General features: G+C 32.2%; 2 protein-coding genes across 16 annotated transcripts; both read left to right on the forward strand.

Annotated features, from left to right (window-relative positions):
• The first annotated feature begins 368 nt into the window (after positions 1-368).
• LOC105232101 (insulin-like growth factor 2 mRNA-binding protein 1) lies at positions 369-84,668 on the forward strand. 13 transcript variants are annotated; one of them, XM_049454434.1, is made up of 8 exons: positions 369-486; positions 5,464-5,782; positions 41,076-41,498; positions 80,633-80,806; positions 82,069-82,443; positions 82,623-83,331; positions 83,407-83,562; positions 83,660-84,668. In XM_049454434.1, exons 3-8 carry the CDS (start codon positions 41,386-41,388, stop codon positions 83,930-83,932), a joined length of 1,800 nt encoding a protein of 599 aa, XP_049310391.1. In that variant the 5' UTR covers positions 369-486; positions 5,464-5,782; positions 41,076-41,385; the 3' UTR covers positions 83,933-84,668. The 13 variants fall into 13 exon arrangements, with proteins under 13 accessions (XP_049310391.1, XP_049310397.1, XP_049310390.1 ...); XM_049454433.1 differs by lacking the exons at positions 369-486; positions 5,464-5,782 and adding exons at positions 32,564-32,650; positions 35,292-35,971; XM_049454432.1 differs by lacking the exons at positions 369-486; positions 5,464-5,782 and adding exons at positions 32,564-32,650; positions 35,292-35,755.
• A 17,790-nt stretch (positions 84,669-102,458) lies between these two features.
• LOC105232103 (1-acyl-sn-glycerol-3-phosphate acyltransferase alpha) lies at positions 102,459-110,960 on the forward strand. Of its 3 annotated transcripts, none has more exons than XM_029552785.2 (4): positions 102,459-102,831; positions 104,410-105,377; positions 109,183-109,316; positions 109,378-110,960. In XM_029552785.2, the coding sequence occupies exons 2-4, from the start codon at positions 105,190-105,192 to the stop codon at positions 110,136-110,138; spliced, it is 1,083 nt and encodes a 360-aa protein (XP_029408645.2). In that variant the 5' UTR covers positions 102,459-102,831; positions 104,410-105,189; the 3' UTR covers positions 110,139-110,960. The 3 variants fall into 3 exon arrangements, with proteins under 3 accessions (XP_029408645.2, XP_049312260.1, XP_049312261.1); XM_049456303.1 differs by having other exon boundaries at positions 102,469-102,595; XM_049456304.1 differs by having other exon boundaries at positions 102,500-102,535.
• Positions 110,961-112,373: the final 1,413 nt, after the last annotated feature.

The following is a 112,373-nucleotide window of genomic DNA, read 5'->3' on the forward strand; positions in this document are numbered from 1 at the left end:
AAGGCGAATGCTAAGTCAAATGCTAAGCGAACGTCAACGTCGCTAATGCGCTGCTACGCCATATGGCTATACGCTCGAACACATACGAAAGCATGCGCACACATACAATACGCACACATGTCCGCTATATTAATGGCGAGCAAGCGTACGACCATACGACTGGCAGCGGCCATTTTGATTTTCGTTTTTCCGGCATGCAACCGAAACAAAGGTAAAGCGACTAGCAGCAAGCAACGTACAGCCAGTAACAGTGACGCCGACTGCGCTGCCGCTGTAAAATATTTTGCGTTTGCTATACGCTTTTCCAGGCCTGTTAGCGCGTTGGCAGCAGCGCAGCGTAACAGCTAAGCGACATTGTAGCGTCGAAACGGCAGCAACTGCGGCACAGAGGCAGGCAGAAACTCAGTTTTACGGCGTTTTTCACGGCGGTGTTTGAGCGATTCATTTTCCTGGCGAGAAAAATTCTCAAAATTTATTGAAAACAAGGTGAAAATTTAAATAAAAAATATAAATTTTCAGAAATTTTATAAAATAAAGCAAAGTGAATATTTTGTTAGCAAAAATAAGCTTCTCAAAGTGGCATTTAATTGCTGAAAAATACAAATACAATATTTTTTCGTGTGAAAATTTCAAGCGTACAGTGCGTGGTTTAAGCGTTGTGCTCCGATCGAGCTGAGAAAATTTGAGAAAAAATTGTATTGAGCGCGGCGGTGTATACTACATACTGGATAACTGGATACATAACCTCAATGTGTGAAGCGGTGTGAAAGAGAAATGAGCAAATGCAATAAATCGTACGAAATATGAAAATTATTTAAGAAAAAATTTTAGTAATTTTTTTAAATTTTGAAATATTTTCTACAAATTGTGCTGAAGCCTACGCAGTCAGCAGAGAGTCGTGTGTAAACGCTAATATGAAAGAAAATATTGACGAAATAAATTATAAAAGCATTTTTGCATGTAAATACAATGAGAGTGCCACACAATGCTCGTGTTAAGCTTTAAACAGAGTAAAGAAACGGCTAACAACATTTTAAACCCCGAATTTAATAAAATAAAATAGCGTGTGATAAGGAAAATCAAAATTCAAAACATCTTCTATAGAAATTTTTCGCACTAAAGAGACGCATAAACCTTTTCCTAGAGATAAAGAATTAATCGAAATTTTCAACTAAAAATTTTTGAATATTTTCTTAATACAATAAACACACACAAAAACGCAACACACCAATGTCTGAACCTTTGCTAAATATTTTTTAAACCGATTCTCAACAGCTATGCCATTTTTTGATAACAACTAACCAAAAAGCTCGGACTAGCCGCCGCCAAACGATAGCCGCATTTTCGAACAAAACCTTTTTTATGCCAGAAATATATGCCAAGGTAGATTACTGATTGAAGAGCAGTAAAATTTTGCGGTATTCGAACCACTCAATACCAAATTCTAAAAAGCAATTCGCTCATGACGCAGTTTGGATGGCTTTTTTTCACAAATACCTAATCTTCAAAGGGTTAGAAAGGACTCAAGCAGTTCTAATACATGCCTTGAGAGATGTTTAAGTACTATTTATGGCTTTTAAAGGCTTTTAACAGCAAGAAATAGACTATGCTGTGATCTAATAGTATCTATAAATCCACTAAATGGCTACAAATCACACCATGTTTACCGTTCCAATTGGATTTTGAAGTAAAGACTATCCAATTCGAAATGTTTATAATCTTGAAATAAGACTGCAACAAATTTTCTGCCGACTAGAGTGAATTTTTACAGTCCGTTACATTCTAATTTTCAATCACAAGGAAATTTGGGATCTGCTTTATGTAGAAAGGGTCTCAAGTTGAGGCTACTTTCTACAAATATAAAATAAATTTCTACAGAGGTATTGTTGGTTTTTGGAGGACCTACATATGTTGTAAACTCGGCTCCAAACGCGTAAGCGGAGTCTATGCCAATAAAAAAAAAGAATGCCTTCCGCAGACCTTCAGTTAGGCAATCCTAAGAGCATGACCCAGTTTTAGACCCCAGAAGGTCCATGCGTCACATCTGTGCTTACTCTACTTATACTCATTTCTGCTCTCCAAAATCGTATAAAGGACAATGTACGCTGGTACCACATAAGTTGCAGGCCCTATAACTGAGCCTAAATACCTCTATATAGCTTATTTTATCGACAGTGAGATCGAACTTACTCGCGGGGCCTCGTATTTATATTTAGAAAAACATCTTCCGGTTATCTAACTGTTAAATTCATAGCCAATGGGTGTATACAACGTCTAATGCCCTTCGATGTTTCGAAAAACGGAGTCTGAAAGCCTAATTCTTCATACCACAATCTTATAATTTTTTTTTTTTATAAAAAGTATACTTTTAATTTAGTTGTTTTTGTTTAATATATTTTTATTTTTTTTATAAAAAAAATTATATCTTAAATTTTTTGTAAAAAAATAAAAATTTTAATTTTTTTCTAAAAATAAAATGATGTGCAATTTTTTTTAAAGAAAAATATAATTTTAATTTAAATATATTTTTTTAATAAAAAAAATATTTTCTATATATATGTATATATTTATATTTTTATATATTTTTTTAATAAAAAAAATATTTTTTAACTTTTATGACAAAAAAATTATGTACATATTTTTTATTAAGTTATATACAAGTATATTTTTAACTTTCATTGATTTTTTCACAGTAAAAAGTATGTTTTTAATTTTTAAAATTTTATAACTAAAAAAATATTTCAAATTTTTATAATTTTTTTTTAATCAAAAATGCTTATTAATGCCCATTTTTTAATATTCAGAATTTTTTTATGAAAACAATTATATCTTTAATTTTTTTTAAACTTTCTTGATTCTAAACAAAATATATTTTACAATTTTGTTAAAGAAAATTAATGTATTATATGTATGTAAATACTCTTTATAAAGAAAAATATATTTTTAAAATTTTATGAAAAAAATAAATTATGCAGATTCTTTTAATAAAGAAATATGTCTATTTTTCATTTTCATACATTTTTTCATTATAAAAATTATATTTTTTATTTTTATATTTTTTTTATCAAAAATACGCATTAATGTCCATTCTATAGTATTCGGCACTCGTTTTTACGAGAAAAAATTCCCTTCTTAATCAATGTAAAAAAAAAAAAATAAAAAATAATATTATTTTCCATATATGCAAAAATTATGTTAAAAAATAAAGCCAAAAATACCAATAAAAAACAGAAAAAATTTACAACCAAATTTACTACTACTCGCACATTTGTGCCATCCCAAGCACATAAAGAAATATTTCACTATCGACAACAGCCCTTAAACAACCCGAAACTATGCGGAAAATAAGAAAAAAAAAATACACACTCCTTACTACTACACTTTTACTACTAGTTTTACTACGCTACGCCGAATTTCCACTCGCTTTTCTTTATAGTAAATTTTTTGCGAATCTCTTCTTCGCTTACTACTTGCTTGCGTTTGCTGCCTCTGCCACACTTTTTCTGCCATTTCGCTTTAGAAAAAAATACTTAAAAATGCCAACAATTAGCTGGCAGCAAAAATTTTCAACAAAAAAACGAAAGAAAATGCACGAAAAAAGAACGAAAGCACGAATGTGTGTATGTTAGCGGCGCAGCGCAGCGTGAATCCCTACAAGAGCATTTTCATCACCAACATCCATCAAAAATGCCAAACATTTATTCATCGTTTTTTCTGCACTTTTCCACATTTTCTTTTTTCCCATTTCGTTTTTCACAGTTTTCCGCTGCTTAATTGCTTCCTTTTACTTTCTTTCGTTCGCCTACAAGTTTTTCACTGCCACCCCCTTGGTTTGTATATACCGTGTATATACGCGTACTTGTGTGTGCTTTGGCTTTTCTTCGCTCTCGCTGGAGTTTTCATCACCCTGCTCATGCTCTAACGCACATTGTATACGTTTGCATTTCCATTACCGCTATTCGCTTTACACGTTCATTCGTTTTGTTTCTATTTTTGTTGTCGGCGCTTTCCAGTCGGTATACAGCGTTGGCAGCCATTGAGCCGCGCTAACCCCACAAGCGGTGGGTTTGTTTTCAGAAAAGCCCACAGTGGCCCCTTTCTTATTGGAAATTCTTTGAAATGTGTTCCATATTGCAAAAAGAGGAAGCACATACATACATAGTAGAATTCGAGTAATGGCAAATATGTATGTATATAAAGTTAGGAATAAATTATAGAGTAGATATAGGGAAGAACCAAGTATCTAAATAAAACCGGCATGCTTTGATAACATGCTCTCAGTTGGATCGTTTTAAACACAATAAATTAAAATCTAAAAAATATCGCAATTCTTTGAGAATCTATATGCAGATCGATCATTTTAAACACTATAAATCATGTTATGAGACGGTAGGGTATTCCTAGCACCTTCTTATTTCAAATCAGAAAGGACCTTGCCCGATTACTGAAGTATTTCTACCATAATCCAGACCTAAGGAAATCGCTCTAAGCTCTCCTTTTTTGCTTTTAGTGATAATTCCGGATTTCTTTACTATACGGTAATCCGATGCTTTATGTTATGATCCTGCCGAAGAGAACTATGGTTTCATACTTTACTTCTTTTTAATTTTGTTCATAGAGTCATAGATCGATAGACGATCTCGAGCGCTCCCATTGATTAATTTCAGAAACTTGAAATAGATATGAATTTGAGGATCTAGACCTAAGACATATTATGTATGTCCGTAGGCGGAAATGGTTCATAGGGAATGGAGTTATAAAAGTTTATGAAAGCTTATCAAACCTTATGTGCATAAATTTTTGGTGAAAAATTTTAGGTTTTGGACTGCTTTTGCAATTTTGAAATCCGCAAGTTTGTTAAAAATTATTTAACAAGTTTAATCTGCAGATTCTTAATGAAGTTCTTCTCTGCTGTAATTTTGTCAGAGAATAGTAAAGTTTTACTCTTACTCTCCCTGAAATCACAATATGATCACCATTGTCAGTTCGGTATGCAGCTGATACTTTAATAATAAGTTTCATCGCTGATTCAAGAATTCGATAACTTTTTATAAACCGCCGTAATCGTAATGGCAACTTTATTATTTCGAAAATATATAATTAGAGTAAACCTTACCGACAGTTTTCTATAAGGTAAAAATCCTTTTTTAATAACTACTAACAAAAAATTAAGAAAACTCCTCGCTGGGTTCAGGCAGCACCTACGCAACCTGTGAGCAAAGTTCAGCTGACGTCCTTTCTCCGCCTTTCACATACACTCACAAACACACACCCGCAAATAAATGACATACACATACTTAAGCACGCGTAATTTTCAATATTTTCTCTGCTTTCGCCAGCAAACAGCTGGAAGACGCGTAAAAAAGGACACACGAATTAATAAAATATGTAAATACAATGCCTTATGGCGGCTGAGCGCTAAAAAGTAGGCAAAAAATCAATAAAAATTACGTTTCTTTGCAGGCATTTAATAAAGAGTCAGTGAACAATTGAGCAAATAAACGAAAAAATTCTAGTTCAGTAAAATTTTTGCAAAACGTACTTTGCAAAAAAATTTTTTTGGAAACGGCAAAATTTTCGAAATCAAAAATATTAAAAAAAAACGGTGTAAAAAACAGCGTTAAAAATTTTTCATATAAAAAATTTTATAAAATTTTCATAAAAATCTCTGGCATATGCAAAGTATGCCAACCACTTGCAACAGCAATCAACAGCAGTTAAAGCAACAACAGCAACAGGCGCACTTACGTACGGCCAACGCCAGCAATTTGCATTATAACACGTAAGTGTAGCGAAAAATTATTTTTATAAGGAAAATTTATTAAAAATACAATAAAAGTTATGAAAAATTGTTTATGAAATAGTTTTTAAAAATAAAAAAAATCAAAAATATGAAAATTTAATTAAATTAACGGTAGAATCATAAAAATTCGAAAAACGTCAAAAATGCTTTTGAACAAATTTATTTATAAAAATTTAATTATAGTTTTTATTTACCACAATTTTTTTTCAATAATTTTTTTTAGTTAAGTTAAGTTGTTGTAAATAAAAATTATAATTCAATTTTTATAAATAAATTTGTTCAATAGTACCGATAATTTAATTAAATTTCCATATTTTTTATTTTATTTTTAAAAAATTTTGGTAAAAAAAGTTATTTTTATAAAGAAAATTTAATATTTTTTCTATAAAATACAATAAAAGTTTTAAAAATTGTTTATAAATTTTTTTTTCTAAAATTGAAATTACATTAAAAGCATGGAAATTTAGTTAGCTTATCGATACAATCCAAAAAAATCGGAAAACATAAAAAATGATATTAAAAAAAATATTAATAAAAATTTTTAACAAAAAATTAACTATAACTTTTATTTACATATTTTTTATATTTTTTTTTAGTTACTCTGTTTTGGATAAAATTGTTATATTTAATAAAAATCTTCAAAATTAAAAAAAAAAATTAATTATAATTTTTATTTACATATTTTTTTGTTTTTTTAAGTAATTCTTTTAAATATTATATTTGATAAAAAATATTTGAAATTTAAAAAAAAAAATTATAATTTTACTTAAATTAATTATAATTTTTATTTACATATTTTTTTTAAGTAATTCTTTTTTTTAAATAAAAATATTATATTTGATGAAAAAAAATTTGAAATTTAAAAAAAATTAATTATAATTTTTATTTACATATTTTTTTTTTTTAATAACTCTGTTTTTAAGTAAAAATATTATATTTGATAAAAAAAATTTTGAAATAAATTTAATTAAATTATCGATATATCATTATCATCATTATTACAATCATAAAAAATTTATTTGGAGAAAAATTAACTTAAAGAAATTATCTGAAAAAAAAAAATATTTTTATTTGTAATTTTTACTTAGATATTTTTTTATTTTTTCAATAATTTTTTATTCATTTTAAATTTTTTAATTATTGCTTATTATTTTATAAATAACTATAAAATATGTTAGATTCATGGTATAAATATAAATAGGTGCTAATCATTTTGCAACAAAAGGTTATGCCTACGCAACGCTGCTAAAAATAGCGCCGTGCTTGATACAAACCCACAAGCCACATAACAACCCACGCGCCCAGTTTGACGCCTGCAATGGCTGCATTAGCAAAGTTTTTATCGTTAATTACATACAAATGTCACCTATTTTTAGGCGTACAACAGCTGTGGCGCTGAGATGGGATCCTAACGATTATTGAGATTGAGCTTTGACACATAAACATTTCAATATTAATAAGGAAGGATAAATCTCAGTATACAATCGCACTAGGCACCAGCAGCGCTTATTTTGTGAAAAAATCTAGAATTTAACAAAGATTTTGAGGGCAAAGGAATGTGAGAGGCTTTTTTCTCTGTATAACTTTTTTAGAACTTCTTAAATACTTTCGATTGTCTTTGATTTGTATACTCCGAATAACATGGAAAAAGTTACTTCCGAGAAAAATTTCTTAAGAGCTTTTGTGAAACTTTCATTTACAATTAATTTTGTTGTCAGAAGTGCGTGGGAAGCTTTGTTTCCGGAAAAGCTACCTCAGAACTTCTAAAATACTTTCGGTTACCTTTATTTGGATATCGGATATGCAAGAAAAACATTTTTCGAGATATACTTGCACGCTGCAAAAGGTTCAAAGCCTTTCAGTTACCCATTCTGCGCTGAATCGAAAATGCAATCACAATCTCCCAGAGCTATAATTTTTACTAAAGTTTCTAGTGTTACAGACGACGAGGGTTTGACATAAGATCATTCTAGATCGTTTTCAGAATGACTATATTAGTCTTGGACCTCGTTATTGCTGCGATCTCGATACTTTCATATATTTCTTTTTCTCCGAGGTATTTCTCTTTTTTTTAATTTAAACTATTAATTTCCGTGCTATTTTTGGAACAGCTAACATTTTGACGCATAAATCAAAGAGCATATCTATGCTAGCGTTGAGCTATAAGCCAAGGAATAGAATTATTTTTCGCTTTGGCTTAGTTCTCACGTTATCGAGCCAAAATTCCTTATACCTTGTTGTACAAACTCTAAAATACGCACTTTCTTTGTGCCAAAAATATACCAACGCCAGACGCTTCCGCATTCATTTCCGACTTACAACACGGAAAAAAGATCAATGCATTACTCGAAAAGCGCCATGCATTAGAACGATTCTTGTTTAGCAATTTGTATGCGAGCTCTTACATACTCACGTACGACACGCGTTCTTGGAAAACCGAAATATCCCAGCCAACTAAATACATAAATATAAAAATAAACAGACGTGGAAAAAAACACGCTATTGCATCACAGACAGACAAGAATTTTTCCACTTCCGTGTCTGACTAGTAGACGTTGCAGCTTCCCCGACAGCGCACATCCCACCAGAGTCAATGCTAAGTTTCCCGCAAACAGTTTTTCATCTCAGCAACGCGTTGTTTTGTCTGTCTGTCTGCACCGCACAACGGCTGTTGAACTTTAGAATTCTACATATAAAAACAACAACAACATAAACATCATGAAAATAGTCAGCAAACGCGCGTATGACTCTGCGTCGTATACATATACTCTGACTACGGATGCTGTGACGCTAAATTTAGCACGATCACACACTTTTCGTTTCTTCCGTTTCGTGCGGCCTCGTGCACCACAATCTGACGGAATGTTGTGACAAATGCATAAAAATACTAGACAGCGTTGACTGACTGCAGCGCTGATCAACGGTTAGGCGTTCATTGAAATATTTTGGTCTATGTCACTCTTCGTACCCGATCGTTGCTGTGGTTGTTTTGTGAATGGCAACACATACTGCTCCTCAAAACTAAAAGAACTTTTCTTATAGAAATTTTTGTGGAGTTTGGAGTAGCAAGCATTGATGGATGTCAAAAAACCTACCCACTTCCACATCCTTCTCGAATTAGTAGCTATATCTGCAGAGTCAGTTAGGCAAATAAAAGACTAAACGAGTAATCTAGGCTCTACAATGAGCATTCCCTTTTTAAGTGATCTTCATCGAAAAATTTCAAAATTTTTCTTAGACGACAACATCTATAAGGACCTGTCTAATAATTTTTCTCTTTCTAATGATCTTCATCGATTAATGTTGAAATCTTTCCTGGGCAACAATATCTACAAGATATAATGATCTCATATTTATGTGACATATTTATGAGACGTGCAATGCATAACCAATTTGTCTATGATCTGAGGGCCTGAATGCCATGTAATGCTTAGAAAAGCAGATCAGTAAACTTCAAGGTCATGTCATTAATGCAGAGAGGTGGGTGTAGAAGTAAAATATACACCGATTGGGCAGAAACATTCCAAATAGAAATACGCTTACAGTTGACTTTAAAAGAAAAGTCAAGAGGTCGATCTAACTTTAAGGCCTTCTAAAACCCTATAGCTTTTAGTAACTCAACTTCGCTCAGAATACAATGAATCAAGTTTAAAACCCTTTGGTGTCCTTAATATTACACTTCTTTCTCCAAATACTGGGGAAAACCCGTATACCTTACTCTTAATCGGAGATCCCAGCTGAAAGGTTAAAGAATCTGCAAAATTTGCAGCGTCCATGAAGATAGCTGTATGGAAAATCTACAAATTAGCGAGCTGTTCTGAAATCCTACTCTGGAAAAAGCCAGTATTTCTTACTTGTATATCAGAGGTTTCAGCTGAAAAGCTACAAACAATTCTGCGATTTTTAAGGTGACCATAATGCCTAGTGGAATGATCTGTTTAATGGCAAGTTCTGGAAATTAATATATGAGATATACTAAATTCATTAATAACCCAGCTTAGAAGTTATAAGATCTTGAAAATCTTTAGCGAATATTCTATCTACATCGGATCAACAGCTTAGTTCTGGAACTGCATGTACTGAAATAACTCTGTATTCCATGCTCATATAATATGTATTAAAGATTCTTACAGCGACCATACTATCTAGAAGTACGATCTATAGTTTAGTGACCAGTTCCGAAATTCTAAATACTGAAAAGCTGTGTTCCTTATTCGTATATGGGAGATTCCAGCTTAGAGGCTATAGATTCTATGGATATTCTACATACAAGTAGGATCTATATTATAGCGTCCTGTTCAAGTATATTTAAGGATTTAAAGTAGTAATTTCAGCATATTTAATCAGTATTGTGTTTCTCAAGCTTTTTAATTATGATTTTCGCTTGATAGGCTCGCCATCCACATAAGCGGTAACCACCAATCTCCTCCTTGCATAACACTAATCTATAGAAAATTCGGATAAGATAACGGTTACTCTTATCCAGATGACCTAAACGGGCAGACGCTTTACTGAAGGCGAACACATATCAGCTCACGCTTCACTGAAATGCTGCTCTCGGTACAATTTAGAGACAGTGGTTGCTTAGGCGAGTTTATTTAATATCTAAAAAATGGCTGACGTTACTGCTTATTAAAAATTAATTAAAATTTTACGACTTAACCAAAGAGTATATAAACTGGCTATCAGTTTTTGCTACTTCCTAATAAAAAACAAAAGAAAATGTTTCTCAAAAGCTTTAGAATGAAGTGCGAACAATGCAATAATCTAAATATATAGAAAAGTGGTAAACTATAAATGAAACAAACGTGGGTATACTCGTAGAGCAGCTCGGCACTAAATTCGCACAAACTGCACACAACTCATAGTCTAAATGCAAGCAATAAGATAACAGCACAAAAAAAGAAGAAATAACAAACCAGCGCGTATCATTGCAGCAGCCAACGAAACTTGAAGTTTATGAAAAAAAACAAAGAAGGAAAAAAGAAAACGAGTATCCTTTTGAACTTGTAGTGGCCGTATGATCCCAAAAGCATACGCAGGATATGCCGATACGGCCTATTGTGTTCAAGTGACATAAGCGAGCGTTTTATGTGTAACAGGACTAAACGCGTTGGGGTTGCATGACAGTGGAGAGGACAATAGAGGTAGACGCAGGAACCAGCCAAACTGCCAACTAACGAACTAACTAACGCCAAAACTTGTTCAACGATACGCACAGGAGCCGCACACGAACAGACTTACGTAGAAACTTTGCGTAGTTATTACGGCGGCGCCCAAAAGGTAACGTGCCAAACAATTGAATTTGAATTAAAATAGAAAAAGAAAAGAATTTCAAATGGAAAACATACGCAAATGGATGATTCAAACAGCTGGAAACTGGAATGGCAAAGTTGTTGAAAGCTTTCAATGGGAACTGCTGCAACTGGATATTTGAAAGTTGGCTTGCCGTTTGTTCTTATTTCAATTGTTTCGTGTCGTAAATGGTTGTGTTCTTTTCACGGTATGTGCAGCTAGTTGGATGGTCGATAGGTATAAACGAGAGCAGAGCGATGAGTACGTGAATTTATCAAAATTCACTCATAGAAACGGATATATTAGTCTACTGAAATTGAGTTTTCTCAAGAATCTTAACTTTCCCATAAAAATATGTCGGACACTTCTAATTGGATAAAATGCTCTTATAAAAAAAACTAGATTTGAGTATATTTTTGGACATTTAAATGAGTAGAGTCTCTAACGAAGTATGAGTTTTCTCAAGAACCATTGCGGTCTAAGGAAATCTGTGAAACAATTCCATCTTTTCTACTTTCATAGAAACGGATACTGAGAACGGATACTGTCAACTGAGAAAGATTTTTCTCCAGAATCTTAACTTTCCCAGAAAACATCACGGACAATTCTAATTGAAAAAAAAATCTCTTTAAAAACCATATTTGGGTCTATTGTTGGATTTTTAAATGACTTGAGTCTCTAACGAAGAATCGAGTTTTTTCAAGAACCTTTACAGTTTAATAAAATCTGCCGAACAATTCTTTTTTTTTTTTTCATTTCGGATAAAATTCTCTCATAGTAATGGATATTTTAATCTTTTGAGAATAAGTTTTCTCAGGAACCTTTACAGTCTAATAAAATCTGTCGAACAATGCTATTTTTTCCTCATTTCGAATAAAATTCTCTCATAGAAACGGAAGCCGTTTTCAGCTTTCATTTATTCTCTCATAAGTTACAGCAAATGCGTAACCAAGCTCATCACGATGCCCTTAAGATACCACACTGGTTATCTGTAAGCTTTAAGCTCATTATTTCCTGCGGATTGTCTAACCAACTTGGTTCCTGTGTATTTTCAGTAAAAGAAAAACATTCACTGACTTGTCAAACGGCGCTCGTATAACCCCCTTTACAGAGTTGAACTGAAAGAAATTGTACTATAGAGTGCCATAACGCGTGTCTTATGTATATTGCGTATGTGTTTTGGGGCATAGCAACAGGCTGAGTCCACTTCTATGCAGACAAACTTCAAGAATGGCACAGTAAAAATAAAACTATTGTCATTGTATTGAGTGTTAGGTAAGCGTTTACATGCAAAAGCTCAAGAGTTGGCAATAAGTGTACAGTTGGCAATTAAAAGTTTTAACTGAATAAAATTTTGCCAGTGGAAAGGAGTTCGCACTACTTTAATTGATAAACTATGGCGTAATGTATGGCTTGACAACTGTTTCGTTTGCTGCTGAAATTTATAAGAAACCACTTCCTTGTATCTGTATCTGTTTATTCAATGGAGTAACAGATGTATTTTTTGGTATAAGCATTAGCCCAAAGAGAGAAGCCTTCTTATGCTGGAGTTTTCTTCTTCCGCTTTTTCCTGTCCTCTGAGAGATACATTTATTAACAAACGACTTAACTCTGCTTAGCATAAGCATTAGGAATAAAACCAGTTCAGTGTGAGGTGCCTTAGGGAAAACCATTGCTTGGTGGAGCTTTTCTAGTGGATGCGTTACCAGTTCAAGTGGGATCTCTATGTTGGTTTGAAACTTTGATAAACACAAGTCCCACAAAGCTTTAACCACTTAACTACTGCACTATATGTATACTTTATCAAATATTCGTTATTTGTACTAAGATCTTTTAACTCGGATTAAATTCGAAGATATGATAAAGATTTTCGAACTTCCTGGTGACTTTATACCGCGTATATCGGCCAATATGTGAGTTATCTCTATGAAATGAGAGAGCGTGGTTTACTGATAATAGTATATTTCGTGCCTAAAATGGATAAAGTTGAGACAAAACTTGACCCAGCCCCCTTATAACAAACACATAACATCCGGGTAACATTACTCCATAATCTCTGATTGGTGATTATGCTATATGTGGGGTGCCTTAATGAAACCCAGCGAACATTTTTTTGTATGTGGCATATTAATAGAAGATAGTATTGACAGAAATACATAAAATTGGGTTGATACTACCATCAAGGTCGCCATATATTTTCGCTCATCTAACAAATCTTTTGTCGAATATGTCGGTCAGTCGAAATTTTGAAATTTCTAGAACGAAAGCGAGCTATACGAACTGATACAGCATCGTCTCCGTAAGCTTGACAAATTTCATTGGTGGCTTGCGTGGCATATTTCCTTTTTCTATACAAAAATTTCAATATATAGCAATTTTCTTCATTATTTTCACTCATTTTTGAACAGCTGTACCCTTTTTTTCAACTTGACCGAATTTAATTTGGTTAAATGAAGCTTAAAAGCTCATCTTTCCAACACTATATGGTATAACACAATGGTTGGAAGCACTGAAGATAAACGATTGCAATGACAATTATTGACAAAATACTAAAATACGAAAAGACTTTTTCGACAACCCAATATATAACTGGTTGGATTCCAAAACAGAGGATTTGACGATTTTAACCTTAAGTTATTTCTCTGACTTTGATTCTTGCAAACTGCAAAAGTATAAAATGTTCGATTGGACCCGAATTTAACCAATCCTTACTTGTTTCTTATAGTTTTAGACTTTAAATTATTCGAATTTGATCTTAATTCAACAAGTGAAGAAAGAGTATTCAATTTGTTGAAATTTAGTTAACTCTTTATGTACTCGTATATATTTCTAATACATATGTATATACGTATGTATATATACACGTAGCCAAATGATGTCAACAAAACAATGGCACTAAATAGTTGCTCTTTAAGTTACCTTGGCAAATACATATGTATATACTCCAGTATATAAAGATAAGATTTAAAATATGTATGCAAACATATGAAAGAAAGCTTTTAGCTATTATATATACATACATATGTATATGTATATTGTCATACGCATATGTTTCCGCATATATCGGTTATGAATTGGTGAATTACTATCAACTTGTTTATAAAATACTGATGAATAAGCGCATTTATGTACATATGTATTTGCTATAACCATATGTGATAGTATATGCATTTTAGAAGTGCAAACATATAGCACACTTACATATACATATATACATACATAAGTATGTATGAACCAAAGAACTGCACTCAATCAACCAACCAAAAGGCCTAGCGAGTATATAAAAGCCATTCGAATGCATTAGAGTATGAAAACACAGAAAGGGGCAAAATGCTAGCATATTGTATATATGTATATGTGTACATACATATCTACACATGTAGCAATATGCAAATCTATTAAAGCGCATATGTACATATACATATAACACGGGAGTATGTGTGCTTGCGTGCAACACTTGCATTGGCTGCAATGGTTGGACAACAAAAAGCACGAAAACAACAACAACAGTAATAACAAAAGTGAATTGCCTACAAATATCATATATACATGCGTACATACATATGTATATATTTACAAACTTGCCCATATGCATATGCAAAACGTATAAAATGACGTGCGACGCAATCAAGTTGCAAGTGTGTATATGTGTGAGTGTGAGTTTGCAAATGAAAGGCACAATACAGCAGGCTGAAAGCCAAAAAGCAATTAAAAAGAACTGCATTAGAAAAGCAACAACAAATTGCCACAATAAAAACAACAACAACAGCTGCAAGCCGGCATAGTAGGCGTGCACCCTTGCGATATGCAACAACTTGGTAGACTCCTGCTTGCACTTTCTCACATTCGCAGCAACGCATGCAAGTGGTGGCTATTTTTAGACATGCTGTGTGCCTATTGTTGTTGCTGCACTTGTGCGCTGGCCCACGCCAATCATGCCGCATGCCCAGCTTAACCCCACACTCACATGCAGTGCCGGCGAATGCGAAAAAAGGTGCAAACAGTCAAGCGCGCCGCTTCTATGGCAAATTGTCGGCGTTGGCAGTGAGCCATCAAACTCAAGTTTTCTGCTTTTGTTTTTGTTTTTGCCGCTATACTTTGCTTTTGCACACTTATTGCACTTCTTGTTGCATTGTCGCATACACACACACACACGCGCGCATAGACAAACGTACAATTGCATGCATGCGCGTAAGCTCGCGCTCTCTTGCTCACTCGCGCTCTGACGCTCAGCAACACGTCGTTTATATTCGCACACACTTAGCCGCTCCCATTGCAGCATTGCAATATTGCACCGGCCCGTAGGCGCAGTCAACCACTCGTCGTGGTTTGTGCGAAGACAACAAAAGCAAAAGCAAAAATAAGAACAACAAAAGCAGTATATACTGCGTTGACATGCAATCGAAAGGGTTGCATCAAGTGGCCACTTTGCTCTTGCAATGTGCGCAGCACCGCACACACACACAGTCATTGCACCCCAGTGTCCTTCTTCGCGTTGCATGCAATCTTCCTTTTTGCTTTGTTATTCGCATATTCGCTTGTCATTCACTTGAATACGTCGTCGGCTTCACCCAACTCTCGTTGCATTAACTCGGGCGTTCAAGTCAAAATTCTGCGATTGTGATTGTGGCGCGCGCGCATTGCTTGACTGCAGATTGCGGCCTGCCATCCAGCGCGTTTTTGTCGTTTTTTTTTTATATTCTTCTTATTTTTTTAAGCTTATGTTTTGCTGTCTTCATACGACCTCCCAGCTGCCCTAGGTGCCACGTACTATCCTTGCCGTCGCTGGTTGATGCTTGTTGTTGCTGTTGCGCCTTTATGTGTTGCTAGCGTTGATTTGTGCAATTTGTGGCTCTTTTTGCACAAATTTTTAGCAGTCATTTATTTTTGCTTTTCTTAGCTGCTGCCACTCATCCCCTTGCCCGGCTTTTATTGCTTTCAACGTGACAGATGCTGTTGCTTTGCAATCACTTTTGCTACTGTTGTTGTTGTTGCAAACGCAATGCACAGCACTATTGCGGACATTTATTGCTGCTTTTGACTTATGATTGACGTGTTTTCGCGAGCGTATAGCTGTCATCATAGCTGTTTGTGTGGGAATTTTTATTGCATTGGCGTCTATGTAGAGAATTTCACGCTTCACCGACAGCGCAGGAAGAGAGAAACGCAGAATTTGTGTTGGAATTAATTAATTTAATTAATTTTTTTTATATATAAAATACCATTTAAACGCAAACTGTTAGAAAATCAATCAAATTACAAATAAAGAAATAAAAATAAAATAATTAAAAGAATTAGTAAAATTAAATTAAATTTTAATGAAAAAGAAATTTAAAAAAATTAATCTCAAATTAAAAAAAAATATTAAATATTAAAAAATTCAAATTTAGAAAAATTTATTAAAATTAATAAATAACTTAACGTTAAAAATAATTTATTGAAATTAAAAGTCACTTAATTAAAAAATAAATTAAAATTAACAAAAATAAAATATCAACTTTAAAAAATAAATAAAATGAATTTTTACATAAAGCAAATTAATGTTTGATTAGCAAAAAATTATAATTCTTAAAGTAAAGTAACAAAAAAAAAATAACTAACAATAAAATAAATATAAATAAATAAATTAAAAATATTTTAAAATTAAATAATGATAAATTAAATGAAATAACACTATTAATGGAATAATTTAAAATTAGAAAAATTAATTAAAATTAAAAAATAACTAAGTTTAAGAAAAAATTATGAAATTAAATACTTAACTGAATTGAAAAAAATATAATAATTTTAATTACAAAAATTAACAAAATTAAAAAATTAATTTTGAAAAATTTTAAAAATTGATTATATGAATATTTAGATAAAGCAAATAAATAAAGTTATTATAGATAGATAGCAAATCATAAAAACTTAATTTCAAATTAAAAACAATATTTTATAATTAATTTAAACGAAATAAAAATTAAATTTGTTAATTAAAATTAAATTAAAATGAGAAAAATTAATAAAAATTAAAAATAATTTATTAAAAAAAATTACAATTAATATTTACCAAATTAAAAAAATAGATTAAAAATTAACAAAATTAAAAAAAAAATTATGTTAATAAAGAGCAAGAAATAAACTATAAAAAAACTACGTTCAAGTTAAAAAAAAAAAATAATTTTAAATTATATTTTAATTAAATTAAATAAAAATTAAAAAATAAATTAAAATTAGAAAAATTAATTAAAATTAAAAAATAATATGAATTTGATATTGAAAAAAAAAATTTAAATTAATATTTAACTAACTTAAACAAAATAGATTAAATATATAAAAATTAACAAGGTTTAAAAAATTGATTAATTGAAATTTTTAATAAGATAAATTAATGTAGTTATTATAGAGCAAGAAATAATAAAAAAATTAAATATTAACAAAGTTAAAAAATAAATTTAAAAATTACATTTAAATTAAAAAAAATTAATGTTAGCAAAATGAAAAAAAAAATTATTAATATAAAAAAATTATTTAAAATTAAAAAATAAATTAATATAAGAAAAAAATATTCAATAAAAAGTCAATATTTAACTATATTAAAAAATATATTGAAATTAAAAAAAATAAAAAATAAATTTAAAAAATAATTAAATGAAAATTTAAATATAGTAAATTAATGAAGTTATTAGTTATTATAGAGAAATAAATAAATTGAAAAAATGCATATCATATTACAAAAAAAAATAATTTTTAATTAAAACAAATAAAAATTAACAGAATTAAAAAATATATTAAAACTAGAAGGATTATTTAAAATTATACAAATTATTAATATTAGAAAAAATAATTAAAATTAATAATTAACCAAATTTAAATTTTAAAAATTAATAAAATAAAAAGTAAAAATATTAATTAAATTAAATTTGAAATTTAAATTGCTTTATCGACAAACATATCAGCAAAATTTGGAAAAAAATAGTGTTAGTTATTAATAAATTTCAAAATTTGAGCTTTCAAGCTATGGCTATGATAAATACTAACAAAATTACTGAATTTTAAATAAAATTATTTGAAGCATATTATATTAAATTAAGTCTTAAAAATTACTTACTAAATAAAAATATACAAAGCTTAATATTTTAAAAAATAAATTATAACATATTTATAAATTTATTAAAATAATGATAAAAAATTATAAAAATTAACAAAATTACATTAGTTAAAAAAAAATTAAAAAATTAATCAATTAATTAAATTATAAATTAAATAATAAGAAAAATTAAATTAATGTTTAAATAAAGTAAATTAAACTAAAAACTAGTAAGAAAATTTTTAAAACAAATGAACAAAATTAATGAATTTTAAATAAAATTAATAAAAAAGAAAGTAGAATGCGAAAACATCCAATTGCGAACTGGACAGCCAACGAACTCGTTGCATGCCACCCACTCCGCATAACGGGAGTTACTGGTGCTTTTCATGCTCTCTCCTGGTGAGGCACTTGCTTTTATGTCTCTATTATATATGTACTGCTTTGCCAGTGCATTTAGGCGTGCGTGTGCGAGTGTGTTTAGTGCAAGTGGCACGTGTGTGGTTTGCTAAATCCACCATAAGCATATGCAACCCTGTTGGTACTGCGCATGCATGCTATCGTTGTTATTATTGTTTTCTTTTTTTTTGTTTTCGCAATGCAGTTATTATTGCTGTTGTTGTTTTATTTTGCAAAAGTTTCATACGCAACTATTTGTTCGCATTGCGTACGTCCGTCTATGGTGGATGCATGCACAAAAAGCAGAGACACGGCGCCGCGTTGTTGCACCTTTTGTGTTGGCATTTTCCCCTTTTTCCATATTTTGATTTGCTAACTTTTATTGCTGCAATGCGTGTGTGTGCGCTGGTGTGTTTTTTGCCGACGCAGCTCTGATTATATTGCACTCGTGTTGTTGGACAATCTGTTGCAACACGATAAAAAAGTGCATTTATTTCCTGTTGTTGTTGTATACATATGCATATCCAATTAACTGTGCAACTTTGTGCACTTGCGATTTTTATTCTTGCTGTTGCACATTCAATGCACATGTGCGTATGCACTCACAATGAAAATAACCTTCTTTTAAGGGAGCAAAGTGCAACGCTGTTGCATGGCTGCTAACTTATGTAGGTCAGAATACGGAATTAATACAAACCAGAATTTTTTTTTTGAGCTTTGAAGCTTTTAGAAAATATAGTATACTTCATAGCAACCATTCCTTTTAAGCAAAATCAGGTTTTTAATGAAAGCTCTGCTTGTTTTTTCATAAAAGCGCATTTGGGTGGTATTTTTTTTTAATAGTAGAACACAGTAGGTGTTTCCTGAAAGCTCGGCTATCATTTTTCAAACGTTTTTTGAGCTTTTAAACTTTTTACAAAGCTTTGTGAAAAATTCGTACAATAAACATGTTGAGAGCTTACACAAAGTTAAAAAAATTAACAGCCTTTTTTACGATCACCTTAGAAAAAGAATACTATCACCTTAAAAAAGAATATAAATCTAGTGTAAGTAGTTAAAAAAAGTCCAAACATTGTACTTTGGTGCTTGCGATGAAAAGCTTTTTGAAATTTGAAAAGCTTTATGGCTTAACATATTAGTACGAAAAAAATAATGTTAGTCTAGTATCAATAGTTAAAAATTTCTAAAATTGAGCTTTGGAGCTTTCGATGAAAAGCTTTTTGGAATTTCAAAATTTGAAATTTAAATTACTTTATCGACCAACACATCAGCAAAATTTGGAAAAAAAATAGTGTTAGTTAATAAATTTCAAAATTTGAACTTTCAAGCTTGCTAAGAAAGTATTTTATGAAATTTTTATTTAGTTTATTCTAGTGTTAGCATTTCAAAAAGTTCCAACATAGAGCTTTCAAGCTTACGAAGAAAACTTTTTAACAATTTAAAAGCTTTAACGGTTATATTAAACATTTTGTGAAATTAAAAGCTTTGTACATTGTAATATCAGAAAAGACGTGCCAAGTCTAGTTTTAGTAGTTTAAAACATTTCCAAATATAGCTTTGGAGCTTGCCATGACAATTTTTCTTAAGAAATTTGATGATTTCCATAAATCGGCACTTACAACGAAAGATTAATCAAGCAGAGCATTCCAAAATATCTTCATAAAATAGGAGATGTAAAAAAGTTGCCCAACCTGCTTTGGGTTATTTTTTATATTGCTTATAAAACAAAATAAAAAGCTTATAAAAGCTTGTATGGCATTTTTGCAGTATTATTGCTGAATTTTATTTAAAGCGTAAGCTCACAATAAGCGAAAGCTCACCAAAAGCTTTTTTATACTGAAAAGAAATCGAATTTTTGAGCTTTCGACAGCTTTTAACATTTTTTTTTGAAAGTTCTGTGGAGGAGAATTTACGTTGAAAACTCTTTGAAGCAAATATTTCATAATAAAGCTTTTCAATCGACTTGAATAACAGTTAACATAAATTTTGAGCACTTCGTTTGGTCCACGAGAGTCAGATCCAAGTCTCCGAAATGTAACCAGATGTTTATCCGGCCAAGGACTGTCAATGGTGTCCTCGAAATTACTTCAGGAATGTTTTCTACCGCTACTACAACAACGCTTGAGGAGCACTCTAGCTATCATATATCGTCACCTGAAATGCAAAATAACGTATCATCAAAAAATTTGAAATTGAGTGTCTTATTGATTACGCTTCACTACTTCAAATTACATACATAATATTACATATGTTCAACATTTTCTGGTTCTGCGGTCATATTTAAACCAGTTTTAACCAATATTAATATTTTGTTTCATTCATGTTCCATTTTATTTCGTGTTTCATTCATGCCACTGTAAATTTCCGAAAATGTTGTTACGTTATTTTGCATTTCAGGTGACGATATGTATTTGTACTTGACTTTATAATCTTCAGAAGCCACCTCTTTATTTACTTTTCTTTGTTCTTGTTAACATTCACCATTGCGGTTTCTGTTATGTATTTCGTTAGCAATTCAAAGAGGCGCTTAATGTGCCGCAACAAGTGCTAAAACTTGTACTTTCTGTCTATAAAACACACATGTATGCTTGTATATACATATGTACATATGTAGCGCAGCCAACCAATTCATAGCAATTTATTCACGGTTTACTTCCACAGTCGTCTAGAGCCCTGACCCTACCTTTTCCTTTGACTGTTATCTTTTGCGGCTTTTTGCTGCACGCACTCGCCAACTGGGTGTGGCTAATTATGTTGCAATTGTTGCACTTGCAATTCGCTTTTCGTTTTGTAATTGGCCCTTTGCGCCAATTAAAGTGCACTCGGACGCCTACTTCGACACCTTTTGTGCATAAATTTTTTAATTTTTGTTTGCAATTCTTTTTAATTGACTTTAGTAAGGGTATAAGTGGAGAAATGTTTGGCGGTGGTTTGAATTGGTAAGATAATTACAAAAAAAAAAATAATAATAAATATAAAAACTCTTATATTAAGAATAAGTGTAAAAATTGATACAAAAAATACTTAAAAAAATTAAAAAAGTAAAATTTACAAAAAAAAACATAAAGTATAAATAAATTGAAAATTAAGACAGAAATTACGCCAAAAATTTTATTTATTAAATTAAAATTAATTATAAATTTAATTATTAAAATTATTTAATTAATTATTTAAATAATTAATAATTAAATTAATTAAATAATTTTAATAAAGAATTATATTTAATTCTTTAATTAATCTATTATTGCATGAATTAATTAATTAAAGAATTAATTAGTTTTAATTAAATTAATTAGTTAATTTTATTAAAGAAGAAAATTTAATTGAAATTAAAATTAATTATTTTATTTATATTTTTTAATTTTTTAAAATTATTTTTAATTAATTAATTAACTTTTAATAGACAGAAAGTAAATTTTTTTTAAATATTTAATTAAATTTTTTTTGAAATAACTTAAAAAATTAAAAAATAAAAATTAAAGATTTTAATTTTAATTAAATTTTTTTCTTTAACACAATTAATTAAATTTAATTAACAATTAATTTTAATTTCAATTAATTAATTAAAAATGATTTAAAAAAACTAAAAAATATAAATTAAAGAAGAAAATATAAATTAATTTTAGTTAATCAATAATTAATTTTTTTACGTAATAAATTTATTAATTTTCAATTTATTTGTTTTTTTTTTATGGTATCTTTTTTCACAGTTTTTAAATTAAATAAATTAATTAAATAATTTAATTTTAATTAATTAAAAATAATTAAAAAATATAAATTAATGAAAAAATTAAAAAAAAAATTCACAAAAAAAAAGTTGAAATGTATAAAATTTGACCATAAATAAAATATAAATAAATAAATATATATGTATGTATATCCTCCGACATTCTAACGTTAAATTCTTATAAGAGATGCCTTTCCACTCATTTATAAAAATTCAGCTCCAGGAGAACTGGTTTTAACTAACTTTATCTCTTCGATAACTCATTGCTTTTATTATATAAACTATTTATCGAGACCTTCCTAATTTTTAGTTCAATTCTCATCATTTGGGATCTATGAAACTATTAAATATAAGTGGAAATTTGATTAAAATGGAAAAAGTGGCTTCGAAATTAGTGAGACTCCTCCTACTCTCATATCTATATATTTGTGTATTGAAAATTGCTGGAGCTATTGCCAGTAATCGGTATAAAGTGATAAAACTCATTGTTGCAAGCTGATCGAAAGGCCTCGTGGTGACCCAGCCGACTACGAACGCTACCTTATGTAAGAAGCACAGGCACAGGGCCCGGGGTATCATCATCAACCATGAATATGATGTTATCCATTCATGGTGTAGGTATGAGCTGGCAGTTTGGTCTGTATAAGCTTCAGGAACTGTGGCCTATCAATGGGATGTGATCATGTCAGATACGAGATTTGATGATGTAAATGGCTATAGGTGAAACAGACGACAGATAGTTCTATATACATAAGTATGGGAGCTGTACTCGAACAGCGTTGAGCAATATGGGATACCATTATGATGTGATATAAACGGTTGATTATGAAGTGATCTAGTCCGCAACTTGGTCTATATAAGAAAAATAAGCTTGAGCATCTTGTGGATCCATAATTGAGTGCAACTCTAAGGATCGGCATTCTTTGCTAACTAAAGGGTATTTTTCATGGCTCCTATCGCATGAATTGGCCACATTAACTAACCTAACCGACAACATCTTTGGATATTACTCTCAGTACGGTTAAGCCCATAGAAGAAGAGCGGGTAGCATAGTAGCTCGATTACCATCCATGATGATCTAATTTTCTTGAAGCGGACTGACTTTATATAAAGAGGAGTAGTGTAAAGAGTTTCTTGATAATTAAATGGATGATGGGGGGTCCTTTTAAACAAATATTGAAAATATTGAAAATTTGCAATTAAATTTCGAAAGTTAAAAATATATATTTGAGGTTATGTTCTACTTAAATCAATGTTGATCTGATTGTCTTGAAGTGAATAGGCTCTACATAAGGAAATCACGTTCTTTACTTGTATAGTACCCTTATGATCAGGGATTTATATGAATTTTAAAAGTTTGCAAATATTTTGGTTTCCATTACGACTGATGATTTTAAGGTTATATTTTTTATTTTGGTTTCCATTTCGACTGATGATTTTGAGGTTATATTTTTCATCCCGTAAATATTCTGTATTATATAAAGATTTCAGCTTCCCTGCTTGTATATTACCCAGATATTCAGTAATAAATATCTACTAGTACTGGAAATTTGCGATTATTTTTTTCTGTTTCGAAATTAAAAAAAAAAAATTGAGGTTATATTTCCACAACAAAAAAACCATTACGAATAACCTCAAATATGTACTCATTAAAAAGAATTAGGAAGATACAAATGCAAAGAAATTGGTAAAAATGCCTCAAACGAAACTGAAGCGACGAAGTGCCGAGCGACAGGAAGCAACACAATACCAAAGCAAAAACAACAAAAGCAAACATTCTCATGCACATGAGCACGTACATACAGTACAAATGTGCATTTGTATATGTGTGTGTGTGCGTGCTGGCGCACGAAAACATTCCAAGAAGGAAACAAAATCGATGTGCCGAAAAAGTGTTGGTTGCGCTGACGAGCTGGTGGTGGTGGTGGCAAGCAAGCAAGCAGCGACAAACAATGCTAAGCAAATTCAAATTCAAGTCCAAGGCGAAGGCGAAGCCGAAGACACACAAACCTACCAACTAATAGCGCGCATTGTAGCCGAAGTCGAACACATGCGCAGGCGAAGGCCAAGGGTTTGTAAAATTTTCGGCAATGCTGGTGTGGCCCCTAGTGCGCTTAAATACTACACGTACGTTTCTGTGTGCCGTGCTGCTGCTCTGCGCTGCTTACAACGCACACATATGCGAATACACTTCCTTTATATTTACACGCTGTGTTGTTGTTTTTGTTGTATTTCTTAGCTCCTTTGTTTCGTTTCCTCTCAGCGCACGCTGACGACAGCATTTTTGGCAACGCCGGCGTCGTCGTCACATAAACACACACATTCGTATAGAGTGAAAACAGTTTTGTTGGGTATGTATGTGTGCGCAGGATAAGCTTTACGCGCGCTCTCACTCATACACACATATGCGCGATTGTGAAAACTCACTCAAAAAAGCGGAGCACACACTCAAGACGCGCAAAAAAGCACTCAAAAATGTCTTAAAGCAATTTATCGCCTCCTTGAAACCCGTTTAACTTCCACGACACACAAAGCCTACATAGTTTTGTGTGCTTACTAGCCTGCTCTATGCATTCCTAGATTTTTTAGATTCATAGATATTGTCACAATATATTTATGCAAATTTTCTATTCACTAAATTTTCGATTTTATCGCTAGTTGTGCGTATATTTGGGCGATTAATTTCCAGATCGGCAAGTAAGTTGGCTTCGAAAGCCTTAAGGGTTGCGCTGAAAGGATCAGCACTTGAGTTTGAGCGCTTAAAAGCTTATTAACAGACAATTGAATGATTTCGTCAAAAAGATAAACTAAGAAAATGGTGTTTGCTCTACGAAATTTGGCGAACGTGTTGATCGTTGATTGATCGTCACATCTGCTTTTGAATTGAGCTACGCAACTTAAGTTTGGAGGTTCGTAATTGGCTACTTGGTGATCAAAAATATGTACATACATTGTATGTATAATTAGCAAAATTATTTACTTTTTATATAAATTTTTACTGTTCATGCTGGCAGTCAAGATCTTTTATAAAGTGATCGCTTATTGAACGTTAAAATTTCCAGGCGTTGCTCTTTAAATAAAGTTCTTTGACTCAAAATCTGCTTAGAAAATGATCTTCGGATGTCACCGCGTATGTAGCTAACGTCTCGAGTACCAACAATTCTATGATCGTTTTGCATAATGCATGGATCATTTGAATTTTGAAGCAATACTCCTTAAACATCCTTTGACGATTCAAAATTAACCTAGAGAATGATCTTCGGATGTCACCGTGAATATAGCTAGCGCCTTTACTGTCAACAACTGTATGATCGTTTTTCCTTAAGTATGGATTGTTCGAATTTTTATTTGAATATCTTGAAAAAAGGTTTATTTACTGAAAATCCTCTTAGAAAATGGTCTACAGATGTCGCCATGAGTATAGCTGACATCTCTAGAGCCAGCTATGGCACATTTATTTTTCCTGAATCACATGCATTCTATCAAAGATCGCTGGTATTCGAAAATTTCTAACAGTTCCGTTGCTCTTAGAGACAGTTTATCTATATACAATAGTTTCTTCAGGATTGTATTGGTAGAGAAAAGGACTAAGCGGCCTCTAACACTAAATCCCACAATATCAAAAGCACATTAATTTAAAGAACTAAATTTTTTTTTAATTTATCCAGAAACCAATCTATCAAAATAATTGAATTAAATCGCTTGAAATTTAAATTTCGAGAGAGAAAAATCTGTCAGTTTTCCAACTTTTTGTACGAAATAAGTCAAATCTAAGCTTAACAAGCATTAGCATTTGGCTGCTCAATCTAGGTTCTGAAACAAGATAATTCTGCTGTGAAGCCCTGACAAGACGGGACCGCCATAGCTCTCAGAAGCATGTACAATCTACACTCTTCGGCAGACACATACACTTCATTCTTAATCATGGAATGTTGGATGAATAAAAAGTATGGAACCAACTATATCTAGGCTTGAAGCAGCGAAGCATCCAATTTCAAGCTTTCCGAGTGCTGACAGTTGTGTGGCAGTGCTATAAAACCCCTCAGCTTTCTTTGAGACCGTTCAGCGATGAGGGTTGTTAGAAGGAATTGACTCATTTATAGTCAAACTCAAACGTTTTTACGAAGAAAAGATGATCTGTACAACATTGTCCCAACGAAAAGCTTAAAAAGTTGTTGGGCTGTCATTAGAATCGCACTCAGTAAGCTTGGAATGAAGTTTTTCATCAGGATTTTCCTAACGCTTCAAATTATTCCATGATCCGAGGAAAAGAAGTGCAAACGATCACATAAAAAAGGATAGAAGCAAAGACCAAGAACGAAACTTCAAGAAATTGTATCGACTGTTGTGCAAAGTTCATTGAAGACGAGACTTGTATCTCAGTTTTTTTTTATTTTTAGGAATGTTAATTCCAGCACAGAAAAGCCCTCTTTGCAATCTCATAGAGTCATTCAGTTTTCTTTTCAACCGTCTAGTAATGAAGGGCGGTAGAAGGAGTTGACTTATTTATTATCGGATTACGAAGTTTTTGTGACAAAAAGTTGGTTTTTGACGATTATGTGCCACTGAAAAGCACATACAAATACGTTTGGGATGAACGGGAGCCGTTTTGGAGCTTCCATGTCGGATCGTTCACCAATGGAGGTTGATGGAAGGAATTGCCTCAAGATATGATCTTGACGACCTTGTGACAACGAAAAATTTATAAAAAGATGTTGGGATGTCATTGGAATGGCTCTCTGTAAGTTTGGAATGAAGTTTTTCAGAGAAATTTCTTAACGCTTCAAGTTATTCCATGATCCGAGGCGGAGAAGCACTAACGATCATCTAAGGGAGAATAGAGGCAAAGACCACGAGTGAAACTTCAAAATGTTGAATCAACTATTGTAGAACTGTTTAGAATACTAAAAAGTTTCTTGAAGACGACACATCTAACTTGGTTTTTTTTATGAATTGTTGCCTTACTGTTGCTCATTGGAAAGAATAGAGGCAAAGATCATGTACGAATCTTAATTATATTGAATAAAGAGCTGCAGAATTGCTACGAACTGTGCGAAATTTCTTGAAAAGGTGACTTTAAAGCATTGCTGTAACCCGACGAGTGAACTCTCTACGCATAGAAGTTTTCAGTCATTTAGAGGCTGCTTCAAATTTTAAGATCTTAAGCGCAATTGTACAATATTAGAGCCCAGAAAAATGCCATCGAATGGTGAGGAAATATTAATGATTATTTCTTATCTTCATAGAAGAGCTCACACCTTTAGAAAGGTCTGTCGGGAGAAAAAGATAAATAATGTCAAGAAATATTAATGATTTTTTACCGAACTTCGTAGAAGCGCTGATATCTTTGGTAAGGTCATTTGTAAAAAAATAAATAGTGTTCCCTTCAGAATTTTCGAGGTATATATTTTTTAAACTAAATTTTAACATTTAAGTTGTTTCTATAGCTTAGCAATTATAAAAACTGCAGAAGTTGAAGAAATTGCGCATCAAAATTTCAAGGACGCTTGCAAAAATTTCTGTGAAATGAGATCATCAAGTGTGATCATAAGCGTCTGCTGCACAAAAAAATCAAATAAATTTTTTTTCAATTTTTTTTTCAAAGTTCGCAAACTAAAACAATAGCAAAAACAAAACTTTGCAAATAATCTTTGCAAAAATCATACCCAATAAGGCTATGCAAACTTATCGATAATTAGATGAGTCAATGCCAAAAGGCAAATGGCTGGCAAATTGCCGCGCCACAAGGGACACGCACACATACATAGTACATACACGTATGTGTATAACTGTATATATACAGTTAGGCGCAATAAATAACAATTGTAGGTGACATGAAGAGCGCCACTACACACGCAAGCGGCATAAGCGCTGAGTTAGTGCAAAGACGACGGCGCTAAAATTGCAAAAGCAATAAACAATAAAAAATAATGGTAAATAACAAACAAATAAACAAAACTAAAACAACAATTCAATTATCAAATAGCGTAGCGCGGAGAGCGAGTGTGAGCGCGTGCACGCGTAGTGTTGTTAGGCGGCTATGAGCGGCGCGCAACGCTAATCATATTGCGGGCGTGCAAACCGAAAAAATTGTTTTGCACAAAAACAACAAGAAGAAAATGAAAACTAATAACGCGCTGAGCGGTGCACAACCGCAAACAAATGAGTGGCTAACATTTTAGTATAAACTTAAAAGCGCGCGTGTGTGTGTGTGCGCGCATACACAGAGCTTTGAGTCAAATGAGAGCGTACATACATAAGTGTTTGTGGAGCGCTTGGCGTTCGCACGGTAGTAAATGAGTGAGAGCGGCTAAAAAGCCGAAATAAAATAGTAAAAAATTGCAAATAGACAATAGACAAAGCAGAAGATGCGGTTGGAGCGCATAAAACGGAAACGGATGTGAAGCCACGGAAAAACGCGATTTTTTGCGAATTGTGTAGCGCCAACGCCGAAGGTGAAAGTAAAATTTGTATTGTTTTCTGCAATGCTTGTTTGGCGGAATGCGCTAACGGCAAGCGAGGTGAAGCACCGCTATGCGATGTGCAGGCATACATATAAACGCATACATACAACTGGCATGAAATACGCTCTACTCACGTGTTTAAATGAATTTATGCAACTACATACATATATGTTGTATGTGTACACACGTAACTGTATATGCATATACATATAAGTGTATATGTATGTATGTATATTTACATGCATGTATGTGTGGCATTGCGCTTGTCTGCATCTAAACAAAAATTAGCCGCAATTTTCTCAATTTTTTTCCGGCGTCTCCCTACAGCAACTTTTCGCTGAGCGATTTTTTTGTTCGATATCGCGGTTTGTGTGTGTGTTTGTGCAAGCTCAATGTACGCATATGTGTGTATTGAAGCGTTAAAGCATTTTCTTAAGCATTTTGTATTTATATGCTGTGTATATATGAGCAAAAAAGCCGGTTATATATGCAAAGTAAGCAAAACATACATACATACATCTTTATATATTTACATAGATATGAAATAATTTTGATCGACTTTTCAAAATAATACTCATATAAGATTTAATTCCAGCGCATTTGAAAATTTTTAAGTTATTATATTAAAAAAAAATTTCTCCGCCTCTGTTGAGCTCTAAAACAGCTAGTAGAAAAATAGAAAAAAAATACCAAAAAATATCCAAAAATACCAAAAAAGTACCCAAAAATATCCCCAAAAAAATTCCAAAAAAAAAATATCCAAAAAAATACCAAAAAAAGTACCCAAAAATATCCCCAAAAAAATTCCAAAAAAAAAATATCCAAAAAAATACCAAAAAAAGTACCCAAAAATTTATCCAAAAATACCAAAAAAAAAATACCCAAAACCGAAAAGTATGCCAAAACATATCAGCCATTAACCCTGAAGCAAGTGCCATTTCTCAAACCCTTGTAATTTTGTATTCATTTAAAATGAAAAAATTTCCTCGCACAGCTTAGTGCTTTAAAACTGTTTCTTTTGAACTTACAAAAAAAAATCAAAAAAAAAAATATTTCCCACAACTTCAATGTACGCCATGTAGAGATCAGCCGTTACCCCTCAATCCAATCCAGTGCTACTTCTTATATCCCTTGTAACACAGAACTAAAATAAAGAACTTTTCTCTCCTCGATTTGAAGCTCTAGAACTACTTCTAGGGAACTTAAACAGCAAATTTCTTTAAAAACTTGAAACAAAATAAATTTAAATATCAAAAAACCACGCAAGAACTCAACAGCTATTAGCTCTGTAGCTGACATTCATACTTGTAAACTTCTCAAATCCTTTATAGCATACAGGTCGCTCTATAAGATATTCCTAACAAATAATGAGAACAGCTGTACATATAAATTTATGTATATCTCTCCCAGAAGTTACTTCAAGCTGTGCAACGCCTTTGTGATGATAAGTCTTAAATCAAAGAATATGAATATCAGAACCGCCTTGAAAGGAGCTGCGCAACTTAAGTCTGACCTTGCCTACAAAATCAAGACAACTTCAAAACTCTTCAGCGACTTGAACACCTGAAACACCGATTGTTCGGTATTCCATGACATAACTTGAACTGAATACCAAAGGATGAGCTCATAATCTCAAGTCCAATATGACAACTATATAACAACTGCGATCAAAAAAGACTTACAACCAACTGAGTTACGTGGCTTGGAGAAGTTTTCTTAATGAACCTCTGCATAAGAAAAGGCCACATTTTCCTAGCGCTCTTTCATTTCACTACGCCATTTTCTTCTAAAAACAAGAATCGCATCTCAGACCCACATTGTCATTTGTCATTATTCTAATTCTACGAACAATCTTATTACAGACGGTCAAAACAAAACTTCGAATTTGTTTAGTGAACAATAGTTCGACTACTATGATAATGTACCACTTCCGTAAACTGCTTCGGATGGTGGCGAAATTGGTAGGTGAAGCTAAGTACTTATGGGGGATACCTTCGCATGCCTCTTTGCTTTGATCAATTCAAGAAACCTACTTATGTAGTATGAATGCACGCTTGCTCTCGTTTTCTGTGTTAGAAGTTGTGATCCAAAGTAGGGGAAAACCTCTTTAAAAAATGAAGTCGAGCAGAGGCTTCTGTTCGAAGGAGTTTTCCGCAGTTTAACACCGTGGGAAAAGGGTGATTGACCAGGTATAAAACAACAGAAATGTAAAACTAAAGCATAACATAAGCTTCAATACTCAATAAAGGATCTGTCTTTGAGGCCTCAAAACCCACAACCCCCGGTAACACTACAGAATATCGAGTTGATTCCAACTTGTCAAAATTTTGTTGAGCTTCAGCATTTTTTGGGAAGATAATATGGGTATCGCTATGAAAAACTTTAGTTCTGTCAGTCAAAAGACTGGAATAACAATTCGCTTAACAAGACTAAAAAGTACTAGCGTTTCATTAGTCAAAGAAACTTTCAACACCATAATCGCAGGATCTTGCCTAAGGCAGATCAGCTGTTTTAAGCCACAAAGCTGCCTTAGTCAGATAAGCTTTCAACACCATAATCACAAAATCTTGCCTAAAGCAGATAAGCTCTAACGAACCATAAAACTCTGACTTGGTTTGTAATGGAACTTCTCGCTAAGAAAGTTGGGGTAATTAATATTCTCAGAAGCCGCCACTGACTATAAAATATTATGGTTCGTTAGACCCAAAAGCTTTCACAATCAACTCTATTTTTCCAGTCTCGTTTGCGGAACTTCTTCTGATCAAAAAATGATTTTAAGAGACAATCGATAATTTATGGATTCTTATACAAGAAGAACAAGCTTTGGGGTTATCGAAAGTGAGTCCCATAGACAACCGCTATTTTTGAATTAAAAAAAAAAAGCAAGTTTTGAGGTTATGAAAAGTGAACGCCATGAAGAACTGTTATTTGTGATTACTTTAAAGAAAGAATGTGAGGTTGGGTGATGTTAGGTGCAACCATATTTGACAGCGATTTTTATGGTCTTTCTGTATTGTTTTTAAACTGCGCTGAAGAAAAAGAGAAGAACTCGAAATGCGATTGGTGGAAAATGATATTTTAAAAGCGGAGAGATCGAAGAATTATTGTTTCATATCCACACGATTGTCGCAAAGCATCCTACGCTTCCGCACGCAACGCGACACGTGGACAACTAATTAAAAAAATTGAAAAATTAATGTAACTAGCCTGCTACAACAAAAAAAGCATAAAAATATCCTTACAACAACAACAAAAACGGTGACAAAAACCAATTACGCCGCCTGCGTGAACGACATAAGTTGACACATGCGACAATATTTTAGGCGTACGGCCTAATATGGCATATACACATGTAAGCTCACACTTGGCTCCAAGACGCGAAACGGTTTTTTGAGTGCAATAAACGCCGAAATAAACCAAACTCACGAGCAGCAGCAATTACGCTCAAACTTTTTTGGCAATATGCATGTGTGTCTGTGTATGTGTGCATATTTTGTTTGGTTGCTTTGCTTTTGGCGATTTTTTTTTTGCCTTTTACAAGCAGCTGCTCAGCGCGCTCAACAATGTGGTACGGCGGTATGCGCTTGTGTGTGTGTGCTGTATTTGTTGTATTTGTTTTGATGCGCCTATACAAAACTTTGCTAGCTAAACAAAGTGAACATGAAATGTATGCGACACCAATACACACGCTTGTAACAGTTGGTTTGAGTGCTTACGCATACCACTTCAAAGGCATACTTGAGCTTTGGGCTGCTTGTTGTTGCTGCTGTTGTTGGCATATTTTCGGCAATCGCCTGGCCAAGTGACAGCCAAGCGCCGACCGTCCAGTCAGTGTCTGAAAACGTTCCTAACCGTAAGCAACGGAGAAGACGACGAGCCGGAGTGCGCAAGTCAGTACAAATACAAGACATAAAGACCGAAAAAGCAAAGTCAAAACCGCAATCAAGACCAAGATCACGACGTAGACGAAGAGCAAATTAGACCGACCAACCGACCGACCGACTAACTGACTGACTGCCTCTAAGACGAACAGCCTGTCAAATGACCGCTAAAGACACCGCTGGCAGCTCATCTAGCCGAGACGAGCAAAAAAGTTTTTGTGCTTTTTTTGTTGCTATTTTTACTTTAGTTACTTAAATATACTAAACACACTTTCCAACGCCGACACGATTGTGTGCTTTTTTAACGAACTCCAACGACATGAACGAAGACTGTGTGCCGCGCGTTTCGCTATTTTTAATTCGTTTGTTGTTAACAAAAAATACACACGCACATATGTGCATATAAAATATAAAAAATTAAAACAAAAATTACAAAAAAAAAACAACAAATGACTGAAAAAATTGTTTGAAAATAAATAAATAATTTAGCAAAAAATGCAAATAAATAAATGAATTGCTGAAAGGCGCCAAACCATTGGCAGAAAGACAAGTGCAAAGTGTTTGGAAAAAGTGTTCAATTTTTTGTTGTCAATTTTAAGCACATTTTCACGCAACTAAGACACTGTAAACTATACGTATTGAGAAAAATAAACAATTTCAAACAGCAAAACGTGCAAATTAACAGTTGGTGTACTATGAGTTTTTAATGCAATGCCATTTAAAAAAAAATATTAAAAAAATAAAAAAAATTAAAATAAAAAATAATAAAATAATACACAAAAAATTTATAAAAATAAAAAAAGGTTGTTAATTACGCTTAATATGGCGTTTGAAAAATATAAATTATGCGAAAGAAAAAATTAATATATAAAAATATTTAAAAAAAATTAATACAAATAATAAAAAAAATAAAAAAATTAAATTTAAAATTTTGAGAGCGACTAAAAAAATTTAATAATATTCTTTAAAGTATTATTTATTTATGAGAGAAAATAAAACAAATATACAAAAATATTTATAATAGAAATATTAAAAAAAATTAATAAATTAAACAATTGGAAAATAAAAAAAAATAAATTATTATTATTTACGTTATGAGAGAGAATAATAATACCATATTTATAATTTATACAAATATTTATAAAAAAGATTTAAATAAATATTTAATATAAATAAAAAAGAAAAAGAAAAACAAATATAAAATAAATTTATAAATTATGAGAGAATAAGTAAATTGAATAATATTGTTTAATATATTAGTTATAAGAGAGAGAAAAAAAATATTAAAAGAATTTAAAACGAAAGTAAAAATAAAAAATTAATTAAAATTATTTTTAAAAAATTAAACAAAATAAATAAAAAATTAATTAAAATTATTAAAAAAAAAATTAAACAAAAAATAATAAATAAAAAAAAATAATTTATAAAACAGTATTAATAAATTAATAAAAATATTTTTAATCAAAGTTGAAAATTTAAATAGAAAAACTAGAAAAATCTAATCGTAAATTTTGCTCACTTAAAAAATTATTAAGTTTTATAGTTTAAATAATGCTCCTTTCAATGTTTTGTTGATATACAAAAAATAAAATAAACAACAAAAAATAATTTAAAAAAATATTAATAATTTTTTGTTTTATAATTCAAATTAAAACTTCATCATAAATATAGAATTAAAAATTTTAAAACAAAAAATAGTATTAAAAAAATATTAATATTTCAAAAAGTATAATAATTTAGCTGGATTACTAAACTTCACAAAAATTGTGTCTACTATGTTGAGTTGAGGCATAACTATATTATAAAAAAATATTTAATAAAAAATAAAATAAAAAATAAAATATATTATTTAATAAAATAAATAAAATCTTATATTTTTGAAATTGTTAAAAAATGTTAATATATTTAAAACTTGTTTATTCAGATGCATAAGCTATTATAAAAATATTGAAGTAATTTAGCTTACTTTAAATTGTTAAAATAAAATTAAAATATTTTAGTTTAATAAAGTCGATCTGGCAGCACTAAATGAGATCTAAATCATTAATTTTTTTTTATTTTAGTAAAAATTATAACAAAACTAACGAAATCAAAAGTAATTAATTACATAATCATAAATAATTAATAAAAAAAAACAATCTGGCAACGCCAAAGTGTTGAAAGCGTTATAAAATAATTTTATTATTTTTGTTTTGATAAAAAAATCAATAAAAGTATAAACATTTGAAATAATATTATTAAATTTAATCTGGCAACACTAAAATTGATACTGATAAACTGTTATAAATAAAAAATTAAAATAACAAAAAAAAATTATTAAATATATAATTAATAATAATAAAATAAATAAATAAATAAAATTCAAACAAAACACCGTTATCGTAACAACCTAAAAAAAAAACTTGTACGCACTCAAGCAATTCCCTTCATTTTATCAAGCAAAAGACACGTATAAATATACATGAAAAAAATTGACGGGTCTTTTCGGTCGGCTGACATCATTTGAAAAAATTAGCAACGTAACAAGTTGAACCAAAAACGCAAAAACAAAAGCAATAAAAATCAAAAAACACAAAATATAAAAAAAATAAACGTTTCTTGTTCAAGCATTTTTTCTTATACATATTTACTTTGTTTTGTCTTTACACAGCCGCATTTTTTATCATCATTTTTCCCTTGAAATTTTTTTTTTGGTCTTTGGACAAAGTCAAATTCAAGTCAACGTAAATGTCAAATGTTCCATAACGACGCAAAAATTCCAATAAAAAAATTTTCATAATTTTTCAATTTCGCTAAAATTCGAAACAAACAAAAAATAAAAATTTACAACAAAAAAAATTGCTGTGACATTTTTTGTGCGCAAAAATTATAATAAATCGTAGCAAGAAATTTGTACAAATTTTTCGGACCACTTTCATGCTCCAAACAAATATTGTGTGAGAAAATACAAACATAGAAACGCAACAAAAAAAAAAATTGTTTTACAAAAGTACAAAAAGTGTCAAGTAAAAAAGTTTGAAATTTTTTTCGGAATCGACGGAAAGTTCCCAACTGCAGTGCAAAACAACGACAAGCAGCAGCAGCAGCAGCAACAACTGCCACGCATAGCTAAAGGTAAATGCAAAGCTAAAACAGTAACAGCAACAACAACAACAACTGCGCGCGATTGTCGAGCAGCAGAAGCGAACGACAAACGCCCGAGATCTGAGCGCAATCAAAAGCAGTAGTTGACGCCGCGGCAACAATAGCAATAACAACAAGCAGCAGCAGCAGCAGCAAACCTGTGCGTGTGTGTCTACAACTGCCGAAAATTTGTTTGGCATTAATGTGGTGCGTGTATGCATTTAAATTTGTTTGTATGTGTGTTTAGCAGCGACATTTTGCTGCACCGCACCGCACCGCGCCAATACTTCACTTTTATACAATTTTTTTGCACTAATTTTCGCTACCCTCCAAGCGCTTGACATTCGCTGCTTTGCTTAGCGCCCTCCTAATCCACTCTCCGCCCCAGCCATGGCACTTCCGCAGCACACAGCCGCCACAGCCTGCTGGTTGGCATTAGTTCATCAGCCTGTCTGTCCGCCCAACCGCTCCTTCGGCCAGCCATTAATTTGTTAAATTGCGACACTCTAACAACTCTCCAGCTCTCCAGAGCTCTCAGGCGCGCTCACTAGTGCTCTCGCTTGCCATTTTTTATTAATTTTTTACTTTTGCTTTGCGCTTTCCTGCGCTTTTATGAATGTAGAGGTGCACTTTTTTGGCAATGTACCCCATGCCTTTGCCCCTGTGATATCGTGGCGTTGCACATGTGCCTGTATGTGTGTTATATTAGATATTTTGTTGTTGTGTGTATGTGTAGTGCTTTAGCGTTTCCCATGCTCATTACTTAGACCCTCCCAAACATCTGTTTAACTCGGCGATCTTGCCGTTATCAGTTCCACTGCATATCTTCATACGCTTTGGCATTCGCCTGAGCTTATACGTATATGTGTGTATGTATGTATGTATTTGAAACTAGGAGCTGTTGTAATGGTACAGAAACGTTTACTAAAGCTTTAGCGATCTCATCCTTCTTAGGACTTAAAAGTTCACACTGAAGAAGAGTCCGCTCGCTGAGAGCCAAGAAACCCCGAAACCCAAAATCGTATAGTTTAGAGAGTAACTAACGTGTCTAGCGCCCATTGGCAAAGATGATTAGCATTCTTACATGTTGGAAATACGTTCCCAGATTGAGCAGCTTCCTTAAATACCGGGCCAAGTATCACAAAAATGCAAGTTCATGGAGCTTAAAGCTCTCTACAAGCACTAAGGGCTGAACACTAGCTGGCTACCATCGTTTGGTTGCGCAATCTGGAAAGATACCATTCTAGTAGGTAGAAAACACTATAACATTTGGTGCATCAGAAGCAGAATACCTTTATGATCTCAAATGTATTATTAAATACTAGTCGATTAATTGATCTTAAAGCCAAAAGAGACCGCAACTCTTTCAGTGAGATTGATATCCGTGGATTTCAAATAACATCCTGTAATGCCAGCTAATGGTTGAAAATCTGCTTTTCTGAGTTGAAACTCATTGTATTTTAACCATCTTTCCAAGATGGTTGCGGACAGTATTCGACTAGCCATTGAGTTTTTAACGTCTTTCCGTTCTTTAATCTCTCATCTTAAGCCCGGAAGATGTCAACCCGGAATTTTGAACTGCATATATCGTCTGGAGCTGACTAAGATGATACAGTTCTTTAATTTTCTCATCTTAAGCCCGGAAGATGTCAACCCGGAATTATGAATTACAGATAGAGCTTTCATCCACATCTGAAGCTGATAAGTATCATACAGATCTTTGATACCTTAGTACCTTGTACCTCATATTCATTATTGAAGATTTACCTTAAATCTGGCGTGGGTTTATGAGCATATTAGTTTATTTCCAAATTTTGAATCTCAAGCTCAATTAAGATCACTGGAGCGCCATCGGAATTTGGTTCAGTTTATTGGCTGTCTGTTGCTTATTCCTACTCTTCATTTCCCGAACTCATTAGGTAAAAAAAGTTCAAGGTTTTAGCAACAGTTATCATAAAGAGATTCCTTGAGTGCGAGCGTTTTCCTTTACTACTTTGGGGAATACGTCAAGCTCTCTCACAAACATATCACTTTATCAACCTCAACCGATATTTCAATAGTGTTGGGGTTTACTGTGGAAATTATTAGTTATACTTGATTAATCGTCTGTATAAATATACAGATGGTTCTTTATAACATTAACATACAGAGCTGCCTTCTATACACACTGTTGAGTTTTATATAAAAATATTAGAGTTTAAATATATTGAAAATCGTACAAAGAGTCGATAATCAATTGTATTGACGAATAGAGTGTTGAAGATAAAATACTTTACTTGGACATTATGTTTGGTATTCTTTTTTCTGATCTGTTTGTCAGAGGTAACTCGAAAATCGTATCTTTTAATTGTGTGTAAATCAGCGCTCATGCCTCGAAAATTTGTTCTTTCTTCAGAACAATCCATTAAACAACTAATTTCCTTGAAGATTCCTCAATGCTATTTCATTAACATTTTTTTATGTTTCTATAATTAAAAGAGTAGGGTTGCTACCATTCTATTTATAAATCAAAAAGTCAGTAAAAAGACTAGAAAATAGAAGTTCTTAGCTTCCGCAGCATTTATTCATACTAGAAGTGGATTGGACTGGTTTTTATCACTTCATCAGTCACAACTTCATAGTTTTATAAACTACGAGCGTCACATAAAAACCAATTCATAATAATAATAAAAAAAAAAACTTTTGGAAATGCTCATCGATTATGCTAATGACCTCATAAAATACGCACACATTCTAACCTCAATCAATTGATTAGTGAATAATTTGATGTACGTATGTAGTCAAAGCAAATTATCGATTGTTTATGTTTATGGCGCATGCGAGTGATTTGTTGTCGAATGCAGGTCCTGTGATGGGCATAACGTTGGATTACACTAAGAAAATATTTACATACATACATATTTACAAATATATGTACATATGTATGTACATACTAAGTATATTGATATGATGTCATTTGCGCTAGGAAAAGCGCGCTGCTCTACACTTGAAGAGAAAGTTATCTTATGCATGAAGAAAAAAAAAACCAGAAACAACAAAAACCATTCCTACAACCTGTATGTCGTTCGCAGCGTGTACGTGTTTCATTCGCTATGCAATTTAACTTTTTGAATACTAATATCTTGTCATATATTTGTTTTGTTATTTTTGCTGAATTCTTTTTCGCTCTTAATTTGCATTTTTCTATTGCATTAATTCATTCATTTTTAAATTCCAATCGTTCGCTTTGATCTTTACGCCTGTCGTTAAGTAACCGTTAGGTTAACTGATATACAATATAAAGTATTTTTTTTTGTGTTTTTCTGCGGCGTGCGTAGCCGCCAAAGACGTTTAACAAAATTCTTGTAGGGAAAAGAAAAATTCTTAAAGAATATATGCAAAGTACCGAAATCTTTCATAGAAAATCACTCAAACTCACTAAAAGTGAGAATAAACTGATTTAGAAATAATAATAGCCACAAACGGATAACGTTTCTGAAGGTTTAGGCTAACTTAGCTATAAATTAAAGTTATCCGAGGAAATGTGAAACGGATAAGCAGTGTAAATTGTTTTAACAACGGTATGTGTTGCAAAATTTGCACTATCTAAGCAATTTTCAATATTTATATGCACACATAGCAAACGGTTAACACTTTTTCAAGTACAAAAATGAAAATTATATACAAATAAAGCATCAAATGTAAGCGAATTACTTTACGTCAACTCCGGATAACGTTTTTAATACATGGAATCATGCCGACAAGCCATTTAAAGGCAATAAAATAACAAAAAAATCTTTATGAAGCTGCGGATAAAATTTTACATAAGCGGATAAAAGTTTTTGTGTGCATAATGTTTTGAAAGCATGATAACTATTAAAAGTATACAGGCATGTAGCGAAATTTGCGCTGAGTTGGTTACTTAACTAAAAATAAGCATCGCAAAATAATTAAATTGGAATGATGTGCATTACAAAACTTCGGATAATGCAATTAAAAAAAGAAGCAAGACCGGCATAATTAAATTTAACAGAAGTTAGTTGCATTTTGAAACTTCGGATAACGCGCTTATGGCTTTAAAATGTATTAAAAAGCAATACTGATAAAGTTGTCATGTTCACAACTACTTGAAAGTATAAGTATGACGTTATCCGAGAGTGGTTAAAGCCGAAATTTTGGTGAAAATGCGAAAATTGTTTTTATATTTACATATATATTGAAATTTCGAGTACTTAAAAAATCAAAAAAAAACTTTGATAATATATTTTTATTTACAACTGAGTAAGCCGGATAAATTTCTAATGAACAAGTAATTTCTAATAAACAAGTAACCGTCTGCAATTCTCCTTTATGAAGATTTATGCGCTATTTTGTTGCGTTATACAATATTATAACTTAAATCAACATCTATAAAGCTTTAAACAACTTGTCACAGTGCTTGGATAACGCGTATAAGTTTTATAACCGTAGGCAAGCTTTCGGATAAGTCTTATAAGAGACTTTTGATATTAATTTTTGTTTTGAAACAAGTTGTTAACAGATTTGAAAATAGTGTTTGTCGTCGGATAATATTTTATAGCTTGATACTTATATAACACGGATAAGGCTTATAACCGTATAGCAAGCTTTCGGAGAAGTTTTAAAAGACTTTTGATATTAATTTTTATTTTGAAAAAAGTTGTCAACAAATTTGGGTAGACTTTTTGTTGTCGGATAAAACTTTATAGTTTGATCTCTCATTCCTATTAAGTTTTCATTTGTTTCAGTGTGCGGATATTATGTTATAATGCATCGGATAAACTTGCCTTAAAAGCATATTTTCCCATATGTATTTTCTTAACACACATACTCTTATACATACACACACATACTCCGTTGATAATTAGGATGAGCGAATTCCGAAGATTTTACAAATTTAATTATTATCTTTGTTTAGCTGTCAACCTGTTTTGATCGATAATTAATTAGCGCGACAAAGCAAGAAAATAAAAAGAAACACACACAACAAACGTGATTTAGCAAACTGCCATTGTCAACGCGCCGTATGAACGAACGCTGCCAGACTTCATGGCTATCAACGTATGAGCACCAGCACACCGTTAACCCCGCCACAACCAGCCACATATGCTTGTCTCTCGTTTCTGACGCGCTTCTTCGCAAATTTGCCCTACACGCTTTTGTGGCTTTAGTAAAAAATACTAAACAAAAATATTTAAAACAAATTTATATTTGAAATTTTTTTAACTATGTATGTATGTAGCTGACTACAAGCTTTTTATAACTTTTTATTAAATATTTGTGTTAATTTTTTTCTTTTCTTTTTTCGTTGTAGGTTTTTGGCAAATTATTGACATTTAACATTGAATTTGAACAAAACAATTGGATACAAAAAAATTACAAAAACAAAATTTAAAAGCAAGCAGTTCAAAATTATAACAAAAACGAAAATATTTTAAAATTTTATATTTTGCATTTAAATACTAAAACTGAGTTTGGTATTTGTTTTTTGTTTTCGCAAAGAAAAGCCAAAAAGTCTACAAGCAAACATTCCAAAAATTTACGCTAACACACAAAAAAATTACAGTTTTTAAATTTTATAAATTCAAAAGTAAATAAGCAACGCAAAAAAAAAAATAAACAAAATGGCTTCTGAATTGGACCAGTTCGCTGACTTGGAATTGTCAAAGGAAGATCGCGAACAGATTTTTGATCCGCCTTTGGATCGACAACCGTTGGAAGGTGCTGGCACCTCAAGGTATTTAAAACACTTGCAAAAAACATAAAATATAAACAAATTTCATACATTTTACTAACAACTGAAACAAAAAAAATGAAAAGTAGTTGCCACTAACCGAAACTAGTTTTCTGCCAATTATTTTAATTATTTTTATTTTTTACGAAAATGCTAATTAACTTACAAACGCTTGTAGAATTCTGCTTTATATTACGCAAGAACTGCTTATTTGAATATTGCGGATAATAACTGCCACTATTGGAGATCACAATATGACCTCAAGGAAAAAATTATTTGAAACTGAATTTTTTGGAAAAAAAATCCGAAAAAAATCTAAAAATTAAAAAGTAAAAAAAAAATTAAAAAAAAAAATAAATAAAAATTTGCATACAAGTGTTTGCAAACTTACAAAAAAAAATTTTAATTCAATATTTTCTTTTCAAAATGCAACACTGCGTGTGCGCTACACGCTCAAACCCTTTCTAACGCATTTAGTCGGCGGAAACGGATGTGCATAACAAAGCAAACATTTTTTACATTTTTTCTATCAGTTAAAAATCATAATTGTCGTAGCATATAATGGGAATGTAGCCTCAAAATTGCAAATCCAAAAACAAAACCAATTGAAAAAACTGCTGTTTGGCAGCAAATGAAAGGCAGGCCAAGGTCTATTAAATACCGGCTAATTTTTGCCACAAATAAATTAGGCATATCAAAATACGCAACGACATGCCCACACATGCATTCCCTACATGCGCATATAACGCACGATCCTTTCGTGTGGGGAGAAAAACAGATGGGGGGAAAACTAATAAAAAATTCACCCCTCTTCGTCAAAAATCAGCATAGACACAGATGTACAATGCATAATACATCGAATATTCGTAAAGTACAGTTGCAATGCTTAAAAAAAAAATATTTTTTTCCCATTTATTGAAAAGAAAATAATGCGTTTGAAAGGTTTGGATAAGTTGTGTGGCTTGAAAACTGACGTAACACCATTAAATAATATGTAAAAAGTGCTCAAATGTACGCGCTGCAATTCGATATGTGAGCGGATAATGTATTTTTAATCATCCTCGGGCACAACTTTTAGAATTTTAAGTAAATTTTGATAAACGCATAGAGATTTATAACAATGGATAAGATATTGTGAACGGATACCGCAGTTTAGACATTTTCGCAAACATCTACTGCTATTCAAAGCAAATTTTGGAAATTTAATAAATATTTATCACAACGGATAAGACGCTCTTCAGTGAAATTGCTTACAATCCAGCTCAGGAAAAGAAATAACCTATTTTAATGCTTATCCGTAGGCATTTAATGAAATTTGTGAATGAATGGTGCGTTTCAGGCTTTTTCACATACAGCTACTGCTATTGTAAGCAAATGTTTTGGCAATTTAATATAGTTTTAAGGGTAAGGATAAGTTTACTTTCCAATAAAGTTACTTACAATACTATTGTAAACAAATTTTAAAAATTAAAATTTCATCACAACGGATAAGCTTCTCTTCACTAAAATTTCTCACATTGCAGCTCAGGAGAATAAATTACATATTTTAATGCTTATCCGCAAACATTCGAAGTGACATGTGAACAGACAATACATTTTGTGCTTCCTCAGATGCATTTATTATTATTTTAAGTAAATTTTGATAGTCGAATATAGTCAAAGTCACAACGGATATAATACTTCAGTGAAATTGCTGACAAGGCAGCTCAGGCGGAAAATTTACTAATTTTAATATTTATCCGCATGTGTCCGTGATCGGATAATGAATTTTGTGGCTCTTCACATATATTTCCTGCTATTCTAAGCAAATTTTTGGTAATTTAATAAAGTTTTATCATAAAGGATAAGACATTTTTCAATGAAATTGCTTATAATCCAACTCCAAAGACAAAATTACTTATTTTAATGCTTATCCGCATGCATGCAATGTAATATCTGAACGGATAATGCATTTTATGCTTCCTCAGACGCATTTATAGTAAATTTTGATGGTCGAATATAGTCAAAGTCACAACGGATAAGCCACTTTTCAGTGCAGTTATACAGAGCGTGGCTTGCAAACAAAAGTGATTTAATTTATTGCATATCCACATGCTTGGATAACGTTTAAGCTACTTTTATATGCATACAATAGAGCTTTTTGAACATAAATTCAAAAATTTTCAGAGTCGGATAATAGATCTTGAAACTTTCAATTCTCTTATCGTTTTAGGAGAACATTTGTGCATATAACAAGAAATAATGTAAAGAAATTTTTAATAATAAATGTTTCATATTCACATTGCGTTAAATTTCTTTTATATGTAGTCTCGCGATATAATGTACTTTCACGCGGATAAAAAGTTTTGAACGATAAAATGTATTTGCGCGGTTCAGTGTAGTCTAACTCAGTAGGTTAATTTTCTAAATAACATGAATTTTTTAATGAGTTTTATATTTAGGTGTCAATTATCAATATACAAGTAAAATAGAGCGAATTCCTTACTTTATCGACGTTTTCGACTGGTCGGATAATGATTTTCTCAGTCAGTTAATGTTTCTTCAGTTTTCTTAAAATATGGAAAACTAAAACAAGTTATCCGTAATACGCGGATAACAGTTTAACTACAAAAATAAAATTTAGCGCAATTTTTGTAAATTTTTTTCATTCCACTAATGATCATTTAGGTTTCTTAGTATAAAGAAAGCTGTATCAAGTTAACCCGCATACACGGATAACAGATTAACAACAGGGATAACATAATTTTTTATCCAAACACACATTTGTGTATTGCTGTGAAATTTTACGGCATTTCTTGTTAATTTTTTTCAGTTTTCAACTACCTTTTTCATTTAAATTCAAGTGCTAAAGGAGAAAAAAAAAACGAAATAAAAAACAACAAATAGAAATTTTAAATTGATTTTTTTTTTGCAGAAAAGTATACAATTACACTTCATATGCGCACATGTCCTTTCTGCCCACAGGCGAGGCAAAAATGTGCACAAAGGCCATGTTAGCAAATGTTTGCTGCTTAGCAAATCACTCAATTGGGGTTGGGGCAGCGCATTGTAATTGTGTTGGCATTTCATCAAATGGAAAACTGAAAATATTTCAAACCTTTTTTTCTTCCAACACAACCACAAATGCGCGTATAATACGCCAAGGAATGATAGGGAGCGGCGTCAAAAAATGATGCGAAAAATGTGACTCGAAAAAAAGTTAAGAAAAATAAACTGCGTACCTTGCTTGATTAGAAAACAGAACTGCGCGCGTATATGCAGTTGTGTGTATATTTTTTATGATTTTTTTAATTGTTTAATTTTCTGTATGAGTTTGAATTTTGCATGCCGAAAATTTTGACAGCGCTTTAGGGGGAAGCGCGCACTGCCTTGTGTATTTCTAAGACGCTGCAGCACTCTTTTGCAGATCTATAGCGATGTGTGTGCGCCTGCGAACTAGTTTCCCATGTTATCCCTTTTGGTGTTTCGTGTTGTTGCTGCAAAGCGCACATTTTTTTGCTAAAAATATATATGTGTTTTTATAAAGCCACCTTTTGAATGTGGTGATAGCGTGTTGTTGCTATCTTTTTCACTTGGCGCGCCAAACAAATGAGCGCGCACACAAGTATCTAAGCTGACTTGCATACACACACATTAAACTGTCATTCCGCGCACCTTCCCTACAGCGCGCACAACGTATTCCCCTTAAAGACACACATACAGCAACATCAGCTCACACTTTAACAATCGCCAGCATGATCTGCATAACCGAAATTCTCAAAACCTTCTTCCTGTGGCGCTTCCTGTCATCCCACCGCACGCCTCTTCTAACCGAACGCCTCTGCTTGCAGCACTTCAAAGCAGTTCACAAAGCTTATCTCTTTGCTGCTTGCGTTTTTTGCAAGCACAGCAGCAGTGTTGTTTATGCTGCCACCGCCGCCGCCGCGCCACACTCCTGCCGCTCATAACGCTGCAGGCGCAGCGCTTCCTTTCACATAACTTGTTAAGGTATGCGCGCGCTTATGTCGCTTTACCGGCAATTTGTCTCTCATAGTTTGGCCAACATTAGCCATGCCGGTGGTTGTCTTACATACATACATACATACATGCTTGCGCGCCGATGTACATCCTTTATGCCTGCGCGTCACACACAACGCTGCTCTAAGCACAACACGCTTCTAAGCTCACTTAGCACTGCCGCTAGGTAACTTGCTCGCCGGCATTCTTTGCTTTCTACTTCGCCTTTTTTGCACGTGCGCGCCTTTGCTGTTGCGTAACCAGCTCTTCAACTGCCGCCTGGCAGCTTCAAGCATAGCGGCATGTCAAGCCAGCAAATAGACTGGTTGACGGTGTTTCCCTCAAATAGTTGTATATCTGTGCGTTTATCTTTTTCCCCGATTTCCTTTTTTCTCGATTTTTTTTTTGCTGCGTGTTTGTTGTTGTAGCGCTTATTTGCTCCTTTGACACCAGCCATGTTGTGCGTTTATTTTGTGCAAATGAGTTACAGTTGCGCTTCACATGTCACATGCTATGAATATGTGCGTGCGCAAGCGAAAAAATTTCGGCACACTGTTACTTTGTAGCCTTTGCTTTTGTGCCAAAAAGCAACAAAAGCAACAATAAACACAAAACATAACCAAAAAAAAAATTGGTTCGCATCCTTCACTTGCCTTGTTAGCAAGGGTTATTATGCTTGCAAACTTTTCTTCTAAAACATTTTTTTCTTGTTATTTCTTTTATCTGCACAATTTTTCCCCTGCGCCTTGCGTGCGCCCCTCCACGGCAGCGCATCATTTGATTCCCATCGATTATGTAATGTTAAAAAATTAGCTGTATGCATTGCACTTTTGATTGACAGTCAAATTAGTTGAGCGCAAAGCAAAAAAAAAGGCAAAAAACAAAAAAAAAGTACAAAAAAAAAATACAAAAAAAATACAAAAAAAATATAAAAAAAATACAAAAAAAAAACAAAAACACTTCCTAAACAACGTTCCGCCTATCGGTGCACTTTTTTAGTTTTGCTTGGATTTTTCATGATTTTTTTTAATTCTTTTTCCAATCTGCCACTTTTTTCCTTGCAATCCATTTAGTATGCGCCTGCTGATGAGGTGCTAATAGCATTTCACATGCCGCCAAACAACAGTTATCAACCGGTGCCAGTTGTTTTTGTCACCTTTTTGTGCACTACGCTCCTGGCGCCTGCTGCATAATTCATCATTCTCAACGCGCACTTATCATTTGCACTTCAGCATTCTTCACTTCATTCTAAAGTCAGCGTTCGAAGTTTGCACGGTTGCATTGCCACTTAATTGACTGTTTGGCAGACATAATCAAATAGAAATATTTCATAAAATTAGCCCCAACGCCGGCTTAACTAATTTGTCTCACGCTTGTCTAAACTGTCTCGGCCGCTCTCTTACGGTCTCTCTCGTTTTTATTTCGCTTGTCTAAAATTTATTTACCGTTCTCTTTCAGTCTCTCAGGACCGCTCATAAAGCTCATTTGCACTTCCAATGCTGTTCCACAACGAGTTATCTCAAGATCTTTAGGTAATCTGCTAGATTTTGTGGTCTTATAAGATCCGTTCTTCCAAGTCGCCGCACTAAAACTTCTTTTTGGCTCTCTAACAGAGTCAAATACATATTAACTTTATGAGTTAATTTTCTTAGAAGCCGCTGCCTCGCTTTGCGCACTTTGAAGTCAGCCATAAGTTTAGAACCCTAGTGTTAGTACGAACAGCGAGGAATCCCCAGTAATTAAACATCACATTTTTAGGTATTTAGGTATTTAGGACTCCTCTGAAAGAAAACGTTCCTCCGCCCATCATAGCTCTATTAGATATTGAGCGAGTACTAGCAAACAAATCTCACATTTGTTAAGTCTGGTATAGGTGCCAGGCCATAGCGGAATCTCAGGAAAAAAGCAAATCTGATGGCCTAACTCTAGAACCATTTCTCGGTAGAATGGGAACGGGTCGATGTTCACGTATCCTCTTCTACTGTACTACTATACTCGTAAAGATGGCTGGGCTTCCCGGAAGGAGTTATAGAGATCTCTTTGTCCTAATCCTTTAAGACTTCTCTGAAAGGCAGTGTTCTTATATTTTTCTTCGCTCTATTGAATATTAAGCGAACCGCAGCAATAAAAGCTTCACTATAAGTTATATTTCTAGAGGCAGAGTTTCCAATTTTCTGTTATGAAATCAGTTGTAAGTCAGAGGTCACTATTCTGAAACATGATTTCAGGTCACAGTGCCTGAATATATCCACCCTCCCTTTATACAACTCTGAAAACTAGCGACCGAAAAGAGAATAGATCATAAGAACTTGACAATTAGACAAAACGCTTTGAGGTTAACACAAATTTGTTGGGGCAGCTAAAGTCAGTTTCGACTGTCTTTGGTTCGTCACAGGTGAGACTGCCGAGATGTTTTATATGTAAGAACCCCTACGATTGCGGCAAGCTGAACTTTACTAAGAGTAATTAGTTCAGTAGCTGTCCTGCGTTCACTCTAAGTCATCGTAGAGCGCCTGCTAAACGCGCGGAAGCTCCATTTGTCGCGTGTTTGAACGGAAGACGGCAATGGAGATCCAACTCTCGGTCCCATTCCGATTAGAGTGCGAGTCTTCCTCATGATTTTGACAACTCTTAGCAGTGTTTCTCCAGCGCCGTACTCAGGGTCTGCACCAAATACATCATAAAACAGTAATTTTAATTTTTCGTTTCTTTATTCTCTTCTTTTCTGAATAAAATTAAAAACGCGCAATAAGCAAGTCGCCAGGCTGAAAACAAAAAAACGCACCGCATTGAGCTTGTTTCGCCACAGCTGTTCGCCAAATTGACGCTAAAACTAATACCTAGTACTAATGCTATTAATTCGTGCAATTTGGCAATCGGCTGCGCAGCGCGATGGCAATAAACGATGCAGCACACAATTAGCAACGTTATTAATAATAAAATACGAGATTAGCTGAATTCTGTAGAATTTTGAGAAACTCGGCGCGCATACCGAGCATTGTTGCGGTCAAAACCAGCAGCAACGTGAACGCGCAAAGTGGCTTAAAGAAGCCGCAAACGCGCATAAAATATGCGTAAACGTCAGTCGCATTGTTTTTGCTTTTGTTTTTAATTTTTTGTGGCAGAAAATCGATTTATTTTTGGCCAAGTTTGGTATGCAAACGCTTTGGCGGCAATGCAAACACGCAAAAGACGTCAGCAGTAGCCGCAGGAAAGACGCTTAGAGCGCTAGCGCTTAGCGTTTGGCTGAAACGGGTTTTCCAACAATGTGTCCAATGCTAACAAAGTGCGCAATAATTGAAGCAGCTTGCTGCTAGCGGCCAAAATAAGCACAATACGGTTTTTCCTATAGACTGTATACACATATGTAGTTCTGTTGGCGCCGTTAGAATTCCAGTCGGTCAGCGCAGTACTCTGCAGGCACGGTTACAGGATGCAATATGTTTTTGGCGGGCACTGCTGTTTTCAATCAGCAGGTAGCTGTTACTGCCGCTGCGCCGTGTGCAAATCTCCGCAGGAAGCGCGCGCGTAAACACCCACTCAGCGAGACAAAGCAATTTCCGTTTCGCAAATCACTGCTTTTGTGGACTGTGTATTTCACTTAGAAAAGTGCTTAGAAATGATTTATTGTGTACGGTGTTTTTGCTTTTGCTGATTTTTGTTACTGCTGGACACGAACACGTTATGAATTTGTATGCGCATACGTACTGTACGTGACCTTTCCCAGCTATTGGCAGCAATAACATGGCAAAAATTCATGCTGCTTGCGTTTTTGTTGTTGCTGTTGTCGCTGACTGGTTGTGGCGCTCTTTCGCGCATGCGCACACACAGCTACGCTGCGGCATAGCATTCAGCGCGGCTTCTTTGCCTTTGCTTTGACGTTTTCATTCATTTATTGCGCTTGATCTTGTCTGTGCTGCGCCGTAAGCGTCCTGTACACGCCACAAAACTAATAAAACTTTGCCGTTCAGTAGTTTTTGCTTGCATATTTGTTATTTTTGTAATGTTTTTTTTTTCGGTTTTGCGGGTTTTCGCTTCGTCAACTTAAGAATTCGCATTTCATTCGGCGCTCTGGTTGCTCGCACTTAGCGTCCAATTCACGGATTTGCAATGTGCTTACAGCGCCTGCCTTTTGACTATAAACGCTACATCTGCTACCTTCACTTAGCAACACCAAGTTCGTACCACTTTAGACAACACTACCTTGTGCGCAGTGGCGGCGCATTCAGAGGGGCTACACTACACAAGTGTAGTGGAACTACTTGAATCGGTGAAGTTGCAGTAAAATCCGAATTAAAAGGATTTCGTATTCGTAACTTCGGCAGCTGCGCAAATAGTGTGTGATTTCTTCCTTTCCGGGTTTGCTGGTATGAAGATTTGTCTTGATTTTCATTAGCACCAACTTTCAGCAGTAGTTTTTGATCTAGCAAGATACTTTACCGGCATAGAAACTGAGCTTTTGCGCAAACATTTTCAGTTCACGCCATATATGTATACTCGTATAAGGTCCAGTAAAAATAAATAATGAAACGCTTATCCCTATTAGCAACAAAAACTGTCACGGTCAATTCTCACAAGCTTCTCTTGAGACGATTTTTTCAACAGCCGAATCATTCATTATAGTCAGAAACAGGTATTAATCACTTGATGTCAGGTTCGGGCTAAAAGCTGGTTTGGACTACAAGATGGATTCATGAGTACCTCTCAACCAAGCTTCCAAAAGTTCTAGCTAGTCAATATCGATGTGTGTGGCCTGACGTTCTCCTCAGGTTCGGGCTAAAAGCTAGTTCGAACTACAAGATGGACTTATAAGGACGACTGGCGAGTCAATATCGACTCTCTTATTGCCCAAAGCTGACCACTTTTAAGCGACAGCTTCCTCCAGCCAGTCAAAATGTTGACAGTAGAGGTCCGAATTAAGAGTTTGTGGGTAGGGAAGCGGCTTATAGTAGATTTTAACTTGTCAATCTCAGCAAACACATGATAAAACCATCCTGACCGTCAATGCGGAATAGTAAGGAACAGGCAGTAATCACATTGCGGCAGTTTCGCACTACAAGTTGGATTCATATTCACAAACAAACTTCCAAAACTTCTGTTGAATCAATATCGATGTGTGTGGGCTGACTTTCTTCTTATGGCACACAATTCCTCTCCTATAACCCAAAGACGGTCCAAATGCTGACAGTGTAGTTCCAAGTTAATGGTTTCATCGTGGAGGAGAAGTGATAGCAGTTGGATCCTCTGGCAATCCCAGCAAACATATAGAAAACCCTTTCTGATCGTCAATTCTGTCTTAGCCACGGTTTGTGTCAGCTCAACGCGATTCGAGCAGGACCTTTTTTTGTGGTATGATGAGCTTCTTTTTGCTATTCAGCCTATTTAAATGGTTCCAATCGAAAGAACTCGCAGTCGGACTCTTTGATTTTCACTATTTCAACGATATTTTCGATCTTCTTCTTCTTCTATACGTGGTGCATCTTTGACAGTATAACTACCGGAACGAAATCCACAAGATCGGAAAAAATTTACTCTTACAATATCAGGTTCATAAACACTATTTTTTTTAATCGAAAATCATCGAAATCTATTGTGAGTTTACAAGCGGTTCAGACTACTGCATATATTGCTTGCTGTAATTATTGCACTAAAGTAGCGTGTTTAATTTTGCATGACCCCTCTACGAAGCAAGCACGACAGCGACACTGTGCTGCAATTTGGTATATCCTCGCTACCTGAACAACAAAATTCGGCAGCATACGCTAACACGCCTTCATTATACTCAAAATATGCATACATATTGACATGTATGTATGTAGAGATAAAAACATTTGTATGTGGTACGCGTGTGTTATTCCCGCATAAGCAACGCTGCTTTCAATATACATACATATATATATATATACATGTGCATATACAAACTATATACATATATATAGAAATATGTATATGTATGTACGCATTCACATGGTCTTTTGTTTCTACAAGCATAGCTTCTATTGCCGAAATATTATTAAGACCAAGAAAAGCGAAAATAAAAGCATTAAAAATATATGCACACATGCATAGACGTGTTATAGGCAGCAACACAAAGCGAAAGGTATAAAAATTTAACCTTGAATTACGGCTGCTGCACACACACCGACCGGCTACCAGCAGCATCCAGCCATCCCAAATACGAATGTGCTGGCAGCGCTGTACATACATATGTATGTATATGTGTATGTTTTGTTGTTATTGTTTTTGTAAGCAATGTGATCCTTTGCCGCCGCGCATACCTTACGCTATTTTAGGTTTAGGAATTTGAGCGCCGCCACCGTCATCGCGTATTTGACTGCTGTTTGGACACCTTTGCTGCTATGTGCGTTTAGTGTTGTTGTTATTAATGTAGTTTGGCGAGTTTGGTTTTTCGGCCAGGCATACATACATACATACCATACATACATACATACATACACATATTTATACATTTCTCGTTATGCATTTTTGGCTGTAAACGCATGCGTACACATGTATGTAAGTGTGTATGTGTCGATGTGTATTTTTTTCCACTCACATACGTCGTATAGTCGCATTAGTCCATTTTTACGGCGCTTGGTATGCACTGATTGCTGTCACACCGTACCCTTACCTTTGTCGCTGCGCTTTGCTTGCCTTTATAGGTTATGTTATTTGTTAGTTCATTAGAAATTTCCGAGAATTCGGCATGTCCTAAACACATACACAAACGCACACACACACAGGCACCGGCCGAACAAACGACCTAAATACACAGCGCATAGGTAAGCAAGCGCTTATTCCTCTGGCTATGTTTGTATGTGTGTGTGTGTGTAAATTGGTCATGCGCATTATCCCATCCAGCTGCTTATTTGTTGTACGCGCTCCAAACGGGACTTGATTGCACCAAGTTACTGTACTGAGCTCGACACAACGCCGCATTCAGCTCTAACGTGCATACTTATGTATGTTTGTACGCTTGCGCGGTACAGACCTTGAACAGGATTTGTGCGCAAAGACGTGGGTTCGCATATTTGAAGGTTACGTTTTATAGCTGCGCCGGCAAATAGGATGGAAATGCGTTGGCGCTGCATAGAGAGCTCTTTCCAATAACTATACATGTCGCGCGTTACACCCACGAGTAGATAGTACTTCAAAGAATTTCTCAAGAGACGACAGTTTTCTTAGCGAGTGCGCTGCGATTAGCGGCACACTTAAACTGTGGCGACTTATGGTAATTTATACCAGGCACCAAAGACACAAGCAAAACCTATTCAGCCTAGGTATAGTCCCTCCTTCTGCGACATGGAATCGGCCTTAGATTAATATATTCAAGTAAGTAGCACATTGTCTCCAACCCGCCTAGAAAAATCGCGAAATTTATCAGTAGGTTCAGTCGGAAACTCCAGAGCTCCTGCTTTAAATTTGCGTAGCGGACGCAAGAAAAAAGATCTTAGATCCATATATCCGAGTAAGTAGCTCATTGTATACAACTCGCCAAGCAAGATCGCGAAATTTATCAGAAGATTCAGTCGGAAACTCCAGAGCTCCTGCTTTTAATTTGCGTAGCGGACGCAAGAAAAAAGATCTTAGATCCATATATCCGAGTAGAGAACACTTTCACCCCAATGGCGCCTAGCAAAAGCCCGGAATTTATTTGGGAGCTGGACCCGTTTTGATGACACTTAATCTCGCAGCATTAGCCGCTACAAATGAACCAGACTTAATCCAGCACAGATGCATGTGTACATATGTAGACGAATGTTTGTGCAGCTGGCGGCTTATAACAGCAACCTCATGTGCGCCAACAGCCGGCTTTGGCTAACCAACGCAGCTCACTAATGGAGCCAGAGCCGCACAATACGCATTACGGTTTAAGCTACTTACATACATAAACCCAAATGTATGTACGGCGGGGGCTGTGAACGCAGATGCCGGTAGTAGTAAAACGGTAACAGACAAGTTACAAAAATGTTCAAGAAAATATTGTGCAAACTCGTTAACCAAAATGAAAAGGGAATGCGAATGCGAAAGCATATAAATATACATACATATATACATAGAGACGCATATATGTACATGTTGGACTGGCTGGCCGGCCGGCTGCCTGACATGCCAAGAAAAAAGTAGTAACCCGAAAACCGAAAACGCAACTGTCATGGCCAAACGGCAATAGCAACAGTGGCTGACGGAATCGAGTACGCGGCCGAGTTTGCGTTCGAGTTCGAGTCCGAGCACTGTGAGCCCAGCCACAATATTTTGTACTGCTTTCGTCGTACATACGTACATTGATATGTATGCTTTCTTCACTTTTTCCACCTTGTTTTTACGCGGCGCGGTTCATTGGCCTCGATTAAGTGGCGATTTGGCTGTTTTGATAGCGTTCGCAGCGTCATCAGCTTCAGCGCGTCGTCACTGTTGGTAGTCGGCTGTCGGCTCGACACACTGTACACGCATAAATAGCAATATTTAGACAATTTCGTAAATTTCGGCCAACTGCGTGCGCCAACCAGCTAACGTAAGCGCTTACGTTGTTTACACCGCGTCGGCACTTGAGCGTAACAGCCGCTTGCAGCGAGCGCTAATGTTTTTTGTCGAAATGGCATGCATATCGGTTTTGTACATGCAATAGACATTTCTAACCATCAGGTAACAACAACAAATGCAACAAATTGCAATATAGCTTAATCGGCCGATCGACCGATCGGTCTGGCAAACTGCACACTCGTATGCCGCCAACCAGCGCATTGCCCGCTACGTTTCGTTTGCGCTTAATCCACACATTCGGCGCGGTTTGCTCCTGCTGTTGCAAATTGCAATTTTATCAGCGAAATGCTTTCTCTCCCTTTTCCTGCGTGCCGGCGCGCACGGCTTTTGTGGCGGTCTACTTTCTTTGCAGCGCGCGCAGCCCTTTCCTGCTTTCTTTAACGCCGCATTTTGGGGTTGTTGCCAAATTGCCAAATGCAATCAGTCGGCGTATGCAGTACGCTGCGTCAGACGGTCATCAGCTCATTTATGTGTTCCCATTTCTGGCTTTCCGCGCATCTGTCGCTCTTGCATTACTTTCCCATTTATTTGTTTATTTATTGTATTGTTTCCAATTTTTTTTTTTGCCTACGTATGTAACTTTCTTTCCGTTGCCAGCACAGGAGATGCAAGTGCTGATGTATCCTTGCAGCTGACTGTACTTTTCGTTGGCCGCGCGTAACAAAATTCAATTTTTAACAACTTGCATGCTTTTCCAAATAAGCCGCGTACTTTGAGAGCTGCTATGTTCGGGGTACAAAGGTGCTTAAGTTTAAAAAAACCGATTTGAAGATCAAAATTAGCGGGCGTTCAGTAAGAAACTTCGAAATTCAAGTAACGAGTAGAGTCCTTAAGCTCAAAAGACCAAAAGTAAGAAACCTGCTTTGAAGAGCTTCAAGCTCCAAGATACCAAAGGGGCTTTAAGCACAAAAGGTCGACTTGAAGACCAAAATTAAGAAACGTGCTTTGAAGATCTTCAACTTCTGAGATTCCAAAAGGGATCTTAAGCTCAAAAGGTCGACTCGAAAACCAGTTTTAAGAAACGTGCTTTGAAAATATTCAACTTCCGAGATTCCAAAAGGGATCTTAAGCTCAAAAGTTCGGCTTGAAGACCAAAATCAAAGTCCCGTACTTTGGGAGCTTCAAAATTCGTCATACAAAAGATCCTTAAACTCAAAAAGCGGACTTGAAGATCAAAAGGTGGGGAAGTTCCATCAAGTGCTTTTAAATAGAGAAAGAGATCTTTATACTCCGAAAGCGAACTAAAAGACTAAAAGTAGGGAACGTGCTTTGAAACAGGATCTAAATCATAGACGTCAATCCCTTTGAGCTTAATAGCGGACTCGTGACAAGTTGTTAATTTCGATATTGTTTTGAAGATCAAGAAAGACTTATTATTATAAGAATGGCTGCATTCTATCCTTACATTGTGGTTGAAAGCCTACAAAGTAGATGAAGGCTCACTTCACAATATTACTGGCAGATCAAAAAGTAGTGAACAGAAGATATTAGAAGTAAAATTGAGAAATTTAAACCCAAAATCCAAAGCCAAAATTGAAGAAAAGTGGCAAAGCTTAACTACAACAAAAAGTGACAAAAGTGTAACCACAACAAAAAAACTATATTCAGCAAATCTGCAACACAACAATTGTCGCAATTGTCAATAAAAATTATGAAATACAACTAACAAGGCAGCAAATAGATCAGATAATCTGATAATTAAGCGTCTATTTGGCAGCGCTGACAACTGCTTATCTACCCCCAAACACACGTAAGGCTATTGAGCCGATAAGTGCGTGACTGCGGCTGACTGACAAAACATACAAAAATGTATATATGTATATGTACATATGTATGTTTATAAATATATATGTAGATATGTCTGTATAAAAAAAATGTTTGCCATGCTAAAAGCTCTTAGCAGCAGCTTTTTGTCCACTGCTGCCGCCATATTGACACAGTGGGTGGGCGGGTTAAACTTCAAATGTTGCTGATAAAAAAAAACTGCAACAAAACAGCTGACGTAACGTAGGCGTCTGAAGCATAAGGTACACGTCATAAACGGCGAGCAGACAAAACTTTGAACTTTGAAGGATAAAATTATAAATAAATTAATATCAGATGAAAATGGGGGGTGCTTGGCTATGTGGAGACATATGTACATATGTATGTACGTATAGAAAGTCTATAAATGTGATTAAATCAGCATTAAATGGTTTCTAAATTTAAACGCCTACCAAAAAAGCAGCTGCGGAAGTGCTTTGTCTATATATATATATGTATGTATGTACATATGTATGTATGCATGTACATTATAATATCCGAACTTTTATCACTTAACACTTAAAAGCTATTACAACATATTTACATATGTACATATATAGTTGTATTAGATATGTATGTATGTCTATATTTCTGGATTGCTACATACATAAGCACTTAGCCAGCAACAACAAGCATTCGCTATACAGCGCATTATAGACGAAAAAATTTAAGCTTCAGCGAAATTTGTCATAGAACCTAAAAAAAGCCGACATTTATTTGAGCAAAAAAGTCGAAAAAAATAAATAAGGCACAAACAACAAAAAATGCCGAATAAAATCAAAAGCTCCACTGTGTGCTACTCTTTTAGCTAATCTACAGCTTGACAGGCGCTCACATGCAATCCAAAATACCGGCCGGCAGCCAGCCAGCTGTGCGAGCGCACTTTTGCAAACACAAACAAAGAAAACAACAACAAAATGACGGTAACAACAAAAACTTAAGAAAACAGCAATGCAAGCTATAAGCAAAGAGCGCAAGAGATACGCGCAGCGCACACAAAACAGGGGAAATAGCGCTAGCGATCAGTTCGCTGAATAGCTGTACAAAGAGCTGACAATACCCCTGAACGTATAAGAGTTTGTAAGCGCGCGCTGACAATATGCGCGAGTGTTAAAACAAGTCGCTGAATAAAGAGCCGACGCTCTTTATCACAAACAAGCGTATAAAAAAAGCAGTAACAAAGTGCAGCAAATGATATGCCGCCAGTGACAAGAGTAAAAATCACTTAAGCACTTATAATGGCGCTCCAGTAGGCGCGAGCGTTAGCGCATTAGCTAGAGCGCATGGTATGGTGCAGCAGAGCGCCTGCATGCGCGCCTACCGCTGGTATTGGTGAGCAAGTGCAGCGAACGTTAGCGGCGTACGCCAGCTAAAACAACAATATGCCGCCAGAGCGTTGGCGACACCGTACGCCGACAGCGCATTGGCCGATTTGCGAATTTTTATCAACGCAGTCGCGTTGGCTTCGACGGATTGGTTGTTGTGGGTTGGGGAGGAGAACGCACAGTGGTGCGTTATGCATAGGCGTTGGATAAGAAAATTTAATTATGCATAAGAAAAATGCCAATATTAACACATTAAATGCCTTAAAAATTTTTCCAAGTAATGAAATTGACAATTTTGCTTTATTAATTTAAAAAAAATTGCGATTTTATAATGGATGAGTATCCAAAACAAAGCTATAAAATGCTTTCGTCCAAAAACCTCACGTTTTACGCCAAGTATTTTATTAAAGCGTGGAATTTTTTGTGAAATCCCATTTTCTTTTTAAATTAGGAGCTTTCGAAAATGTTATAAAAATCCGTAAAAATTATAAAATTCCTTAAAAGTTATAAAAATCCTATAAAAAATGGTGTTTCCGTCTTTCCTGTTTAATGCACGGAACAGCACAGACCTTAAAAAATACCGTTACTAGTACCAAAATTTTTTAAAAATACATATTTACAACATATGTATATTGTAATATTTTTCGCAAACTTTTTTTTTTTTAAATAACTATTTTAAGAAATGATAATTTATATTATTGGTAATCAGTTAACAATATTTTAGAATTTATAAATTCAAATATGGACAGAATGTATGACTTTTGTTTAAATTTTCTATACTCAGTGAACATTAATATTCTATAATATTGATATATATGAAATTTGAAATTTTTAATTAATTTAAATGCTAAGAAAAAATACTTTTTATTGAATGAACTTTCATAGCTTTGAAAATCAAATATTTCAAAGGCTTTTATATACTTATATTGAGTGCATAATGTTTTTGCAAGTGAAAATATAGGGCACAATAGACCTTAGGTCGCGGTGCAATCCTCATTTATTTCTAATCTAAGTGAAAATATGTTGTTATTGATGTAATTTTGTTTATCATTTGAAATGTTACATTTCAAACCTTGTTTTCTTCACAAATTCTACAATTATCGAAAAAACCGGGACCCATTGCTTCCTTAAGTGAAGTTCCCGACCAAAACTCTGCATTTCAAAAACTGTTTGCTTCATAAATTCTAAATTTATCCAAAAAAAACCGGGACCCATAGCTACCTTAAGTGAAGTTACAGAAGAAAAATGTTTTGTAGTAATATTAAAAATGTACATTTTCAAATAATATGCAAAGTAAATCGCTAAATTGGGAGTTATACTAAGAAATTATTCAAGAAAATTCGCTGAGCTGGAAGTTATTTAAAGTAATATTTGGAATTTTTTTATTTTTAAATTTTAAAGTATAGATATATTAAAGAAAATTCGCTAAGCTAACAACTGCTATTCAGAAAAATTCGATAAGCTAGCAATTACTGTCAAAAAATATTAGGAAAAATTCGTAAACAAACCACCACTGTCATAATATATTCAGTAAAAATCGCTCAACTAACAACTATTTTCAAAAAATACGCACAAAAATCACTAAGTTGACAACTATTTACCAAAAATTTCAGAAAAGTCAATAAATTTGTAAGTAATTCTCAATATGTGTGAATTTTACATAATTATTAATGATTATAAAGTAGCAAGGATCGATACTGGCTATACATTACTAAGCGACTACACTATAAAATGTATAAACCGAGGAAAATGGTTAGCAATGCTTTATGAACTGCAATACTAAGCAAAAATGGTATTTTTGAAAATCATTTTTTTTAATTTCCGTGCTAATTTTTATCAATACTTTTGAAGAACTTATAATTGTAACTATATCATTAAGCTTTTAATAAATATTTTTTAATTGCGTTGTTAATTTGAGTCAATACTTTTGAAGAAATTGTGGTACACAGCAACTACTCGTCAAAAGCTCCAACAAACAGTCATAAAAGGTTCAATAATTAGTTTTTTATATATTATAACTTCATCGATTACACCCACAGCACACTGAAAGTGTCACATCGCTACAACTGCAAAGTGAAAAAGTTCACTGAACAATGACTACCACACGTGACCGAAACGTTTTGTAGATAAATAAATAAATAAATATGGCATAGTAGTGCGCCCATTGCGCACACATACATACGCAATTATTTCATTGCAAAACAATGAAAAAATAAAAATAATATAGAGAAAATTTGTGTTAGAGTCAGCGTCAAACAAATAGCACAAAATTGCTACAGAGACCAGTGACCCATTTTTGCTATTATGCCTCGCACTTTCTTCGGTTTTTAAACACTTCCCTTATACGCGCCGCTACACTGTGCGCTGACGCTGGCTAGCGACGACGACGACGACGACTCACTAACTGGTGGTCTGTCGTGGCGTTTTTCTTTTTCCACATACATTTCATACTTGGCCGAGAAGAGCGTAAAATCTACGTGTGTTTTGTTGGTGTAGCCTGTGCGCGCTTGTGTATATGCTGCTGATACTGTCAGCAACGCCGCTGCCACCGCCGCCACTGGTATGAGCGCTAAGCGCCTGCATGTGCGTGTGTGTGTGTATGTCAGCTGTACTTTTGTGCAGGCGCCGTCAAACATTGACACTAAGAGCGGCCCGCGTATTGTATGTTATACCGGACGAGCTAGCCGACTTTCAGTTTAGTTTAGTACGTCACGTTTTGCGGTGTGTCTACGCGGAAGAACGCAAACTTCTCATTTCGTATCAAAGCAAAAAAAAAGTGCCTACACAATAATAACAACAACAAGAAATCTTTATATTAGTGGTGTTGAAAATAACAACAACAAAAATAAAGTAGCAAGCAAACAATATTGAGTAGTCACAGAAGTAAAGAAAAAAAAAAAAAGCGAAGAAAATCTAGCATACAACAACAAGTGCGCGTTAAGTTAAAACAGCACTAGCAACAACTACAGCAAAAACAGCTATACTAATAAAACAAATATAAGAAACATAAGCAGTGCAAAACATAGCATAATACTTGAAGTATTACAACAACAACAAAGCGCGTGTGCAAAAAGTGCAAATTTAGCAACAAAGAAAAGTGTAATAAAAAATTATATTTAAAGAATATATGTATATATTTTTTTTAACTTTTAAATTACAAAAAGTCGCATTGTTGATATTTTTGCTTCGCAGTGCTGAGGTAGCGATAATATAAAAATAAAATAAAAACAAGTTGCAACTGTGTAAAAAAATATTTGCATAAAAGGTGTGTTGGAATGTGATTTTTATGCTCTTAATTACATTAATTATTTTTCTTTTTTATATTTTTGTTTAAAAAAAAGTACTTCAAATGCATTTATTACGTGTCGGCGATTTTTTGCTACAAATTAACTTTTTTTTGTGTGGATGCCGCGCATTAGCAAAGCAGAGCGCAGACAAAGTAGATAAAAGATAGTAAAGGAAAAAAAAATAGAAAAAATATACACACACATGCACACAAATGCAAATACAGCATTGCACAGCCAGCGCATGAAAAGTAGCAGGAGGAAGTGGCGCTAGCAAAGTAAGCAGCGGCAACGCCGACATTAGCGTCAAAGCAGCAATAATGCGGTGCGCGACAGCGGCGGCGTAGTGAGCAAAGATAATGAGATAATTGTTTTTGATTTTGGAAAAAAACAGCGCGAGTGCAAAGAATCAAATGAAATTAATTAAGTAAAGAAAGTAAGGCGCATCGGTTAACGTAACGACAGCAGTTTGGATCAAATGCGAAAAAATGCTTGGATTACTGATAAATATATAATGCAAATTTTGAAAAAATATTTTTTGCAATTTTGAAACAACCAAACATGAAAAAAAAATCGAACGAAAATATTTTTGAAATTTTCAGCATAAAAAATTTTAGAAAAAATACAATTGCAATGTTTTGAAAAACATCAGCAAAAATCAATTAAGTCGAGAATACATATTTTGAAAAAAAAAAAATATATATATTTGAAATCAATATTTTATATACATATGTAAATATGAAAAAAAGGCGAGAAATTCGAGGAAAAATATGATTAAAAACATATTTCGCCGATAAAAAATATATAGTTACAAAGTTTTGAAACGAAAACTGCGACAAAGTTTATAGAAAAATATACAATTGCAAAGTTTTGAAACAAAAACTACGACAAAGTCTGGAAAAAATATTATTTTTTTTTTAAATAAAACTTCGTGAAGTTTTGAAAGAAAAACATCGGGGAAAATATTTTTGGAAATAAAACCTCGATTTATGCATGTTTTTCTGATAAAACAAATAATAAATGAAATTGTAAATATTAAAAAATATATATTTTTAACAATAAAAAATTATAAAAAACCAAAAACAAGGATTTTAATTAAAAAAAAACTTAAAAATAAAAAAATATGAAAATAAAAAAAATTGAAAATTTAAAAATAAAAAAATATGAAAATAAAAAAAATTGAAAATTTAAAAATAAAAATTATGAAAAATAAAAAAATTGTAAATATAAATAAAAAATTAACAATAAAAATAATAAATTTTAATTACAAAAAAAATTTAAAAATAAAAATAATTAAAATAAAAAAATTAAAAAACAACAAAATAGTAAACAAAATGATGTCTGTAAATAAAAAATTAATTTGAAAAAAAAAAAATTAATTTGAAAAAAAAAAAAATTAATTTGAAAAAAAAAATTAATTTGAAAAAAAAAAAAAATAATTTGAAAAAAAAATATTAATTTGGAAAAAAAAATTAATTTGAAAAAAAAATATTAATTTGGAAAAAAAAATTAATTAAAAAATAATAATTAAAAGAAAAAATTTAAAGAAAAAATAAATCAAATTGCGCTTGGCGGTCGCTTGTGCTAAACTGCCATGAAACATAAGAGATGTGCATGTTCTACGAATTGTGAATCATCTCAAGATTTCAAATTAAATGATTAAAACAACGTCGGCGCAAATGCATCAGCGCTGCCGGCGTCTATAAAGCAACGCAACGCATGAAATTGCAGCGAAACTATAATACCAACACAATTCGGGCCGTTAGTGTTCACATTATATGTATGTTGTTAGTGTAAGCGTTTGAGCGGCGATCTTTAGGTGACTGGCAATTTTGCTCGGCACTTCGTGCGCTTAAAAACGCAAGCAAAAGCAATCGTATGCCGTCAAATTTTTGTTATTCACAAAAAAAAATTCGAAAAAACTAAAATAAACAGCCGGAAACCGCATTGTGTATTTGCTGTTATATTTTTTGTTTTGTTTTTGTAACGCAACAACTACTAAATGATAAAATAAATCCAAGCAAAATTATTCCGCTACTAAAGCAAGCTAAAGACTGTGATAACATATACATACACACATAATTATGTAGTATAAAGTATAAGCTATGACGTTTAGTGAGCGGCGCGTCATAAGCGAACGCCACAACGGCCGTACGACGCTGCTGCACTGCACATCCGCAACATTATTGTAGTTTAATTGCACGTTTTATGGCTGCTAACTGCTAGCTTTTGCCTACTGGGACGGCTGTCTGTGCGGTCGGTCCAACGTCATTGTCGTTATCGTGTCGGCGCCAAGACTTCGGCACAGCGACACCGCACAGATCACCTACAGCCGTGCGCAGCGCAAAGCCACTTGCATGCACTTACGCTGGCGCTATGTATGAGCGCGCAGCTAATGCCGGCGTGCGCTGTCATACGTTTTGACTACTAGTGCAAAATTAAAAAAAAAAATAGAAAAAATGAAGTACAAAAAAATTAAAAAAAAAAATTGAAAAAAAAAACATTCTATGACATTTTCGCGAAAATTTGCTGACGCTAACGTAGCAGTGAGCGGAAATTTTTGTGCTTATGCATGTGTGTACGTGCAGCCGGCGTGTAACTGCAGTCGGCTTGCGCGCATTGTGTGCGTGTCATAAAGTTGCTTTATTTTGACTTATTTGCCATTGTTGATCAGCCGCTGCAAGCGTGTGTTTTTTGGCGCTTTTATTGTTGCTTATTTTTCAGCGCTTGTTTATGCTATGCGCGCTGCGTTTAATGCTCCAGTTCATAAATATATGTATATTTTTTATGTGGATGTACAATTATACAAGCGCGCTTATCAGCGTAGGATTCCCCAGCGCCTGCCTTCAATAACAACAATCCGCCCGCAAAGCCGTAAGCATAAGCTCGCGCATTTGTTGATAGCGGCGCTGCAAAATGTGCCGTTAAAAATATGCCACGTACATACCACATTAAGCAATTGCATTTTCTTGGAACTCTAACCAATAATTCAGCGCAGACACATAAATATGTACATATGTATGTATATATAAAAGCATATAACAGTATTGGCAAGCAGCAGCGCTCACCAACAACCGGCTAACTGCCCACACACGTCTGCCGAAACGACGCGGAAAATGCCCCAACTCCCTTGCGCGTGGTCTAACGCCATCGTCATTGCTTGTGCATACACACAGCCACACAAACATACGTATGTATGCGATGTGCAACAGTTAGCAGCATAAAATTCAATAGAATTGCAAATGTATATATTTATTTGCTCGGCCATTAAGTCGTCTGTACACCTTCAGCAACGACTTCACAACCACCATGAGCATACACACGCATATAATAAAATGCAAAAGTGTGTGTTTGTGTGTGCATAACTGTCTACCTGTCTAGCCGCACCTACTGCACTCAGCCACCATAACCGGCGACAAAATCCACCACCGACTAGCAGTTGACCTACTTATTGCAATATTGCCAAGTTGTAGCGCTAATGTTGTTAGTTAGTAACAGTGTTGCCATGTAGGGGTATTTTTGCAATATGTACGGTACTTTTATTGGCGTTTACTGCTATGCATTTACTAAGTAAGTGACATCATGATGCTCAAAAATCCTACTTACGCACTTGCGTACTTGTTAAAAAAAACCGTTATTTATATTATTTCGGGAATCGATACAGCCTGCAAATCGTGCATGGCTCAGGGAAAATTTATTTTTTTCTACGCCAAATGCTTTCTTTCTGCTACAAAACCAGCCGAGCTATACAACGTACTCAGTATAATCAACACCAGTGATCGCTTTACTGTTCTGTTATCGATAATCGATGTGTATGATTATCGTTCAATTCAATTTTGGTCAGTATTGATCATTATTTCAGCACCCTCGCGCAGGTTTACACTCATAACTGCATTATTTTGACTTCAAAACACTCCAATCTAACCAAAACGCTCAATCTAATAATCATCAATGATCGTTTTACTGATCGATAGTCGGTAATCGATGTGTGCTAAATCACTTTCTGTCTAATATTGCTAATAAAAGACTTTCATTAGCTCCAATCTATGCAGTAATGCACGTTTTACCCATCTTTCTTCTTCATCTTTATTCATCGGTTATCGATAACCGGTGTGCTTGCAGTTTACATGGTTAACTCAATTATTTCGACTATTTTTTATGCCTGGGCAGTTGGCAGTGTTGCCAATTTTAATTAAAAATAGTTGTCAGCATTGTCCCCACATAACCGCAGTACATAAATCGTCAGTAAACAAATGCGTGCAGCGCAGCATAATTTGATAAGAAATATCGAAATGAAATGCACTGAATTTGAATCGAAGTGACGCCAGTGATAAAGGGACATAAAAAATACAAAAACAATAGATATAACATAGCAAACAAGCACATCGCACTATATACTTATGTATGTGTATATGTTTATGCATGTAGACGTGAAGTTATCGGTAGCTGTAGCGCCTTATCGCTGCCAACGCGATAGGCGATAACTCAATGACCATTGCTATACAAATAATATTATTTTGTAAACTGTATGTGCATATGTAGGCTTGGCGACGTATATTATAAATAGCATTTTCTGATTTTCTGATAAAAATTATCGAATTTTTTCAAAAAAAGGAACAAAAAATATAACAAATTTTGCATTGATGTCATATACTCTAACAATAACTCATCAAATAAGAGCAAGTAAAGCGTTCCACTTGTTCACATGTGCGAAAGAGTTTTGAATTCGTTAATAATGAGTTTTTTCTGTTCTTTTTCACTGGTTCGAAGTACTTTTAACCATTTTAGACGTAGACGTAGAAAAGTGTTTCAGAAGTTCAGTTTGCACTGAAAGACAAGTTTTTAGCTCTTTCACGTTTATAGTTGATAGAAAAAATAATGTTAAAAAAGACAGCTTTTCGCTCTTTCACGTTTATAGTTGATAGAAAAAATAATGTTAAAACGGTTTTGATTACGCTAAAATGCGTTTTCTCTCATTTCTATTGTTTCCAACTGCATTTCGGCAACTGTTTCACAAGTTCAAAGTCGTAGAAACGTTGTTCAGAAGTTCAGCTGCCACTAAAAAACAGGCTTATAACGATTTCCAACCTATAATTGCCAAAATAAAGTATATTTAAGCTGTTTCGGTACGTTACTTGCAGCAGAAAGGAAACTTAAAGCCCACGTATATCTATTACCGACTGTTTCACAAGTTCAAAGTCTTAGAAAAGTGTTTCAGAAGTTCAGCTGCCAATTTTTGTAAGACTTATGTATATACAACCACGGTTGTCCAAAATTACATTCCTCCAACGTATCTGATCTAACTGTAAAGGTAACTGATGATTATTTTAGAAATTTACTTCTCAAAGAAGGTTTAGTTGCGTCCGAAAGCAAGGCTAATAAATGTTCCACAAGTTCAGTTCAGTCTGTTTCAGAAGTTCAAATCTCTGCATATCTTAACGGATTTTCTTTTATCTACTATTAGCTGTCATACTGCTGCACTTTATTACTTCAACATATGAGTGTATACACGCAAGTCTCCAATGACTCATACAGCGAATGCGGCGCTTCGAAAAATTCCCTTTAACTTAAGCACAGAATATGGGAGTGCAAATGTGGTTTTCTTGCAATTTTCAATTATTTGTATTAGAGAATAAAAACAGCAAAATATTGGAGACATCGCCGGCATTAACGGTGCACATAGGCGATTGTTTATGCGCGTGTATTGCAGCCACATACACACAATGTATAAAAAAAGCTTTGCAAAACAGTGTTTGATAGCTTACGAAGCGCTCTTCGAGCAACGAATATACTCTTAAGTGTTTTTTTTCGTATTTTGTGCTCTTTAATTATACATTTAAGGCGTTTATGCTATTGAATGGCTTGCGGCATTATGGGGTTCACACGTTCATTCGCAAATTGATTGTGTACGGTTTCGCGGTTACTCATACGCCATGGCGTACAACTGAGCGTACGGTGTGCTCAAATAAACGTTAATGCTCTCAAGCAATATTGCCACATATAAATTATTTTTATTTGAGTTTTTAGCTTGCGATCAAATACAGTTGGGTTAAATAGTGTGTAAATTAAAAAAAATATTAGTTATGAAAAAAAAAAATCGCAAAATTTACTCTGCGCTCATTACACAGCAAAAAATTTGTAGCAAAAAATTTCCAAACACGTGTTTAGGGCGTTAGTGCCTCAAAATAAAAAATATTAAAAATAAATGAATTTTTTTTCCTTTAGCAAATTTTTATAAACTTTAAAGTAGCAGCAAGGAAATACACTAGAAAAATTAGTAACTCACTATTTTCTGTATATCCAAAGCAACGAAAAATATTAGCCTAAAAAACACAAGTGCGCTTATAAATATTTTAATTACCAAAAAACTAATCAAAGCAGTGCTTTGAGAGTTAAAAATAAAATTTTAAAAGCAGTGCTTTAAAAATTATTGGTAAAAAATTTAAATTATCAAAGCTGTGCTTTGAATACGTACGCCAATACATAATCAACAACAAAAGCTGCAAAAACATAATAAGCAGCTGTAAAAATTTAACAAAAAACAGTAGTTACAAAAAGTCAAAATACACCACAAACACAACATGGCATATTATCACCACAGGTGAGTTTATATAGTGAATTTTGCGTTTATAATTAATAGATAAAAAAAGATTGGGGAACGTTTTATAAAATCTTATAATTCATGAACACATCACATCGAATGACTTTTCAATATTTTAAAATAAGTTTAAACAAAAATAAAATTTAACGTACAAAGTGTTTTCCGCGCTCAGCTGTTGAACGAAAGTGGGTTGAAATCGATGAGTTATTGGTATAACCTAACAATGATTTGGCCAAAGTTGCTAAAAACTTTTTATTTCAAAATTTTTTTTTTTTAAATTTTCAAAAAATATTTATTTCAAAAATTTAGAAAAAATATTGTTAAAAATTTCGAAAAAATATTTTTTAAAAATTTCGAAAAAATATTTTTTAAAAATTTCGAAAAAAGTGGTTTGTAAAGTTTCATAAAATTATTGTTTAAAAATTTCGAAACATGATGTTTTCAAATTTTCGAAAAAAAAATTGTTTCAAAACAAAAAGTTTTGTTTGTTTCGCAAAATTTTGATTTAAAGTTTCGAATCATTTTTGTTTTTAAATTTTCGAAAAATATTTCTTTCAAAATTTTCGAAAAATTTTCTCAAATTTCGAGAAACAATTATTTGTAAAGTTACGTAAAATTATTATTAATAATTTCAAAAAAAAATGCTAATTTTCGAAAAAATTTATAAGAACACCAAATATTTTGTTAAAATTTTGGAAAAAATTTTGTTTTAAAATTTTCCAGAAAAAAAACGTTGAAATTTTTGATAAAATTTTGTTTTTAAAATTTCGAAAAATATTTGATAAAAGTTTCGAAGTGCGAAAATTAAATTTCGAAGAATTTTTGTTATTACAAATTCGAAAAATTGTAATTTTAAAAATTACTACATTTTTGTATCGAAAAATAACATAAAATATTATGAGCTTTTCTGAAACTAAAATCGTTTATTATTTGTGACAGGTAATTGATCCAATGTAGCTGAGCTGAAAAACGGCACACCCTAATATGAATACAACTTAATTTTAATAGCAAAATTTTCTTTTAAGAGCAATTCTCGCATAAATTTATTGCAAAAATTAAATTATATTCTCTGGTAAGCCTGTATTGGCTGTTACTTCACTGGCGAATATTTTTTTTTATTTTTGGTTTTGTTGTAATTTCTTGCACATTTAAATATCACTTGTTTGTGGTTTTTACATTTACTAGAAATATCTGTTTTTTTCGTAAGCGCTGTGTCCGCAAGTGCAAACTGCGCCAAAAAGCAGCAAAACAGACGAAAGCGCCTACCGGCGACAAAAACAAACAACAGCAACGTACAACCGATTGTGGAGCTCGAAAAGTGCACGAAACAAAAAACTGCGAGCATTGCCAGCTTTTGCAGAAAGAAACACTTATTTTTTTCGTATTTGTATAGATGCGACTGCGCGCCTGTGTGTGTGTGAAAGCCGAGCAGGCGACCCGAATGCTAGCGCATTGCCCTGGCATGCGCTGTGGCCGCCGCATTTTTGCTGTTGTTTGTGGCACAGTGATGTTGTGATTGCTTTCGCTGCACTCCGTACTTGTTTTTATTGCTGTTGGCATTTCGCTGTTGCTTGTTCTTGCTTTTGTGTAAATTTTTATGAATGAAAATTTTGTGCTGGCTGTAACAACCAACGAACGAACGAATAGTGCCGAACCGAGCGTATACGCATAATGCCGACCACTACACAACACGCATACCAGCAGCAGCAGCAATTGCAACAACTGCTGTTGTTGTGTGACTGCAGGAATCAGGCAAGGCGGCAAGGCAAGCGCTTATGTCGCTGCTGTATGTATATGTTGTTTTATTCCTTTTTGTTTTGTTTTACACATTGCACTTGCCATTACTCCCCGCCCCTGAGTCACTAATTTCCCCTGCTGCTATGTATTCGCACTAGCATTATATTGCATGCGCTCTTTGTAGCGCTCTTTTGTGCTCTTTGCACCATACAACTTGCTCTACGTACTCCACGTGCTACTTACATACATATATACATATGTACCTACATATATGCATATGTATCTGTCGATTAGACGCCTTTATTTGCATTTTTTCATTGCTCCCCTCTGAATACGCACACCTATTGGTCGCGGCGCTGCTGCTGTCAGTCAATCGAGCAACACGCCAGTCAATATTTGCTGCGGCGCTGCAGCCATTTGTTCAGACGAACAACAACCACATAAGCACAAATGTCTGTACAAGTGTGTATGCGCTCTTCCGTGCCTGTGGGCGCCGGTTAAGCCACCCAGTCAGCGTTGTCTGCATTCCAACATAGCGGCGGCTTGCAATTTCAATGCTATACAGACACAAATACATTTGTATATGTGTTTGTGTACATTTAGTTGTGTGTGTTTTTGTTTTTGCTGCGAAATTTGCCGTTAAAATGCATTCCACCAGGCAAGCAGCTGCGCTGCGAGCGCAGACGTTGACGCTGTCCGCAATAATGACTTGGCTTGACTTAGTGAATGCCGTTACAATCATTTTCACACCCCGCTATATTGCTGACATGCGGGTATGGGCTGTATGTGGCAAAAACGCAGAGAGGAGCGCTGAATATTTATATTTCTTGATTCACACGGATTTTTTTTTTGCATTTTTTTTTTATTTGCAATAATTAATTACAAAAATTTAAATGCAACAAAATGCGCGTACAAAGTATTACATTTTCCTAAGTGTTTACTTAACAGTCTAACACCCTTATAAATGTTTGAAAATATCGATAGATGGGTAGTTATCGAAAAGAAAAATCAACAGTGGCTTCATGGTTTAAGAGCATTAATTAAACATTTTTAGTCATTGACATTTAAAAAGAAACAAAAAAAGTCATTGACATGTGAATAGAAGAAAAAACGCTAAGTTCAGCTGCAGCGCAGCAATAACAGCCCCCTCGGCTGCATTTCTTATAGCATAAAAGTTTATAAAAAGCTCCTTGCTCGGCCAGTTTGTATAGCAGCTGTATGCTATAGTGCTCCGATCTCAACGATATGTTCGGAGATTGTAGCGTTGCCTTCGAAAATGAGTTTTTGAAAACCAAAAAATAAATATTAATTTAATTTAAAATAAAAATAACTGTTTGTATGTATTTATTTTTATATAATTACAAACACACGCATTTGCTTCTACAGTCAGTCAAGGCATTTGCACCAAATTTTTAGTATTATTGTTGTTGTATTAGCTGCATTTTCGCGCAACCACCGTAACTGCCGCTTATCAATCAACAGTAGGCGTGTATTGCCACAAACCAACAAGCCAAGCAACATACAAATAAACAGCACGTACGCAATAAAAGCCAATATGTGCACTACAACAATGACAACAACAACAATGCCAGCGACATCGCCACCACCATCTTGCACGGTTTGCACTTGTCTGCATTGCCGTTTTATTGTTATTATTTGTGCTTGTTGTTGTGTTTGTTTTTGTTTTTGTTTTCGCCTCTTGCATTCCCACCAATTTGCATGCAGCGTAAAAGTGCAAAAGTATGCATGTACTGTTTGCACTTTGTACTTTCACATGTTTGTTGTAAAAGAAAAAAAAAACAAAAACAGACAAAAACAATTACAAAACAATGTGTGCAATTGTTTTTGTTGTTGGCCGGCGCGCGCAGTACACACAACAATTTGCGTCTTTTGTGAATGAGTGGCGCGCAGCAATAAGGCAATTGGTGACGCCAAAAAGCCCCAGGCAGCCCGCCCCGTCGCAAACACCACAAATATGTAAGTGCACACGAGCTACCATCTGTGTGTGTGTGTATGTGTGTGTTATAGACTCGTTCGTTCGCCCGCCCAATACACACACACACATTGCTGACATACACTTTCCCACCGCTGCAGACGGTTTATGACCCGCCCTCCATAAATGCATGTGCATGTAGTATGCTGCACTCTCGGCTGCAGTCGGCACTAGCCGATGCTCAAGTGCGGAATATAGCGAAAGCAATAACAACAAACAGGGTGAAAATTGTAAACAATCATATTTGCTTGGCATTTATACATGTATGTGTATGTGGGTATGTGTGTGAGCGAGCTGTTTTGGAATTGCGTTGCATTTTTGTTGGCATATCTATGAAAGCTGTTTTGTAATTTTATGTACTTACATACACATTAGGGTAATGAAAACCTAAAGTTTGTTGCAGCTAAAAATAATTATTGTTTTTAATATTATTAAAATAAAGAAAGCATAAATGTGGCAAAGATTATTGGTAAAAAAAAATTTAAAAAGATTGGCGCACCCTAATATGATTACATTTCAGCATACTGCGTAGAATTTACAAGAAATCTTGCATATTGAATTTTTCGCTACCAATATTATGAATTTTTATCTATGTATGTTTTTATGCGTATTAGGGTGTTAAAATTTTTTTTTATATATTTTTAAAAAATACCGGACCCTAATATGAATGTCATTTCATCATTTTTGAAAAAAATGTAAACAGTTTAGAATTTTTTGGCTAATGAATGTTTTAAAATAACACAATTTCTATATGTTATTTCATATTTATGCGAACACGCACGAATTTTGTCGAAGAACCGAACAGCTGACTGTTCTGATAAAAATTTGACATGAAATTTCGTAGCCAAAAATTAAAAAAACTAAAAAATAATGAACAACCAGCTGTAACCTCAAAATCACACAATGGAGTGTAGTTAGTTATTCTAATAAGAATTATGCAGCCTGAATCGTTGGCCAAAACTCTTCATTTTATTTACTTACAGCTAGATACCGATTCAAATTACCAAATGTGGTCAAAACCTTCGCCACTTGCTTGCCACATTAAAATTTAACGAATTCTAATCACAAAATAAATAAACAAATAAAAATAGTGGTGTTAGTGTACGCAATAGCGCTGTATTATCGAAAGTCGATAACAGTTGCAGTTTATTTGCATGAAGTGCATTAGGCTGTATACAGATGAAAGTAGTGCGCATAGTATAGAAAACTTAAGTAGTTTCATGAAATAATATTTTTTATTTAATTTCTATAACAGTAAATGTATACAAGCATTAATATAACAAAATATCTTTTGTCAGCGATTTTTTAAGTCTGTTACTATTTTATTATTAGACTTGTAACTGCTTTGCTGTTGATTTCTTTGTCAAAACGCTTGTGGCTGTACTTTTCTGAAACTTTTGCGTCAACAAAAAAATTTATATTAACTCATCAGCGTTATTTCGCAGCTGAGCATAAATAAGCACGTCACTCAAGTATCCACCTTTTAACGGTTTTCAATATATCATTGCACTTTATGTACGCGAAAATGCAAAATAAAAAATGAAATGAAAGCAATTCTTGGAATTCTAAGTAGAAGGCAGGCAGGAGTGCGCGCTTACATGTGCACATGCATACAAACGAATACATGCATTTGCGCATAAACCTCTGCGCCTTAAAAATCATTAAGCTGTGCCATGGCGTTGACTCATCAACGCCGCCTACTCAAAACGAGTGACGAAAAAAAAATTGTAAACATAAATGCAACTGTGCGACTTTATAAATCTGATATGCAAAAAAAAAACAAAAAGAAAAAAAAACTATGCAACAAGTATAATTTTTCTTTCTAATTAAAAAAAATGTTTAGTAAAAAAAAATATTAAAAATAAATTTAGCAAGGAAATAAATAAAAAAAAAACTAAACTACTAACAAAATTTATAAAAAAAAATTTTGTAAAATTTTTTTCATAATAAAAAACTGATATGAATTTCAAACAACAAAATTTAAAAATTGTATATGTATGTATATTTAAAAAATTTTACTAAAAAATTTTTATAAAAAAAAAAATTGTAAAAAACTATTTAAAAAAAATTAGTAAAAAAGACGACCAAAAACTTTAGTAAAAAAAATACTAAAATTTGTATAAAAAAAAGTTAAGCAAAATTTTGATAAAATTTTTTCAAAAACAAAATTTTTAATATTTTTTTTATATACAATTTTATTATTATACATTTTTTAATAATTTTTTTTTTTTATAAAAATTTTTAAATTTTTTCTGATCTTCATAACATCAATTTTATTATTTAAAAAATTTTACTAAAAAATTTTCATAAAAAAAATTAAAAAAAAAATGTAATTAAAAAAAAAAAATTATTAAAAAAACGACCAAAAATTTTAATAAAAAAGTTTCTAAAATTTGTATAAAAAAAGTTTAGTAAAAATTTGATAAAATTTTTTCAAAAACAAAATTTTTAAAATTTTTTTTATATAAAATTTTATTATTATATATTTTTTTAATCATTTTTTTATATACAAATTTTAAAATTTTTTCTGAACTTCATAATATCACTTTTCATCGCACAACAAAATTCTGTTATCCACTTACGCCTTGCGCTGTGGTGTCTGTTAATTTCTTAATAAACGCTGGCTCGGGTCAAATAAATTCCCATTCTCATTAACATGAAAACGGCTGAAATGGCAAAAACGACTAAGCAAATCCAAAAAAATTGCAATTTCAGCAGTGCAAAAGCATAGCTGCGCTTTCGACGAAGGTAGCACAGAGTTGCAAAGGTATGCGCAGCCACAAAGCATTGGCCGGCAATACCAAGAAGTGCAAATATTTTCGCGCATTTTTATTTTGCTTTTATTTGCTCACTTCCACTGCCGCATAAAGCGTTTGTATAATTGCTGTTGCTGCCGCTTTTACTGTTGTTGTTATTAAATTTATGCTGATGCTAAAAACGCGCGCCAGCAGCATATATGCACATATGTGTATATGTATGCATGTAGAGTGGAGGAAGAAAGCCGACACGAAAATGCAAATACTGCAACAGTAACCGAAAAATAACTCATTTTTTCGATAAACAATTCCTGGAAGAGCGGCGCGCGCATCAGCAAAAACACCAAAAACAACAGCAACAATAACAGTATAACAACAAAATGCGATGGCACAGCCATTGGCGACCGTCCGCATGGAGCCGGCAAGCAGCATAGCCGTCTACGCAAGCGTTGGACTTGTTGTTTTCATTATTCACTTCGTATGTGTGTGTGCGTATGCAGAAGTCGATATCTATGTATGAGTTGTTGTTGTTTGGCGCAGCTTAAAGTGCAAATAATAACAACAACAACAGCGTGTGCTATGGCAAAAATGCTTACAGTTTTCGCTGCGCCTAAGTCAGTGTTGAGAGCGGCAGGTTCAACACACTCGTCGCGGCGACACGAACACCAGGCGACTAATGTTGAACGCGACGACGACGTTGCGTTTTCTTCGTGCCACAAATGCGGTCAACAACAATTCTTTTTTTTTTCAAAACAGATACATATTATCAATAACAAAACAAGCAATAAACTTGTCTAGAGAGCATTCCGCAAAGAGTTGCAACGAAGAGTGGCACATAGAGCAAGAGATTATGTGAAGAGTGTGACAGTGCACGGTAAATTAGGCCAGCGGATTTGCGGTTGAATGTAAAACGAGTGCGCTTTGGTGTTGCCGGACATTATTGAACGCAGTCATTGTGGCAGTTGAATGTGTGACTGAAACTAGATTTTTCTTAAGTTGACTAATAATGAACCCTAGTTTCGGCAAGCAAACAATAACAAATCTCTCTGCGTAGTTTCATGTTAAAAAACAAACTTCAAGGTGTATGTTCGAGCTTCGGTTGCCCTTGTTTTAAAGGCATTTACAAAATACAACCCTAATATTATAACAACTTTCTCCTCATACAAAATATGCTGAAAGTTAAAAAAATTTTTGCCGAGGGGAAACCGAGTTAGTAAAGGTATAAAACTTAATTTTTTCCTTATTTCACAATTTACCATTCAAGCAACTTGCATATGGTGTAAAGCAATTGACGGCTTCTCAGTTCATTAGTTGCAAAAAATAAAAACAAACAACGCTACGATTTGCATATTCGAGCTGCGATATCCCTTACTTCTAAAGCTTCTACAAACAACAAACTCATTTCTATAACAAGATTTACCGCATACAAAATATGGTTAAAATATAAACGTTTTCTGTCGAGGGAGAACCGAGTTAGTATAGGTCTAACATATAGATTTTTTCATAATTTCGCAATTTTCCGTGTGAAACTCGCTTAAGGAAGCAAACAGCGCACGATAACCGAAAAACGCTCAGTTCTCACAAAGTCGTGCGCAATAATTTCATATCATCTGCGTGATCTTGCAACATATGCACTTTGTATGTAAACTAACCTCAATTTGTTGATGTGTACATATGGCAACACTGGCAGACAGTTCCGCTTTGCCGAGTGTATAAGGCGAATAAAAGTCGCAACTTAGTGACCGAGCGAAAAAACAACCAAAAAAAAAAAAACCCAACGCGTTGTTGCAACAAAAACAACAAGCGCCGCAGCACATAGGAAGTGCGACGTACATGCCGCGGCCCAAGTGGGTCGTAGAGTGTGCTGCAAAGTCAAACGAAAAAAGGCATACGTTGCGTTCCAATCGAAAACAAAACAAAAACTACAACAACAACAATAACATACAAATATATGTATGTATGCTATGTATGTAAACGTGTGCGTGTAATGGCATGCGATCAGTCAAAAAACACAATAACAACTTGAAAAATGTTGATTGCTTCCCATGACTTGGCCGCGCTTTTGGCGATTGCTGCGACAAGGCGGCGGGACGGACGATCACCGCATGCTGTTGCATGCAGCGTGTCAGGCTGTGGTGCATTCCTGCGGCATTTTAGTTTTATTTTTGCAGTTGTTTTTTTATGCCACTGCCACTACGATGATGACGTTATGGCAAAATGTAACTGGATGCGCGGCGTGTGCGCGCACACATACTTACAAACAAACACGGACAGCAAATACCAGCAACTTGGCTGCTCGAAAAGACACAGTCACTCAGGAATGCCACCGGTTGGTTGGCTATAACTGACTAACCGGACGCTGCATAGTTGGCCAAGTAGAAGCAGAAGCAGAAGAAGGAGAACAAGAAGAAGAAGCGAGACACAATACGGGGTAGAAGCGCGGTCAGCAGGCGCACTGACTGGTACTGGCCGCATGCCAATGCCAAAACCAAAACAACAACACTGAGAATATGATCGTATTGATACAACGACAGCATTCCCAGACTAGACAACAACAGCAACATATGAAAATCAAGTTGAAAGCACAACAGCAACAACAAGCAGTTAGCAAGCATAGAAGCAGCTAAAATAGCCAGCAACCAACAACAACATTTAGACCAACAACCGCAACAACTAGTTGCAGCGACGATGTGAATGGACTCGGCTGACGACCCGCGTCGCGACGTCGGCAGTGGTATGCGCTGTAACAACAAAACACTGCAAAAGTCAGCAAGAAAAACAAAAAGAGAAGCGGAAAAGTAAACAGAAAACAAAAACAAAAACAAAAACAATAAAATACCAAATTGAACTTTTAAAGCTTTTCCATGGAATTTTGCGCAGACGCACAGGAAGCAAAAATAATAAATGTTGTGGCATACAAAAAGCAATAACAATAAGAACAAGAGAAACAACAACTGCAACTAATAATGTATTGCACCAATTTGACAACGGACACAGCAGCGGCAATTAATGCTGCGTTGCTGACAGAAAGTGGCACGCACACATATGTACATACATGAGTGTAGGTATGCACTAAGCAATGACGGCCCGACCGTCTGCCTGCCTTTTGCCACATGCTTAATGAAAAAAGCGCCAAATAAACGCAGCCGCAGTTAAAAGCTGGCAGCAGCTACGAAAACAACAACAAACACTACCAACCAAAATAATAATAATAAAATAAATGACTTCCAAGAAATTTGCGGTGATTTTTTAGACGCTTTAGCGCTGCAGCTAATTTATGTTTTAGCTGCATTTCTGCGAGGTTTTCAGCGCGGGTTTTCTTTGATCCACCATTTTGATTTTCGCTTAATCGAATTCAGGCTTAAAGCTTGTGGACTATTGTGGTAGCAATTAATTCGCATTTAACGGAACTTTTTCCATGTTTGGTTGTTGTTTAAAAATGTTGAGAAAGAAGAGTTCTTTCTAAATTTATAATTTCCTCCGAGTAGGTGCATAATATTTATGATTTTTTCTTTCGAAAATATGTTGATAATATTTAAACAAATAATTTTAATATTTTTTCTGTGGAAAATATTTTAGTAATATTTTTAATAATAATTTTTATATTTGCTCTCTCGAAAATAATTCAATTATATTAAAAAAAAAAACAATTTTTATATATTTTCCGTAGAAAATATTTTATTTATATTTAAAAAAATGCAAAAAATATGCAGAAATTTTCTGCTAAAAAAATTGTTATGAAATTAAAATTTCATAATTTAGAATTAAAAATTTAATTAAATTTAAATTAAATAACTTAAACAAAGATTAAAAAGTTTTAATTAAATTTTTATTTCTTTTAATTTTTTGATCAATAAATTTAATTAAAATTTTTTTTGAAAAATTTAAAATTTTATATTAAAAAATTCAGGTTTTATATTAAGAACATAAAAATTAAATTTAATTAAAAAACAATTTTAAATTTAAAAAAATTTTAATTTTAATAAAATATTTTTATTTTGAAGAATTTTTTTAATTTATTTTTTATTTATTTTAAGTTATAAGATTTAATTTTTTAATTAGATACATTTTTAAATTTAATTTTTTTTAATAATTTAATACTTTTTTTCCAATTTTTTTATTTTTATTTTAATTTTATTTTTATTTATTTTAAGTTATAAAATTTGATTTTTAAATTAGATACATTTTTAAATTTAATTTTTTTTAATAATTTAATATTTTTTTTAAATTTTTTTTAATAATTTAATAGTTTTTTTTTAATTTTTTTATTTTAATTTAATTTTTATTTATTTTAAGTTGTAAAATTTAATTTTTAAATTAGATACATTTTTAAATTTAATTTTTTTTTAATAATTTAATATTTTTTTTTTTAACTTTTTGCTTCATACTGCCTGCTAGAGCGGCAAGGAAGAATGAAATTTTATTTTTGAACTAAACGCTGTGTGCGTTTGAATGCGCCAATTTTCCATTTAAAAAGTTTTGAATGAAAAATTAAAATTTCAAAATTTAGGTTTAAAAATTTAATTTAAAAATTAAAAATTTTAAACTAAACAAATTTGATTTAAAATTAAAAAAAATTAATTTTTAATTGAGAAATCAAAAAAAGTAATAATTTTTAATTAAAAAAATATAAAAAATTAAAGTTTTAATTAATTTAAAAAATTAAAAAAAAATATTAAAAAATTAAAACTTCAAAGTTTAGGATTAAAAATTTTTTTCGAAAACTTGATAATTTAAAATTAAAAAATTAATTTTTTTTAATAAAAAAAATATTTTTTTTACTTTAATATTTTTATATTTAATAATATTTTAATATTTAATAATTTTTTTTTATTTCTTATATATTTTTTGTTGACTTTTTATTGGTTTATTTTTTTTTTACTTTTCCCATTATTTTTATTTTTTTCTAATTATTTTATTTTTTTTTAATAATTTTATTTTTTTTTAATAATTTTTTTATTTTTATTTTTAAAAATGTTTTTGATTTTTTTTAAAGTTTTTTTTTCTCAAAATTTTTTTGTATTATTGCTTAATTTTTTTTTATTCAATATTATTTTTTTGTATTACTTCCAAATGATTTTTTTTATTAATTTTATTTATTTTTCATATTTTCTAAATTATTTTTTTATTTAAGTTTTATATTTTTGTACTATTTCTGGAGGATTTTTTATAACTTTTTTATTAATTTTTATTATTTTTTGATTTTTTTTTTTATATTTTCTAAATTATTTTTATTTATTGTTTCAATTAAATTCTTTTTTTATATTTTTTAATTTAATTTTAATGCAAACATTTGCATATACACATACAAATGCATGTGATCACGCGTTGCACACTCCACTCTTATAAAAAATCATGCGACACTTTGAACCGCATTTTCTGTTAAATTTTACATTTCTATGAAAAACGAAAAATATACCTCAAAATTTTTCCGTTGTTTTCAAAATAGAAATTTATTATAGTTTTCAGCCAGTCAACAATTTCAAAAATTTCCCGTAGATATTTTTTTTTAATATTATGCTGTGGATTTCGCAATAGTTTAGTTTTCTCGTTCCGCCTTCGTCGTCACACATTTCGTTTTAGTTTTCCGTCTTTTTGAAAAATCCAAATACCAAACTTTGACTAAACAAATTTTGTTTTCGAAAATTCGTGCAGTGAAAGGAGCCGCCAAACAAACTCGCAAACGCTTTAACAAATATCCTGCTGATACAAAAAAAAAGTCTTTCAGACGCACTTGTCTGTGTCACTGGAGACGTGAGTGCGCGTGCGTGCGTGCATTTAGTATGCTTGTTGCGGTATTTTAAGGCAAGCGTGTGTTGTGAGAAAGAAAATTTATTGTTGCTTTTCAAATTTTCTACAAACTCTGCATAATTTTAAACAAACTGACTTTCGTGCGAAATTTAACGGTGTCATTTTGAGTCGACAGCCTAAAGCATACAACGCAGACAGCAATACTTCGGTAAAATTAAGCAAAAAATAAGTGAAGAAGCAAGCAATAGTTGGCAAATTTTTATATAAAAATTTTATTGTGAAAAACTGGATACGAACATGTTGAGGTATGTGTGTGTGCATAACCGGGAATTTAGGAATTCTGCAAGCGTGTATGTGTGTGTGTATGAGTGCGCGTGTGTCATGCCACAACATAAACGTGAGGCAACCACCTTCTCTCATGCAATAATGTACGCTATCTACTGCTCATTTAGTAGTTTTATGTTTCTACGCCTAAATGTATGCTTCAAAAATGTAATTAGCAAGCGAAAATATGTGTACGCGCAATTATTTTCAGAAAAAACGATACATATGCTGAGCTAGAATTTATTAGCACGCGGCCAGTGCGTGAAATATTAAAGCGCTGTAGTGTAGCATACTTTTAGGTGCTAACTAGCACAAGCCTACGTTTTTTGAATTTATTGTCTATGTAGTTTAGTAAATATCATTATAATTAAACAGCTTGCTTACTCTTAGCTGTATTTTTTCAATATGCAACAAAGTTGTAGGCGACGTTTAGCATACTTTTAGGCGCGAGGCAGCCGAAATATGAGTTAGCGCGTTTCTTTGGCTTAATTGTTGTTGTAGTTAATTAAATATGTTATAATGTTTTGGCAAATGTTAAACATTGCCTACTTTTAGGCGCATTTCTGCAAGCATACACACATAATTTTAGGCGCTAAACCGAACAAAACATGCTTTCGTGTTTCTTTAGCTTTATTGTTGCTGTAGTTTAGTAAATGTACACATACATTGACAATTCTCTCATATTGCCTACTTTTAGGTGTACGTTTTAAAATATTAAACAAATTATTGCGCAAAAAGAAATTAGTAATAATTATTGGCCACCCTTTAGAGAATTAGAGATTTTAGTACTCGCTTACACTCGTACTTTTCTATGCAGTTACACTTTGTATTGTATATTCTTCTCATGCTACACATACATACATTTGTACATACATACATATGCATTGTATTTTTTCTCGCTATATTTTGTCACACTTCCACAAGCTTACTTCACTTATGCGTTGCTGTTGTTGTTGTTGTTATTGCATTTGTTGTTGTTGTTGTTGTTTTATACTTCAACTTTTATCTCTTCTTTGTTCACAGTGTTTCGACATCGAAAATTCTTATTAGCGGCATACCGCTGCAAACGCGTTTCGAAGACATCGAACCGCTGCTAAAGCCATACGGCATCGTCAAACAGTGTGAGGCTGTGTCTAGTAAGGACCCCAATACTCAGACTGTACATATAACATTCGAAAATCCCGATCAGGCTCAAAGGTATTACATTATGCAATTTGTTTTCTTTTCTTCTCTTCATTTTATTATTTGCGTTTTTTTTTGTTGTTGTTGTTGTTTATGTTTTTATGTCGCCTCGGTGTTTTTTGTTACATTTATCATTCTTTAGCTGCACTTTGTTATCTAGATCTTTCAAATATGTACGATTTTTTTATTTTACTTTTTTAATTTATTTTTTCTTTTTTATTTCTTTTTTTATTTTTTTTTAATTTATTGTTTTTTCTTTTTAATTTATTTTTTTTGCAACGTGCATTTGCTTTCTTAACTCTTCGAAAAATGTAATACGAGTGTTGAAACGGAGCTTTGAATGTTGCAGTTAAAACAACTTCGAAATTCGAAATTTGGTTATTTTGGGTAATTTGTAATGAAAACACTACAAATTTTACGATTTCGCGAATTTTGAAACGAAACTTGGGTTAAATCCACTAAGCTTATTTGATCTTCGAAATTCGAAATTTGGTAATTTGGAGTATTTTTTATCAAAATTCGACAAATTTTTCGAGTGCGCGAATTTTGAAGCGAAACTTGGCCTCTTTATGGGTTAAATTAAGCTTATTTTATTTTCGAAATTCGAAATTTGGTCATTAGTAGTATTTTTTTTATCAAAATTCTACAAATTTTTCGAGTGCGCGAATTTTGAAGCGAAACTTGGCCTCTTTATAGGTTTCAAAATCTGCGTAAAGCATAACAGATAACTGCAAGGTTACAGAGATTTGTTTTCAAGGTTTTAGATACAAAAACTCGTGTATATTGTGAGGCGTAGAGCCTTAGTGCTTTTCGTCTTTCGTAATAAAATTCTACTAATTTTAGAAGTTCGTAAATTCTCAACCAAAACCTATTCTCTCTATGAGTACCAAAATCTTCGTATTATCAAAATCCAGAACATGTTTCAGGAACTTGTGGGATCAATCGAATCAAAACTCTACCTATTTTCGGTGTTGGCAAAGTTTCAAATGAATCGTGTACTCTTTTTGGAGACTTTTGTCAAGTGGTGGGTTCCACAAACTGCGTTATATTAAAAACTGAAACATATTTCAGGAACTTAAACTCTTACAGAGCATTGAACTCTTAGAGAGAATTGATTTGAAAGTAGAGAAGTTGAAAATACAGTCCAAGTACTCTTCGTTGTTCGAGTACTTTCAAAATTGTAATATTACATACATTTTCTCATTATATGTCTATAAAAAAATTTGCAAGTCTACAAAAACCTAACCCAACTTTTTATTTTCTTTCGTTAATTGCAGAGCTGCTGGCGGATTGAACGGTGTCGAATTCGAGGGCAACAAATTGCACGCCGAGCCATTGGACAAGAACCAACGTCGCACCAATCGTAATCAGCGCAATCCATATCCCGGTATGCCAGGACCCGGACGTCAAGCTGATTTTCCGCTGCGCATTTTGGTGCAAAGTGAAATGGTCGGCGCCATTATTGGCCGTCAAGGTATTACCATACGCACGATCACACAACAAAGCCATGCACGTGTTGATGTGCATCGAAAAGAGAATGTCGGCTCACTGGAGAAGGCGATCACCATTTATGGTAATCCGGAAAATTGCACAAACGCGTGCAAACGCATTTTGGAGGTGATGCAACAGGAAGCCATCTCAACGAATAAAGGGTGAGTACTGGCATAAATAAGAGAACGGGTTGGTCAAGCTTCGCTATGAACTTTGCAAATTAACTCCAAATGTTTAGCATAGTTTTATGAGCATATGAAAATAAAATTTGTCTAACTTCTTTTCTGGTCTCTCTCTCTCTCTCTCTCTCTCTCTTTCACGCTAACTCGCCAACTAACAGTGACATATGCTTGAAGATTTTGGCCCATAACAATCTAATCGGTCGCATTATTGGTAAAAACGGTAATACGATCAAACGTATTATGCAAGACACGGATACGAAGATCACTGTCAGCTCGATAAACGATATCAATAGCTTCAATTTGGAACGTATCATTACGGTTAAGGGCCTAATCGATAATATGTCACGTGCCGAGGCGCAAATTAGTTCCAAACTACGTCAAAGCTACGAGAACGATTTGCAAGCAATGGCGCCACAAAGCCTAATGTTCCCTGGTCTACATCCGATGGCCATGATGTCGACACCCGGCAATGGCATGGTATTCAACCCAAGCATGCCATATCAATCGTGTCCGGGTTTCCCGATGTCCAAGACACCGGCTAGTGTGGTACCGCCTGTCTTCCCCAACGATATGCAGGAGACCACATACCTCTACATACCGAACAATGCGGTGGGCGCGATTATCGGCACCAAAGGCTCATACATACGCAGTGTCATGCGTTTCTCCAATGCCTCGCTCAAGATCGCACCAATCGACAACGATAAACCGGCCGAGCAGCAAACCGAACGCAAAGTGACGATCATCGGCACACCCGAAGGCCAATGGAAGGCACAATACATGATTTTCGAGAAGATGCGGGAAGAGGGATTCATGTGCGGCACCGAAGATGTACGACTAACAGTCGAAATCATGGTGGCAAGCTCACAGGTGCGTACCAAAAACCAAACAACAAACAATTACTTTAGAATATGTATGAATAATGCATTTTTGTGATCTCTATAGGTCGGTCGGATAATCGGCAAGGGCGGACAGAATGTGCGCGACTTGCAACGTGTCACTGGCAGCGTTATCAAGCTACCAGAGCATGCGGTGGCGCCAGCATCGGGTGGTGATGAGGAGACTCCCGTCCATATAATCGGGCAATTCTACAGCGTACAGGTGAGCGCAGGCAAAATCAAAAAAAAAAAGCGCAATTGTTGTTGCTATTTACGAAATTAATTGCAAAAAATTGTGTGTGTTTGTTGTTTTTTTTTAGTCGGCACAGCGACGCATACGCGCCATGATGATGTCGACGAATCCGCCACCGGTGACCAAAAAACAGAAAGCCGCCAAGGAGCAAACCGCCGCCGCCGCCGCTGCAGCAGCTGCTGCCGCTGCCGGCAGTGGGACCCAGCAGCTGCAGCAGCAGCAAGTAACACAACAGCAGCAACAACAACATCAACTGCAACAGCAGCCGCAACAACAACAACAACAGCAGCAGCAGTCGCCGCCGCAGCAACAACAACAGCCACCTGCGTCAAGTCAGTAAGCCAAGTAGTAAAAACACAAAAACAAATAAAAATTATAAATGCGTTTCAAACGTTTTGTTGAAACTACTTATTACATATTTTTTTTATTTTTATTATTATTATTATTATTTTTTTTTTTATTAAATTAAATGCAGAGAAATGTGTATGATGATGATGTATTTAGGTTTTCTAATATACTATTAACATAATTTTTAAATATATATTGCTTTTTTAAACAACAACAACAACGCTGACAAGTCAACGTTGTGGGTGTTAATGTATAACATTATTGCTGAGTATATGCTGATGACAGAAATTATGATGATAATGAATACAAAAATAGTAATGACGGTTATGGTCATGCAAAAGAGCACAGCAAGAGAGGTAAATTTCGGTAGAAGCAGCAGAAAAAGCAAACGAAAATATTAAACATTTGCAACAAAACCTAAAACAACAACAGAGGAATATATAAACAACAACAAAAAATATATAAACAACAAAAAATATATATAAACAACAACAAAAAATATATAAACAACAACAAAAATATATATAAACAAAATTTGAAGTCCGTTAAACAACAAAAACCAACTTGAATTGATGTAAAAAAATGCAAAATACACAACACACTGAAAAAAATATTGAGCAACACTAACAGCAAATAAACAAAAACACAACAACAACACATTTGTTCGCTTTTGTAGCAAAACGAAAGCACGCAGCCTCGCTATTTATAAAAAAAAAATAAACAATTTTGCAAAATAGCCAAATTGCATAAAAAATTACGGTGTGAACTCCACATAAGCAGCCGAACTAACATTACAATTTGAAAAAATTAGGCCCAAATGTCAGTTGAAATGTCAGCAGAAACACGCATTTGCAGTATTGGAAAAAGCATAAAAAATAGCAGTCATAACCAAAATTCAAATACAAAATTTGTACACAGTAAAAGCAGCTGTAGCCCAACAACACTGAAAAAAATTAAGTGCGACAACCAAAAAATGAGCAACGTCAACGCTGCATATGATAAGTAGTGCAAAAATAACTATAGTAAATGCAAAATTGCAGGAAACAAACAGAAAATAGTGAGAATAAAGCAAAACTCGATGAATTTGCAGGTAAAATACACAAAAATATAACTGGCAACATTACGGCATATTTAAAAATAATGAAAAAATAACCTTTAAGGGGTTTAAATAATTTTTGAAAGACAAAAAAATATTTCAACTGCAAAAATAAAGAAAAATCACACGCATTTAACAATATTAAGTATAAAAAAAAAACAAAAAAAAAAAAAATTTTTTCCAAAATTGTTTTTTTTTTTTTTTTTTGAAAAATATGTACATACATATATGCAAACACATACCGAAATATCAAAAAAAAAATTAAAAAAAAATATATTAAAATATAAAAATATTTTTTTACACATTTTTTTTCAAATTTGTTTTCAAAAATACGTATATGCAAACACACTAAAACTAAAATATAAAAGCAAACAAAATTTAAAAAATCCAACTTCCAATTTTTTTCCACCAATTTCCTTTTTTTAAATTTTTTTTTTTAATTTTTTTTTTTTTTTGAAAAATAATTATGCAAACACATACTAAAATATAAAAGTAAATAAAATAATTTTTGACACACATTTTGTTTAATGATTTCAAAAATATATGCAAACACGCGTTGTGTTTATCTAAAATATAAAAATAAAACACAATTAAAATTAAAAATAAAATAAAATTAATTTTCGAAAAAAAAAAATTTCCAAAATTTTCAACTAATTTGACTTCAGTGACAAGAGAACACATTAAAAACAAAATTAAAAACCATTATAATATTGAGCAACGTGTGGTAAGAGCGTAAAAATAATCGTTTTTTGGTAAAAAAAAATCAGAAATCATACGATAACCGTTATAAATGCGCTATTAACGCAAACTAAATTGAGCAAACTTCAAAAATCAAACCGCAATAATTGTTCTAAACTAAATAACGAAAAATATACGGTTTCACAAAAAAAATATACAAAAATAAAAAAAATTTTATAAAATTTATGTGAAAGTGAGAAAAAATCACTAGCAGAAAATAGTGGTAAACTCAAATAATACTTGCTTAAACATATGCAGTGTACGTTGTGGCATAAATTCGTAAAAAAAAAATATTTTTTAGTAAAAATTTGGCAACACTTAAAATAAAAAACAATAAGGCAAGCAGTTAATTATTGCAAAAAGTACAATAAAAAAATATTATTTTTGCAGGCAACGGAAATAAATCCGATGCATTAAAGAAGGAAATAAATCCGCCGCATTAAAAATAAAATATTTAACCTACATATAGTTTGGTAAAATTGCAGGAATTTGTGTGCAAAAATTTAGCAAAAACTGGCTATAAAAACTCAGTTGCTTGCACAAGCGAAAGTTTCTTTAAAGCCGTGGCAAAAATGAAAAATCAATATAGAAGTGAGCGTGCTAATGCAAAATTAAGCAGACTACATAGAAAGTGCAGGCGCGTGTGGCAGTGAATAAAAATTTTTGTTTCAAAAAACACAAAAATAAAATTTAATTAAAAAAAAATAATATAATAATAAATAATATAATTTTGATATTTTTTTTATTTGCTTAACAACTTTCAAAAATAAAAGTTTGCAAAAATTTTTGTAAAAAAAAATAATAAAAATAAAATTTAATTTCAAAAATCAAAAATAAACAAAATTACAACAAAAAAAAAATAATATTAATTTTATAACATTTTTTTTATTTACATAACAACTTCCAAAAAATAAAAGATTAAAAAAAATTGCAAAAATTTTAGTTACAAAAATAAAAAAAATATAATTTAATTTCAAAAAACAAAATTACAAAAATTCAAATTATATTAATTTAATCATATTTTCGCTTTTATCTGCATAACAACATTTTTTTTATTTACATAAATTTTAGTTTAATAAAATAATAAAAATAAAATTTAATTTCAAAAAACAAAATTGCAAAAATTCAAATTAAATTAATTTAATAATATTTTCGCTTTTAATGCCAAAATTAAAAAATTTGCAAAAATTTTGTTTTTTTAAAGAAATAAAAAATTGTTGTGTGTAATATTTCAATTTTTTTACTGCAACATTACTACGCATGCGCTGCCGCACTTTTTTTTTACCGTCACACTTAATTTTTTATTAGTAAACTCACTTTGCTGCTAAGAAAAACTTTAATCCGTCATAATTTTGAGCGAGACGCGAAAAATCAGCGAACAAAGCGCAAATGTGTTCCTACAAAATGTAGTGGTAAAACAACAAAAACATAAAAAAATCGACAAAGTAAGCAGCTGTACTTTGTGTTGCTAGCGTCAGCCTAGCAATATTACACTAACTCAACCGAAAGTAACTACTTGAACAACTAGTTCCATTAAAAAAGTTTCTACATATTTAAATTGTTTTTGCGTCTAGTGAGAAATGTTAATTGCGTTTGCCTTGAAACGGTGCTGAAATGTTTTAATTGCATACAGACTAGTATGAGAAATGTTGTTTAATATGAGTATAATAATTAAAGTAAAGTAAATAATTCCTTTTTTTTATAAAACACAAGTAAATTTTTAATTAATTTTATATATACACATGTATTGTTTGTTTTTGTTTTCTTTTTTTTTTAATGCAATTGACAGTTACAATAAATACGCTACGCTAATTGCTTACCTAAAACACAGTTAGTGCGCTGAAATGAGAAAAATATAATAATTAATTAATTAATGAAAAATAATAGTTTAGAATTATAGTAATTTTGTTAAATGTTAAATATGTTTTCCGCATTGCCTTAAGCATTTTTTTTATATTCACTATTAAAATTAGTTTCAGCATTATTTACAATATAAATAATTATATATTATACATACATACATACATACATGCATATAACTGTCATATGAAAAGTAACTGTAAAATATAGTATACGCTGTAGCAAGTGGTGGCAATTAGACGTTAAAAAAGTAGCAGCAAGAAAATAGTTAAACCAAACAAGACACTTACTTACACTTAGTAAATTTATTAATGAGCAGCAAACAATCAAACAAACAAACCAACAAGCAAAACAATCAACTTGCATGCCAACAAGCCAATAGTTTAATGTGAAAAATAAGGTTTTGTTTTTGTAAACCATAGCAGAAATATAATAGATTTTGCAAAGCAAAAACAAAAACAAAACAAATAAAAATAAAAATATTTTTTACCGCAATTTTTACTAGCAACTACAGTAGTGTGCAGACAATAGCCCGAGTTAATGCAAAATGCAGTACCCTATAATAGTCCTTTAACTACCTAAATAGCCAAGCTGAACTTATTGTATTTTTTTTTCTTAAATAAATATATAACAATAGCATATACATACTTACATTTAGGCATAAATAGTTTATTAAACAAATGTATAAACAAAATAGCGCCGTCTAAAGACACATTTACATACAATCACACATATTTGTACATACATACAATAAATACATATACATAGCCACAATTTTACATACATACAAACAAGCATAAAACCCATAGTGTATGAAATAAACAAAAACAAAAAATAAAAATAATTTATTGCAAGTTTGCTAAACATATTTAATAAATATACCAATACAATAGCGTACAGCAGCAAATTACTATATTTAATTACTTGAAACTACACAATAACAATATTTTAACGAAATATATTTTCTATTGTTGTAATATTAGCATATGCAGTACATAAATACAAAAACTTTAAACAAAAAATTAACCTTAATAATTGATTACTGTTATTCAGTGTAGCTAATGCATTAACTACTTTTTAAGTACAAATAGTTTCGAATTTTTTGCTATGAAAAATTTAGTTAATCAACGGTAATTGAAACTATTTGCATGCGGGGGTTAATATTTTGCAAATAAAAAAAACTTTTTACGTTTTTAAAAAATTTTAATTTATAAAAAAATAAATAATTTTGGCAAAAGCTTGCAATGAATCGTTAAAAAGTAATAACTAATTTTTTCTTTGCTTCACCAATCTATATTAATAACAATTTATAACAAACAAAAAAAAACATGCTGGCAATGCGCTAAAACAACTTTTTTCGGCAAAAACTTTCAAAATTTTTCAAACAAAAAAATACGGAATTTGCATTGGTGCTAACGGTTGCGGTGATAGGAAGGAAAAAAATAAAAATAAAAATCTATAAAAAAATAGCTATTCAAACAATTTAATGTGTCACTAGCATTTCTACAGCACGACAATTCAATTTGTTATCGATTTCCATATAAATAAAGCTGTTATTTTTAACAGCTGTTTCCCAGAAAACTAGTTTTCGCACGTTAGCTCCCTTTTCGTAGACCATATTATTATTTTTTTGTACATTTAAATAAATTATTTAAAATTTATTGCCATATTATTATTTTTCAATAATCATATAGCGTAAATTGAAATGCAAAACAACGTGTCATCAAAAAAAAATTGAAAATCGCTGTCAGATATAATAACCAATATATAAGCAAAACACAAATTTTGTTTCAATATGAGTGGTTTTACTATAACGTCAATAGTCATATAGCGTAAACTGAAATGCAAAACAACGTGTCATCAAAAAGAAAATTGAAAATCGCTGTCAGATATAATAACCAATATATAAGCAAAACTCAAATTTTGTTTCAATATGAGTGGTTTTATTGTAACGTTTTTCTTTCGCCTGTAAACTAATGAAAAGTTATGTTGCGTTATTTTGCATGACAATATGTACTATTGTAAAATTTCAAGCTTCCGCTCTAAGATATAACCAGAATATAACCAATACATAACCAAGAGATAACCAATGCATAACCAAAAGATAACTAATACATAACCGAAAGATAACCAATACATGACCAACACATAACCGAAAGATAACCAATACCCAACCAAAAGATAACCAACATATAACCGTTTTATAACCAACACATAACCGTTTTATAACCAAACCCCAACTTTTCTTTCAATGTGCGTGGTTTCATATTCATCTTTCCTACGCTTCTAAACTTATGAAAAGAGATGTTACGTTAATTTGCATTTTAAGTGACGATATACATACATATATTGCAGACTTTATCGATATTTTCCGTCAAATTTTTACGCAATTTCCATGTTTTTATTTTTTTATTATGTTAATTTTCTGTCACAGCAACCAACGCCAAGCGAAATTCGTAGAAAAAAAATGATAAAACCTTTCGGCTAAACGCATAAACAAAAATCTCAAAATTATCGATAAAAATGAACAAACATTACAGCAAATTGCAGGCAAATTTAGCGAAAAAATATTAAAATTGCAAGCACATTTAGCGATAAAAATAGCATTACAAAAAATTGCAGGCAACAAGAAATTACAACTAATTTTATTTTCTAATAAAAGGGTGTTTTTAAAACTAAAAATGCTGCAAACGTGTTGTTGTAAAAGCAAAAGATATTAATGTTGAATAAAAACGAAAAAAGGGATGATTGAATTAACGTAAATAATTACCTCAATATAAGTGCATTATCTTCTTATTATAAAGGAAAATAAAAGTAAAAATAAAATTAATAAAATTTAAAATACCACGAAAACTCAATATGACAAGAACAAAACTAAATAAAAATTAAAATTAAAAATTAATAATAAAAACAAACCAGTTTAGAACTCCAACACATATTATGCGAAGTAAAAACTTGAGAAAGTAATGAAAAAAATAACAGAAAAAACCGTTATCAAGCATAATTGATGAAATGAAAACAGTTATATAACAGAAAAAACCGTTATCAGGCATAATTGATGAAATGAAAACAGTTATATACAGACATTTAGTGTATATAAACATTGTCTGCTAAGAAATGCGCCAAATTGGACAACAGCAAAATTTAAATCTAAAAAAATGCATATAAAAACCAACAACAAACAGCATATTATAACAAAATAAAAACCGGAAATACATTGAACGACTTGAAAGTTACTGTTAAAAGTTTAGCAACTGCAAAGCGAAATCAAACGCATAGTAAATAACGGTAAATAATTTACAGTCTACAATTATTATAAACAAGTTATCGGCAACTTAACAACAAATGCGCATATCAATCAAATTTAAACGCATGAAATTTAAGCAAAAAATTGCAAACATACAAGAATACAACAAAAAAGTGTCGAACACAAACAGCGCAAGTCACAAATAGCCAGGACATAGAACAAAGCATAATGTGAAAAGAAAACCACACAAACGTTGCTTAAACGATAAATGTCAAATTAAGAAAAAAAATAGACGACACAAACACTGTAAAACACAGAACCAATGTAAAGTGCGGTGAAACGGCGCTTTAGCGAAATTGCCAGGAAAAGAGCGGCGAGCGCTACTTAAAGAAGTGGCGGCCAGTTAAATGTGAAGCACAAATTACGTGAAAAAGCGAGAAATTGTTAGTGTAAAAGTGTAAAAAGCAACAAAAATCACAAATACGATATTACACAGTTTTTTTCAGCTGACATTTTACACGCACGCAAATTTTCAGTCGCTGTCGCTGAAACAGCTGATTTTTTGAAACGCGCGCTTTGCGCTTTTCATTAGCATAACTCGTTGGCGGCATGTCGCATGTCGCATCTCGCATTGTGCCGAAATGCAACGCTGTTTTGCGCAATTGGTAACAACATGTCGCTGCAGCATGTGTTTCACTGTAATTTACGCAAAAGAGGCCATTTACCCGCTTCACAACCAATTCAAATAACAAAGCAAGCAAAAAAAAAAACAAAATACAAAATACATAAATCGTATATACCAAAAAACAAAAAGTTCTAATACTAAAGATTTTTAAAGTTTGAAGCATGAGAATTGAGGAAAATTTATTTTCGCGTGAAGTAAGAAATCAACTTATTTTTACTAATATAGTATTGTTCTATGGGTAGAGCGATTGCAAGCTAACGCGTTTTGCACGCGGTGAGCAAGCGAATCTAAAAAACAAAAGGAAATGCAACAAGCGTGTATGTAGTGAAACAACAATAAAAACAACAGCAAACAAACTACAACAAACAATGTTGCATGATGACTACGCCAATTTCGCGAGATTCAAATTGAATAGAGTGTGTATATAATATTTTGTAGGTATAACTTTTATATATATATTTTTAAAAAATATATATTTATAAAATTTATGATAAATTTATAAGATTTTGTTGAAATTGTTTTTTCTCGCTCATTATAACTAAGAAACCAAAAAAAAAAAAAAACATGCATACATACATACTTACAAGAACAAGACGAATGAGCTGAGAAATTTGAGTAAATTGAAACTAAACTGTTTTTATGCGGAAAATGTACGGGTAATATTTATATTGTAGGCTATATTTTCTTTAATATATTATATATATTAAGAAAAAACTGAATTAGGCAGCGAGTTCAAGGAAGAGCAAGTCAAAGCGTGGGCAAAGTTTGCACAAAACTACAAAAAACATTTCAACCGAAAAACAACTAAATTTGCGAAAAACTTAACATTAAAACAAGCAAAAATATGAAAAATACTGCATATAAAATTAATAACTAACAAATAGCTCGGCGCTATGTCAAAAAAAAAGAAAAAAAACTAAAAACAAAAATCAGCTCTTTAGCTGTAAAACGTTTAAACGTCAACGACATGCGCGCTTATGACCGACCAACAGTGACAACAAACCCAGCTAGTAACGCCAACAAAAACATGCCCGACACGATTTTGTCCAAACTTTACGACTGCGTTAGAGTTAGAAAATATGTAAGGCAAAGTTTTACAAATATTTGCATTTCGAAAAACAAATTTAAAAAATACTGCGTAGATTTCCTAGAAATCGAAAGTATATTTTACAAACTTATACGAGTATACAAAGTAACTTTGGTATATAAAAAAAAAAGAAAAAATCATACAAATATTTCGAAAACATTTTTTTCGAAAGACAACTTATAGATATTATTACAAAAAAAAAATTAAAGCAAAGAAGAGTTATGTTGTGAGAGCGTAAAGCGCACGTACATATTAAATTATGAAATAAAAATTAATAATAATACTACGTAGTACGCGTTTGCTGGCATTTATAGGTGGTGAAACCAAGATTTATTTATTAGTATTTAGAGGCTATATTTATATCGTTTTTCTGCAAAGAGCGTAGCGTGGTAATGGCAAAATGTACGAAGAATTTCAAAAAAAATACTGCACAGTAAGCTAAAAACGTATACAAAACTAAAACTGCTTTTTATGAAAAAACTATTTTTTTTTTTGGAAATTTAGAAAAAAAACCTTCTAGCCACTAATAAGTGCTAATAGCACGATAATTATTGATAAAAAGTATTTTTTAAACAACAACACTTTTTTCACTTTCACACTTTTCAATATGCAAAACACAAAGATCTACGCTTTAAATATGTTCCTAGCTTAAGCTTTGAACGTGTGAAGAGCAAGTTGTGCATGCCAGCGTAATATTTGACAGTTTGCGCAAACTGTTGGTTTGACTGAAAAACTGCAGTGAGTAATAAAGTTGTATTCTCAAAAGAAATGCAAAACGAAAAATAAAACAAAATTAGGCGTGCACATGTTTTTACAAAAACAGCAAGCTAAAGTTTGTTTAAATGTGTTATTTAGCGGTTGTGAGCGGTGCCAAGTACTGATAAAATGTGAGTTTGTTGAAATTTGTTGAAAATTTTCGTTGATTCAAATGCGGTTAAAAATTTTAAATATTTCTACAAAAAAATACACTTTCCATACAATTCATTAAAAATTTGAAGCACTGAAGCTAAACAGCAAATGCTAAACTTTAATTACACTATTATATTAATTGAGAAATGTTTGTCTAACAAAATTAATATTTTTATTTTAAAAAATTTTAATTATTTCCAGAAAAAAAAAATTAAATTTCTATACAATTCAAGAAAATTTTAAAGCATTCAATATTCTATTTAAAATAAATATTCTAAACAGTAAAGGCTAAATTTTAATTACACTATAATATTAATTGAAAAATGTTTGTCTTACAAATTTAATACTTTTTTTTAAACAAAATTTCACTTGTGTTTTTTTTTATTATTTATGCGCACAGCTCTTGAAAAAATAATATTTTTTGTTTGCTTCACACAACTTCTCCGTTAACTGCCACATATTACAATTCAAATCAGCTGTTTGCTGACAGTTTTCGTTTTTGTTGTCATTTTAATGACAGTTTCAAACACTTCTTGCACAATTTGTTTACGAAAGGCAATTTTATTTTCTTACGCATAGTTTTTTGTGTAATTTCAACAGCCAAATATTTGAATATAAGCATTTTTTCGCTCACTTAACGCCATCATGCAGAGTCGTGTAGAATTTTATGAATTTTCAATTATAAAAACGTACAAAAACGAGTACAAAATATAATTATTTAAAAACAATACGAAATTTGAATTTTTTCTAAATGAAAAAAAAAGAAAACTATATATAATAACAGTTAGTTTATAGTAAGTAGGAAAGCAGAAAGCGTATACACTTTTTAGTATATTTGGTTGATATAAAACAGTACATACATATAACTGTACTTGTTAAGCAAGTTGAATGCAAATAATGAAAAACGTATCAATATAGCAACAACAAACAGAAGTCAGACATTTACTGCATAAATACTAATAAAAATTTAAAAGCAAGTGGAAATTAAGGAAACCAGCCTAAAAACGCAAAGCATAAAAACAAGCAGGACAGCAAAAAGCATGTGACAGTTAGGAAATTATACGAAAACAGCAAACACACAGAAACGCTAAAGAAATTTATATCTATGAGGTAGAACAAACCAATGTAAGCCCAACCTGACAAAACGATAATTATCAAGACAGCAGCGACAGTAATGCAACTGTACCGAAATTGACAAAACAGCACTTGCTGCTTTTTGAGAGCGTTGAGCGCAATGTAGACAATGTTTCAGGCGTTGCGTTAAAGAACGACTTGAACAAAAAACGCTTAGCAAATAAAAGCAGCAAGTAAGAACACACGCCCAAAAAAAAAAAAAAATACAAAAAATATACATACAGCGTATGAAGAAAGTAAAAATAAATTTAAACTAACAAATGTTAAATAAAGTAGTAAACCAATAAAGGCAAAACTGCGACTAAACTGTAAATGTATATTTACAGCTTTGGTTCTACAAAAATAATTTGTAAACAAAACATAAAAAAAAACAACTAAAACAAACGTGTTTTCTACACTGCCCAAATCAGGAAATTTTTATTATTTTGAAAATTAAAAATACATAAATGATTGCATTTCAAAGATAAAAGCTTACTAAAACCAGAAAAGTTGCTAAAAACAATTAAACAAACAAAAAAATAGAAAAATACAATAAATGTTTTGATGTAAGAACACTAATAAAACACTTATATGCTGTAACAACAGTTTTGAAATAAGCAAAATAAAACATAATGCATACAAAAAATGAAAAATATTAATTAAACTAAATTAATTTTAAACCTAAATGTTTAGCAAATAAGTTTAAAAGCAAACAAAAGCATATAAATTAAACAAAAACATAAGAATTAACACAACAACACCGTAAACACCGAGGTACGAGTAAATAAAAACAAAGCAACACAAAACAATAATATAAATAACAATAATAAAATATCAAAAAAAATATATATGAAAAGAATAATTGCGATAAAATGAAAAGTAAAGTCAGGAAACAGCAGTAAGTTATGTAACAACAACACATTTATACAAAAATGATGAGAACTTAAAAATATGTAAAAATATACTTACAGTTTTGATTTGAAATAAGTACCAAGCACAGCATAATAATAGAGCTGGCAGCGAAAATAAAATGTAAATTACAATTACAAAAAGTAAGTAACAGAAATTAAAATAAAACCAACAAAACTGCATAAAATAACACAAAAAGTAATTTTGTCAAATTTGCAAACAAAAAAACAAAATTAAATAAATTATAAAAAATAATTGAACAAAAAACCAATATCAAAACATATAACAGTTTACAAATAGCAGCAGTTAAATTTCAAAGCAACCAAGCAAAAACCGAAATTAAGCGCTTTACAACTCTAAACACAGTGTAATTTACAGCATATTTGTGTTGTAAACGCGTCATAATGCATTACAATTACGAGACAGCTGGAAAAAATACAACGGCAAATTGTAATTAGCGCTTTAAAAATTTCTTTTTCACATTTTGCAATAAACGAAATGCTGCTGAGCGTATTAAAATATACATACATATATAATATGTACTACATTTAAGCTACAATATAGAAACTAAAGAAAAACAAAACAATTTAACACTGTAGCAACATGTTGCAAGAGTATCACATACCAACCAAAAACAAAAAAAAAATATATAACAGCTACACATACAAACAAAAGGTTGCGTAAATACTTTCTTAACAAAATATGCGCTAAAATTTTAATTATTGTATTTTTGTCAATTGTAATGTATGCACATAAATACTAACAAAACCTACACATACTTGGCTACATTTTGCAAACATCCAACTTTTTGCGATTTTTTTTTTGAAATTTTATTTTACTTACTTATTACTTTTTATTAATTGTAATAGCCACGTAATGCATGAAAATATGTGTAAAATATTGGCGCGCCAATTGCCTGGAGACTGAACTACATTTTATTTAGTTGGCGCTGACAATATTTTGCACATAAATTCATGCACACATCAAACCACAAAAAAAAATTACATATACCGTTAAATACATACAAATACAAAATATATAATATATATACTATATACATACATATTACCACATACTATATAAATGTAATAATTAAACAAAGTAATAATTTTACATAATAACACAATTATATATAAAAGCAAACGCATACAAGAAAAACAAAAAAAAAAATGAAATAATAATATTAAATTAGTGTTATGAATATAAAAAACAGACATATTAAAATATGTTTATACAAATTCTCCTATATTTTGTATGTTTACTTTAAATGATTAAATATTACGTAATTAAAACATAGAAATTATATACAAATAAAAGGAAAATTAAATATTTTTTTCTATAACTTGACATCTATACTAAACATACATATATAAAAAAGCGCATTTTTTAATAATAATTTGCTATTTAATTAAAAAAAAGCAAAATGTCAGCAGAAAAGCAAGAAAATTTGTCAAAAAAAAGTTAAAGCAAATAGTGTTGATTAACAACAAGCAGCAAGTAACGGTATTTTGTCAAAAGCAAACCACTATAAAAAAAAACAACTGTTAAACAACAATTTCAAAATTCAATAAAAAGTTTAGTTGTTGCAAATAACACTATTGGCTAAAAATTAAAATAAAAATAATAATAATCAACCGAAACATACGATTATCAACGATTTTTATAATTCGCATGTTTACTTCTTTAACGTAAACACTATATATACATATATTTGTTCTGATTTAATATTTTATAACAAAACGTATTTTGCATTTACAAATAACGTTCAAACAAACAAAAAAAATATACAAAAATAATAAATAGCTATAATATTGTAAACCCTTTATGTATATTTAAAAAAAAAAACCAACAAAAGCAACATAGTTATGGAAAAAATAATAATATGCAAAGATATGTATGTAACTATATAAAGCAGCATTGCAACTATAATGAAAGTAATAATAGTTAAAGCAGTGGGTGGCAGTGGAGCTGGTTAAAATCAAAACTCATAAGTAATGTTGTACAAATTGCACATACATACATACATACACACACATTTGTGTTCGTGGGCAACGCGCATGCGTTCGTATATGCGTGTATTTACATTAGCTTGCAAGAGTTTGCAACGTATACGAACAACTGGCGTTTGTCGCTGCAACTTGGCATGCGTGCCTTGTTAAAGTTTCGGTTTTACGCAACTCCACCGGCGCGTTGTACGGCGACGTAGCGCCGGCTAACGGTTTCTCTGTGTGATAGTAGTTTATAATTAAAGCCGTTTGCGGGTGTACGCATGCGTACAACGCGCTGCATTAATTTTAATTGAAAATATATCAAGTTTACATAATATTATGTTTATATATATACTTTTTTTTTAAATAATAATAAATAAAGCTTATTTACTATATACTTTACTTACTATTATAAAATAAATATTACCAAGTTTTTTTTTATTTACTTATCCGAAGCATAAGCATCCATGATAACTTATGTATGAAATAAAATATTTGGTTTTTCATTTGTATTTATAAACAATACTTGCGCATTTTCTTTTCTTCATAAAAATAATTAGCTATATTTTACTTTTTATTAATATTAAGTGTTTGCTTTTTCAAATTGTGTTTTTTTTTTTTTTAGCAAAACTACGAAATGCAAAAGTGTAGCGTAAACAATTTAATATATATTTCTTATTGCTCTAAAATGTTTTTTTATTGTTTTGTGCGAAAATTATTTGTGAGTCGGAAAAGTTAAAATTATTAAGCAACGTACAATGTAATTGAAAGTAAAGTAGTTGTAAATTGTATTAAATGCAATTGTAGTGGGGGACTAAAATGTATGATTATGAAAAGAATTAATATATTATGATTATTATTTTTTATTTTTTATGAAGATTATAATACAAATGAAACGTTGAAAACTAAATTTACGCTAATTAAGTAATGCTATTTAAATGCAAAAATATTAAAAAAAAAATACAAAAAAATCGTAAAACACAAAAAACTACAGAATTAAAAGATTTGTTTTTGTGTAAAAATCTTATATATTTTTTGTGGTTAAAAAAAATATAAGAAAAAAACGAAAAACTCTGACTTTTTATTTTAATATTTATTTCAATTATTGCATTGAATACCGATTTTTTATGAAGGCAAGTATTATTTATTTTTTATTGCATTTTTTACATATTGAATACTGATTTCTTATGGAGGCAAGTATTATTTATTTTTCATTGCATTTTTTATTGGATTTAAATGGACAAGTATTATTTTTGTTAGCAAAAATAAAGGGTTTATTTGTTCACTGCTGTGCACCCTTATGTACTTATAATATTATTTAATTAATTTCATTTACACACACGTTTACATAACATTTATTTTATTTGGCAAACAATAATTTCGATCAAAACAAATAATAACAGCAGTGCAACCGCCGTATTACAATATTTCCGTAAACCAAACAGTTAACAACAGTTTGCATCAGCAGCCATTTTGGTTATGAAAAATGCGTTGTAATGCACACACGAAATGTACAATTTGCAGAAAAAAGAAATTAATACGTTTTTACTCATCCATTGCAGTGTTTGTATGTAATACACGCAGTAAATGCACTTACTTGTATTCCTTTATGCAGATACAATTACAGAACACATTACACAATTCACACTTTTATGCTACGCATTAACTGCTGTCGCGTTGATGATAAACACAACAGCACTATAATTGAAAACACTTGCACACATTTCAGTTATTATTATTTGAATACACAATACGTTTATTTCAGTTATTTCCGGATAAACATGATTTTTTGACACAACAACCACTTCTAACAACTGCAGCACAGAATTTAAATGTCAGTGATGTCATGCCAAACAGTAGTATTGATGGCATGCTGTTATCGATAAACATATTAGCAACAGTTGGTACTCGTTAACCAAATATAGAATAAACAAAACAAATAGCGAAGAATAATAGAAAACTATTATAATAAAGCATGATATAAGCATAAATAGAAATAAGAAAACAAATTAAAATTAAAAGTGAAAAGTTTTCTGTTTATCAAAAAAATTCTAAAAAGAAGATTTAATGGAAGAAATGCAAAAAAATATATGCATAAAAAAAAACAAATTGAACAGAAATATGCTAAATAATATAAATGTGTGTAACGTCGAAAAACATAATATAGACTTAAAAAAAGTAAATAAGAATGAAATAAATTAACTACCTCAAGGTCATATGTATTAAATAAAATTGATATAGTAAAACAAAGAATTATACAGTGGATAACTATTTACGAGAAAACAAAACAAAACAAAAATACTAATACTAATACTACATAAAATATTAAAGGTACATCTAAACCAAACAAACCCAACAATAAATGTCTTTGAGCTGCATTTATAGTGTTATTTACATGAAACTATATACATATACAAAAGAGACAACTACATTTATATGTATGTATTTGACAAATATTTATGTCAAAAAGCCCCAATATATACATACTTATATGCAACAAAAATTTATAAAAATTGATAAAAAAATATATTTCATGTATTTATTTCGTTTGCGCTAAATGTAATAAGAAGTATAACATTAAGTTGCTATTGAAACAAAAATAACTAAATTTTTACTTTGTATTCCTATTAGCTATTATGTAGTAGAAAACGCAGCTAGTTTGAAAATATATACACGGGCAAACTTAACTCCATCCAAATTTGCCAGTTCTACCAGGCAGCAACAAGAAACTAACTATGCAGTAAAAATTGCTAAACAATAAAATTACTGAAACATACTGAGGATAAACTATAAAATTTCTACGTCCACATACATGCGTGCGAACTAATTTTGAACTATCGCATTAGTAAAAAACTTCATATTCACATACATATGTGCACATAGATCCTTTAAAAACAACCAAATCGAAAAAATGTACTTATAATTACAAAACAGCAGACAAATTCGTAGTATTGCTATACTTAAATAATAGAAAAATGCTATTAGAAACTCATAAACAACTCAATAACTGTGGAATCGAAACTGTATTTTACATAAAGTAAAAATATAGCAGTATTTAAAAGCATGGACGAACCACTAGCAAGAAGTTTAAAATAGCAAAACAAAATAGCCAAACCTATAGCAAAATAAAAATAAATACCACGCATATATAAAAAAAAATATAAAATATATACAAATAATTTGCAGGTGTCAACGAAGCAACTGAAACGCCAATACAGCAGATTTAATAAACAATATATAACAATAAAAATCAAAAAAAGTAAAGTACTTACTAAAATGCCAAACTGTACTGAATCATTCATATACAAATGTATTAACTATTAACAAACAACAAAATATTATTGCATATTTAGTCAACTATACTGAAGATAAACTAGCCGCATATTCACTAAATCATATGTCTCCCGTGAAAATCAAACAATATTAATGAAAACATAGCAAAAAACATACATACATAGATATATAGTAACTAAACACATATTCAAAACATACCAAGCAGCATAACATTCTTAAAAAAATTAAAAATTATCATTACACGTATTATGGCTCATTGTTTTTCAGCAAAGCGCAATAACAAAATTAAAGGTGTCATTAACAATTGTCAAAAACATAGCAAAGATCTTAATTGTAATTAGATTTTGTGTCTAAATGTCTGCAGCAAAACTATATTAACCACAATATGAGCATATATTTAAAAACACTTACAGCATTGCAAGCAAAAACTACTTGTATGTTTACAAAGGAACAGTAAAATATATGTATGGAAATTGTATTGTATTTGCAAAAATTTATTTAATAAAATACATAAGAAAATTACACACACGCGTCTTTTATTTAAAAATGATTTGTGGTTTTGCATGACTCTAACGCCAACACTGTGATTTATATGTACATACATACATATGTACATATGAAAGTATTCACTTTCAGTACACACACACCGTTCATAAATTGCAAAACGCCATTATATGCACTCACCTGTTATCCCTAGCACAGCACTAACAAAAAGTAACTGGAAAAATTGCAGGTTATAACACGATTTGCGCCGAGAACATTTGCATGAGTTTGCACTTTCATGTTACAAATCAACCTATTGCAGTTGTACACATGCACACTTTATTTACAAACACTTGCACACACTTTTGTTAATATTATTTTGTTCAAGCAATACGTTTAAATATGCTATTTCCCGGAAAACACTTTCGACACATAAAACACTTCCACAAAATTCAAACAACAGTGATGGTGTGGGTAGGGCAAGCACACTGAAAATTCGATTGATTGCTGTTATCGATTAAAATGATTTAAGTAATTGGTACTTTATACATACTTATTTAAAAACAAATATTACGAAATTAGAAGTTTATGGCGCATTTATATAATAATAATAATAAATTATTCAAACTCTTTAATTTAATGCTTCGATTCGTATATATTTATTTACATAGTGTTTTTATAAAATAAAAAATTGTTCATGCTATTTCAAAGTTTAAAGAAACGAATACTTGTAGGTATGTTCTAGTTAACTTTTCAGTTAGTTTCAAGTTATGCGTACTTATATTTATATTTAAACTTGTTATTTTAAAAGAGTATTAAGGATATCCGGTAGCATTTCGAAAAGCAGCCAACAGGAAATAGCTTTTCCAAACACAGAGTTGCATTTAAGCTCAATGCATACTAATATTTTAATCTATCTTTTTAAAGTAAAATAATAAATAAATTATTGCAGTTATCACAATAGTTATACAAATTTAGGTTTATTTAAAAATATATTAATCAAAACAATAAAGTTAAAGGCAGAACGCGTTAAATTAAATAAATAAATATTTAGCAACAGTTAATAGTATAGACAATAAAATGGCAACACCACATGTGGAACGCATTCGTGCGCTAATCAGTCGAACGCAAACAGTCGGAAGCGACGGTAGTAATTTAGCAGCTGTGTTTTCAAAGTGCTGTTTAGGTGTGCAGTATTTTTTGAAATTTTCTAGATAGCTGGTTATAAATAACTTAATTTATTTGGGTACAAGCGAAAAATGTATAATATTTTATTGCAACGTTAATACGTACACTGCTTACCAGAAATATACTACGCTCTTACGTGTAAATTGAAGATTGAGCTGCGCGAAAAATCGATGCTGCTGTAGCGTATGTTTGTGTGTGTGTGTTAAAAAAGCGCTAGAAAGTGCAATGAAAACAAGCCGGCTTTCAAAAAATACCAACTAAATAAACACAAAACAATTGTCACAGTGGAAAAGTGTATGTCAATTTTCTAACTATTTGTTACTTAAATATGTGTGTACTTACATACATTTGCATACATTTTTATATACATAAATGTGTACAATTGAAAAATGCCACAGTGAATAGTTTACCTAATTTATTTTTGTTGTGTTTTCAACCATCACATGTATAAATATGTCTGTGTTTGTGCTGCGATGTGCGATTCTGCACCCTCCCATTTGGCGGTATTTATTGTTTTGCTACAATTTTCCGCTTTTAGCTTTGCCCCCTTTACGTTGCAACCGCCATATATGTATTTATATATATGTATATACTTAATGTGCATCCCTTCTAACGCTGCCATCGGTCCCTTGCCGGTCGTTTCCTTTTTGGTTGCGCTCCTCCATTGTCGATAATTGCTTTATGCTGGTGTGAGTTTGTTTTCTTTTTTAATGCAACAGCATTTCGATATTGCATACATATGCACATATGTTGTGTATTTCTTAAAATTGTCTACATAATTTTATCGCTTTGCTTTGAAGCTTCCATAATATTGTTTATTAACGCTCTCCACCACAATTGAATAATAATTTTCGTTCTAGAAAGGCAGTTATAGTAATTTAGGTGGCACTTTCGGTTATGTATGTGTTAATAAATGACAGTCTTGTGCTAAGCTTGTCAATATAAAAACAAATTAATTACGTTATATACACGAGGGTGTGGACAAAATAAAAGAAAATATGTATGTATATCGATAGCATTTTTGTGAAAATCACGTACCAAAAACAATTAAAATGGTGAAATTATAAAAATTCGATCTAGCTTGCATCATTTCCGTTACATATACTGTAGTTTGTACGTAAGCACATACATACATATGTATACATTGTGTTAGGTTTACTAGTTATGCTTTGTTGAAGTTATATTCTTTTATTGGAAGATACTGCAATATTCAGGAAGCTTTAAGCGCCGACTGAGATCCACCTACGAGCAATAGATTTTGGCTCCTCTTCCATTAGCCATTTGAGTCTATAACTATATAAACCTAAATACATTATAACCAAAAGCTTGGGCACTCAAGCAGACATTTCAAAACGTCTAAAAGCGTCCGAATATACTTAAAGTCAAGGAAAATGGGTGCCATATGAGTTGAAGCCAAGAGATGGTGATTTTGTTGAGGTGAAAAATATCAGTTTTTTTTTACCAAATTCACTGAATTGCTGGATTAGTCTTAATTATTCACTACTCGGAAGCATAGTGGGCCTAATGAGGGTGGTGGTGTGGTGCTCCTGCAGCTACATTTTCAATCAACCAACAACTGCTGACTTCATTGCTTCCCTTGCTATTTTAATAACCATCCCATTGCCTGCCTCTACGCGATTAGATCATATTATATATGGGCCACCTATTTTTGACATTGTGAGCGCCAAAGACATATATTTCATTGCAAATTAGCTGGGTAAAGTAATAACCCTACAACTACATAATTAATTCCAAGCAGTCATTACTGACAATACATGGGATAGCATTCACACCTACTTTTTCCTCTATGAAAAGCCTCAAGCGTATTTTATAGCAGCAAATTCTCTTATAATTGATTTTAATATTTTTCAGTAATTTTTTTTTGTGGACTATACATATGTACATATCTATATACTCAACTGCATATGCAACAACAATACAAATATGAGAGAGTTGCATAAAAATCGATAAAATGTGTGAAGAGCAGTAAAGTGTTTCCAAAAGAGTATGAGTAACGGGCAGTGTAAACGCAACTGCATGACCTACGGTGCATAGTAAAATTGAGAGCAGACAAAAAACCACAATTCTTATAAGAAAAGTGCAATAAAAAAGCCAAAAAAGTGCAACAATGTTTAAATAATAATCAAATGAAGCTCGCAATAACCACAACGAACTGAGTTAAAGCACAAATCGACATTACAAATTTTTTCACTTGGTCCTCAAACGTACTTATGCCTGTGTTTATTTACAACTGTTATGCACAATTTACTTAAAAGACAACGAAATTGCATTGTCAAAGCGTAAAATATAAAAATAGTGAAAAATAAACAAGAAAATAATTTTAGTTAAATTGAAACATAACGCATTAAGTGAAAGCACAAGTTGAAAAACAACAAACAAACAAATATAGTGTGTAGCGCACAAACCTGCATTAAAAAATTATTTGCTTCACAAAGTGCAAAATATCTGCAACTCACTTCAAAACAAATGAATTTTACACAACGTTGAACGTTTAAGTGCACAAATAAATAAAATAAATAATAAAAATAACACACAACGTAACTGTCGCAGTCTATAACAGGCCATCATCTACGTAAACAAGCTGCTACGTCTTAACCCGTAAAACGTTATACACAGATTCGCATTTTTGCCATGACCTCTTACGTGGAGTTGTTTGTTTTGTTCCTGCTCTTGATGCTGCCCTTTCCGTTCTTCTACGAAAACAGCCATATGTTTCGTTACTATCTGAAATTTTTCATCTACTACGGCATTGTGTCATTCAATTCGCTGATCCTTATACCGGCATTCCTGTTACGACCGTTCGATGTGCGAAATTTGCTGTAAGTATAAACAACAATAACATTGTTTTTGATTTGCAAGCCAAAACAACAACTTTTTATTTGCAGCAAGTGCAGTTAGGGATTTGAGTTTGTTTTGAATTTATTTTCAATTTTGTTTTTCAATTTTTTTTTTTATTATTATTATTTTTTTTTATTATTATATTTTTTTTTAATTTACATTAATTTTTTTTAATTATTTTGACACATAACATAAAAAAAGGAACAACAAGTTTGATTTTGTTTTTAATTTTTTTTTAATTTTTATAATTTTTTTTTTGTTTTTTTTTTAATATTTATTTCTTTTTTTTTTGATATTTTTTAATATTCATTTATTTATTTTTTAATTTCTTTATGCCGTTTATACTTTTGTAGTTGTTTCTTCTTTTTGGTTTCAATATTCTATTATGTTTTTTTTTTTTAATAATTTTTATACTGTTTTTTTTTTTTTAATAATTTTTTTTTATTTCGTCGATCTATTTTTTTTTCATTTTTCTTTTCATTTTTTTATTTCTTAATTGCTTATTTTTGTTTCGTGTTTTCTTCGGTTTTTAGCGTGTGTGTGTTTAATTTTTTTTATTTACAAATTTTTTATTTAAAAAAATCTAACAATTTTTTTTTTTTTATTTAAAAATCTAAAAATTTTTTTTTCTTCTTTTCTTTATTTTTTAGCGTGTATGTGCCTAATTTTTTTATTTTAAAATTTTTTTATTAAAAAAATGTTGATTTTTTTTCTTTAATCTAAAAATATTTTATTTTTAATTTATTTTTGTTTCTTCTTTTCTTTATTTTTTACCGTGTATGTGCCTAATTTTTTTATTTTAAAATTTTCTATTAAAAAAATGTTGATTTTTTTTCTTTAATCTAAAATTTTTTTATATTTTATTTTTAATTTATTTTTCTTTCTTCTTTTCTTTATTTTTTAGCGTGTATGTGTTTGATTTTTTAATCTTAAATTTTTTTTATATACATTTTGTATATAAATTTTAATTTTTAAAAATTATTTAAAATTAAATTTTTTTTTTTCGAATTGTATTTTTTCTGTTTCTTTATCACTGTATTTTTTAATATATATTTTTTTCTTTTTTCTATGTTTTGATAATTTTCGCAGTTTTTGTTTTATATTTTTGATTTTTTTTTTTGTTTTTTTTTTTTCATTTGTCGTTTAACACTATAGTAATAAAAGTGAATCGATAATTATAATGAAACGGTTGACTGACATTTGGTGGGTGTTGTGACACGTTTGACCGTTACGGTATGAAATTCTATACAGTAAGGAATTTGATAAAGCGCCAACAACGTTAAATATGTAGAAATCTGTATACTCAAAAATGATATTAATATATTATATTTTTACATTTTTAATGTGAAAAAAGGTGGCGAAAAAATTATTGTTCTGGAATAGTCCGAGGCTCTTGTTTCCTTTTCATTTGAGGAGTTTTTTACGTGACGGGTCCCAAACACAACGCACAAGCCAAGGGAGGCATGGTTCGCCTTCTCACTTTGGCTCGCCTTCTAACGGATGTTCTTTGACTACCCAGTGACTACTTGGTCTAAGACCGGAAGTCGTGAACTGCTTGAGCCTTATGTAAAGGAATCGTTTCTGGCCACTCCCAAGTGAACAGCGCTCAGAGAACTTTCCTCACTTGCGTGATCTTCTACACATGACTCCATCTTCCACACATGATTCCATGCCCCGCTCTTGTTAACCCAGCTATAACCGCATAAGCGACGTCTACGCCATTAAAGAAGAAGAAGAGCTCTGTAATAGTAGTCCTTATTGCTCAAGGCATTATATGCCATGCTTATGACCAAAACTCAATGTCACAGCCATTATATTGTTAACGAACGTCTGGTTCAACCCGTCAGCTGTTGTTATACGCGTGGGTGCTTAATTTTTGTTGTGTTTTGTTGCATTTGTTATTATTGGCTGTAATTCAACCGCCAAGGTTACACTTGAGCGCTTAAGCATTTATTTTTTACTTACTTAGCCATTGCTAATCACACGCTGCTGAAAACTTATCGATTTACTTGTACTAAACTCATACTTGGCTACATACATATCTACATGCTTCATTATTTATTGAAATTCTTATAAAAATCGTAGCTAATGTTCGTCAATGATAAGATTTATTATTTATTAGGCTGTGTAAATTCTTTCTAGGGTAGTAACATTTTTATATAGTATGTGTTTGATAAAGTTCTAATCTAAAATGCTTCGTATACAGCGCTTCAGGCACAGTACGCGCTGGTGCTAGTTTTGTATATAAAAAATCTCTTGAGCTCACGCAAAATATAAGTAATGTATTTACTTTCATGAGCGAATTTTAGTTTTCAGTTTTTTAAGTTGAAAAAATTGGTAAAGGCGCCCCCGAGCAGTGCTTAAAACCACTTTTTTGAAAAAAAAAAAAATGACAAACGTCAGATTTCAGGCTTACATATAACAGAATACGACAGCCTTTTTCTTTGCACTTCATTATTATTTTTTAAATCTAAATATATGTATATCTATTGCTTTCTGGGTTTCTCAGCTCAACCTTGTTCCGTTCGGGAAAAGTCTAATTTATTTATTTTTTGTCAGCTCACTTCCATTTAGTCGCACAAATATCAATTTTAGTTATCACAATGTCAATAAATTAATTTGAGTGCTGGGAAATGGTGTGTGTAAATTTTATGTTTGTTTATTTTGTTTATGTTTGTCCGTAAATATTTTCGTATAATCTTATTTGATTTGTGAAAATAACGAAACGAATTTAAAAAAATAAGTGTTTGGTGCTAGCGCACTTGAATTCATTGCTTAAATCAAATTAAAATCTTCTATTAATATTTATTTTTAATACTTATATTAAATAAATCATTCAAATTTTAAATTCAATTGCTTTGAGACAAATTAAAATCTTATCGCACGTCAAATGTGTACAAATTTCATTTACAAGTGGAGGCCAACCGTAAATCACGAATGCGTTAGTGCATACCCGGTAGTAAAAAGTTATCGATAGCTAATAAATCAATAACTTTTAAAATAGATAGCAAAATTATGAAATTAATATTTCAAATACGCGACTTAAAAATATGATAGAAAATATCAAATCAAATTAAAAATTATAGAAAATGCTGGAAATTCTGCACTGAAAAAAATTAATCATCTTTTAATTAATCTTTAATACGTATAGTGAAGAAAAAAGTAAATAAAATCTCTATTCTATCAATAAAATAGCAGTTGCTAAGTTTAATTTCCTACAGTGCCTCTGTGCCTCTACAAACTTATACAAATATATTTGTAGCTATGCTACATTGCTTACTAAACATTAATTAACGCTAATTGAACTGAAAGTTGTTCACTATTGACATCAAAAAAGCAATTAAATTGGCAAGATTGAACTGTATATGAATATGTACATACGTATAGGCGTTACACATAACAACAATATTTATAAAGTCAAAATTTGTCGTAAATTCAAAAAATTATTTTTACTAAATTAGATTGAATATTAACCAAAAAATGTTTAGTATCAAATACACTTTCTTCGCGATTCCCTCTATGAGGCCGCTTAATAATATTCAAATATTTGAAATAAACTTTGCTTATGTTAGGTTAGGAGACGGTTTTGTTAGGTTAAGTATGTTTAATGAATGCCTTTTTTAAAGACTAAGCTTATGAGAGGCAACTATCGGCTTTTTTTAACAGCTTTTGGCTCTTGGCTGATAGATCCCAACAAAATTGCTGGCTATAAATTATATTTTAAACATTTTCTTTTGAAAATTTGAAAATATTTATTAATTATATGCTCTCTCTTCCTCTCTACAGTTGGGCGAGTACATTTTGTCATCGCGTCTCGACTTTAATCGGCCTACGCTGGGAGCTACGCGGTCGTGAACATCTCGAAAAGGATCAGGCATGCATAATTGTGGCGAATCATCAGAGCTCATTGGATGTGCTTGGTAAATAGCTTGAATAGAATTTCTTAATTATTGCCAGCTAATTTTGTATTGCTTTCTCAAGGCATGTTCGCAATCTGGCACGTAATGAACAAGTGCACGGTGGTGGCGAAACGTGAGCTCTTCTATGCCTGGCCCTTCGGCTTAGCCGCCTGGCTGGCCGGCCTCACGTTCATTGATCGCGTGCGTGGCGAGAAGGCGCGCAATACACTGAACGCTGTCAATAGCCGCGTCAAGTTGGATAATATCAAATTGTGGGTATTTCCCGAGGGTACACGTCGCAACACCGGCGAACTACATCCCTTCAAAAAAGGCGCTTTTCACATGGCCATCGACGAACAAATACCCATACTGCCGGTAGTCTTTAGCTCGTATTGCAGTTTTCTGAATGACAAGATGAAAATCTTGAATGCGGGCAACATAATCATCACCGCTTTGCCGCCAATTAGCACAGCAAATCTGACCAAAGACGATCTACCCGAACTGATGGAGCGCGTACACCGACAAATGGCGCTGACACTGAAGCAAACATCGGCCGAAGTGCTGTCGCGTTACAAAACAGTCAAAACGCCGCCAATAACAGTGGCGTCCAACAGCGGCGGCAGCAATAACCTAAGCGCCAACAGTGGCACAAGCTTGCGTACTGCGTCTGAGTGCGCGACACTAAAGCGCACAGCAACGCAAGCAGCGCCCGCCGCGGCGTCAGCAACTGTAGCGGCTGCTACGCGGCAGGAACATGCGACTCGCGGCTCAGCGCTGGCAAGCGCGGAGTGCAAACGTAGCATTAAGCTTGCTGCGCCTGCGCTGAACACCGCGAGCACATAGGGCGGCGCGTGGTAATGAGCCAACGCATAAGAAGATAATTTTGCAGACTTTTTAACTGTGACACGAATCAAGTTACATAGCTTTCCAATAACTTTATGTATTATGTAAAAAATAATTAAGCTTAAGGCGATACTATATCACATTTTCATACATATTTTACTAGCTGAAGACATAATATTCTATATACACACATACATGCGTACAATATAATATCAATTTATGGTATATTTCTCTTTAAATTGCCATTTGCAATTTCACCGTCAGTTGAAAATAGTTAACGGAAACCAAAAATGTAACGGTTGCGCGCAGCAATTTTATTGCAATGGATATTTTTCATAGTTTTAAACATATACATACATACAAGAATTGGTAAATTTAAGCAAATGAAATTTTTACGCACACAACTGTACATGTGTATGGCATGGTTGACAAGTGAAAAGTATTTAATTTTTTTGATTAAATATTTCATTTCATATACATTCGTATTACATTTTATACATACATATATGCTTACAAACACACAAATAAGTATGGCACGTTTGGCTCTATGTAAGTAAATTAAAGAATTACACAATTTTTATATTTATTTTCATTATAGAAATAGCTGTATGTACATATGTGTATATATTTAACAGTTATATTTGTATGCGCAACGAATTTAATTGTATTTCAGAAAACGGCATTGGTTCCTCTTATTCGTGCTTAAAATAAATTATAAAAAAAAAATATTTTTTTTTTATTATTTTTTTTTTTAATTAGAAAAAATAATTTATATTTCAAGTTTATTTTATTTAAACATTACATATGTACGTACATATGAAATGTTTAAGCTGTATGTATGTATTTTGCAGCTTAAAATAAACATAGAAAAATTTAATTAAGAAAATTTTTCTTACCACATTGTCGGCTTAAAATAAAGTAAACACATATTTTTTATTTCCTTGTATTTAATAAAAAAAATGTTAAAATTCTTATTTTGTAATCACATTTTCTGCTTAAAATAATAAAAAAAATTTATTTCTTTGTATTTAATAATTAAATTTTTTTTAATTCTTTTTAGTTTATTACTCCCATTTTCTGCTTAGCTAAACTTTTTTTTATGCTGTTTAATTTTTTAATCACATTTTCTGCTTAAAATAAGAAAAAAAAATGTATTTCTTTGCATTTAATAAGAAAGTTTTTTGTTAGAATTCGTTTTATTTCATCACATTTGCTGCTCAAAATAAATATAAAAAATATTTTTGTTTATTCAATTAACAAAAATATTTTTTATTAATTTTTTCCAAAAAATTTTTTTTTTCATTTTTTTATTAATTTTTCCAGAAATACTCTTCAATATTTTTTTCAAAAATATTTTTTATTAATTTTTTCCAAAATTTTTTTTTTTTCATTTTTTTATTAATTTTTCCAGAAATACTCTTCAATATTTTTTTCAAAAATATGTTTTATCGATTTTTTCCAAAAATATGTTTTATCATTTTTTTCCAAAAATATGTTTTATTAATTTTTTCCAAAAATATTTTTTATTAATTTTTCGCAAAAATTTTTTTTATTCATTTTTTACAAAAATGTTTTTTTCATTTTTTTTCAAAAATAATTTATATTTTTTTTATTTTGTAGAGGTTTTAATTTTTTTTTTAATTTTATAGGTTAGCTTATGTTCTAAAAGGCTAACTGAATACAAGCCACAAGCTTTCCTTGGTACCAAAGATTATGGTAATAAACAATACATTTCATTAGAAAAAGCGAAATAAAGTATTTCAAACAATTACCTCGCATTGGCGTTCTCTATAACATTCCGATTTTTTTTTTATTTTTGTAAAAAATTTAATTGAATTTTATTTGATTTAAGAAAGTGTAAATGAAATTTATATGTACATATATATGATTTTGTAATATAATTTTTGTTAAATTAAAAAGTTTTGAACAAAAAAAAAACAATTTAGTATTCACATTTATTTTAATAATTCTGAATATCTGAATTTATACTTGTAATAATTTGTTTCGTACCAAATTAGCTTTGTTAATCATATTTAAACAATTTAATCAAACGTGTGTTTTTGTACTTTGAATTAATTAAAATAAAAAATAATAAACTTTAAAACCTACTTTTTTCAGCAGCGAAATCTTGATAGTTATACATATATGTATATATTTATATTGATCAAATTATTATTAATTTTAGTTACTTCAAAGCAATGGAACAGACCTGGATTGGTGAACAGTGAAAGAACA

The sequence above is a fragment of the Bactrocera dorsalis genome, chromosome 4 (genome assembly GCF_023373825.1).
Source record: "Bactrocera dorsalis isolate Fly_Bdor chromosome 4, ASM2337382v1, whole genome shotgun sequence".
Lineage (NCBI taxonomy): Eukaryota > Metazoa > Arthropoda > Insecta > Diptera > Tephritidae > Bactrocera > Bactrocera dorsalis.

What these genes read in the sequence shown, in the direction of transcription:
- LOC105232101 (XM_049454431.1), top strand. Translation starts at nt 79,583, where the DNA reads ATGTTGAGGTATGTGTGTGTGCATAACCGGGAATTTAGGAATTCTGCA. An exon ending in TCATGGTGGCAAGCTCACAG is followed by an intron (nt 83,332 to 83,406) that starts GTGCGTACCAAA and finishes TGATCTCTATAG; the next exon opens with GTCGGTCGGATAATCGGCAA. An exon ending in GGCAATTCTACAGCGTACAG is followed by an intron (nt 83,563 to 83,659) that starts GTGAGCGCAGGC and finishes GTTTTTTTTTAG; the next exon opens with TCGGCACAGCGACGCATACG.
- LOC105232103 (XM_029552785.2), top strand. Translation starts at nt 105,190, where the DNA reads ATGACCTCTTACGTGGAGTTGTTTGTTTTGTTCCTGCTCTTGATGCTG. An exon ending in TTCGATGTGCGAAATTTGCT is followed by an intron (nt 105,378 to 109,182) that starts GTAAGTATAAAC and finishes TCCTCTCTACAG; the next exon opens with TTGGGCGAGTACATTTTGTC. An exon ending in GAGCTCATTGGATGTGCTTG is followed by an intron (nt 109,317 to 109,377) that starts GTAAATAGCTTG and finishes TGCTTTCTCAAG; the next exon opens with GCATGTTCGCAATCTGGCAC.